At 42.5% G+C, this 144,179-nt stretch overlaps 4 protein-coding genes and 2 long non-coding RNA genes across 8 annotated transcripts in view; 3 read left to right on the forward strand and 3 right to left on the reverse strand.

Moving 5' to 3' along the window:
• The window catches only part of LOC125502036, a 5,265-nt gene extending 3,750 nt beyond the window's left edge, over window positions 1-1,515 (forward strand). The window contains exons 4-5 of one of the 2 annotated variants that reach the window (XR_007279840.1): window positions 626-948; window positions 1,258-1,515. This is a non-coding gene — a long non-coding RNA (uncharacterized LOC125502036). Of the gene's footprint in view, window positions 1-625; window positions 1,016-1,257 lie in introns of those variants that run through there. The other variant, XR_007279839.1, reaches the window with a different exon arrangement.
• A 14-nt stretch (window positions 1,516-1,529) lies between these two features.
• Window positions 1,530-3,522, forward strand: LOC125502038. Its single transcript, XR_007279842.1, has 3 exons — window positions 1,530-1,580; window positions 1,886-2,208; window positions 3,133-3,522. It is a non-coding gene; the product is annotated as an uncharacterized LOC125502038 (long non-coding RNA).
• A 30,840-nt stretch (window positions 3,523-34,362) lies between these two features.
• LOC105687897 (uncharacterized protein K02A2.6-like) lies at window positions 34,363-37,128 on the reverse strand. The gene is made up of 4 exons (XM_048659624.1): window positions 37,100-37,128; window positions 36,950-37,044; window positions 35,014-35,949; window positions 34,363-34,964 (listed from the first exon to the last, which is right to left on the reverse strand). Exons 1-4 carry the CDS (start codon window positions 37,126-37,128, stop codon window positions 34,363-34,365), a joined length of 1,662 nt encoding a protein of 553 aa, XP_048515581.1.
• Window positions 37,129-39,364: 2,236 nt separating this feature from the next.
• On the forward strand, window positions 39,365-84,604 carry LOC125502022. 2 transcript variants are annotated; one of them, XM_048659501.1, is made up of 2 exons: window positions 39,365-39,493; window positions 81,225-84,604. In XM_048659501.1, exon 2 carries the CDS (start codon window positions 81,792-81,794, stop codon window positions 83,838-83,840), a length of 2,049 nt encoding a protein of 682 aa, XP_048515458.1. In that variant the 5' UTR covers window positions 39,365-39,493; window positions 81,225-81,791; the 3' UTR covers window positions 83,841-84,604. The 2 variants fall into 2 exon arrangements, with proteins under 2 accessions (XP_048515458.1, XP_048515459.1); XM_048659502.1 differs by having other exon boundaries at window positions 39,377-39,493; window positions 81,785-84,604.
• On the reverse strand, window positions 43,599-44,076 carry LOC125502031. The gene has a single exon (XM_048659520.1). The coding sequence runs from the start codon at window positions 44,073-44,075 to the stop codon at window positions 43,608-43,610; it is 468 nt and encodes a 155-aa protein (XP_048515477.1). The 5' UTR covers window position 44,076; the 3' UTR covers window positions 43,599-43,607.
• On the reverse strand, window positions 54,400-56,591 carry LOC125502067 (uncharacterized protein DDB_G0287625-like). The gene is made up of 2 exons (XM_048659625.1): window positions 56,563-56,591; window positions 54,400-55,189 (listed from the first exon to the last, which is right to left on the reverse strand). Exons 1-2 carry the CDS (start codon window positions 56,589-56,591, stop codon window positions 54,400-54,402), a joined length of 819 nt encoding a protein of 272 aa, XP_048515582.1.
• Window positions 84,605-144,179: the final 59,575 nt, after the last annotated feature.

Here is a 144,179-nt window from a genome sequence, read left to right on the forward strand (position 1 = left end):
TTGTAGAGGCAGCACTACTGCAGAGAGTGGAGCGCCCTAGTGTCATGAATGTCAAGCAGAGTACGTATAGAAGTTTCGGATTTCAGTGTTGGCTTCACATCAAATTAAAGCCCATGATCCTGATCATTAGAAGATTATTCTGGTTGACATAATAGCCGAGTTAAGGGCGCGAAAAGCTGCACAGCACCGCAGAAGCCACCACAGCCCGCTCCTGCTGCAGCTCTACCATCGCAGCCCGAGGCGCAGACTAGACCGGCACGGGCGGCAGCGAAGAGAGCGGGAGAGAAGGAAAAAAAAAGGAAAAGAAGTGGGAAAAGGTAAGGGACGCGAGTATTCGGAACAAAAACGGAACCATCGCCGCTGTCACAAAGATCTCATCGATCACTACTACTACAGATAATAATAATGGCAGATGGCAAGCAGGCGCCAATGCCCTCGAAAAATTATAAACATTTTTTGAAATATACTGCTTGTATTCATTTTCTTTCTTTCACGCTAACGACAGCTCGATAGTAGTTCTCATGCATCTGATGCCTGAGTGCCGAATTTTAATTGTTGTCTTGTTACGAATAGCAGTAAACATCGGTAGTTTGAGCTATTCATAGAGATTAAGGAAAAATTGTAGAGGCAGCACTACTGCAGAGAGTGGAGCGCCCTAGTGTCATGAATTGCAAGCACAGTACGGATAGGAGTTTCGGAATTCAGTGTTGGCCCCACATCAAATTAAAGCCCATGATCCTGATCATCGAAGGATCATTCCGGTAGACATAATAGCCGAGTTGAGGGCGCGGAAAGCTGCACAGCACCGCAGCAGCCACCACAGGAGCCATCACAGCCCGCTGCTGCTGCAGCTTCGCCATCGCAGCCCGCATCGCAGATTAGACCGGCACGGGTGGCAGCGAAGAGAGCGGGAGAGAAGGAAAAAAAAAGGAAAAGAAGTGGGAAAAGGTAAGAGACGCGAGTATTATGAACAAAAACGGAACCATCGCCGCTGTCACAAAGATCTCATCGATCACTACTACTACAGATAATAATAATGGCAGATGGCAAGCAGGCGCCAATGCCCTCGAAAAATTATAAACCTTTTTTTGAAATATACTGCTTGTATTCATTTTCTCCCTTTCACGCTAACGACAGCTCGATAGTAGTTCTCATGCATCTGATGCCTGAGTGCCGAATTTCAATTGTTGTTTTGTTATGAATAGCGGTAAACATCGGTAGTTTGAGCTATTCATGGAGATTAAGGAAAAATTGTAGAGGCAGCACTACTGCAGAGAGTGGAGCGCCCTAGTGTCATGAATTGCAAGCACAGTACGGATAGGAGTTTCGGAATTCAGTGTTGGCCCCACATCAAATTAAAGCCCATGATCCTGATCATCGAAGGATCATTCCGGTAGACATAATAGCCGAGTTGAGGGCGCGGAAAGCTGCACAGCACCGCAGCAGCCACCACAGGAGCCATCACAGCCCGCTGCTGCTGCAGCTTCGCCATCGCAGCCCGCATCGCAGATTAGACCGGCATGGGTGGCAGCGAAGAGAGCGGGAGAGAAGGAAAAAAAAAGGAAAAGAAGTGGGAAAAGGTAAGAGACGCGAGTATTATGAACAAAAACGGAACCATTGCCGCTGTCACAAAGATTTCATCGATCACTACTACTACAGATAATAATAATGGCAGATGGCAAGCAGGCGCCAATGCCCTCGAAAAATTATAAACATTTTTTGAAATATACTGCTTGTATTTATTCTCTTCCTTTCACGCTAACGACAGCTCGATAGTTCCCATGCATCTGATGCCTGAGTGCCGAATTTCAATGGTTGTTTTGTTATGAATAGCAGTAAACATCGGTAGTTTGAGCTATTCATGGAGATTAAGGAAAAATTGTAGAGGCAGCACTACTGCAGAGAGTGGAGCGCCCTAGTGTCATGAATTGCAAGCACAGTACGGATAGGAGTTTCGGAATTCAGTGTTGGCCCCACATCAAATTAAAGCCCATGATCCTGATCATCGAAGGATCATTCCGTCAGACATAATAGCCGAGTTGAGGGCGCGGAAAGCTGCACAGCACCGCAGCAGCCACCACAGGACCCATCACAGCCCGCTGCTGCTGCAGCTTCGCCATCGCAGCCCGAGGCGCAGACTGGACCGGCACGGGCGGCAGCGAAGAGAGCGGGAGAGAAGGAAAAAAAAAGGAAAAGAAGTGGGAAAAGGTAAGAGACGCGAGTATTATGAACAAAAACGGAACCATCGCCGCTGTCACAAAGATCTCATCGATCACTACTACTACAGATAATAATAATGGCAGATGGCAAGCAGGCGCCAATGCCCTCGAAAAATTATAAACATTTTTTGAAATATACTGCTTGTATTCATTTTCTCCCTTTCACGCTAACGACAGCTCGATAGTAGTTCTCATGCATCTGATGCCTGAGTGCCAAATTTCAATTGTTTTTTTGTTATGAATAGCAGTAAACATCGGTAGTTTGAGCTATTCATGGAGATTGCGGAAAAATTGTAGAGGCAGCACTACTGCAGAGAGTGGAGCGCCCTAGTGTCATGAATGTCAAGCAGAGTACGTATAGAAGTTTCGGATTTCAGTGTTGGCTTCACATCAAATTAAAGCCCATGATCCTGATCATTAGAAGATTATTCTGGTTGACATAATAGCCGAGTTGAGGGCGCGGATAGCTGCACAGCACCGCAGAAGCCACCACAGCCCGCTCCTGCTGCAGCTCTACCATCGCAGCCCGAGGCGCAGACTAGACCGGCACGGGCGGCAGCGAAGAGAGCGGGAGAGAAGGAAAAAAAAAGGAAAAGAAGTGGGAAAAGGTAAGAGACGCGAGTATTATGAACAAAAACGGAACCATCGCCGCTGTCACAAAGATCTCATCGATCACTACTACGACAGATAATAATAATGGCAGATGGCAAGCAGGCGCCAATGCCCTCGAAAAATTATAAACATTTTTTGAAATATACTGCTTGTATTTATTCTCTTTCTTTCACGCTAACGACAGCTCGATAGTTCCCATGCATCTGATGCCTGAGTGCCGAATTTCAATTGTTGTTTTGTTATGAATAGCGGTAAACATCGGTAGTTTGAGCTATTCATGGAGATTAAGGAAAAATTGTAGAGGCAGCACTACTGCAGAGAGTGGAGCGCCCTAGTGTCATGAATTGCAAGCACAGTACGGATAGGAGTTTCGGAATTCAGTGTTGGCCCCACATCAAATTAAAGCCCATGATCCTGATCATCGAAGGATCATTCCGGTAGACATAATAGCCGAGTTGAGGGCGCGGAAAGCTGCACAGCACCGCAGCAGCCACCACAGGAGCCATCACAGCCCGCTGCTGCTGCAGCTTCGCCATCGCAGCCCGCATCGCAGATTAGACCGGCACGGGTGGCAGCGAAGAGAGCGGGAGAGAAGGAAAAAAAAAGGAAAAGAAGTGGGAAAAGGTAAGAGACGCGAGTATTATGAACAAAAACGGAACCATCGCCGCTGTCACAAAGATCTCATCGATCACTACTACTACAGATAATAATAATGGCAGATGGCAAGCAGGCGCCAATGCCCTGGAAGAATTATAAACATTTTTCGAAATATACTAATTGTATTCATCTTCTTTCTTTCACGCTAACGACAGCTTGATAGTAGTTCTCATTCATCTGATGCCTGAGTGCCGAATTTCAATTGTTGTCTCGTTATTAATAGCAGTAAACATCGGTAATTTGAGCTATTCATGGAGATTGCGGAAAAATTGTAGAGGCAGCACTACTGCAGAGAGTGGAGCGCCCTAGTGTCATGAATGTCAAGCAGAGTACGTATAGAAGTTTCGGATTTCAGTGTTGGCTTCACATCAAATTAAAGCCCATGATCCTGATCATTAGAAGATTATTCTGGTTGACATAATAGCCGAGTTAAGGGCGCGAAAAGCTGCACAGCACCGCAGAAGCCACCACAGCCCGCTCCTGCTGCAGCTCTACCATCGCAGCCCGAGGCGCAGACTGGACCGGCACGGGCGGCAGCGAAGAGAGCGGGAGAGAAGGAAAAAAAAAGGAAAAGAAGTGGGAAAAGGTAAGAGACGCGAGTATTCGGAACAAAAACGGAACCATCGCCGCTGTCACAAAGATCTCATCGATCACTACTACTACAGATAATAATAATGGCAGATGGCAAGCAGGCGCCAATGCCCTGGAAGAATTATAAACATTTTTCGAAATATACTTATTGTATTCATCTTCTTTCTTTCACGCTAACGACAGCTTGATAGTAGTTCTCATTCATCTGATGCCTGAGTGCCGAATTTCAATTGTTGTCTCGTTATTAATAGCAGTAAACATCGGTAGTTTGAGCTATTCATGGAGATTGCGGAAAAATTGTAGAGGCAGCACTACTGCAGAGAGTGGAGCGCCCTAGTGTCATGAATGTCAAGCAGAGTACGTATAGAAGTTTCGGAATTCAGTGTTTGCTTCACATCAAATTAAAGCCCATGATCCTGATCATCGAAGGATCATTCCGTCAGACATAATAGCCGAGTTGAGGGCGCGGAAAGCTGCACAGCACCGCAGCAGCCACCACAGGACCCATCACAGCCCGCTGCTGCTGCAGCTTCGCCATCGCAGCCCGAGGCGCAGACTGGACCGGCACGGGCGGCAGCGAAGAGAGCGGGAGAGAAGGAAAAAAAAAGGAAAAGAAGTGGGAAAAGGCAAGAGACGCGAGTATTATGAACAAAAACGGAACCATCGCCGCTGTCACAAAGATCTCATCGATCACTACTACTACAGATAATAATAATGGCAGATGGCAAGCAGGTGCCAATGCCCTGGAAGAATTATAAACATTTTTTGAAATATACTGCTTGTATTCATTTTCTCCCTTTCACGCTAACGACAGCTCGATAGTAGTTCTCATGCATCTGATGCCTGAGTGCCAAATTTCAATTGTTTTCTCGTTATTAATAGCAGTAAACATCGGTAGTTTGAGCTATTCATGGAGATTGCGGAAAAATTGTAGAGGCAGCACTACTGCAGAGAGTGGAGCGCCCTAGTGTCATGAATGTCAAGCAGAGTACGTATAGAAGTTTCGGATTTCAGTGTTGGCTTCACATCAAATTAAAGCCCATGATCCTGATCATTAGAAGATTATTCTGGTTGACATAATAGCCGAGTTAAGGGCGCGAAAAGCTGCACAGCACCGCAGAAGCCACCACAGCCCGCTCCTGCTGCAGCTCTACCATCGCAGCCCGAGGCGCAGACTAGACCGGCACGGGCGGCAGCGAAGAGAGCGGGAGAGAAGGAAAAAAAAAGGAAAAGAAGTGGGAAAAGGTAAGAGACGCGAGTATTATGAACAAAAACGGAACCATCGCCGCTGTCACAAAGATCTCATCGATCACTACTACTACAGATAATAATAATGGCAGATGGCAAGCAGGCGCCAATGCCCTCGAAAAATTATAAACATTTTTTGAAATATACTGCTTGTATTCATTTTCTTTCTTTCACGCTAACGACAGCTCGATAGTAGTTCTCATGCATCTGATGCCTGAGTGCCGAATTTTAATTGTTGTCTTGTTACGAATAGCAGTAAACATCGGTAGTTTGAGCTATTCATGGAGATTGCGGAAAAATTGTAGAGGCAGCACTACTGCAGAGAGTGGAGCGCCCTAGTGTCATGAATGTCAAGCAGAGTACGTATAGAAGTTTCGGAATTCAGTGTTTGCTTCACATCAAATTAAAGCCCATGATCCTGATCATCGAAGGATCATTCTCGTAGACATAATAGCCGAATTGAGGGCGCGGAAAGCTGCACAGCACCGCAGCAGCCACCACAGGAGCCATCACAGCCCGCTGCTGCTGCAGCTTCGCCATCGCAGCCCGCATCGCAGATTAGACCGGCACGGGTGGCAGCGAAGAGAGCGGGAGAGAAGGAAAAAAAAAGGAAAAGAAGTGGGAAAAGGTAAGAGACGCGAGTATTATGAACAAAAACGGAACCATCGCCGCTGTCACAAAGATCTCATCGATCACTACTACTACAGATAATAATAATGGCAGATGGCAAGCAGGCGCCAATGCCCTCGGAAAATTATAAACCTTTTTTTGAAATATACTGCTTGTATTCATTTTCTCCCTTTCACGCTAACGACAGCTCGATAGTAGTTCTCATGCATCTGATGCCTGAGTGCCGAATTTTAATTGTTGTCTTGTTACGAATAGCAGTAAACATCGGTAGTTTGAGCTATTCATGGAGATTGCGGAAAAATTGTAGAGGCAGCACTACTGCAGAGAGTGGAGCGCCCTAGTGTCATGAATGTCAAGCAGAGTACGTATAGAAGTTTCGGATTTCAGTGTTGGCTTCACATCAAATTAAAGCCCATGATCCTGATCATTAGAAGATTATTCTGGTTGACATAATAGCCGAGTTAAGGGCGCGAAAAGCTGCACAGCACCGCAGAAGCCACCACAGCCCGCTCCTGCTGCAGCTCTACCATCGCAGCCCGAGGCGCAGACTAGACCGGCACGGGCGGCAGCGAAGAGAGCGGGAGAGAAGGAAAAAAAAAGGAAAAGAAGTGGGAAAAGGTAAGAGACGCGAGTATTATGAACAAAAACGGAACCATCGCCGCTGTCACAAAGATCTCATCGATCACTACTACTACAGATAATAATAATGGCAGATGGCAAGCAGGCGCCAATGCCCTCGAAAAATTATAAACATTTTTTGAAATATACTGCTTGTATTCATTTTCTCCCTTTCACGCTAACGACAGCTCGATAGTAGTTCTCATGCATCTGATGCCTGAGTGCCGAATTTTAATTGTTGTCTTGTTACGAATAGCAGTAAACATCGGTAGTTTGAGCTATTCATGGAGATTGCGGAAAAATTGTAGAGGCAGCACTACTGCAGAGAGTGGAGCGCCCTAGTGTCATGAATGTCAAGCAGAGTACGTATAGAAGTTTCGGAATTCAGTGTTTGCTTCACATCAAATTAAAGCCCATGATCCTGATCATCGAAGGATCATTCTCGTAGACATAATAGCCGAATTGAGGGCGCGGAAAGCTGCACAGCACCGCAGCAGCCACCACAGGAGCCATCACAGCCCGCTGCTGCTGCAGCTTCGCCATCGCAGCCCGCATCGCAGATTAGACCGGCACGGGTGGCAGCGAAGAGAGCGGGAGAGAAGGAAAAAAAAAGGAAAAGAAGTGGGAAAAGGTAAGAGACGCGAGTATTATGAACAAAAACGGAACCATCGCCGCTGTCACAAAGATCTCATCGATCACTACTACTACAGATAATAATAATGGCAGATGGCAAGCAGGCGCCAATGCCCTCGGAAAATTATAAACCTTTTTTTGAAATATACTGCTTGTATTCATTTTCTCCCTTTCACGCTAACGACAGCTCGATAGTAGTTCTCATGCATCTGATGCCTGAGTGCCGAATTTTAATTGTTGTCTTGTTACGAATAGCAGTAAACATCGGTAGTTTGAGCTATTCATGGAGATTGCGGAAAAATTGTAGAGGCAGCACTACTGCAGAGAGTGGAGCGCCCTAGTGTCATGAATGTCAAGCAGAGTACGTATAGAAGTTTCGGATTTCAGTGTTGGCTTCACATCAAATTGAAGCCCATGATCCGGATCATTGGAAGATTATTCTGGTTGACAGAATAGCCGAGTTAAGGGCGCGGAAAGCTGCACAGCACCGCAGAAGCCACCGCAGCCTGCTCCTACTGCAGCTCTGCCATCGCAGCCTGAAGCGCAGACTGGACGGGCACGGGCGGCAGCGAAGAGAGCGGGAGAGAAGGAAAAAAAAAGGAAAAGAAGTGGGAAAAGGTAAGAGACGCGAGTATTCGGAACAAAAACGGAACCATCGCCGCTGTCACAAAGATCTCATCGATCACTACTACTACAGATAATAATAATGGCAGATGGCAAGCAGGCGCCAATGCCCTCGAAAAATTATAAACATTTTTTGAAATATACTGCTTGTATTTATTCTCTTTCTTTCACGCTAACGACAGCTCGATAGTTCCCATGCATCTGATGCCTGAGTGCCGAATTTCAATTGTTGTTTTGTTATGAATAGCGGTAAACATCGGTAGTTTGAGCTATTCATGGAGATTAAGGAAAAATTGTAGAGGCAGCACTACTGCAGAGAGTGGAGCGCCCTAGTGTCATGAATTGCAAGCACAGTACGGATAGGAGTTTCGGAATTCAGTGTTGGCCCCACATCAAATTAAAGCCCATGATCCTGATCATCGAAGGATCATTCCGGTAGACATAATAGCCGAGTTGAGGGCGCGGAAAGCTGATCAGCACCGCAGCAGCCACCACAGGAGCCATCACAGCCCGCTGCTGCTGCAGCTTCGCCATCGCAGCCCGCATCGCAGATTAGACCGGCACGGGTGGCAGCGAAGAGAGCGGGAGAGAAGGAAAAAAAAAGGAAAAGAAGTGGGAAAAGGTAAGAGACGCGAGTATTATGAACAAAAACGGAACCATCGCCGCTGTCACAAAGATCTCATCGATCACTACTACTACAGATAATAATAATGGCAGATGGCAAGCAGGCGCCAATGCCCTGGAAGAATTATAAACATTTTTCGAAATATACTAATTGTATTCATCTTCTTTCTTTCACGCTAACGACAGCTTGATAGTAGTTCTCATTCATCTGATGCCTGAGTGCCGAATTTCAATTGTTGTCTCGTTATTAATAGCAGTAAACATCGGTAGTTTGAGCTATTCATGGAGATTGCGGAAAAATTGTAGAGGCAGCACTACTGCAGAGAGTGGAGCGCCCTAGTGTCATGAATGTCAAGCAGAGTACGTATAGAAGTTTCGGATTTCAGTGTTGGCTTCACATCAAATTAAAGCCCATGATCCTGATCATTAGAAGATTATTCTGGTTGACAGAATAGCCGAGTTGAGGGCGCGGAAAGCTGCACAGCACCGCAGAAGCCACCTCAGCCTGCTCCTACTGCAGCTCTGCGATCGCAGCCCGAAGCGCAGACTGGACGGGCACGGGCGGCAGCGAAGAGAGCGGGAGAGAAGGAAAAAAAAAGGAAAAGAAGTGGGAAAAGGTAAGAGACGCGAGTATTATGAACAAAAACGGAACTATCGCCGCTGTCACAAAGATCTCATCGATCACTACTACTACAGATAATAATAATGGCAGATGGCAAGCAGGCGCCAATGCCCTCGAAAAATTATAAACCTTTTTTTGAAATATACTGCTTGTATTCATTTTCTCCCTTTCACGCTAACGACAGCTCGATAGTAGTTCTCATGCATCTGATGCCTGAGTGCCGAATTTCAATTGTTGTCTCGTTATTAATAGCAGTAAACATCGGTAGTTTGAGCTATTCATGGAGATTGCGGAAAAATTGTAGAGGCAGCACTACTGCAGAGAGTGGAGCGCCCTAGTGTCATGAATGTCAAGCAGAGTACGTATAGAAGTTTCGGATTTCAGTGTTGGCTTCACATCAAATTAAAGCCTATGATCCTGATCATCGGAAGATCATTCTCGTAGACATAATAGCCGAATTGAGGGCGCGGAAAGCTGCACAGCACCGCAGCAGCCACCACAGGAGCCATCACAGCCCGCTGCTGCTGCAGCTTCGCCATCGCAGCCCGCATCGCAGATTAGACCGGCACGGGTTGCAGCGAAGAGAGCGGGAGAGAAGAAAAAAAAAAGGAAAAGAAGTGGGAAAAGGTAAGAGACGCGAGTATTATGAACAAAAACGGAACTATCGCCGCTGTCACAAAGATCTCATCGATCACTACTACTACAGATAATAATAATGGCAGATGGCAAGCAGGCGCCAATGCCCTCGAAAAATTATAAACCTTTTTTTGAAATATACTGCTTGTATTCATTTTCTCCCTTTCACGCTAACGACAGCTCGATAGTAGTTCTCATGCATCTGATGCCTGAGTGCCGAATTTTAATTGTTGTCTTGTTATGAATAGCAGTAAACATCGGTAGTTTGAGCTATTCATGGAGATTAAGGAAAAATTGTAGAGGCAGCACTACTGCAAAGAGTGGAGCGCCCTAGTGTCATGAATTGCAAGCACAGTACGGATAGGAGTTTCGGAATTCAGTGTTGGCCCCACATCAAATTAAAGCCCATGATCCTGATCATCGAAGGATCATTCCGTCAGACATAATAGCCGAGTTGAGGGCGCGGAAAGCTGCACAGCACCGCAGCAGCCACCACAGGACCCATCACAGCCCGCTGCTGCTGCAGCTTCGCCATCGCAGCCCGAGGCGCAGACTGGACCGGCACGGGCGGCAGCGAAGAGAGCGGGAGAGAAGGAAAAAAAAAGGAAAAGAAGTGGGAAAAGGTAAGAGACGCGAGTATTATGAACAAAAACGGAACCATCGCCGCTGTCACAAAGATCTCATCGATCACTACTACTACAGATAATAATAATGGCAGATGGCAAGCAGGTGCCAATGCCCTGGAAGAATTATAAACATTTTTTGAAATATACTGCTTGTATTCATTTTCTCCCTTTCACGCTAACGACAGCTCGATAGTAGTTCTCATGCATCTGATGCCTGAGTGCCAAATTTCAATTGTTTTCTCGTTATTAATAGCAGTAAACATCGGTAGTTTGAGCTATTCATGGAGATTGCGGAAAAATTGTAGAGGCAGCACTACTGCAGAGAGTGGAGCGCCCTAGTGTCATGAATGTCAAGCAGAGTACGTATAGAAGTTTCGGATTTCAGTGTTGGCTTCACATCAAATTAAAGCCCATGATCCTGATCATTAGAAGATTATTCTGGTTGACATAATAGCCGAGTTAAGGGCGCGAAAAGCTGCACAGCACCGCAGAAGCCACCACAGCCCGCTCCTGCTGCAGCTCTACCATCGCAGCCCGAGGCGCAGACTAGACCGGCACGGGCGGCAGCGAAGAGAGCGGGAGAGAAGGAAAAAAAAAGGAAAAGAAGTGGGAAAAGGTAAGAGACGCGAGTATTATGAACAAAAACGGAACCATCGCCGCTGTCACAAAGATCTCATCGATCACTACTACTACAGATAATAATAATGGCAGATGGCAAGCAGGCGCCAATGCCCTCGAAAAATTATAAACCTTTTTTTGAAATATACTGCTTGTATTCATTTTCTCCCTTTCACGCTAACGACAGCTCGATAGTAGTTCTCATGCATCTGATGCCTGAGTGCCGAATTTTAATTGTTGTCTTGTTACGAATAGCAGTAAACATCGGTAGTTTGAGCTATTCATGGAGATTGCGGAAAAATTGTAGAGGCAGCACTACTGCAGAGAGTGGAGCGCCCTAGTGTCATGAATGTCAAGCAGAGTACGTATAGAAGTTTCGGATTTCAGTGTTGGCTTCACATCAAATTAAAGCCCATGATCCGGATCATTGGAAGATTATTCTGGTTGACAGAATAGCCGAGTTAAGGGCGCGGAAAGCTGCACAGCACCGCAGAAGCCACCGCAGCCTGCTCCTACTGCAGCTCTGCCATCGCAGCCCGAAGCGCAGACTGGACGGGCACGGGCGGCAGCGAAGAGAGCGGGAGAGAAGGAAAAAAAAAGGAAAAGAAGTGGGAAAAGGTAAGAGACGCGAGTATTATGAACAAAAACGGAACCATCGCCGCTGTCACAAAGATCTCATCGATCACTACTACTACAGATAATAATAATGGCAGATGGCAAGCAGGCGCCAATGCCCTCGAAAAATTATAAACATTTTTTGAAATATACTGCTTGTATTTATTCTCTTTCTTTCACGCTAACGACAGCTCGATAGTTCCCATGCATCTGATGCCTGAGTGCCGAATTTCAATTGTTGTTTTGTTATGAATAGCGGTAAACATCGGTAGTTTGAGCTATTCATGGAGATTAAGGAAAAATTGTAGAGGCAGCACTACTGCAGAGAGTGGAGCGCCCTAGTGTCATGAATTGCAAGCACAGTACGGATAGGAGTTTCGGAATTCAGTGTTGGCCCCACATCAAATTAAAGCCCATGATCCTGATCATCGAAGGATCATTCCGGTAGACATAATAGCCGAGTTGAGGGCGCGGAAAGCTGCACAGCACCGCAGCAGCCACCACAGGAGCCATCACAGCCCGCTGCTGCTGCAGCTTCGCCATCGCAGCCCGCATCGCAGATTAGACCGGCACGGGTGGCAGCGAAGAGAGCGGGAGAGAAGGAAAAAAAAAGGAAAAGAAGTGGGAAAAGGTAAGAGACGCGAGTATTATGAACAAAAACGGAACCATCGCCGCTGTCACAAAGATCTCATCGATCACTACTACTACAGATAATAATAATGGCAGATGGCAAGCAGGCGCCAATGCCCTCGAAAAATTATAAACATTTTTTGAAATATACTGCTTGTATTTATTCTCTTCCTTTCACGCTAACGACAGCTCGATAGTTCCCATGCATCTGATGCCTGAGTGCCGAATTTCAATGGTTGTTTTGTTACGAATAGCAGTAAACATCGGTAGTTTGAGCTATTCATGGAGATTGCGGAAAAATTGTAGAGGCAGCACTACTGCAGAGAGTGGAGCGCCCTAGTGTCATGAATGTCAAGCAGAGTACGTATAGAAGTTTCGGATTTCAGTGTTGGCTTCACATCAAATTAAAGCCCATGATCCTGATCATTGGAAGATTATTCTGGTTGACAGAATAGCCGAGTTGAGGGCGCGGAAAGCTGCACAGCACCGCAGAAGCCACCGCAGCCTGCTCCTACTGCAGCTCTGCCATCGCAGCCCGAAGCGCAGACTGGACGGGCACGGGCGGCAGCGAAGAGAGCGGGAGAGAAGGAAAAAAAAAGGAAAAGAAGTGGGAAAAGGTAAGAGACGCGAGTATTCGGAACAAAAACGGAACCATCGCCGCTGTCACAAAGATCTCATCGATCACTACTACTACAGATAATAATAATGGCAGATGGCAAGCAGGCGCCAATGCCCTCGAAAAATTATAAACCTTTTTTTGAAATATACTGCTTGTATTCATTTTCTCCCTTTCACGCTAACGACAGCTCGATAGTAGTTCTCATGCATCTGATGCCTGAGTGCCGAATTTTAATTGTTGTCTTGTTACGAATAGCAGTAAACATCGGTAGTTTGAGCTATTCATGGAGATTGCGGAAAAATTGTAGAGGCAGCACTACTGCAGAGAGTGGAGCGCCCTAGTGTCATGAATGTCAAGCAGAGTACGTATAGAAGTTTCGGATTTCAGTGTTGGCTTCACATCAAATTAAAGCCCATGATCCGGATCATTGGAAGATTATTCTGGTTGACAGAATAGCCGAGTTAAGGGCGCGGAAAGCTGCACAGCACCGCAGAAGCCACCGCAGCCTGCTCCTACTGCAGCTCTGCCATCGCAGCCCGAAGCGCAGACTGGACGGGCACGGGCGGCAGCGAAGAGAGCGGGAGAGAAGGAAAAAAAAAGGAAAAGAAGTGGGAAAAGGTAAGAGACGCGAGTATTATGAACAAAAACGGAACCATCGCCGCTGTCACAAAGATCTCATCGATCACTACTACTACAGATAATAATAATGGCAGATGGCAAGCAGGCGCCAATGCCCTCGAAAAATTATAAACATTTTTTGAAATATACTGCTTGTATTTATTCTCTTTCTTTCACGCTAACGACAGCTCGATAGTTCCCATGCATCTGATGCCTGAGTGCCGAATTTCAATTGTTGTTTTGTTATGAATAGCGGTAAACATCGGTAGTTTGAGCTATTCATGGAGATTAAGGAAAAATTGTAGAGGCAGCACTACTGCAGAGAGTGGAGCGCCCTAGTGTCATGAATTGCAAGCACAGTACGGATAGGAGTTTCGGAATTCAGTGTTGGCCCCACATCAAATTAAAGCCCATGATCCTGATCATCGAAGGATCATTCCGGTAGACATAATAGCCGAGTTGAGGGCGCGGAAAGCTGCACAGCACCGCAGCAGCCACCACAGGAGCCATCACAGCCCGCTGCTGCTGCAGCTTCGCCATCGCAGCCCGCATCGCAGATTAGACCGGCACGGGTGGCAGCGAAGAGAGCGGGAGAGAAGGAAAAAAAAAGGAAAAGAAGTGGGAAAAGGTAAGAGACGCGAGTATTATGAACAAAAACGGAACCATCGCCGCTGTCACAAAGATCTCATCGATCACTACTACTACAGATAATAATAATGGCAGATGGCAAGCAGGCGCCAATGCCCTCGAAAAATTATAAACATTTTTTGAAATATACTGCTTGTATTTATTCTCTTCCTTTCACGCTAACGACAGCTCGATAGTTCCCATGCATCTGATGCCTGAGTGCCGAATTTCAATGGTTGTTTTGTTACGAATAGCAGTAAACATCGGTAGTTTGAGCTATTCATGGAGATTGCGGAAAAATTGTAGAGGCAGCACTACTGCAGAGAGTGGAGCGCCCTAGTGTCATGAATGTCAAGCAGAGTACGTATAGAAGTTTCGGATTTCAGTGTTGGCTTCACATCAAATTAAAGCCCATGATCCTGATCATTGGAAGATTATTCTGGTTGACAGAATAGCCGAGTTGAGGGCGCGGAAAGCTGCACAGCACCGCAGAAGCCACCGCAGCTTGCTCCTACTGCAGCTCTGCCATCGCAGCCCGAAGCGCAGACTGGACGGGCACGGGCGGCAGCGAAGAGAGCGGGAGAGAAGGAAAAAAAAAGGAAAAGAAGTGGGAAAAGGTAAGAGACGCGAGTATTCGGAACAAAAACGGAACCATCGCCGCTGTCACAAAGATCTCATCGATCACTACTACTACAGATAATAATAATGGCAGATGGCAAGCAGGCGCCAATGCCCTCGAAAAATTATAAACCTTTTTTTGAAATATACTGCTTGTATTCATTTTCTCCCTTTCACGCTAACGACAGCTCGATAGTAGTTCTCATGCATCTGATGCCTGAGTGCCGAATTTTAATTGTTGTCTTGTTACGAATAGCAGTAAACATCGGTAGTTTGAGCTATTCATGGAGATTGCGGAAAAATTGTAGAGGCAGCACTACTGCAGAGAGTGGAGCGCCCTAGTGTCATGAATGTCAAGCAGAGTACGTATAGAAGTTTCGGATTTCAGTGTTGGCTTCACATCAAATTAAAGCCCATGATCAGGATCATTGGAAGATTATTCTGGTTGACAGAATAGCCGAGTTAAGGGCGCGGAAAGCTGCACAGCACCGCAGAAGCCACCGCAGCCTGCTCCTACTGCAGCTCTGCCATCGCAGCCCGAAGCGCAGACTGGACGGGCACGGGCGGCAGCGAAGAGAGCGGGAGAGAAGGAAAAAAAAAGGAAAAGAAGTGGGAAAAGGTAAGAGACGCGAGTATTATGAACAAAAACGGAACCATCGCCGCTGTCACAAAGATCTCATCGATCACTACTACTACAGATAATAATAATGGCAGATGGCAAGCAGGCGCCAATGCCCTCGAAAAATTATAAACATTTTTTGAAATATACTGCTTGTATTTATTCTCTTTCTTTCACGCTAACGACAGCTCGATAGTTCCCATGCATCTGATGCCTGAGTGCCGAATTTCAATTGTTGTTTTGTTATGAATAGCGGTAAACATCGGTAGTTTGAGCTATTCATGGAGATTAAGGAAAAATTGTAGAGGCAGCACTACTGCAGAGAGTGGAGCGCCCTAGTGTCATGAATTGCAAGCACAGTACGGATAGGAGTTTCGGAATTCAGTGTTGGCCCCACATCAAATTAAAGCCCATGATCCTGATCATCGAAGGATCATTCCGGTAGACATAATAGCCGAGTTGAGGGCGCGGAAAGCTGCACAGCACCGCAGCAGCCACCACAGGAGCCATCACAGCCCGCTGCTGCTGCAGCTTCGCCATCGCAGCCCGCATCGCAGATTAGACCGGCACGGGTGGCAGCGAAGAGAGCGGGAGAGAAGGAAAAAAAAAGGTAAAGAAGTGGGAAAAGGTAAGAGACGCGAGTATTATGAACAAAAACGGAACCATCGCCGCTGTCACAAAGATCTCATCGATCACTACTACTACAGATAATAATAATGGCAGATGGCAAGCAAGCGCCAATGCCCTGGAAGAATTATAAACATTTTTCGAAATATACTAATTATATTCATCTTCTTTCTTTCACGCTAACGACAGCTTGATAGTAGTTCTCATTCATCTGATGCCTGAGTGCCGAATTTCAATTGTTGTCTCGTTATTAATAGCAGTAAACATCGGTAGTTTGAGCTATTCATGGAGATTGCGGAAAAATTGTAGAGGCAGCACTACTGCAGAGAGTGGAGCGCCCTAGTGTCATGAATGTCAAGCAGAGTACGTATAGAAGTTTCGGATTTCAGTGTTGGCTTCACATCAAGTTAAAGCCCATGATCCTGATCATTAGAAGATTATTCTGGTTGACAGAATAGCCGAGTTGAGGGCGCGGAAAGCTGCACAGCACCGCAGAAGCCACCGCAGCCTGCTCCTACTGCAGCTCTGCCATCGCAGCCCGAAGCGCAGACTGGACGGGCACGGGCGGCAGCGAAGAGAGCGGGAGAGAAGGAAAAAAAAAGGAAAAGAAGTGGGAAAAGGTAAGAGACGCGAGTATTATGAACAAAAACGGAACCATCGCCGCTGTCACAAAGATCTCATCGATCACTACTACTACAGATAATAATAATGGCAGATGGCAAGCAGGCGCCAATGCCCTCGAAAAATTATAAACATTTTTTGAAATATACTGCTTGTATTCATTTTCTTTCTTTCACGCTAACGACAGCTCGATAGTAGTTCTCATGCATCTGATGCCTGAGTGCCGAATTTTAATTGTTGTCTTGTTACGAATAGCAGTAAACATCGGTAGTTTGAGCTATTCATGGAGATTAAGGAAAAATTGTAGAGGCAGCACTACTGCAGAGAGTGGAGCGCCCTAGTGTCATGAATTGCAAGCAGAGTACGTATAGAAGTTTCGGATTTCAGTGTTGGCTTCACATCAAATTAAAGCCCATGATCCTGATCTTAGAGCATATATTACATGGAGGGAGCATGGCCTATCTCTACTGTGCCAAAATCTTGTAGCAAGCAAGTAAGACAGAGCGCGATAGATTTCGATCATCCCCATCTCTTTCTGGCATGCTCCGATTGGCTGAAGGCTCGTCCCCTCTCTTTTATGAGAGTATCGTATGATACTCAGGCAGACCCCAGAAATAAGGGGTGCCGATCGAGTTTGTTTACATATTATACGTGCGAACTGATGCGAACCAAAAATATTTGTGTAAAACGCAAATGTTTTTAATTAGTGTCACACAATGCCATATACGTGTCGCGTTCCGAACTGTAAGGCAACTTATGGGACCAGTGAAACATTAGACGTTAGTTTCCATCAGTAAGTACCGCATAGATATACGAAAGTTATTGCATTTTGAGGTTAGAATGATGTAGGAAAGTGTATTTAAACCTTCCTAACATTTTTCAGCTTGTCTGCTGATAATAAATTACTTTTACAGTACATCATTCTCTAGTCTTAATGCTAATAAAACTCTAAACATCTCTACATGCTATCATAGGTTACCAAAGAACAATGAGCGCGGTAAAGAATGGACAGAAACCCTGTGGAAGAAATGTAACGTGGAGCTACGCACATCAGATCGATTGTGCAGTAGACATTTTGATCGCGTTTGCTTCAGTGTGGGCCCGTTTGGAAAACGGAGACTAAAATCTGATGCTGTGCCGACTATATTCGACAATACTTTGTCTGGAGACAAAGTTTCTGAGTAATTATAAAATTGATATATAATCTATGGTAACTTTGTATTTGCACCATTTCATTTTCAGATCAATAGAAGAAGCCATAGAAGTTCCTAATTCGGATTCATCATCAGTTGAAAATCCCAATCAAAGCATTGAGTAAGATTCTTTATTTTCACGTATTATGTTCGAGAGTTGAGTTGAGTTGAGACTCACAACTACAATAGAATATGACTTTTTGTACATGACGAGCAAAGCCAAAAAATTAGCAATATGCTTCGTTATGTTTTCAGGATACCTCCAGAAATAGACTATGGACAATCAACTTCAAATTCTGAATTGAGTAAAGCTTCTGGAGTGACCATTAATGACATTGATGAGTAAGATTTGTTCGGATAACATCAGCACTAATAAGAACATGATTTAACAGTCATAGCTACATTTATACATCATACAAGATTTGTCCATGATGATTTCAGGAAAGCATCAGAGCCGGATGCACATCCTCAAAACAGGAAGAGGAAATATAACAAACGTTACTTCACTGACTGGAACCTGGATGAACTCGAATGTACACCAAAAGTACGCAAAGTACTCGAATTGGGTAGAGAAGAAATTTTATTACAGCGCCGTAAGATTCGTACTCTGCAAACGTACAAATGTAGGATGATGAAGAAAATTAAAACATTGCAAGGCCTTTTAGAACACTTAACTAAACGCAACTCCATATCTAAAGAAACATCGAACTTACTCGAGGTAAATGTTCAGGTCGAAAGTTGAAACGAAAATAATTGTGCTTGAAATTCACTGTACTATTATATCTCTCCAACTAATCTGATGAAAATCAGAGCTTAGAAGTATCAGTGAACGAAAGCTACTTGAAATCAAGAATAATAAATTTGAAAGTGAAACGGTGGAGAATATTATATTCCAATTGAAATTGCAAGTAATGCAAGTTTCTATAATTAGATACAATTTATTTAATTATTTATTCATATTTTTCTAAATTATATTTTACATAAAATGCACCTAGATATTATTTTCAATTTTTTGAACATAGAAGATTTTACACCTATAATTATTCACAATTATTATTTACTTAATATACATCCAAAAATACTAATGTTTCAATGTTACTATTAATCAATTTCGACATAATTATTATTTTTGGTCAAAATTGTATATTGCACTAAATTAATCAATAATTGTTCATACAAATTCTACATTATCGAATTTACTGATGAACATAAATGTACAAATTCAACATGACAGTCGACTATTTCATTTGTGTTAGGTATCTATGCCCCAGTTTGGAAAAGAGATGTTACAACGATTACTTCATCAATCCAAAAAGAAGTTTCCACCCGCATTACGTTGCTTTGCTACAACGCTACAGTTTTATTCCTCGAAGGCTTACAATTATGTCCGCACTGTGTTTTGCAAGAGCTTACCTCACCCTAACACAATACGCAAATGGTACCAAAAAGTCGATGCATCTCCTGGTATTTCCAAAGAAAGCGTCATAGCACTCAAGAACAAGGCTACCGCAGCACAAGAAAATAATCATGTGGTTTTATGTAACATGATAATGGATGAAATCATGATAAAAAAGAAGACTGAATGTGTTGCTGGTAAAATGTGGGGCTACATCGATCTTGGGACAGGATTGGATGATGATTCTTTAGACGAGGCAAACAACGCATTAGTGGTTATGCTAGTGTGCATAAACAGTCATTGGAAAATCCCTTTTGCCTACTTTTTAATATCTACGTTGAGAGGACATGAAAAAGCTAACTTGGTCAATAAGTGTTTGAGAGTTGTTCATGAGACTGGCGTTGTTGTTACCTCATTGACTTTCGATGGTGCTGGATCAAATATGGCTATGTGCAACATTCTGGGAGCACAAACATGGTTATCGGAACGTGATCGTTTTCATTTCCCTCATCCAGTGACTGGAGAACCTATATTTATTCTATTGGACCCATCTCATGCCGTGAAGCTTGTAAGGGGCACTGCTCATGACAGAGACTTGGTCGACGAAAACAATAAATGCATATCTTGGAGCTATATTGGACATTTAGTTGATCTGCAAGAAGAGGAAGGTCTACATGCAGCTACTCGCCTTAGAAGACGACACCTTAACTGGCAGCGCGAGAAAATGAATGTGAAACTGGCTGCGCAAACATTAAGTAGCAGTGTCGGGCATGCCCTGCTGTTTGCGGAAAAAGACTTGAAGTTGCCTAAATTTCAGGGAGCCGAAGCCACTGCAAGATTCTGTTTCATGATTGACAGTGCTTTCGATATTCTAAACTCACGCAATAGATATTGTAAGACACCGTCCAGAGCTGGCATAAGCCCAGACAACATTGTTAGTGTTAGACAGGAGGTACAGAAAATAACTCGGTACATCAAAACGCTAAGAGACTCGGAAGGACTAATAATAGAATCAAACCGGAAAACTGGCTTTATAGGCCTTATTACATCATTATCAAGCGTCATCAAATTATATGACAAGTACATCACATCTAACAATGCACCTATGAAATACTTGCTGACATATAAGCTGTCGCAGGACCATCTCGAGGTGTTTTTTAGTGCAATACGTAGTCGCGGTGGATTCAATAATAATCCTACCTGCTTTCAATTTGTAACAGCATACAAGCGATTGCTAGTTCATGCCGAAGTGAAAGGCTCAGAACGAGCCAACGCTACTGCACTCGACAGCACAACCATCCTGCAAGTCACTAGTACTGCATCAAAAATATCAATGGTTGATGAGCTTTGTTACCAGGAAGAAATTCTGGATACCATTGGAAATGACGACTACCTCGATCCTGCATGGACGAGAGCGAGCACGGAATACATGAACCATATCCTACAATATATTGCTGGATTTGTTGTTAGAACTGTTATCAAAAAATTAAAGTGCTTTATCTGCCCCTTTCTGCTGACATCGGATAATAGTAGTTCTAAGTTACTGAATAGAAAAACCCGGGGCGGTTTGATTACGGCTTCTCCTGATGTTGTGGCCATCTGCTGTTTATCAGAAAATCGATTCCGAGCTATGTATGCACCCCAGAAAAATATTTTCAACAAGCTCAGCACAGTCATTATACGGTCGGTACCGCATCATCTGCTTGAAACAAATCATATTTTCGACCAAAATCCGCTTAGCGATCATAGATTTCAACTCATAAAGCTCATTGTTCAAACGTATTTGCATATACGAATAAATCATGAAGAGAAAGGACGTCAAGAGTCGATAGATCGGATACGTAAAGTGTATTCTCGAATGATTGTACACAGGCATCAGTAAATACAAAATTGTTATTCAAGTATTTTCTGATTACCACTCCTGAATCACCTTCCTGCATATACTAAATGCTACAAAATACATTTATATAATTTTTAGAAAAATTTTCACCATGCTCAGGGCCCTCCACAGTTGCGTTACGCTACTATCGTGTTAGAAAGAGATGGGGATGATCGAAAGCTATCGCTCTCTGTCTTACTTGCTTGCTACACTTTTCTGCCACTATGCGCCCTCCATGTAATATATGCTCTAAGATCCTGATCATCGAAGGATCATTCTCGTAGACATAATAGCCGAATTGAGGGCGCGGAAAGCTGCACAGCACCGCAGCAGCCACCACAGGAGCCATCACAGCCCGCTGCTGCTGCAGCTTCGCCATCGCAGCCCGCATCGCAGATTAGACCGGCACGGGTGGCAGCGAAGAGAGCGGGAGAGAAGGAAAAAAAAAGGTAAAGAAGTGGGAAAAGGTAAGAGACGCGAGTATTATGAACAAAAACGGAACCATCGCCGCTGTCACAAAGATCTCATCGATCACTACTACTACAGATAATAATAATGGCAGATGGCAAGCAGGCGCCAATGCCCTCGAAAAATTATAAACCTTTTTTTGAAATATACTGCTTGTATTCATTTTCTCCCTTTCACGCTAACGACAGCTCGATAGTAGTTCTCATGCATCTGATGCCTGAGTGCCGAATTTTAATTGTTGTCTTGTTACGAATAGCAGTAAACATCGGTAGTTTGAGCTATTCATGGAGATTGCGGAAAAATTGTAGAGGCAGCACTACTGCAGAGAGTGGAGCGCCCTAGTGTCATGAATGTCAAGCAGAGTACGTATAGAAGTTTCGGATTTCAGTGTTGGCTTCACATCAAATTAAAGCCCATGATCCTGATCATTGGAAGATTATTCTGGTTGACAGAATAGCCGAGTTGAGGGCGCGGAAAGCTGCACAGCACCGCAGAAGCCACCGCAGCCTGCTCCTACTGCAGCTCTGCCATCGCAGCCCGAAGCGCAGACTGGACGGGCACGGGCGGCAGCGAAGAGAGCGGGAGAGAAGGAAAAAAAAAGGAAAAGAAGTGGGAAAAGGTAAGAGACGCGAGTATTCGGAACAAAAACGGAACCATCGCCGCTGTCACAAAGATCTCATCGATCACTACTACTACAGATAATAATAATGGCAGATGGCAAGCAAGCGCCAATGCCCTGGAAGAATTATAAACATTTTTCGAAATATACTAATTATATTCATCTTCTTTCTTTCACGCTAACGACAGCTTGATAGTAGTTCTCATTCATCTGATGCCTGAGTGCCGAATTTCAATTGTTGTCTCGTTATTAATAGCAGTAAACATCGGTAGTTTGAGCTATTCATGGAGATTGCGGAAAAATTGTAGAGGCAGCACTACTGCAGAGAGTGGAGCGCACTAGTGTCATGAATGTCAAGCAGAGTACGGATAGGAGTTTCGGAATTCAGTGTTGGCCCCACATCAAATTAAAGCCCATGATCCTGATCATCGAAGGATCATTCTCGTAGACATAATAGCCGAATTGAGGGCGCGGAAAGCTGCACAGCACCGCAGCAGCCACCACAGGAGCCATCACAGCCCGCTGCTGCTGCAGCTTCGCCATCGCAGCCCGCATCGCAGATTAGACCGGCACGGGTGGCAGCGAAGAGAGCGGGAGAGAAGGAAGAAAAAAGGAAAAGAAGTGGGAAAAGGTAAGAGACGCGAGTATTATGAACAAAAACGGAACCATCGCCGCTGTCACAAAGATCTCATCGATCACTACTACTACAGATAATAATAATGGCAGATGGCAAGCAGGCGCCAATGCCCTCGAAAAATTATAAACCTTTTTTTGAAATATACTGCTTGTATTCATTTTCTCCCTTTCACGCTAACGACAGCTCGATAGTAGTTCTCATGCATCTGATGCCTGAGTGCCGAATTTTAATTGTTGTCTTGTTACGAATAGCAGTAAACATCGGTAGTTTGAGCTATTCATGGAGATTGCGGAAAAATTGTAGAGGCAGCACTACTGCAGAGAGTGGAGCGCCCTAGTGTCATGAATGTCAAGCAGAGTACGGATAGGAGTTTCGGAATTCAGTGTTGGCCCCACATCAAATTAAAGCCCATGATCCTGATCATCGAAGGATCATTCCGGTAGACATAATAGCCGAGTTGAGGGCGCGGAAAGCTGCACAGCACCGCAGAAGCCACCACAGCCCGCTCCTGCTGCAGCTCTACCATCGCAGCCCGAGGCGCAGACTAGACCGGCACGGGCGGCAGCGAAGAGAGCGGGAGAGAAGGAAAAAAAAAGGAAAAGAAGTGGGAAAAGGTAAGAGACGCGAGTATTATGAACAAAAACGGAACCATCGCCGCTGTCACAAAGATCTCATCGATCACTACTACTACAGATAATAATAATGGCAGATGGCAAGCAGGCGCCAATGCCCTCGAAAAATTATAAACATTTTTTGAAATATACTGCTTGTATTTATTCTCTTTCTTTCACGCTAACGACAGCTCGATAGTTCCCATGCATCTGATGCCTGAGTGCCGAATTTCAATTGTTGTTTTGTTATGAATAGCGGTAAACATCGGTAGTTTGAGCTATTCATGGAGATTAAGGAAAAATTGTAGAGGCAGCACTACTGCAGAGAGTGGAGCGCCCTAGTGTCATGAATTGCAAGCACAGTACGGATAGGAGTTTCGGAATTCAGTGTTGGCCCCACATCAAATTAAAGCCCATGATCCTGATCATCGAAGGATCATTCCGGTAGACATAATAGCCGAGTTGAGGGCGCGGAAAGCTGATCAGCACCGCAGCAGCCACCACAGGAGCCATCACAGCCCGCTGCTGCTGCAGCTTCGCCATCGCAGCCCGCATCGCAGATTAGACCGGCACGGGTTGCAGCGAAGAGAGCGGGAGAGAAGAAAAAAAAAAGGAAAAGAAGTGGGAAAAGGTAAGAGACGCGAGTATTATGAACAAAAACGGAACCATCGCCGCTGTCACAAAGATCTCATCGATCACTACTACTACAGATAATAATAATGGCAGATGGCAAGCAGGCGCCAATGCCCTCGAAAAATTATAAACCTTTTTTTGAAATATACTGCTTGTATTCATTTTCTCCCTTTCACGCTAACGACAGCTCGATAGTAGTTCTCATGCATCTGATGCCTGAGTGCCGAATTTTAATTGTTGTCTTGTTACGAATAGCAGTAAACATCGGTAGTTTGAGCTATTCATGGAGATTGCGGAAAAATTGTAGAGGCAGCACTACTGCAGAGAGTGGAGCGCCCTAGTGTCATGAATGTCAAGCAGAGTACGTATAGAAGTTTCGGATTTCAGTGTTGGCTTCACATCAAATTAAAGCCCATGATCCGGATCATTGGAAGATTATTCTGGTTGACAGAATAGCCGAGTTAAGGGCGCGGAAAGCTGCACAGCACCGCAGAAGCCACCGCAGCCTGCTCCTACTGCAGCTCTGCCATCGCAGCCCGAAGCGCAGACTGGACGGGCACGGGCGGCAGCGAAGAGAGCGGGAGAGAAGGAAAAAAAAAGGAAAAGAAGTGGGAAAAGGTAAGAGACGCGAGTATTATGAACAAAAACGGAACCATCGCCGCTGTCACAAAGATCTCATCGATCACTACTACTACAGATAATAATAATGGCAGATGGCAAGCAGGCGCCAATGCCCTCGAAAAATTATAAACATTTTTTGAAATATACTGCTTGTATTTATTCTCTTTCTTTCACGCTAACGACAGCTCGATAGTTCCCATGCATCTGATGCCTGAGTGCCGAATTTCAATTGTTGTTTTGTTATGAATAGCGGTAAACATCGGTAGTTTGAGCTATTCATGGAGATTAAGGAAAAATTGTAGAGGCAGCACTACTGCAGAGAGTGGAGCGCCCTAGTGTCATGAATTGCAAGCACAGTACGGATAGGAGTTTCGGAATTCAGTGTTGGCCCCACATCAAATTAAAGCCCATGATCCTGATCATCGAAGGATCATTCCGGTAGACATAATAGCCGAGTTGAGGGCGCGGAAAGCTGCACAGCACCGCAGCAGCCACCACAGGAGCCATCACAGCCCGCTGCTGCTGCAGCTTCGCCATCGCAGCCCGCATCGCAGATTAGACCGGCACGGGTGGCAGCGAAGAGAGCGGGAGAGAAGGAAAAAAAAAGGAAAAGAAGTGGGAAAAGGTAAGAGACGCGAGTATTATGAACAAAAACGGAACCATCGCCGCTGTCACAAAGATCTCATCGATCACTACTACTACAGATAATAATAATGGCAGATGGCAAGCAGGCGCCAATGCCCTCGAAAAATTATAAACATTTTTTAAAATATACTGCTTGTATTTATTCTCTTCCTTTCACGCTAACGACAGCTCGATAGTTCCCATGCATCTGATGCCTGAGTGCCGAATTTCAATGGTTGTTTTGTTACGAATAGCAGTAAACATCGGTAGTTTGAGCTATTCATGGAGATTGCGGAAAAATTGTAGAGGCAGCACTACTGCAGAGAGTGGAGCGCCCTAGTGTCATGAATGTCAAGCAGAGTACGTATAGAAGTTTCGGATTTCAGTGTTGGCTTCACATCAAATTAAAGCCCATGATCCTGATCATTGGAAGATTATTCTGGTTGACAGAATAGCCGAGTTGAGGGCGCGGAAAGCTGCACAGCACCGCAGAAGCCACCGCAGCCTGCTCCTACTGCAGCTCTGCCATCGCAGCCCGAAGCGCAGACTGGACGGGCACGGGCGGCAGCGAAGAGAGCGGGAGAGAAGGAAAAAAAAAGGAAAAGAAGTGGGAAAAGGTAAGAGACGCGAGTATTCGGAACAAAAACGGAACCATCGCCGCTGTCACAAAGATCTCATCGATCACTACTACTACAGATAATAATAATGGCAGATGGCAAGCAGGCGCCAATGCCCTCGAAAAATTATAAACCTTTTTTTGAAATATACTGCTTGTATTCATTTTCTCCCTTTCACGCTAACGACAGCTCGATAGTAGTTCTCATGCATCTGATGCCTGAGTGCCGAATTTTAATTGTTGTCTTGTTACGAATAGCAGTAAACATCGGTAGTTTGAGCTATTCATGGAGATTGCGGAAAAATTGTAGAGGCAGCACTACTGCAGAGAGTGGAGCGCCCTAGTGTCATGAATGTCAAGCAGAGTACGTATAGAAGTTTCGGATTTCAGTGTTGGCTTCACATCAAATTAAAGCCCATGATCCGGATCATTGGAAGATTATTCTGGTTGACAGAATAGCCGAGTTAAGGGCGCGGAAAGCTGCACAGCACCGCAGAAGCCACCGCAGCCTGCTCCTACTGCAGCTCTGCCATCGCAGCCCGAAGCGCAGACTGGACGGGCACGGGCGGCAGCGAAGAGAGCGGGAGAGAAGGAAAAAAAAAGGAAAAGAAGTGGGAAAAGGTAAGAGACGCGAGTATTATGAACAAAAACGGAACCATCGCCGCTGTCACAAAGATCTCATCGATCACTACTACTACAGATAATAATAATGGCAGATGGCAAGCAGGCGCCAATGCCCTCGAAAAATTATAAACATTTTTTGAAATATACTGCTTGTATTTATTCTCTTTCTTTCACGCTAACGACAGCTCGATAGTTCCCATGCATCTGATGCCTGAGTGCCGAATTTCAATTGTTGTCTCGTTATTAATAGCAGTAAACATCGGTAGTTTGAGCTATTCATGGAGATTAAGGAAAAATTGTAGAGGCAGCACTACTGCAGAGAGTGGAGCGCCCTAGTGTCATGAATTGCAAGCACAGTACGGATAGGAGTTTCGGAATTCAGTGTTGGCCCCACATCAAATTAAAGCCCATGATCCTGATCATCGAAGGATCATTCCGGTAGACATAATAGCCGAGTTGAGGGCGCGGAAAGCTGCACAGCACCGCAGCAGCCACCACAGGAGCCATCACAGCCCGCTGCTGCTGCAGCTTCGCCATCGCAGCCCGCATCGCAGATTAGACCGGCACGGGTGGCAGCGAAGAGAGCGGGAGAGAAGGAAAAAAAAAGGAAAAGAAGTGGGAAAAGGTAAGAGACGCGAGTATTATGAACAAAAACGGAACCATCGCCGCTGTCACAAAGATCTCATCGATCACTACTACTACAGATAATAATAATGGCAGATGGCAAGCAGGCGCCAATGCCCTCGAAAAATTATAAACATTTTTTGAAATATACTGCTTGTATTTATTCTCTTCCTTTCACGCTAACGACAGCTCGATAGTTCCCATGCATCTGATGCCTGAGTGCCGAATTTCAATGGTTGTTTTGTTACGAATAGCAGTAAACATCGGTAGTTTGAGCTATTCATGGAGATTGCGGAAAAATTGTAGAGGCAGCACTACTGCAGAGAGTGGAGCGCCCTAGTGTCATGAATGTCAAGCAGAGTACGTATAGAAGTTTCGGATTTCAGTGTTGGCTTCACATCAAATCAAAGCCCATGATCCTGATCATTGGGAGATTATTCTGGTTGACAGAATAGCCGAGTTGAGGGCGCGGAAAGCTGCACAGCACCGCAGAAGCCACCGCAGCCTGCTCCTACTGCAGCTCTGCCATCGCAGCCCGAAGCGCAGACTGGACGGGCACGGGCGGCAGCGAAGAGAGCGGGAGAGAAGGAAAAAAAAAGGAAAAGAAGTGGGAAAAGGTAAGAGACGCGAGTATTCGGAACAAAAACGGAACCATCGCCGCTGTCACAAAGATCTCATCGATCACTACTACTACAGATAATAATAATGGCAGATGGCAAGCAAGCGCCAATGCCCTGGAAGAATTATAAACATTTTTCGAAATATACTAATTATATTCATCTTCTTTCTTTCACGCTAACGACAGCTTGATAGTAGTTCTCATTCATCTGATGCCTGAGTGCCGAATTTCAATTGTTGTCTCGTTATTATAGCAGTAAACATCGGTAGTTTGAGCTATTCATGGAGATTGCGGAAAAATTGTAGAGGCAGCACTACTGCAGAGAGTGGAGCGCCCTAGTGTCATGAATGTCAAGCAGAGTACGTATAGAAGTTTCGGATTTCAGTGTTGGCTTCACATCAAATTAAAGCCCATGATCCTGATCATTAGAAGATTATTCTGGTTGACAGAATAGCCGAGTTGAGGGCGCGGAAAGCTGCACAGCACCGCAGAAGCCACCGCAGCCTGCTCCTACTGCAGCTCTGCCATCGCAGCCCGAAGCGCAGACTGGACGGGCACGGGCGGCAGCGAAGAGAGCGGGAGAGAAGGAAAAAAAAAGGAAAAGAAGTGGGAAAAGGTAAGAGACGCGAGTATTATGAACAAAAACGGAACCATCGCCGCTGTCACAAGATCTCATCGATCACTACTACTACAGATAATAATAATGCAGATGGCAAGCAGGCGCCAATGCCCTCGAAAAATTATAAACATTTTTTGAAATATACTGCTTGTATTCATTTTCTTTCTTTCACGCTAACGACAGCTCGATAGTAGTTCTCATGCATCTGATGCCTGAGTGCCGAATTTTAATTGTTGTCTTGTTACGAATAGCAGTAAACATCGGTAGTTTGAGCTATTCATGGAGATTAAGGAAAAATTGTAGAGGCAGCACTACTGCAGAGAGTGGAGCGCCCTAGTGTCATGAATTGCAAGCAGAGTACGTATAGAAGTTTCGGATTTCAGTGTTGGCTTCACATCAAATTAAAGCCCATGATCCTGATCATCGAAGGATCATTCTCGTAGACATAATAGCCGAATTGAGGGCGCGGAAAGCTGCACAGCACCGCAGCAGCCACCACAGGAGCCATCACAGCCCGCTGCTGCTGCAGCTTCGCCATCGCAGCCCGCATCGCAGATTAGACCGGCACGGGTGGCAGCGAAGAGAGCGGGAGAGAAGGAAAAAAAAGGTAAAGAAGTGGGAAAAGGTAAGAGACGCGAGTATTATGAACAAAAACGGAACCATCGCCGCTGTCACAAAGATCTCATCGATCACTACTACTACAGATAATAATAATGGCAGATGGCAAGCAGGCGCCAATGCCCTCGAAAAATTATAAACCTTTTTTTGAAATATACTGCTTGTATTCATTTTCTCCCTTTCACGCTAACGACAGCTCGATAGTAGTTCTCATGCATCTGATGCCTGAGTGCCGAATTTTAATTGTTGTCTTGTTACGAATAGCAGTAAACATCGGTAGTTTGAGCTATTCATGGAGATTGCGGAAAAATTGTAGAGGCAGCACTACTGCAGAGAGTGGAGCGCCCTAGTGTCATGAATGTCAAGCAGAGTACGTATAGAAGTTTCGGATTTCAGTGTTGGCTTCACATCAAATTAAAGCCCATGATCCTGATCATTGGAAGATTATTCTGGTTGACAGAATAGCCGAGTTGAGGGCGCGGAAAGCTGCACAGCACCGCAGAAGCCACCGCAGCCTGCTCCTACTGCAGCTCTGCCATCGCAGCCCGAAGCGCAGACTGGACGGGCACGGGCGGCAGCGAAGAGAGCGGGAGAGAAGGAAAAAAAAAGGAAAAGAAGTGGGAAAAGGTAAGAGACGCGAGTATTCGGAACAAAAACGGAACCATCGCCGCTGTCACAAAGATCTCATCGATCACTACTACTACAGATAATAATAATGGCAGATGGCAAGCAAGCGCCAATGCCCTGGAAGAATTATAAACATTTTTTGAAATATACTGCTTGTATTCATTTTCTCCCTTTCACGCTAACGACAGCTCGATAGTAGTTCTCATGCATCTGATGCCTGAGTGCCAAATTTCAATTGTTTTCTCGTTATTAATAGCAGTAAACATCGGTAGTTTGAGCTATTCATGGAGATTGCGGAAAAATTGTAGAGGCAGCACTACTGCAGAGAGTGGAGCGCCCTAGTGTCATGAATGTCAAGCAGAGTACGTATAGAAGTTTCGGATTTCAGTGTTGGCTTCACATCAAATTAAAGCCCATGATCCTGATCATTAGAAGATTATTCTGGTAGACATAATGGCCGAGTTGGGGGCGCTGAGAGCTGCACAGCACCGCAGAAGCCACCGCAGCCCGCTGCTGCTGCAGCTTCGCCATTGCAACCCGAGGCGCAGACTGGACTGGCGGTTTTTTTTTTCAATCTTCTATTGCATCCGATGTTAATAGCGCTCAAGATACCACAATTATTCAGTAGATACTTCGATTTCTAAAAGTCACTTGAAATTTTTCTTTCTTTAAAGTAAAGTACTTGACATTTTTCCGAGCGCCCTCTAATCTAAATATTAACGAACTTTTAACTTTCGACGGTGATGTATCGAGAAATAGCAAGATAGATATATATCTATGATGAAAGTGAAATTCAAGCATTAGAAAATTTTCCAGAATTTTTCAACCAAATGAGGTTCGATTTATCTATGGTATTATCATGTGTTATTGAGGTCTCCTTTCATGATTCTGCAATTTTTGCTCTACACATTTCCGAGAACATCCGTCAGGTTTCGCGGGTTGCTTGGATCGTAGCCTGAATTTAACATTGAAAATTCGTAGACATCGTGTATAACATAGCTGATTTCGCTTGGTCACAAATCCGTCAGTCAAGGTGAACACTCATGTTGAATCATTATACAGGGTGAGTCTTATGAAAGGTCGAGAATGGGTGGAGCTTAATTACTAAAAAGGCACGCCCATTCGACCAATGAGGTAAGCATCACGTAGACCATGCTGAAATGTGGTGCGGGTATGTAAACAAGGTTCGAACAATTGATAACAACCGTATGACTTAAGTATCTATTAATAACAGGTAGAGAGGTCTGAAGTGAGAGTGAAAACAAAGAGTAGCTCAATCAAGCCAGCTATCATATTTATTTTTTTTTTTTATTATTAATATTTAGAGAAACTGCTTGAGCTCTTAGGCGTTTTCCTCGATGTAAACATCGAATTATCTTCGCAACAATCCTCTATTACCCGACAGTCCATCACGGTAAATGATCGTATTAGTAGTGCCAGTAAAATCAAACTTGATCTAAACTTCATCGCAGAAAGGTAGCTTTTAGTACAGACGAATATGTTGACATGCTGCTTGTTTACGGCGAATGTCGACAAAATGCGAGTCTTGCTGCTAGATTTTACAGGGTTAAATATCCGAATAGGTAAGTAATAGTCATGACAAAGGGTATCGATTCAAATTATGTATCAGAGAATCAATTATTTTTATTTTATTAATCAACACTAGTTTTATCTATTGATTTTTGTGGAGTTTCGTTGGTAAGTTTCATCAATTTTTTTAAATCGTCAGTCGTCGCACTGTGTATTGAGTACTGTACCAATTTTTGCAGGGACAACTTTCCATCAGGTAAGGTTTTTAGAAGACTCGAAACTCGCATACGCCAAACAGGTTCCGTGCAAAAACGACGCGGAATCAAACCCAATTCCGTGACAAATGAAACTAACGAGGAATTAGTCCTAGCCACCGTTGCCGTTGACCCTCACGTCAGTACTTGGCAAATTAGTCGAGACTTTGTTGACATTAGCCAGTCATCGGTATCCAGAATTTTAAAAAGACACAGATTTCACCCGTATCATGTACAACTTGTTCAAGAGTTGCATGGTGGTGATTCTGTGGCAAGGATGGTTTTTTGCCATTGATTGACCGAAAAAGTATTCGAAGCAGATGAATTTTTATCTTACATCATGTTTTCGGATGAATCTCGATTTAATAATACAGGGGTGGTCAATCGGCATAACTCGCACTATTGGTCACAAGAAAATCCTCACTAGTTCCGAAAATCAGGGTTTCAAATTCGATGGGGTGTTAACGTTTGGTGCGGTATTTTTAGAGGCTACATCATCGGTCCATATTTTTTCAACGGGCACCTAACAGGGGCTCGGTATCTCGATTTTTTACAAAATATTCTACCGCAGTTATTAGAAGATGTTGCTCTTGCTACTCGTGAGCGCATGTGGTTCCAACATGACGGTGCACCACCACATTTCGCGAGAAATGTTCGAGAACATTTGAATATTAAGTATTTGTACAAATTTATCGAAACACTACCGTGCTGTGTGTCATTACGTAGCGAAAAATCGTTGCTCCCAAATCGAATTCAAATCGTAATCATTCCGTTTTTTTTTTTTTTGCTTTGATCCGCGTCACTGATTGATAATGAAGAGAAAATTCATATTTAGAAAGAAAAAAAATCAAGAAGACTATTATTTTCGCAGACGTTTTTTCTGGGCGATGGATTGGTAGAGGTAGTGCAGTTCCATGGCCTGCGAGATCTCCTGATCTGACCCCTCCAGATTTTCATCTCTGGGGATACATAAAAAATGAAGTCTATAAGACCCCGCCATTAGATGTAGATGACCTTAAGGCTCGAATAACAAGAGCATGCAGGTCCATTCCAAAATCAACCTTGGAGGCAGTTTGGGAATCGCTGCGGAATCGCTGCGGAATCGACTTGATGTTTGCATCGAAAAGGACGGTGATCAATTTGAGTAGTTTCTGTGACCATAAGTTGATAAAGCAAAATACATTAGCTGAAACAGTTATTGTCTTGTTTTTATTTTTACTCTCACTTTAGATATCTCTACCTGTTATTCATAGATACTTAAGTCATACGGTTGTTATCAATTGTTCGAACCTTGTTTACATACCCGCACCACATTTCAGCATGGTCTACGTGATGCTTACCTCATTGGTCGAATGGGCGTGCCTTTGTAGTAATTAAGCTCCACCCATTCTCGACCTTTCATAAGACTCACCCTGTATAGATCGTTTCGAAATATAATTTGCGAAATCGCGCGACTTATAAGGTATCAGGTCGTTTCGTGAGTGAAACGACGTCGTCAAAAAAGGAATTTCTGCCGAGCGCGCCGACTATATTTATCCCACGTCACTGCAATGCAGCGCCGTCTTGTCCGATCTGGTTTAATATGTCTATGGTAGTGCAATAATTGGGTCAAGCAAGAGTATTTTTGAATGCGTCACGTTTCCGAGAGTATTGCAGGCGTAGGAGTAGCCGTGGAGAATCATTCCAATATAATATAATATTGAGAGTAATCTGAATTGGTAGTTTTGTTGTGAAGCGGAATATCTGATCTCCACGTGAAACTTGTTTAGTGAAAGAGTGCGCGGCAAGGTCACGTATCCGGTGTTGACCGCGCAGTGATTGAGTCTCTTACTATTATATCACTCGCGTGTTTCTGTCATATTTTCTGCGGCTGCCTATCATACGCCAGTCATATTCCAATATTTTTCCTTGCCCCTTCTATTTATCGTATCGTACCCCTTTTTCTGAGGCGCACGCTTAATTATTGTTCCGAAATGTTTCGAGTCTTTCAGGCAAAAGAGCCATAAATCTTATAGAACACATTTCGACTAATAATCCGCATAAAATCAAATTGTGAATCCCCATGAAATGTCTGTGTCATAATTATCAAACCAAAAATCACACCTACAGGACCTCAAAGAGTAACCCTTCCCCTATACCACACCATCTCATGCGGGCGTGATCTAGCCGAGCATATGCATCGTAACGTCTCAGGCACCATTTGAATTGACCCTCAAAGGCATTGGCCTTCAAAGTATAGCAGAAATCTCACTTGACAAAGGACGACGGCAAGACACGTGTTCATTTCTCACAGCTTTTTGGAGCGAACCTTTCAGGACGGATTGGCGCCGCTGTACGTCGGTCCATCTATCTTCGGAATGTAATACGGGCTCCTATCTTTCACTCAAGTGATATATTGTAAAATGCGTATCGTTATGAGATACAGACGAATGTACGCATTGAACATGCGATTGGACGTAGAGCAATCAAGAACGACCCATCTGACCGCCACGCGCTCGCCGCGACACGTTCGCCTGTCGTGTCTTATTTTACTGGGTTCATTTCTTCTAGGGGAAGGATAGAGGCGCGTTGCCACCTAGCGGCGTTTTTTGGAACTGGCCATGTACGTCTGAGCTACGGCGTTAACTGAAGATTTTCTACGACACCCAGCCGTGGGTAATCATATGATGTAATGTTTCTCAGTTATTACAGTTAGAGAGATGGAGTTAATAAATACTCCCATTAATGGATGTGAATCGATTTAATTATAATCACTTACTTTGCACGTGCATTCGTTATAACAGTCGAAACGGGAAGGGCGAGAAGGAGCTAGATGGAGGTATTAATATCTATCAGTCTCACAAGGTGTCGCTACTATATACATTACATTCCTCCAAACATGATTTCTAGCTATTGTCATTTTTCAAAAATATAATTGCGTTTCATTACATACATCAACATACATTAAAATCATCCATTCATTCAACATATCCTTAAATATCACAAAAGTCCAAATGAACTACAGGTCTAGTCTTTGCACCAGTTTTCGATTACGAATTGATCGACGCAAAACTGGGGTCACTGGCACTTTGGTAGGAACTGACACTTGGGATTTCAAACAGTCTTTGGTCTCGATTAAAATGTTAGCTGTCTCTGGGATTGGGGACACACTTGCTGGGTCACTTGAATTAACACTGAACTCACTGGAATATGAGCTAGGTAATCCACTAGCGATACCATCAGGTGTACTACCTTCATGAGGATAATTGTCGAATAGCGACGAATTCCCAGTTAACCCTTCTCGCGCTAGAGGAACTGGATCCTTCTCTATTGAATCACCTCGGTCTTCTCCGATGTCCACTGATTCACCTTGTAATAACGTGGGACGTAACTGATCCACGTGCTTCTTCCACATTAAACCATTTGTTGTCTTTACTCCATAAGTAACAGGTGACAGTCTCGCAATCACTTCAGCTCTAATCCACTTATTTTGTAAGTGTACTTTCGCCATCACTGTTTCTCCCACATCAAATGAACGTACTCTGGCACCTGGTGCATAATGCTGTTGTCTAGCTTGCTGTTGAACTACGCGGCTACGTAAATTCGGTCTTACCAGTTCGCCTGAATCGAGTTCTCATAGGTCGTCCAATTTGCAATTCAGCAGGCGTACATCCCGTGGTACAATGCGGTGTATTGCGTAGACTGAGCAAGACTTGAGTCAGGGCCACTTCTTTCTTGACGTGATCCTCTACCAATAACTTGAAATGTTTCTTGAACGTCTTCACGGCATTCTCCGCTGCTCCATTGGATGCTGAGTGATACGGCGCGGTTCTCACATGCAAAATACCATTCCGCTTCAAGAAAGACTCAAACTTTTCCGATACTAGGCTCGGTCCATTGTCACTCACTAGAACATTTGGGAAACCCCACGTTACGAAATACTCTCCCATCGCCAAGATCATAATCCTTGAAGTAATGTGTTTCATCTTCATTACATCCAGCCACTTGGAAAACGAATCGACTATCACCAAATACATTTCCTCTTTTATCTGGAGATAATCGACGTGGATCCGCTGGTTGAGTCTTTCTGGCCATTTCCAAACATTCAGTTGGGACCTTGGAGGATTCGACGCATTTCCCGAACACAATTCACGAGATTTCGTAATTTTCGCAATGTCCATATCAATTCCTGGCCACCACACATGTGATCTTGCCAATGACTTCATTTTCACTATGCCCATGTGCGTCACATGAAGTTCACTGAGTATCATAGACCTCAAAACACTTGGAATCACTACTCTCAGTCCTAGCATCAAACAATCATCTTCCACACACAATTCATTCTCTCGCTTCTTAAAAATTTCTAAATCCGCTTTAACTTTTCCTAGCCAACCATGTCTGACATATTCTATTACCTCAGACGAAGAAACATCTCTTTGTTTCTCTGTTTTTATTAATTCAATATCTAATGTTGGCACCTCGGATTCTATGAAATTTAAATACGAATAATCATACTTATTCCTGACCTCCTCAACCTCCTCCACCACAACTCTTGGAGCTCGTGACGAACAGTCTGCGCTAACATTGTCCGTTCCATTAATATGTTCTGGAACAAAATCATAAGATGACAGAAAAACAGCCCATCTCTGGACTCGACACCTGTATTCACTTTCACGTTATTCACTTTGATAAATTAACTAACTTCACGTTTGCGTATGAATATCATTTTCATACTCTCTTTATTTCATATCATTAATAATGATAAAACGTATATACACTAAGCACAACAATTAGCGGGCCACCCTGTTTTTGCTCCGAAAAACGTCCGATTTCGGAAACTCATAACCGTTCGAAAAATTGAGGTAGAGAGTTGTAAAAAATAGTATTTTGAAGCGTGAAGCTTCACCTTTCAGATGCTACAAGTCGATTTGAATTGCGTTTTTGCGTTCACTAGTTGTACTCTCCTGATTCAATTCATGTCGAAAACGTCGAGTGAACTTTTGACTTTGAGAAGGTGCACCGAGTGTCTCAGTCGGTAGATTTCAATTTTTTTGATGTCATTTTGAAGGTTGAAATGTTCCTTTGAAAACACGTCCCTCAAATTTTCCGTACGATTTTTTTCGCATGAGTTATGCGACTCTAAAGCAGTTATTGTCCATAAATCTTTGATCGAATACCCTGACCGACACAGTTATCGTATCAAAGTTTTTCAAAAACGAATTTGCAGTTCAAAACTTTGACTTTACGAAACTCTATCGCAGTATTTCCTTATCTGAATTTTCGAAGCTCTGTCACCTTCCGTATGCACCCCTGCGCATCTCCGTGTGAAAGCTTGAAGTTTGACCCCTTGTAGGTAGCGTAAAAATAGCGGGATGGGTGGCCCGTGATACCAAGTTCAAGCTTGAACTGTCCCCCATAAAATGCGCACTTTCGTTTTTTTTTATTTTTTTTTTCCATCGCGTTATTCAACTCAGAACGCGAACAGAAGATTTAACCATTACCTCCGGCATCAGCATTACCCAAGGTGTACCGTGTAGAGGTTGCTCGGTAGGATTTACACCTCGTACCTTACCTCGTGTGTGAGTATGCATGCATTTTGTGCGTACCAGAGATCAGGACCCCATAGTTCGTCAATTCTACGGTATTTTTTGGCTCCAAACCTTCTCTGGTACGTGTAAGTGCGATTTGCTCGTGGTCGTGTCTGTGTTTGTTTTTGTGTGTGTTTATGTCAGTGTATGACTAAAATCGCGTGTTACCGCCTCAGAGCAGAATTTTTCGTGTTCATGTTTAGAACATGTAGGTGGGGTCATACAGATCGTCAGCACAAAAATCGCATTGTTGTAAAATCTCGCGACGTTAGGTTGAGCGCTGCACGAAATTTGGGGGGATATACCGCAATATCAAATTCGAAATTGCATCAACATGCACGAGAGATGCCGCGAAATAAAGAGGCAAAGAGGCGGTAACACGCGATTGCAAATCGCAAATACACGTACCAGAGAAGGTTTGGAGTCAAAAAATACCGTAGAATTGACGAACTATGGGGTCCTGATCTCTGGTACGCACAAAATGCATGCATACTCACACACGAGGTAAGGTAGGAGGTGTAAATCCTACCGAGCAACCTCTACACGGTACACCTTGGGTAATGCTGATGCCGGAGGTAATGGTTGAATCTTCTGTTTGCGTTCTGAGTTGAATAACGCGATGGAAAAAAAAGATAAAAAAAAAACGAAAGTGCGCATTTTATAGGGGACAGTTCAAGCTTGAACTTGGTATCACGGGCCACCCATCCCGCTATTTTTACGCGACCTACAAGGGGACAAACTTCAAGCTTTCACACGGAGATGCGCAGGGGTGCATACGGAAGGTGACAGAGCTTCGAAAATTCAGATAAAGAAATACTGCGATAGAGTTTCGTAAAGTCAAAGTTTTGAACTGCAAATTCGTTTTTGAAAAACTTCGATACGATAACTGTGTCGGTCAGGGTATTCGATCAAAGATTTATGGACAATAACTGCTTTAGAGTCGCATAACTCATGCAAAAAAAATCGTACGAAAAATTTAAGGGACGTGTTTTCAAGGAAACATTTCAACCTTCGAAATGACATCAAGAAAATTGAAATTTACTGACTGAGACACTCGGTGCACCTTCTCAAAGTTAAAAGTTCACTTGACGTTTTCGACATGAATTGAATCAGGAGAGTACAACTAGTGAACGCAAAAACGCAATTCAAATCGACTTGTAGCATCTGAAAGGTGAAGCTTCACGCTTCAAAATACTGTTTTTTACAACTCTCTACCTTAATTTTTTCGAGCGGTTATGAGTTTCCGAAATCGGACGTTTTTCGGAGCAAAAACAGGGTGGCCCGCTAATTGTTGTGCTTAGTGTATATACAAATGCATTTTATTATAAAAAGATAAGCCAAAGTATAAGTTATAGAATACCGTCACTTGAATAATACTCGCTCGCGACGACAATCCTTGCGACCGTCCCGTACAAAGACGAACTCAAGACTGGCCCAGGTAGCGACCCAAGGTAGCGGCGTGCCCAACGCTCGTGACTCGTCACCAGGTGCAACTCCGAAAACTCGAAAATAGGACAATAAAACAAAAACACGAAACCAAGGTCATGAAAGGGATTAGTGACTCTGCCAAGCAATGGTCACCGATGACTCACCTCCCAGGTGGGACTCCAAGACGAAAATAAGGTCATAAAAGGGATTAGCGACTCCACCAAGCGACGGTCAAGGATGACTCATCGCCCAGGTGCAGCCAAGAACGAAAACAAGGTCATAAAACCCTCGGACGCGGACTGCGCGACCCCATCACTCACCTGAGGACCCTCAGTTTACCTCCGGTTACCGAAGCGAGCACATCGGAGCTCCTCACCTGAAATCAGAAATTATAAGTGTTAGTTGCGCGCACCCCATGTGAACTGTCAGAGTACCGTGTTTCAACTAATCATTATTTTGTGGCACAGTGAATTAAGTGAACAATTGTTATCTAGTATAAGTGCATATTATTTGACTAGAACTTTGAACTATATCATTCAACTAAAACTTTGAACTATATTATTTGAATATCCAAAATTATATATTATATTAGTGAAGCGTGGACTTGGGTCTCAAGAATGCAAAGTGTAAACATCGCTGAGGCGACCACGCCACTTCATATCTAAATGTAAACATATTTCGGCGGAGCGCAGTCACGTAAGCACGGCTTCCCCTTGCCCCGCGACTCCACATCTTATTACTTCATATACTGCATTAAAAGCAGGGTCAGTAGCGAAAATTATTCAGTCTAGTTTCCGAACTCGAACGAGTCACTGCACTCTTAGGAGTAGCCCTGATTACCAAACTCTTTGGAGTTATTTTCAATATTCATAAAAATACTCTTAGGAGTTTTACTATTTCAAAGTTATATCATTATATTAAACCAAACTATATCATAACCAGTTATATTCTATATTATACCAAGTTATACTCAAAACGTATTTTACACCGAAATTATAGAATATATATATATATCAAGCTAACTTTAGATTCAATAATTACCTGTGAACCCTACACTCCCAACGACACAAGCAGCCGCAGATCAGCATCGAGCAATCACAGTACAGCATCAACCACCCGCAACCCAGCATCAAGGTAAGACACTATTTTATTCAATATTAGGAATTCCAATCCCAAACCACATTCTATTGAACGCCTTTACCAAAACCCTATTATTCCGTGTTGAGCTGTGCCTAGTGCCGAAATAAGCTGAATCCTTGATGAGCAATGCCAAGTGCAGAATTATTGCTCCTTCCTAGAATCAATAGTCCTAATCGATTCGTACCCAGTGACAAGCGATGCCTAGTGCTGAAAGACGCTTTTCCTTATTTTCCCCATAGAATTAATAAGCAATAGTAATACCCGCTACGCCCTTCCGCACGAAATAAAACAAGTATATTTCATTAAATAATTATTATTCACTTATTTCATCATATGACCTTGTCACATACGGGGTTGGTCGCGAACTAAGTTAATATCGCGGATCATTCACGTCCTACTCCGATGGCGACGACAATGCCTCCGATTTTGTACACATGTACGGGAATACGGGAGGCTGAAAGGAGTTAGTAGAATATGGGAAGGTTCTGGGAGAAAGTTATGAATTTTATTCTTAGAGATGCGACTTACCTTTCTTTTCGGTGTGTCCGGTGTAATTGGGTATATTCTACTGCGGCGTGTTAGCGTGCTAGGGCGAGCTGGGTAGTGGTTGTTAGGTAACAGAAAGTCAATTCACACCAAATTAATGTCCCAAATAATTATAAAGAATATAATTCAGAAAATGGCAGATAAAATGGTTTCACAAGCAATGCAACTAGCTTAGGATTCAAAATAATGATAATAGTAAAAATGATGGTAATGGTAAAATGATGATAATGATGCCAACACCAAGTATGATAATTAACAAAAGAAATGTAAGGATAGTTAAATGTTTAAAGGATCACTCGCGTTTGTACGAGCTACTGTGAGACCAAGTATTCCTAAGTATTTTACTCTAGAAAATATTCTAAGTTTTAGATGGCGAATTCGGCCAGAGCTAACGACGATTGGTAAGAGGTCAAAAGTTGACTGTTAATTTAAGGAAGTGACTCGAAAAAAGTGTGCCATAGTTCTGATGCAGGAGCTTTTATAAGTCCGCGTGGACCATGGAGAGAGACCCGCAATTTCCCCTTATTATCGCATGGTATTTTCCCCCGATCAAAAGGGTCTTAGGAGGAGGCTGTGAACCATGGAGGTGGCAGATAACATAAACAATTTTAGCCACCTCTACTCCTAAGGCGGGGTATCTCGCTGAGTTCCTATGAATTTAGCTTAGTGTATAACGTATTTGAGTTTAAGGTTTCGATGGTGTCACAAATGCATAAGTGCCTATAGCCACTTATTGTTGTGAGTATGTCTATATATATATATATGCGAGTGCGAAACCAAGGCAAGCTCATGCCGGTGAAATGGATGATATTAGGTTAAATTAACAATGAGAATCTCTTAATTCTACGGAGTATGTAAATATATAATACAATAGGTAATTTCTTTGATAAACCATGATGATTAAGGAAATTTAAGCGATTAATATTGGTGGGGTGGTGTTTTGTGGTCGCGGGATGTGACACCTTCCCCCTCAGTTTCAAATGTCAAACGTGTGTTTGGCTTTTGACGCGCCGCGAGACGCTTCTGCAGGTCTTCTATAGAATCAACAACTGGTTGGTATACGGTTACAGAGGATACATCGGGTTCTTTCGTAATCAGTGAAGGAGGGGCAGAGGCTAATTCTTCGTCTTCCTCAGAGGTTCTCCTTCCTTCACGTGGCGTTCTTCCTAGATGGATCAGCAGTGACGCGACTGATGCCCATAAGGCTCCGATCAAGTGGATTGACCACCCATAAACGGTATGCAAGGCATACCCGTGCACAAGAGTATCAATAATGAGTTTGATTAGTTGAAATATGAAATATATCCCAATACCTCCGGCGGCAATAGATCCAAATGACGTAAAAGAGGACCAAATCTTGCTCCAGGTTGTTTTTGCAATATTCTCCAGGGCTTTTTCGTCAAGTAGATTTAGCATAGAGAGTCCTTGTCGTACAGTCGGTTGTCCATTGGCTCTTCGAGTTATGGTGTGTAGGACAGATGGTCTCTCCACGGGGAACATGATGCGTTCGCGTAAATTTTCCAGATCTTCGCTGGCGTAGATTCCGCTCGTTGCCAACTCTCCCGGGTTGGTATATTTCCATGTAGGTTTCGTCAGGGGTTCCATCACTGTAGGTGGTATGCTTTTTACCGGGTTAGGTAAGAGTTTGTACCATCCATCGATGAGAAAATACATAGGCGGAAGGAATTCGTTGCAATTTACTTGGGTGCCAGTTTTGACTAGCACATGGGTTCTTGGCGGAAGGAACATTGTTTCATTTCCTTTTTCCACGGGTAGCTGGTTGTAACACTCCCTGGTTCTGAGTACGCGTACTTCCACAGGTATACATTTGACAATGTGCACCACCTCTCCGGCACTGAGAGCCATGTAGCCGGGTCCTTTCATCAGGTGATAAGCGAATTCGTCGGGCGAAGAAGTAGCTGTGGTCAATGAGTTGCGTAATACTTGTTTCTCTAACTCACACCGTTGTACTAGTATATCTTTGTACAGCTGATTCATTTGCGTACGCACGTGCCGCTCAACATAAACGAACTTGGAGTTGACATAGGCAAACATGTCGAGGTTCTCAACTGCAAGCTTCCTTCGGGCAGGTACCGCTTCCTCCCTCCTTGTTTCTACAATTATCAATTTGGGATGTTCGGTTTTTATCATGGTATATCCACATAAATGTTGTTCTCCTCGTTTTGTTAAAGCGAACGTCACATCGCCTGCTGTCACGGTATACATTATAATTTTATCGTTAGATGTTGGATCTTCTATTTTATTTCCAATTCCTTCATAGAGTACATCGTATTGGTTGAACCGACAGTTCTCCTGGGGTAAGGTAGTCCAAAAGGTGTGGCCACCGTCAACATCGACACATGCTTCGTCGCTGTAGGTGCACGTAGTTCCTGATCGAAGATATAATTTGTTATTCTCCAAATTTACCGAGGCTCGGTACGTTCTTAGACTGATCGTCACTGCCGCTTGTACAACTACGTCATCCCAGCTTCCGTAAGGGTCTGCATATTGGGTTCCCTCACAGTATCCTCCTGGTTGAATTTTCCCCGCCAAGGTGATACTGGCTGTGGTAGAGGAGTTTGGTTTTATTCCGGAGACTTGGTTTTCCCTGTTGTAGTAAAATATTTCGGTTCGATGCATCTCTTTGCATGAGTCCTGGCTAACCTCTGATATATATCGCGCAACGCCGTTTGGCACCCCCGATAAGTGAAAATGCATTCCACAGTAAAAGATATTTCGGTGTATCTTCACGCTGCATTGCGTGACCATACTATGTTCGTATTTTGCCAGCTGGAGTAATTGGATATAAGGGCTCGTTGTATTGGGGTTTACGTCCGGGATATCGCAATCTCCGACGTCAATAAGGGATACAGTTGATATATTAAGATTCGGCCCACCGCAATCGTAACCAACCAGGCCCAATGCCCTTGTGGGTAATAGTAAAATAAGTACGATCGCTATCATCATCGTTTATCTGGAAACAGACGTTCCCTAAATTAATTCTATAATTTCCTTATATATATCTTAATACATATATATGTGTGTGTAGGGTGGAGTACATGGGTTACACATTCTTTCTATTTTGTATTCGTCTAAAACCTTTTTTTTTTATTTTTTTTTTTTTTATTTTTAATAATTTTTTTTCTTTCAACACATAGTTGTTTCGGACCCTTCTATTTTAAAGTTTACAAATTTGGTTTCTAAATTAATGGTGACCCTGGCCGTGCCTGGGGTGTGCCCTTCATTGAAAAGAATTACAATGCTGTATGGTCCAGCCTTCATAGTATAACGATCCCAATCAGATTTCGTTATGGTGTTGCCCTGAACATCGTCATAAATGAATTTGAAATACCCCGGTTCCAGATAACCCTCCAGAACTAACTGCGTGAGCATGTTATCCTTTTCACATCCCATTGGATTATTATAGAAAATGAATATTTCCTTTTGACGGAATTCTACTGTCATCAGGTTGTCTATTAGATCCTAATTTTCCCGTATAACGATTGGTCTGTCTCTAGTCATTTTCGGCATTTTCTAAAATGAAAAGGTGCGTACATGAGTTTTATATGCGAGTAGGGTCATGTGTTTGGTGCATCATCCTTTTTAGTTTATTACGGTGCACTACCCGGTTATTGTTTTTTACCTTGATCCTAACGTTCTGATTATTTAATATCTCTAGAACCTTGTACGGACCCGTATAATGATCTCCGAATTTGCCATCCCTTGGTTCCTTTAGCAAAAATACCTCGTCTCCTTCACTTAAATGTAAAGGGTTTATTTTCCTGTCGTAATAATATTTATACCTTTCTTTGGCCTTTATCAAATTTTCTCGTGCTTCCGTCTGCAAATTCTTTAGAGTGGTAAATAACTGTTTCAAGTAATCCTCGTAACTCCTGTCAAGTCGTTCGTCTATCGTCGTATGTTCGGATGGTAACCTAGCTAGCCTTCCGAATACCAATTCGTGGGGCGTGAATTTAGTTCCTTCATGTACGCTAGTATTGTAAGAAAACAGCACAATCCAGCCATTCATCCCAATTGTTGGTTTTCTTTATATATTGTTTTAAATATTCCACCAATACATGATGCGATCTTTCTATTGAACCATTCGATTGAGGGTGAAATGCCGTTGTTCTACATTGTTTAATCCTGAATTTCTTAGCTACAGCTTTCATAAGTGAACTAATCAAACTTGCGCCCTGATCTGTTAATATATATTTTGGGGCTCCGAATTTAAAGAATACATTTTTTATTAATGCTTCTGCTATTTTGGATGACGTTGTGGTTTCGAGGGGTATTGCCAAGCAATATTTAGAAAGCTGATCCTGTATGGTTAATATACCGGGTGTCCCATTTTAATCTTACATCTGATTTATCTCGGAAAATACGACTCCGATCGAATTTTGAGTCAAATAAAACTTTTAGGGTTTAGAGGGGGACGTTAAAAAAAAAAATTTATTCCGGTCCAGGATAAAAAATGGCGACGTTAAGACGGCCAACATGGTTTTTTTAAACGGAAACCTGATTTTTTTTTCACATCATAAAATTTATCGAATCAAAACAAACAACTTTTGTAAGAAACATTTTGCCATACAAGTTCATAATTTTCAGGTAAGAACAATTTTTGTTGCGCGTGTGCGCGCCGAACACTCACATGGATTAGGTCTCTGTGGCTCGTCACTTCCGCGGTATTTTTAGACTCCAAACCCTCCATGTGAGTGTACTCTGAACACTTCTTAAAGGTGTTCAAATATCCCGCCATTCATGTTCAAACATGCCCGAACTCTCCTCTCGAACCCATCAACTGTTCTTACCAGAACATCCCTCGGGATTGCACGGCAGGTAGCTCGTATCCGCTCCTTCATATTCTCTCGGGTCGTTGGAGCTTGAAGGTAGACTATACCTTTAAGGTAGCCCCATAAGAAAAAATCAGGTGAGCTAAGATCAGGTGACCTTGGAGGCCACTGGATAGGACCACCTCGACCAATCCACCGTTGACCGAATGTTGCATTCAGATGATTGCGAACAATACGAGCCCAGTGAGGGGGTGCACCGTCTTGCTGCCACCACATCTGTAGACGCGTACCGTAATCAAGATCTTCTAACAAAATAGGCAATTCGTTTTGCAGAAAATGAAGATAGCGGACGGCGGTTAAACTTGCTTCGAAGAAGTAGGGACCTATTATTTCCCCGTTGATGATACCACACCAAACATTCAAACTCCACCGATGCTGGTGATCGATCTGTCTCGTCCAATGTGGATTCTGATCAGACCAATACCGGAAGTTCCATCGATTGACTTGACCTCGGTTGTTAAATGTGGATTCGTCACTGAACATAACAAAGCGAAAAAAGTGTTCGAATCGATCGATTTGTTCCAACGCCCACCGACAAAACGCAATTCTTCGCAATGGATCAGGATCAGGTGTGTCCTGGTGAAATTGTATTCGGTACGGGCGGTATTTCGCATCTCTCAATACTCGACCTACCGTGGATCTGGGTATTTCCAGTCGTTCTGAGATCACTCGAACACTCAAGTGAGGATCCATTGCTGTCATGGCTAAAATAGCCATGTTTCGAGCCGCATGCGGGCCATCAAAATCATTGAGGACGTTTCGGTAACGTCGGCGGTGGCGGAGTATCTCGCTGAGTTCCTATGAAATTAAAAGATACGCATGCGTAAGGAACACGTATGCTGAAGTATAACGCTGGTGTGCGTTTGTGCACCAGACTTAATAAATGCATTTGAATCCTATGGTGTTTGGCATCTTAACTAACTTGATTATAGGTATATATAGGTATAATCCCTTGGTGGGTTATTCTTAATAAAGAATTAAAATTATGGTATAATGATGTAAATATGTCTATATATAATACAATAGGTAATCTCTTCGATAAACCATGATGATTACGAAAAATTTAAGTGATTAATATTGGTGGGGTGGTGTTTTGTGGTCGCGGGATGTGACACCTCCCCCCTCAGTTTCAAATGTTAAACGTGTGTTTGGCATTTGACGTGCCGCGAGACGCTTCTGCAGGTCTTCTATAGAATCAACAGCTGGTTGGTATACGGTTACAGAGGATACATCGGGTTCTTTCGTAATCAGTGGAGGAGGGGCAGAGGCTAATTCTTCGTCTTCCTCAGAGGTTCTTCTTCCTTCACGTGGCGTTCTTCCTAGATGGATCAGCAGTGACGCGACTGATGCCCATAAGGCTCCGATCAAGTGGATTGACCACCCATAAACGGTATGCAAGGCATACCCGTGCACAAGAGTATCAATAATGAGTTTGATTAGTTGAAATATGAAATATATCCCAATACCTCCGGCGGCAATAGATTCAAATGACGTAAAAGAGGACCAAATCTTGCTCCAGGTTGTTTTTGCAATATTCTCCAGGGCTTTTTCGTCAAGTAGATTTAGCATAGAGAGTCCTTGTCGTACAGTCGGTTGTCCATTGGCTCTTCGAGTTATGGTGTGTAGGACAGATGGTCTCTCCACGGGGAACATGATGCGTTCGCGTAAATTTTCCAGATCTTCGCTGGCGTAGATTCCGCTCGTTGCCAACTCTCCCGGGTTGGTATATTTCCATGTAGGTTTCGTCAGGGGTTCCATCACTGTAGGTGGTATGCTTTTTACCGGGTTAGGTAAGAGTTTGTACCATCCATCGATGAGAAAATACATAGGCGGAAGGAATTCGTTGCAATTTACTTGGGTGCCAGTTTTGACTAGCACATGGGTTCTTGGCGGAAGGAACATTGTTTCATTTCCTTTTTCCACGGGTAGCTGGTTGTAACACTCCCTGGTTCTGAGTACGCGTACTTCCACAGGTATACATTTGACAATGTGCACCACCTCTCCGGCACTGAGAGCCATGTAGCCGGGTCCTTTCATCAGGTGATAAGCGAATTCGTCGGGCGAAGAAGTAGCTGTGGTCAATGAGTTGCGTAATACTTGTTTCTCTAACTCACACCGTTGTACTAGTATATCTTTGTACAGCTGATTCATTTGCGTACGCACGTGCCGCTCAACATAAACGAACTTGGAGTTGACATAGGCAAACATGTCGAGGTTCTCAACTGCAAGCTTCCTTCGGGCAGGTACCGCTTCCTCCCTCCTTGTTTCTACAATTATCAATTTGGGATGTTCGGTTTTTATCATGGTATATCCACATAAATGTTGTTCTCCTCGTTTTGTTAAAGCGAACGTCACATCGCCTGCTGTCACGGTATACATTATAATTTTATCGTTAGATGTTGGATCTTCTATTTTATTTCCAATTCCTTCATAGAGTACATCGTATTGGTTGAACCGACAGTTCTCCTGGGGTAAGGTAGTCCAAAAGGTGTGGCCACCGTCAACATCGACACATGCTTCGTCGCTGTAGGTGCACGTAGTTCCTGATCGAAGATATAATTTGTTATTCTCCAAATTTACCGAGGCTCGGTACGTTCTTAGACTGATCGTCACTGCCGCTTGTACAACTACGTCATCCCAGCTTCCGTAAGGGTCTGCATATTGGGTTCCCTCACAGTATCCTCCTGGTTGAATTTTCCCCGCCAAGGTGATACTGGCTGTGGTAGAGGAGTTTGGTTTTATTCCGGAGACTTGGTTTTCCCTGTTGTAGTAAAATATTTCGGTTCGATGCATCTCTTTGCATGAGTCCTGGCTAACCTCTGATATATATCGCGCAACGCCGTTTGGCACCCCCGATAAGTGAAAATGCATTCCACAGTAAAAGATATTTCGGTGTATCTTCACGCTGCATTGCGTGACCATACTATGTTCGTATTTTGCCAGCTGGAGTAATTGGATATAAGGGCTCGTTGTATTGGGGTTTACGTCCGGGATATCGCAATCTCCGACGTCAATAAGGGATACAGTTGATATATTAAGATTCGGCCCACCGCAATCGTAACCAACCAGGCCCAATGCCCTTGTGGGTAATAGTAAAATAAGTACGATCGCTATCATCATCGTTTATCTGGAAACAGACGTTCCCTAAATTAATTCTATAATTTCCTTATATATATCTTAATACATATATATGTGTGTGTAGGGTGGAGTACATGGGTTACACATTCTTTCTATTTTGTATTCGTCTAAAACCTTTTTTTTTTATTTTTTTTTTTTTTATTTTTAATAATTTTTTTTCTTTCAACACATAGTTGTTTCGGACCCTTCTATTTTAAAGTTTACAAATTTGGTTTCTAAATTAATGGTGACCCTGGCCGTGCCTGGGGTGTGCCCTTCATTGAAAAGAATTACAATGCTGTATGGTCCAGCCTTCATAGTATAACGATCCCAATCAGATTTCGTTATGGTGTTGCCCTGAACATCGTCATAAATGAATTTGAAATACCCCGGTTCCAGATAACCCTCCAGAACTAACTGCGTGAGCATGTTATCCTTTTCACATCCCATTGGATTATTATAGAAAATGAATATTTCCTTTTGACGGAATTCTACTGTCATCAGGTTGTCTATTAGATCCTAATTTTCCCGTATAACGATTGGTCTGTCTCTAGTCATTTTCGGCATTTTCTAAAATGAAAAGGTGCGTACATGAGTTTTATATGCGAGTAGGGTCATGTGTTTGGTGCATCATCCTTTTTAGTTTATTACGGTGCACTACCCGGTTATTGTTTTTTACCTTGATCCTAACGTTCTGATTATTTAATATCTCTAGAACCTTGTACGGACCCGTATAATGATCTCCGAATTTGCCATCCCTTGGTTCCTTTAGCAAAAATACCTCGTCTCCTTCACTTAAATGTAAAGGGTTTATTTTCCTGTCGTAATAATATTTATACCTTTCTTTGGCCTTTATCAAATTTTCTCGTGCTTCCGTCTGCAAATTCTTTAGAGTGGTAAATAACTGTTTCAAGTAATCCTCGTAACTCCTGTCAAGTCGTTCGTCTATCGTCGTATGTTCGGATGGTAACCTAGCTAGCCTTCCGAATACCAATTCGTGGGGCGTGAATTTAGTTCCTTCATGTACGCTAGTATTGTAAGAAAACAGCACAATCCAGCCATTCATCCCAATTGTTGGTTTTCTTTATATATTGTTTTAAATATTCCACCAATACATGATGCGATCTTTCTATTGAACCATTCGATTGAGGGTGAAATGCCGTTGTTCTACATTGTTTAATCCTGAATTTCTTAGCTACAGCTTTCATAAGTGAACTAATCAAACTTGCGCCCTGATCTGTTAATATATATTTTGGGGCTCCGAATTTAAAGAATACATTTTTTATTAATGCTTCTGCTATTTTGGATGACGTTGTGGTTTCGAGGGGTATTGCCAAGCAATATTTAGAAAGCTGATCCTGTATGGTTAATATACCGGGTGTCCCATTTTAATCTTACATCTGATTTATCTCGGAAAATACGACTCCGATCGAATTTTGAGTCAAATAAAACTTTTAGGGTTTAGAGGGGGACGTTAAAAAAAAAAATTTATTCCGGTCCAGGATAAAAAATGGCGACGTTAAGACGGCCAACATGGTTTTTTTAAACGGAAACCTGATTTTTTTTTCACATCATAAAATTTATCGAATCAAAACAAACAACTTTTGTAAGAAACATTTTGCCATACAAGTTCATAATTTTCAGGTAAGAACAATTTTTGTTGCGCGTGTGCGCGCCGAACACTCACATGGATTAGGTCTCTGTGGCTCGTCACTTCCGCGGTATTTTTAGACTCCAAACCCTCCATGTGAGTGTACTCTGAACACTTCTTAAAGGTGTTCAAATATCCCGCCATTCATGTTCAAACATGCCCGAACTCTCCTCTCGAACCCATCAACTGTTCTTACCAGAACATCCCTCGGGATTGCACGGCAGGTAGCTCGTATCCGCTCCTTCATATTCTCTCGGGTCGTTGGAGCTTGAAGGTAGACTATACCTTTAAGGTAGCCCCATAAGAAAAAATCAGGTGAGCTAAGATCAGGTGACCTTGGAGGCCACTGGATAGGACCACCTCGACCAATCCACCGTTGACCGAATGTTGCATTCAGATGATTGCGAACAATACGAGCCCAGTGAGGGGGTGCACCGTCTTGCTGCCACCACATCTGTAGACGCGTACCGTAATCAAGATCTTCTAACAAAATAGGCAATTCGTTTTGCAGAAAATGAAGATAGCGGACGGCGGTTAAACTTGCTTCGAAGAAGTAGGGACCTATTATTTCCCCGTTGATGATACCACACCAAACATTCAAACTCCACCGATGCTGGTGATCGATCTGTCTCGTCCAATGTGGATTCTGATCAGACCAATACCGGAAGTTCCATCGATTGACTTGACCTCGGTTGTTAAATGTGGATTCGTCACTGAACATAACAAAGCGAAAAAAGTGTTCGAATCGATCGATTTGTTCCAACGCCCACCGACAAAACGCAATTCTTCGCAATGGATCAGGATCAGGTGTGTCCTGGTGAAATTGTATTCGGTACGGGCGGTATTTCGCATCTCTCAATACTCGACCTACCGTGGATCTGGGTATTTCCAGTCGTTCTGAGATCACTCGAACACTCAAGTGAGGATCCATTGCTGTCATGGCTAAAATAGCCATGTTTCGAGCCGCATGCGGGCCATCAAAATCATTGAGGACGTTTCGGTAACGTCGGCGGTGGCGGTTTATCTGACCTGCCCTAGCTGGTGATGGGTGACGACGATGCGGATATTTGCGTCGATACAAATTTTCAGCTCGCAAATAATTGCCCCTACATTCTCCTAAAATAAGAAGCATATCAACAATTTCGTTGCAAGTGTAGTCAGCCATTGTTCAATTGCCGTCAATGGGAATTAGACTTTCTGTGACCGACTCAGAGACAAGACTGATCCTCGATATGAAAGAATTAAAAAGAGTCGAATAGCTAGCAAAAGAGCGACAGAATAACAAAGTTCGTCGGAAGGACATCGCGAGCTGCTGCGCTGAGAATTGTTGACAAGCCGCAGAGACCTTCCTTGCGAGTGTTCGGCGCGCACACGCGCAACAAAAATTGTTCTTACCTGAAAATTATGAACTTGTATGGCAAAATGTTTCTTACAAAAGTTGTTTGTTTTGATTCGATAAATTTTATGATGTGAAAAAAAAATCAGGTTTCCGTTTAAAAAAACCATGTTGGCCGTCTTAACGTCGCCATTTTTTATCCTGGACCGGAATAAATTTTTTTTTGTTAACGTCCCCCTCTAAACCCTAAAAGTTTTATTTGACTCAAAATTCGATCGGAGTCGTATTTTCCGAGATAAATCAGATGTAAGATTAAAATGGGACACCCGGTATATTCATTCCCTGAAGGGGAGGTAGGTAGAGGACCTACGATGTCCATTGAAATTTTATCAAAGCTAGCACCGGGTGTATCGGTAAGAACCATGGGTTGCCTTGTTTTTACTCTGGTCAATTTTTTTAACTGACATTCCAAACAATTCCTAATATATTCTTCAATCTGGGCTTTCATATTTGTCCAATAATAATATTGTCTGATTCGGCGATATGTCTTAATCATCTCCTTATGTCCTCCTATCGGTGAAGCATGATATTCCCGAATTAGCGATATTCTTTCATCCGCTGGGGGTATTTTAATGAGATTTTTGCAAACTATAAATTTACATGGGGTATCGTAAAAGAGCTGCTGTAATTGAAGTTTAATTTTGCTCCAGCTAAGGTGATCTATGTTTTGTGTCTCTGAAATTATTAGGGTGTCCAGTTGTAATTCCCGTATTACCTCGAGTAAAGATTGTAGTGCATCCTTGAATATATCCTCATCTAAATTCGTATGTATGGTTTCTTTTATTGCTAAACCTACATAGCGGGTTTTCCCACTCTCCTGAATTTTTGGTCTGCCCAGCATCACGTCTGTAAAGGGGGGTAGTTTACCCTTGGATTGGAGATTTCTAGCGCCCTCGTCGCATGGTTGGCCATGTGTGGTTATGAAAAATACTAAATTTCCCTTCTGAATTGCGAGGTTGTCTCGAGTTTCAGAGAATTGGCGCGGCTCTGGTTCCATCGGAAAATCGTCACGTGGCCCTGGCAAAGGGTTGTCCTCGTCTTGGCTTGGAATAATTTCTGAATTGGAGTCGGTTGAGTATTCGATATTAGGTCTAAACCCTGCGTGTCTTTCGTCATCGTCAGAGTCTTGATCGCTGTCTTTATTGTCGCTGAGTATAAATTCCCGCGAGTCAAAACGTGGTTGGTCATCCTTATCTGTATCGCATGATTCTGAGTCACTCCTGTTATGTTGGTTGGAGCCTCGGCGGCTGCAGTCATCGTCAGTTATCTCGTCGAGATTCTGGGTATGGTTGTTTCCATTTAGGGGATCAGAATACTACTGTGGCTTTCGAATGTTGTTTCTGTCGCGCAATATTCGGTGTGGTATTTTTATTTGACTATGTTTGGGTTTCGCTGTTGATGGCGTCGGTGTGGCGCAGTTGGCGTTTGAGATATCGTTTTCGCTTGGTGGTACTTGATAAGGGTCGTCTTTAGCTGAGTTTGTTATTGGACTGGTTGGTTCGCTGGTGCTGTTTATTTTATTCTCGTATATTAAAATCGTGAATGGCTCGGGAAATATGATTAGTATTTTTTCTTCGACATCCGGCCAACTTAATTTATCGAGTCCACAACCTATCTTGGGCATAGCTATTTTATAACAGTTTAATTCAATGCAGAGATTTCTTCATGCGAATAAGCTTCGTTCGATTGATTTTATTGTCGGTTTACCGTGACTTACTTCTTTGGTGATAAGGTATAATATATATCTCTTGCCATGTGGTAGATAAGCTACTTCTCCGATTGTTTTATTTTGGTTCTTCAACATGCGGACTCCGCGAAATCTTTTCCTAAATTCAAGGGCTATTCCTGCTCCCATTCTGAAATCTTTAGCTACGCAGTGCGCTAGTGAATATTCTTCATTTGCTGTGAATAAGTCTCCTGAGACTATTTTTATGTTGTCGCTTGTACTTGGTCGTGTTTGATTTATTTTGAGGATCTGCTGATTAGTTTCTATCGGATTTCTGGATAATGCGTCCGCGTTTGAATTTATTTTTCCTGCCTTATACTGGACTTTATATTCGTATTCGGCTAATTTTAATCTCCATCTCACTAGTCTAGAAATGGGATCCTTTACGAAATGTAACCACATTAGGGGTCGATGGTCCGTGACAAGTGTAAATTCGTTTCCATATACATAAGCCCGAAAATGATTCACCGAGTATACTATCGCAAGAAGTTCTTTTTCTATAGTTGAATAATTTTGTTCCGCGCTATTCAATAATCTTGAAGTATAGGCTATCGGAAGGTCTTTTCCTATGGGACCTTGGCTTAGAATTCCGCCTATCGCGTAGCCAGATGCATCTGTAGTTATCACGAAGGGTTTTGTAAAATCTGGGTATTGTAATATTGGCTTACTGCATAATTTATCGCGTAATTCTATAAATGCTTTTTCTTGTGATTCTTTTCAATGAAACGGTATTTCCTTTTTTAGTAAATTTGAGAGAGGTTTCGCTATTTTTGAAAAATCGGGAATAAATCTTTTGTTATTTCCGGCTAAACCGAGGAATTGTTTGATATTTTTAGCGTTTTTAGGTCTTGGAAATTCTTTTACTGCTTCTATCTTTGTGGGATCCGGTTTTAATCCGTCATCACTAATTATGTGACCTAAATACATAACTTCTTTTTTTAAAAATTCGCACTTGTCAGGCTGCAGTTTTAAATTTGCTTCCCTGAGTCTTTCCATTAAAATATTGAATTTAATTTCGTGATTCCGTATTGAACTGCCGTAGATTACTATATCATCTAAGTACACAAAAAGTTCATTTCCTTGTAATCCTGATAAAACCTGATCCATTAATCTTTGAAAAGTTGCAGGCGCGTTCTTTAGTCCGAACGGCATTCTGGTGAATTCGTTATGTCCACAAGGTGTAGAAAATGCAGTTTTCTCGGCATCTGTTTCTTTCATTTTTATTTGATGAAACCCTGAGGCTGAATCGAATACTGAAAAATATTTAGCGCTTCCTAATTGATCTAGTATTTCTGTGATATTGGGAAGAGGGTATGCGTCTCCTACTGTCTTTTCGTTTAACGCGCGATAGTCGATGACCGTGCGCCATTGTTTATTGCCTTTGGAAGCTGGCCTTTTGGGTACAATCCATAATGGCCAATTATACGGTGAAAGAGAAGGTTTTATAATGTCGTTATCTAACAAGTCTTTTACTTGTTTAGCTATTTCTTCTTTATGTACCGGAGGAAATCTATACTGTCTCGTATTTATCGGAATGTCGTCTGTGGTGGTTATACCGTGTTTAATTGTATTTGTGGCTCCTAAAAACTCACCTGGAATATGAAACATGTCTTAATTTTTCCTAATTAATTCGTTAACGCTTCCCTTTTCTTCCTGATTCAAGTGTTCTAATCGCAGTGAATTTATCATTTTGTCATAACGTTCTTCGCGTATATTTCTTATATTGTTTTCCGTATTATCCAAATAATTTATTCGCATAAGTTTTTTAATTCCTGTATCAATTCTTTCATTGTTAAGGTTATTCGAAGGTTCTCCTGAAATTTCAATATTTAGTCGTGACACATTATTTTTTAAATTATTTTCATCGTTATTTGGACTCTCATCGTCTTGTTGACGAGGAATATTTGAATTCAATTGAAATGGGATCGGCCCGTTAGGCTTATTGGAGGATGACTCATCATCGATTGGATTCTCGGCGTCTTTTTGACGAGGAATATTGGGATTCAATTGAATTTGGATCGGCCTTTTAGGCTTACTGGAAAATGATTCGTCATTAATTGGATTCGATGTTGGATTCATAGGAGGGTCTGACTTTGTTGGATCTTTTGATATCGTATCGGAGCTAAACATGTGTAATTGACGGTGATTTTTTCGGTCTTCGCCCGGTCCTAAGACCGAAGTCGAAGTCGAAGGTTCGTGAAGCGTCTCCACGGTTTCCTTCCCTATTCTTACGCAATTATTTTCGATATAAGAATTTATCATTGACGTTCCGTTTTTTACCAGAGGATGAATCGCATTGCTCACGCTATCCCTGTGCTTCCCGTATTCTGTAATTGAAGTACTTCGCAGTGGTTTCGCGTCCTTGATCGGTAGTGTAACGATTCCTTTGCTTTGGATATCGCTATGAATTAAGGTTACACGTTGGTCAATATTTGTTGGCAGGTATTATTATCTTTAATTTAGTTATAAGTTGTCAGGGCGCTCATTATGTACAATAGTTATATAATTTCTTGGATCCTCTTGCCGTACATATATGTTTTGCATGTAAAATAATGAGACGCCAATATATCACAAAAGGAACGAATAACAGGTATGGTACGAATAAATAGCACGCGACACAGTGTATATGAATAAATAGAACGAATACAGGTGTATAAAATAAAATCAGGGACCGTCGACTATTTATACATGACGTGATTAATAAAAGAAAGGCGAGCGGGATATAGAGACAATAATGCAATGATATTCGGTAATGAGCTCAATCTCCCTGGCACATTACATTAATTAAATATACACTAAGCACAACAATTAGCGGGCCACCTTGTTTTTGCTCCGAAAAACGTCCGATTTCGAAAACTCATAACCGCTCGAAAAATTGAGGTAGAGAGTTGTCAAAAAAAGGATTTTGAAGCGTGAAGCTTCACCTTTTAGATGCTACAAGTCGATTTGAATTGCGTTTCTGCGTTCACTAGTTGTACTCTCCTAATTCAATTCATGTCGGAAACGTCAAGCGAACTTTTGACTTTGAGAAGGTGCACCGAGTGTCCCAGTCGGTAGATTTCAATTTTTTTGATGTCATTCCGAAGGTTGAAGTGTTCCCTTGAAAACACGTCCTTGAAATTTTCCGTACGATTTTTTTTGCATGAGTTATGCGACTCTAAAGCAGTTATTGTCCATAAATCTTTGATCGAATACCCTGACCGACACAGTTACCGTATCGAAGTTTTTCAAAAACGAATTCGCAGCTCAAAACTTTGACTTTACGAAACTCTATCGCAGTATTTCTTTATCTGAATTTTCGAAGCTCTGTCACCTTCCGTATGCACCCCTGCGCATCTCCGTGTGAAAGCTTGAAGTTTGTCCCCTTGTAGGTCGCGTAAAAATAGCGGGATGGGTGGCCCGTGATACCAAGTTCAAGCTTGAACTGTCCCCTATAAAATGCGCACTTTCGTTTTGTTTTATCTTTTTTTTCCATCGCGTTATTCAACTCAGAACGCGAACAGAAGATTGACCCATTACCTCCGGCATTAGCATGACCCAAGGTGTACCGTGTAGAGGTTGCTCGGTAGGATTTACACCTCGTACCTTACCTCGTGTGTGAGTATGCATGCATTTTGTGCGTACTGGAGATCAGGACCCCATAGTTCGTCAATTCTACGGTATTTTTTGACTCCAAACCTTCTCTGGTACGTGTATGTGCGATTTGCTCGTGGCTGTGTCTGTGTTTGTTTTTGTGTGTGTTTATGTCAGTGTATGACTGAAATCGCGTGTTACCGCCTCAGAACAGAATTCTTCGTGTTCATGTTTAGAACATGTGGGTGGGGTCATACGGATCGACAGCACAAAAATCGCATTGTTGTCAAATCTCGCGACGTTAGGTTGAGCGCTGCATGAAATTTGGCGGGATATACCGTCATATCAAATTCGAAATTGCATTAACATGCACGAGAGATGCCGCGAAATAAAGAGGCAAAGAGGCGGTAACACGCGATTGCAGATCCCTAAAGGTGCTGAGGATTTAAAAGAAACGAATAAAATACCAGAGTTTACACACATACAACTAGCCAGAGCAAAGGTACAAAACGCAATTTTGGAACTAAATTTGAACGAAATCGGAATTGCAAAAACCACGAGGATAGATAACCTATGTTAGAAAGAGATCATACGGAGAATAAAAGTACAGTTAATTGATACCAAGTGTAGAATCACCACTTATCAAAAACTCGTGAAGTTGATTGATGAGCAAGAAGCTGTTGGCATCATAAAAAAAAATCACGAAAGTAGTGTAGGAGGACATGAGGGCATGACAAAGACATACGCAAGAATCAGGCAACGATATTTCTGGATAGGGATGAAAAAGCAAATCGAAAATGAAATACGTAGATGCATAAAATGTCAAACTAAAAAACTAACTAGAGTCAAAACACGAAAACCTATGGTATTAACAGATACGCCAGATGCAGCATTTGATAAGATCTCAATGGATATAATGGGTCTTCTACCCCCGAGATACCACAGGGAAATGAATACATATTAACAGTACAGGATCAGTTAACGAAACATTCTAGTGCTATAGCATTGAACAACACTAGGTCACAAACTATCGCAGACGCAGTGCCATAACGGAGGTTATGAACAAATATGGCGCTCCTAGGAAAATTCTGACAGATCAAGGGGAAAACCTTACGAGCTCACTTATAAAGCAATTAGCAGAAAGATATAGAATCAACCAGGTAAGAATTACTGCATTTCATCCACAGTCAAACGGATCTATAGAAAGATCACACCATGTTCTTACGGAATAGATGTTCTCTTATAATACAAGTACACATGAGGGAATTAAATACACTTCCTTTGAGCTCGTGTTCGGTAGAATAGCACGAGTACCCTCCGAAGACGAAGTAATAGAAGAGACTTTGGACAGAACATACACAGACTACCTAACCGAACTCTATTACAAAATCCAGGAAAGCCAGGCAAAAGCCAAAGAGAATTTAATAGCCGCCAAAACATGGTCTAAAGATTATTATGATCGAAAAATCTATGATATTGAATTTGGGAAAGGTGATCTAGTTTTCCTTCCGAAGGAACCTTCTAAAGGAAAATTCGACGACCAGTACACAGGTTCCTACGAGGTCCTGGGTACGTTACCTAATCATAACGTAAAAATTAAAGTAGCAAATAAGTAAAGAATAGTTCACTATAATAAGTTAAAAGAAGCAAAAGTTTAAGCCATATACCAGTAATTTACCAAGTTTCAAAACACTAGCAATAAGGATATTCATGTATGTTCCAGATGAGAATTCCGGTCGAAGTTCAAAGAATCCCGAAATTTTACAGGCGGCCCAACTGGCCGTAAGATAGAATTAAAATCGCAGAATGTGGAAAATTCTTAGATATCTTCACGGGAAGAACACTCGCTATATGGGAGCAGAAAGTCATAATATACGCGCATAAGAATAACTTTATGGGCAAGCTCATTGTAGAGGGCATTCTAGAAGAACATGATTTTTTAGATGCATTAAATCAAATTGATAATAATACCATGTTGATAACGCACGGGTACAATGAAATCATGACTAACGACTACCATATAGGGTTCAAACAAAATAACATTCCAACATACCTTAACGGATTTTATTATATGGAATTTTAAAAACTTAGAATTCTCACTTGAAATTAATTACCCAAATATATTCATACGCAAACAATTAAAATGAATACACTGGAACCCTCTGTTCCGGATGTTGTTAACGATCTTCGCATTCACTCTAATTACAAACGTCCACGGCCTAGTGGGAAACGATTGCGTACACGGGAAACTAAACGTCACCACTATCAATTTACTCGAATCCGTGGAATGCAACGTACCAGATACCGAACTACAGGAAGAAAAAATATACGCACAACTGTTACAACTGACGGACTTCAGGAAAACCAATACTATACAATGCAGGATAGAAATTGATAGAACCGTTTACCACTGTGGAATGCACTCCAACATATCTCTGGTTGAATTAGGGAGACAAGCCTACATCAAATACACGAGCAAGGAAACATGCCACAAATTGTATCGAGAAGGGTCCATCGAAATTTGGCCAGGAAAATTCTTGAACAATATTCAACAAAATGCTACTACCAGAAGATCCGTAACCCTTACCGGAAGACTGGCGCACGATGGAACATGCGAACCAGGGTTCTTTGACGACCAATACGGACAATGGCCAAGTGTAGTAGTCCAAGCCATAGTTAAAATCTCGGTAATTCAACAGGAAGCAACGGTGAAACTTAATCATAACAAGATCATATTTCAAAGCGGGCTATCATGCAATTTTTCTGCATCAACATGCTCCGATGAGGAAGGAGGTAAGCTATATTGGAAAGTGGTACCCGAAGATAATTGCAGGTTCACTTCATACGATGTACTCTATGAGGGATACATCACTAAAGTGCATTCATCGAAGAAGGATGAACCAACGGTATACTCAATTACATCGCAGGACATAACATTCGCACTTATCCGGACGACAGAAATCAAGATTTGTTGCTACACTCTCTACAAGACTGAACACCCGAAATTATTCATTTTCGAAACAAGCAAAGGTAATACATTCAAAAGCCAGAGAATATTACCGGTAGAAAGTGTGGACATATTTACCTGCGTCAACTCAAAATTCATCTACGTAGAAAAACATATCAAACAACAGATGACTGACTTGTACAAAGACGTCATTTCTCAAAAATGTGAACTAGAAAAACAAGTTCTAAAAAACAGTCTCACACGAGCTAGTATTTTACCTGACGAATTCGCGTATAATGTCATGGGAGGTCCAGGACATATGGCAACGATCGCTGGAGAAGTGGCACACATCGTAAAATGTATACCAGTAACCTGCGCAGTACGCGAGACTAATGAATGTTATGTGGAATTACCAGTAACTATGAGAAATACATCATATTTTCTGACACCAAAGTCGAAAATTTTAGTCAAAAAGGGAACGCAAGTTAAATGTAACGGAATATTGGCACCCATGTACCGGATAGATGACGTGTGGTATAAATTCACGCCACACCACGAAAAAGTTTTACCACCAAAAGCATTGCAACATACGACTCAATATACATGGAAATTTGTTAACACAGAAACACTGGCAACTAGTGGAATATACAGTCAGAAGGACGTTGAACGCTTCAGAGAGCATCTATTATCTCCTGCAAAACGACCTGCTATTTGAAATAATCCAGCCCGAGGATTAACTGAGAAGGAAACGCAGACAGACGGAAGTTCCATATACAATTTATTTAATGATCAAATTTTTTAAAAAAATGGCAGACTCTACCTACCGAAGGGTATGGGGAGGTTTTATCACGTTTGGATCGGCTACAGCAGGAATTATGGTAATTCTTATCGTTATTCGAATGATCAAATTAGTCATAGATACCATAATACACGGGTACACACTGCATCAGATATATGGATGGAGTTTAAAACTACTAGGGTCACTATGGACATCGGTGACTCACCTTCTTGTTTATCTGGGACATCAAAGTGCACAAGCCCAAGATAAAAAAGATGTTGAAAAGGACGAGACATTGCAGCCAGCAATCAGTCTTCAACCGGCAGCACCATCAGGAGAAGATAAACACCTCTATCCACAACTAGTACAGCTGAGAAATAACATGGACAACGGAATGACTAACGGAGTTCGTTATTCTGATATAAGGGGGAGGTGTAACATCCTCACCTCAGGCCGGACACCTTTATTCACTTTCACGTTATTCACTTTGATAAATTAACTAACTTCACGTTTGCGTATGAATATCATTTTTATACTCTCTTTATTTCATATCATTAATAATGATAAAACGTATATATATACTGTAACGTGGCGTTTTCAGCCCCGTTACTACGGCACCCAAATCTCCCGGAATTTCCTCCCGTTTTTCGTTAATAATCTAGAAAACTGCAGCACACCGAAACGAATCACCAAGGCTAAATTAAAATATGAGATATTCCGTATGTTAAGCTAATTTTCGTTGTTGTTCCGAATATTCTCTTATGTGACCTGGGAAAATACCGACGAGTTGAGCCAGGACGACCTACGAGGACCTCCCGGGCCCTTTCCTCCAAGGGTACAACTCTGACGTCATCCGTGCCAATCAGACTACCGATGTGCACTCTCCCGTGGTGGACCGGACCACCAGCTGATGACAGCATCGCCAACATCTCCCGCCTGCCGATCTACCGAATCGCTACTGGCGTATAGGACCGCAAGACGACCCGTCTACGATCTCCCGCTAGACGATAGGTGCGTAAGACGCTCTGCTATCGACGAATGGATGCTACGGAAGGCGGCGTATAGGGTGGCATGAACTGAGTAGTGTCACCTCCCGTCCCGTAACTTACTGGCCAGGAGCCAGACCAAAATAACATCTACCGTTCCGGAACTGATCCCGTCACCGGGTAAAACTTGGTAACCTCCCGAGATGACGTTCTGCCTAGGAAGACATGTAGGAGCCGAGGCACAAGTGAGCCCAGGACTACATTCCGACTCCCGAGACGACATAGGATAGAGATGTTGCTCTTAGGATGAGGACTCCAAGTGCCTGAGTCGACGCAGCCTTGGATGGCCTTCTGAACGCAGACAGCCAGCCGGTCAGTATTCAAAGGCGAGCGCGGCCGATGAGGAAGCATGGATGATGACGTCAGAGGAGAGGAGAGGCGCCGAATAGGCAAATTCAATTGTCACCCGAAGAATTGCGCCCTACACCTGTGGCCTAATTAGGAGAGGGAATCGCCAATCCGGACGATTTCCGAGTAAGAAGATCCTGGACACCGGCGCTCAACTCGTCCTACTCTACGAGATACCGTCAAACAGACAGGACGTTTTGGCTAGATCCTTCCTCACCAATTCAGATCTTCCTTTGCCGCTTTCCCAAATCTACCGTCTCTCGCTACCGTTTTTCACCCAACACTACCGCTACCGTTGCACTTTAGATTCACTCCTATCCGCCCCTTAGTTACCGTATATTTAAATCTAGAATCAGTTAGAACAATTGTATTAAGTTAGAGTCAGTGGGTGCCGAACTCCTTCCGTTAAGGTAAGGTTTTCCACCTTCAGAGAGAGGCACGAAGTAGCCACGTGGGGATTGCAAATTGCCTAAAATATTACGTATTTTGTTTTATTGTTTTTGTAAGTCGGTGGGAACTAGCCCCACCGCAGTTTATTTAGAGTGTAAGTCAGTGGGTTAAAGGCCCACTGCATCCAGTTTATTTAGAGTGTAAGTCAGTGGGTAAAGGGCCCACTGCATCCCGTAATTTAGAGTGTAAGTCAGTGGGTAAAAGGCCCACTGCATCCAGTAATTTTTTTGTAGTTGTTCGATTGTAGGAAACCGCAAACAAACTGATGAATTTGGCTCAATTACCTGCTCCTGTACTTTGTTGTTCGTTTCTAGTTTTTGGAGATAAAAAGACCCCGATTCCAAATGAGCTCGCGCGACTTCGTGCGGCCTGCGCGTGCTTGCGTCCTTTCATATGGCTAGTCAATGCCTGTCGGCCCATGTTGCTAAGATGCACTTTTTTTTGGCAAATAGTGCAAAAACATGCAAACCTATCGGTTTTACATTCCTGTACCCAGGATGAAAATTGATCATCGGTGAGCCATCGAATATTAAAGGCCGATTTCTTATGTTTTGAGGACATAATTTTGCTGCAAAATAAATTTCCGCTTTATAATATAGGAACTGATTGCTTTTCTCTATTGGATTAAGAGGTCAATTATTCGATGGAGGTAATTAGGAGCAATTGATTACAGGTATCTTTTTCAATTTTCGAGTAATCAAGTACTATGAACAATCTTCAACAACAGAGATTACTCGCATCTCTATACCGTAAGAATCTCAGAAAAGTGAACAACATAGGGAACGCATGAGCGCGAGAGAGAGCTTATGGAAGTTCCGTGAGTGCGAGACAGACAGACTGCCTGCCCCTCCGTTGCCTTTGAGTCCCAACTCCGCCAAATTGTAAACAGACCATCGCTAGAGCTGTGATCTAAGTAAGCGCGTTCGGGTTGAGAGTGTTTTTCTCTCACAATTGATAAAACAAAAACCATTCGCATAAATATGATTGACTTTGTTCCTTTAAATATTGAAAAATTTTCAAAAAAGTTCCCAATCCAAAATGAAGGTTTTCTCATGAAAATATAATTTTTTTTTTGTTAATGTAAATGTATTTAAATCTTTAATGATTCTAATTACAATTATTAATACTTATTATTCTTGATATCACAGACTTTTTTTTATTGATTTTCTTTAAACAGGCTATCACAGCTCTAGCGATAGTCTGTTTACAATTTGGCGGAGTGGGGACTCAAAGGCAACGGAGGGGCAGGCAGTCTGTCTGTCTCGCACTCACGAAACTTCCATAAGCTCTCTCTCGCGCTCATGAGTTCCCTATGTTGTTCACTTTCCTGAGATTCTTACGGTATAATCTCATTGAATGAAAAAAAATATAAGTACCGTTGATCAACTACCGAAATTCTGTACCTAATCATGTGATAGAATATATTGCTGTCCCACTTACCATTAGTTTTTTCCTTTTTTTTAACGAACGATGCCACTAACTAACACGAACAATTTCAACAAACAAATTTCACTGTTTGTTTTGATCCCTTAAAATGACGTTCCCGCTGTACTGAGCGCAGGCAGCGACAGGCACCGATCGAGCCCGACCGTCTCCGATGAAGCCCGAAGTCTTCAACATACTATGACATGTGCTATGCTATGTCCATCAAGCAACTCGGTATCACAACCGCGGCGCGTTATGAAAAATAAAAACAGACACTATTGTTCACTGCAAATTTCGCGGAATTTCTGCTACTTTTCTGACAAATGCATTGTAATTTCGATGATTTTCCAGGTTTTCCAGGTGCGTACTAACCCTGCTTTTACCAACTGAATCCTAATACCATCATTCGAACTGCATCGTAAAAGCGCTACGTAGAGCTAGCCATGACCAAAAATCGGACGGTCAATGTTATAGCCTGACGAGCTCGAAACTTTCACCTTGCGACTTGTTAATTGTCATTGCGAATGCCAAACGCACAGGAAATTGACGTCTATGTAAGAAAAAAGGTATTTCTGTATCATGAGGCGTGTCTAATTCTATACGTGGAATTTTCACAATATTTCCGCTTTGTTCGCCGGTTAAAAATTCTGCAATAAGAATGCGTAGATGTAAATGACGGATAAAAAATCGCGTCCCGTTGCAGAGACCATCGGATACAGAAAGATTGCGCAACAACATCTCAATCGCACCGACTTTCAGTTACAGATTGCGCGGTGGCAGACCGGATGGAGTTAGGCTGTTCAGATATTCAATTGGATAGCGTAGCGTAGCCTCTTCGTCTGGAGTTGCGTCCGCATCATCTACACCATGAAGTGTAGCGTAGTCAATAAGATAAACATTATAATTATCATTGCTTGAGACATGTTGTTGAATTTTGCCTGCCTGCGGAAAAACCATAGTTACCGCCGGTAGCTTCCATTCTCCAATTGGTTGAAAAATTGGACAAAACACTAGTTAGACGCTAATTGACACTTCTCTTCGTAATGGAGGAAGCATCGATCGGGAAACATGGGGCCGCACCACTGAAATGTATATCTCTATCTCAGTGGGCCGCACGGGCTAGCCGGTTGAATTGAACGGTTCGCTGTCCGAATGTTTTACGGCATCGTACATCCGTAGATATTCGAATTGGTTTTGATTCAGTTCGGAAACAAACCCGAACCGCACAGTCCGTACCGAAAAGTTACAGAATAGGCACCCTGCACGCTCCTGGCTATTATCCTTATCGATACGGATTATGGGCAAGTCTTATACTAGGCATTTTGCCCTCACGGAGGAAAGCAGTGCATTTTCTAAAATATCAACATATTCCTCAGCATTCGTGTTTCGTGTTACCTTGACTGATTCCCCTGGACTAGCGGCCGAAATCCACCCCCGATACGCTGCAGTTACGCGTCCACTGTGCTGCCCCACTACAACATTCTATTTAACCAGCTATCTTTATCTGAGGAAAAAACTTTTTCTTCTATGAAAATTACTTTACTCCACTTCTCTTCGGTGATCGTCAGTCCTTGAAGCGCGAAGCTAATCCTGTCTTCTCGATATCCGTTAGTGAGGTCCATTCTCTTCACCGCTTTCCTGCACTTCAATCCGGCTTCCTCTAGTCGACTCCCACGGTGGGACTGACAATGATTGCTGCCTGAAAAGGATCAGCCCTCACCTGTGCTACAATAGCCTAATGAAAAAATAAATGATCGAAGAAATGAATAGATCCAAAATCAAAAGACGAGATAAATAAGACTGATGGAAAAAACGGAACTGATCCTCGACGGCTGTTGTTCGGCGAGTAGCACCATCAGGTCTCTTCGGTGGTCCTGCAGTCCCGCGATGTCACTTTTTCTGAACTTTTGGATCCAGCGCTTTGCTGTGGAGACGCTGATATTGACTTCGGCTATAAAGATGAAATAGTCACGGAAATCGATTATATTGATTGATCAAGAAAGAAGCTTTGTCCACTCTTCATGAATTATTTCACCTGCTATTGCTGGAACTGATACACCGTACTCTTAGAGTCCTATGTCACGTCCCGGGGTGGTGGCTGAGTTGAAAACTAAGTTCCCCGTTCGCGACCTTCTGATCCCTGAATGAACTTACTAGCCGTAAGTCGCTCTACACTATGTGTTGGGATGTCAGGGATCTGAAGGTCGCGAACGGGGAACTTAGTTTTCAACTCAGCCACCACCCCGGGACGTGACAGAAAATTTTTGGTGACAGCGGTAGACTGAGGGTCCTCAGGTGGTGGAAGGGTCGTGCCGTCCAGGTAGGCGCAAGGGTCGCGTCATCCAGGTAGGCGCAAGGGTTGAGTCATCCACGTGGGTGCAGGGGTTACTCCGTCCGCACACCTGGTGTTTATGACCTTGTTTTCGTCGTCCGGTTTATTGCCTTGTTTTCGAGTTCAAGGGTTTTATGACCTTGTTTTCGAGTTCAAGGGTTTTATGACCTTGTTTTCGAAGTTCGGTTGCAGCTGTCGATGACTCATGGGGTCAACACCTGGTGTCGTCCTTCGCAGCGCCGCCCTTTGGGTTTACCTGGTCAGTCGTCGAGGTGTCTTTGTGCGGGTCGGACGTGTTAGTTGTCGAGTGTCGTGCTCAGGTGTTATAAGTGTGATACATTCTTAAAGTTCGATAAAGCATATTGTATATTGGTTATATCATTTTGAAATATATATATATATAATCGAACATAGTCTGAGTTGAATCTTCCTGCCTCGTTATAATATAGAATAATTATTATGTATTGATTAATTGTGATAAGTATACGCATTGTTGAGTAGTCGGTGAAGTGATTGTGACAACAGTTGGCGAAAAATATCCCGGTCTAAGGTAGGGATGTTACACCTCCCCCCTTATTTCGGAATGACGAACTCCGTTCGTTATTCTGTTATTTAAGTCGTTTCTTAGTTGTGTCAATTGCGGATATAATAGCTCGTCGTTCTGCTCCGGTGCGTCGGGTTGTACTGCGGTTATTGACGGGTGCATCAGCGGGTTTTCTACGTTCTCCTTATCTTGAGTTTGTGTATTCTGATGTCCGAGGTAGATAAGTAGATGAGTCACTGAGGACCATAGGGATCCTAGCAGTTTCAGGCTCCAGCCATAGATTTGATGTAACGTATATCCGTGGATCACAGTGTCGACTATTAATTTTATCAGTCGGAGGCATATCAAAATACCCATAATTCCGGCTGTAGCGGATCCGAAGGTTATGTGAACCCTCCCCATATTTTCCGGTACGTGTTGTCAGCAAGCCTTTCGAACATCTTATCGTCGAAAAGATTGTAAATAGAACTCCCGTCGCTGTATGTTTCTTTCCCAGTCATACCTCTTGCAAGATTGTTCAGGATAGCAGGTCGTTCCGCAGGGAATAACAGGTGGTCCCGGAATCTGTCGATATCCTTTTGTCCATAGATGCCACTTGTAGCCATCGTGTCCGTGTCAATGAATTTCCAAGTGTACTGTGTTTGATGTTGTAATGCCTTTGGTGGTAGTACTTCTTCATGATGTGGCGTGAATTTTTACCAGGTGTCATCGATGCGGTACATCGGTGCCAGCATTCGGTTGCATTCGATTTGCGTTCCCTTGTTGACCAATATTTTGGACTTCGGGGTTAAGAAGTACGATGTGTTTCTTACGGTCACAGGTAATTCAGTGTAGCAGTCCTTTGTTTCTCTTACCATACATGACACTGGTATACACTTAACTATGTGTGCTACCTCTCCAGCAACTGTTGCCATATGTCCGGGTCCGTTCATGACATTATAGGCAAATTCATCGGGTAATATTGTGGCTAGTGTTAGGCTGTTTTTCAGTACCTGTTTCTCGAGTTCGCATTTTTGTGTGATCACGTCCTTGTACAGCGCGGTCATCTGTTGTTTTAGGTGCTTTTCAACGTATATGAACTTGGAGTTCACATAGGTGAAAATATCGACGCTCTCAATTGGTAGTAGTCCCGGTTGTTTAAACGTGTTCCCTCGGCTGGTTTCAAAGATGAAAAGTTTCGGGTGTTCCGTTTTGAAAAATGTGTAGCCGCAAATTTTGACCTCGGTAGTTCGAATTAGTGCAAAAGTAATATCTTGAGATGTGATTGAGTATACTACTGCTTCGTCCTTTCCTGTAGCCTGTACGCGGGTTATATACCCTTCGTATAATACGTCATATGCGCTGAATTTGCAGTTGTCCGCGGGGGTGGCTTCCCAGTACAAGTTACCTCCTTCTTCATCGGTACATGAATTGGCGTTGAATTCGCATGCCAGTCCGTTGGAAAAGATGATCTTGTTGTCATTGAGTTTCACGGTGGCTTCTTGTTGCGCAACCGTGATTTTAACAATCGCCTGTACTACTACACTAGGCCATTGCCCATATTGATCGTCATAAAACCCTGGTTCACAAGATCCGTCTGATGCCAATCCTCCACTTAACGTCACCGATCGCCTTGTCGTTGCGTTTTTTGGTATGTTGTTTAGAAACTTCCCTGGCCAGATTTCGATGCTTCCTTCTTGGTACAGTCGGCTGCAGGTTTCTTTGCTTGTATACTTTATATAAGCCTGTCGCCCTAGCTCCACCAAGGATACATGCGAATGCATTCCGCAATGATATACCGTCCGATCTATTTCTATTCGGCATTGGGTTACTGTTGTTTTTCTAAACTCCGTCAACTGTAGCAATTGTGCATAGACTTTGTCTTCCTTAGGAGTCGTTTCTGGTGTGGTGCAATCTACTGGTTCTAGCAAGTTTATTGTTGTCACGTTCAACTTCCCGTGGGTGCAGTCGAATCCTACTAACCCATTTGCTGTGGTGAATAGGGTAAGCAATATCAATGATATAGCCATCTGGAACAGAAGGTTCCAGTGTATTGTTTTACGCTTGCGTATAGTTACCATAATTATAAAGTTGAGAGTTTCTCTCACTACTCAAAGGAAAATATAAGGTAATTTGGAATGTTATTTCTATGCGAAAGTTATATTTTGTTATATCTACGATTATTCGTTGAAATATCTTGTAATTCTGAGGTTAGAGTTTAGCCTTCTTTAATTTGTTATAATGCACTATACGTTCCCTGTTGCCTACTTTTATCTTAATGTTATTATTAGGTAGTGTATCCAGGACCTCGTGGGGGCCTGTATACTGGTCATCGAATTTCCCTTTGAAAGGTTCTTTCAGTAGGAAAACTAGATTCCCTTTTTGGAATTCTACATCTTTTGTTTTTCGGTCATAATATCGTTTCGATCTACCTTTGGCGGCATTTAAATTTTCCTTCGCCAAATTCTGACTTACGCGAAGTTTCTGATACAGTTCCGTCAAGTAGTCTGTGTAGGTTCTGTCCAGTGTTTCTTCTAATACCTCATTTCCAGAAGGTACCCGCGCGATTCTCCCGTACACAAGTTCGAATAATGTATATTTTGTTCCTTCGTGAACACTAGTGTTGTACGAAAACATGGCGTACGTAAGCCAGTCGTCCCAATTATTTTGATTGTTAATATAACTTTTCAAGTATTCTGTTAACACGTGATGCGATCGTTCGATCGACCCGTTAGATTGGGGGTGAAACGCGGTAGTTTTTACTTGATTGATTCGATACCGTTTGGCTAGTTGTCGTAGTAATGAGCTGGTAAGATTAGCTCCTTGGTCCGTTAATATCGTTCGCGGTGCCCCGTATCTGTTTATAACTTCGGTAATTAATGCGTCCGCGATAGTCTGGGATTTTGTATTGGTTAGGGCTACTGCCATGGAATACTTCGTTAGTTGGTCCTGAATCGTTAGAATGTACTCGTTTCCTTGTGGTTTCAGTGGTAGGGGTCCCATGATATCCATGGAAATTTTGTCGAACGCGGAGTCGGGTGTGTCAGTGAGGATCATTGGTTTTCTGGTTTTTACGCGAGTAAGTTTCTTTGTCTGGCATTTTACGCATATTCGGACGTAATCTTCGACTTGTTTTTTCATTCCCGGCCAGAAGTATCGTTGCCTAATTCTCGCATATGTTTTCGTAACTCCTTTGTGTCCTCCTACACTGCTCTCATGATTTTCTCGTATAATATTAGGGATTTCTTGTTCGTTGGCTATTTTCACAAGTTGTTGGTATACGGTTATTTTACATCTAATGTCCACCAGTTGAATTTTTAATCTGCGAATGATCTCCCTCCAGCTCAAATTATCAATTCTCGTTGTTTTTGCGATTCCGATTTCCGTAAGGTTTAACTCCATTATTACATTCTGAAGCGATGTTACGGTTTCATTGAAGACTTCGTCATCTAGTTGCGTCCTTATCCCTTCCTTTATGGGTAGTCCTATGAAATACCTATTTCCGGCTTGATGTACTTTCGCCCGTGCCAAATTTATATGTGTGAACTCTGGGAGTTTTTTGGCGTTTTCCAAGTCCTTAGCTCCTTCATCTAGCGGTTCCCCGCGCTGTGTTATAAAGAACACACAATTTCCCTTGTGCATGCTCAACCTGTCTCTTACCTCCTCGTAAGGGGTTTCTTCGCTTGGTCGGGGTACTCCTTCCTCGTTACTGAATATCTCGTCGTCAGAGTCTGAGTCTTCAAATGTTTCGTCTTGCGTTTCTGTGTGTTCAGAATTAGCGTTGTCTACGCTGTAGTATTCTTCAATTTCGGATTCATCGATGCTGTCGTGAGGAATTCTGCTTTTTATTTCTTCTTCCAAAATTGGTCGCGGTGTTTTTTCTTCCTTGGATTTTTCTTCGTAGGTTGCTTCTTTATCTGACGGTTGGGGTGTCTCAAATATTTCGTCATCAGATTCTGGAGGTTCTTCCTCTGGTAGTTTGTATATTCTGATGAGAAAAGGAGTCGGGAGTATGGTTGAGATAAGTCCCTTGACTCTTCCCCAATTTAGTCCGTCCAGTCCACATCCTATCTGTGGCATGGCAATTTTGTATATTTTTTCCTTCTCGCACGCTTTCCGTAACGTCCGCAGCGCTGTTTCCAACGTCTTGTATGTTGGCTTCTCGTAGTATTTAGCTTTCGTGACTAGGTAAAATACGTTTCTGTCCTTCACCTTCAATCTGGCTACTCCTCCTGTTTTGATTTGCTGTTGTTGTAGGAGTTCCCGGTTCTGGAATTTCTCTGCAAACCTTTTCGCTATGCCGGCGCCCATTTTGAAGTCCTCTGATACGCAGTGCGCGAATGCGTAGTCTGCAGGTGCAGAAAAAAGATCTCCTATCTCTTCCGTGACCTGTAGGATGCGTGAAAAGTTCTCGTCGATTACCGGATTGCGCGAAAGTGCGTCTGCGTTTGCGTTAATTTTCCCGGGTTTATATTGGATGTTGAATTGGTAGTCCATTAGGTGCACCTTCCAACGTGCCAGTCGGGAGGATGGATCCTTGAGCGATTGTAACCAGGTTAGAGGTCGGTGGTCCGTAACTAGCGTAAACGTTTTCCCGTACAGATATGGTCGAAAATGCTTCACAGCATAGACCATAGCCAATAGTTTCTTTTCCGTCGTAGAGTAGTTTTGTTCGGCCTTATTCAACAGTCTCGATGTGTAAGCTATAGGTAGGTCTTGGCCGATCTGCCCCTGGCTTAGTACTGCTCCTACGGCTGTTCCTGATGCGTCGGTTGTAACTATAAATGGCTTGTTGAAGTCTGGGTACTGCAGTATGGGTTTCTCGCAAAGTTTGTCTCTCAGAATTGCGAAAGCGTTTGCTTGTTTCTCCGTCCAATTAAAAGTCTTGTCCTTTTTCAGTAGTTCTGTTAGGGGTTTGGCTATTTTCGAGAAGTTTTGGATAAACCTTCTGTAATATCCTGCGAGGCCCAAGAATTGTTTCACGTTTTTAGGGTTTTATGGTATCGGGAAATTCTTTACTGCGTCTAGTTTCTTGGGATCTGGTTTCAGTCCTTCTTCTGATATAATGTGTCCTAAGTAGTTCACCTCTTTTCGTAGGAACTCACATTTATCAGGCTGAAGTTTTAGGTTTGTTGATCTTAGTCTGTTGATCAGTAGGTCAAATTTCCGTGTGTGTTCGTGCAGTGAGCTTGCGTATATTACGATGTCGTCCAAGTAGACAAACATTTCTATTCCTTGTAAACCGGTCAATACCCTGTCCATCAGCCTCTGGAAAGTTGCGGGAGCATTTTTCAACCCAAACGGCATTTGTTCAAATTGGTAGTGTCCGAAAGGAGTTGAAAATGCGGTTTTTTCCGCGTCCTCTTTGGCCATTTTGATTTGGTGAAACCCGGAAGCGAGGTCGAAAACTGAAAAGTACTTTGCACTGCCCAATTGGTCCAAGATGTCTGTTATATTGGGGAGCGGGTAGGCGTCGCCGATAGTTTTTTCATTAAGTTGCCTATAATCGATGACCATTCGCCACCGTACGTTTCCCTGTGAGTCCGGTTTCTTAGGGACTATCCAAAGGGGTGAGCTGTATGGTGATATTGAAGGGACGATTATGCCGCCTTTCTCTAGTTCTTTTACTTGCTTCGTAATTTCTTCCTTGTGAATGGGTGGGTAGCGGTACTGCTTCGTGAATACAGGCGTGTCGTCGGTAGTGGTAATTTTGTGCTCTATTGCTGTAGTGGCTTCTAGCTGGTCCCCGGGTATTTGGAAGCGGTCAGCGTTCTGGTTGACTAAGTCCTCTACGTATGCTCTTTCAATCTTGTTCAAATGCTCGAGTCGGAGTAATGATAGTACGTCGATCGTGCCACTCTTAATGTTATTGATTCTGGCGGTTTTTTCATTTCTTTGCGGGGGTTCTAAGAATGATCTTATTCTGACGACCGGAAGTTCTAGGTCCGTTGTGGTTTCTCTAGTATTGATAATTGGGAGAATTGCGTGGTCTCCGATAATCTTACAGACTGCCTGTCCTGCGTAAATTCCTTGTGGAAGTTGTAGCTCCGGTATATATCCGGTGTCCAAGTTTTCTGGGTTCGAAACCTTAATTCTTACTATCTGTTTTGCCCTGGCTTTGAGCTTGTGCGTACTTCCTAGGAAGTGAAAAATGCTATCTTCTAGCTGTAGTTTATTTCCCTTGTAATCTATTACCGCTCCTGTTTTCGCAAAGAAGGCTGATCCTAAGATGCCGTCTTGCGTTACGTTAAAGGAGTCTTCAACTACGTGGAATACAACTTGAATTCCCGAGATATTTAGCACGATTTGCCCTAGGGTGTGCACTAAATCCTCGGTAATTCCTTTAATCGCGAGCTTGATACTACTGTCTATGCTTGCAGGATTGCAAATATTTTTACGTTTTATGATATTGGGTTCGGCGCCCGTGTCTATAAGAAAATTTGCAGGTGTGGCAAGGTCTGGTGTCACATCCCGCGACCACAAAACACCCCCCCACCAATATTAATCACTTAAATTTTTCGTAATCATCATGGTTTATCGAAGAGATTACCTATTGTATTATATATAGACATATTTACATCATTATACCATAATTTTAATTCTTTATTAAGAATAACCCACCAAGGGATTATACCTATATATACCTATAATCAAGTTAGTTAAGATGCCAAACACCATAGGATTCAAATGCATTTATTAAGTCTGGTGCACAAACGCACACCAGCGTTATACTTCAGCATACGTGTTCCTTACGCATGCGTATCTTTTAATTTCATAGGAACTCAGCGAGATACTCCGCCTAAGGAGTAGAGGTGGCTAAAATTGTTTATGTTATCTGCCACCTCCATGGTTCACAGCCTCCTTCCAAGACCCTTTTCATAAGGGGAAGTTGCGGGTCTCTCCCCATGGCCCACGCGGACTTATAAAAGCTCCTGCAACAGAACTAGGGACCACTACTACACAGAATCTTTTTTTCGAGTCACTTCTAAAATCATCAGTTAACTTTTGACCTCTGACAAAACGTCGTTAGCTCTGGCCAAATTCGCCATCTAAAACTTAGAATACCGTAGCTCGTACAAACGCGAGTGATCCTTTGAACATTTAGCTATCCTTACATTCCTTTTTATTAATTAACATACTTGGTGTTGGCATCGTTATCATAATTTTATCATTATCATTATTTTGCTATTATCATTAGTTGCATCGCTTGTGAAGTCATTTTATTTGCCATTTTCTAATTATATTCTTAATAATTGCTTGAGACTTTAATTTGGTGTGAGTTCATTTGCTGTACCTAACAACCACCACCCAACTCGCCCTAGCACGCTACATCAGACAAAGGTAAGTCGCATCTTTAAGAATTAAGTTCATTACTTTCTCCCCGAACCTTCCCATATTCTACTAATTCCTTCCAGCCTCCCGTATCCCCGTACATGTGTACAAATCGGAGGCATTGTCGTCGCCATCGGAGTAGGACGTGAACGATCCGCGATATTAATTTAGTTCGCGACCAACCCCGTATGTGACATAAAATGGTGACAGCGGTGGGATACGAAAAGGAAGGATTACGTAAAGATGGGATTTAAAAAAGTATGTTGTAAAATAGATCACCCGGGGGTAAACGATTTCGGAACTCACTGATCGAACGGATAAAGTCACACGGTTAAACTCCTCAAAATTAGTCATGTCGGAAAAAAGACCAACTACGCGAAGTCAATCAATGACTAGGGTGCCTAAACCTCTCACGGAGGAGGAGCTAGCGCGGTTAACCCTAGCACACGAAGATCGGGATAAAACTCTTGTATCGAAAGAAAAGGAATTAGAATCGGAAAAACAAAAATTAACACAACGGGAACGGGAAATTCAGAAAGCCGAGCAAACAATTAGGGAAAAACTAGAGGAGATGGATAAGAGGTCCGCGGAATTAGTAAAAACGACAAAAAATACGGAACTTCAAATGTTCGAGGAGATAGAAAAATTAAAGCTACAAATCGCGGGAGTACAGTCAAGACAACAATCCGAAACATCAGATAACGATCAAGATATGGATAAAACAATAGTACCTCGAATAAAACAAAAATCAATCGAACGCGATGTATCTTGGAAATTATCGAACCATGGCGAACCGTCGTGCTCACGAAACCCTGGGAAAGCAACCAAAAAACCGCGTAACGTTAGAAAGACACGCTCGGAAACTGAATCCTCCGAGGAAGAAAAATTAAAACATTCACGGAAACCTCCCAAATCATTAATTAGAAATAATAGATCGGAAACCGAATCGTCCAACGACGACGAAGTGAGTCACCCGCGGAAAACGCGGAGACCTCGAAAGACAGAATCACGCAAAACTCCCAAATACAGTTCGGAATCTGAGTCGTCCGATAGCGAAACCACCTCAGATGAAGACGATGAAATTGCGGCAAGGCCACGAAAACCTTCAAGAAAATCAAAGCGTCGCGTAGAAAAAAAGGGTCGCCGCGACACCATGTTAGAATCATCTATTACTCTCAAAGAAGCTCTTTCCGACATTCCCTCCTTCAACGGCGCGAATACCTCAGTAATGCATTTTATTAGAGCTTGTAAACGAGCCAAAAAAACCATTATGCCGGGGGCAGAACTCAGACTTATACGCGGCATAAAAGGTAAATTAACCGGTCGCGCATACGCACTTGTAGAAGATACCGAGTTTGACGATCTAGAACCATTGATAGATAAGTTGATGGAAACCTTTGGTCCTTCCAAATCTGCGAACGTTTATCGAGGAGAGCTAGCTAGTATCCTTAAAAAACGGGATGAACACATGCTCGATTACATAGGGCGAGTAAAAGACCTCATTACCGCAATACTGGAAAGCGAAAGGCGTCAAACCGGACGAATATCCAAACGAACGCGAAAAAATCTCGAAACGGAAGCGCTGGAAAGTTTTACGCTGGGCTTACCGATCGAACATCAAAATTCCTTGTCTTTATCGGGAACACTCACGCTAGAGGAGGCATTTTCGAAAGCCATACAGATAAGCAGACGATTCGAAGACCGGGTAGAAAATCAAAGAGGAGATAGAAACACTAATCAATTTTTGCGCCGAGCTGATGCTAATATCATAAGGCAGGAATCGCCCGTATGTATTCTCTGTCAACGCGTAGGACACTACTCCGATAATTGTCGCCAAAACCGTCGGTATCAGGGAAATCCGGAATACGGTAGAAATAATGATAGTTACAATCAAAACCGCCCCTACCAAAGGAACCCGAATTACAACCCCGAACAGTCGAGACAAAGAAATTCGGAATACAGTAGGAATAGCGATAACCCCAATCAAAACCGCCCCTACCAGGGAAATTCGAATTATTATACAAACAGGGATAATTACCGCAATAATAGAAACTCGGACCGCGAAAATTACCGTAGATCGGAAGATCAGGGCAATTTTTACCGAAACCAGGAAAACGGGCCACGTGTTAAATTCGAAAGACCCCAGTACGATCGCGATAACACGAGAAACCGCGCCGGAACCTCTCAAGACGCAAGAGAAAATAGCAGACCACCATACGACGGGCGACGTCCACTTGGAACCCCTGTCAGTTGTAAATACTGTCGTAAACCTGGTCACACCATAGACGAGTGTAGGTCCAGACAATATTATAACGCGAAACGAAATGAACCAGGAACTTCCCAAAATCAGGGAAACGAAACGCGACCCCCTGGAAATCGGAATGGCGCCCAGGAGGTCCCGAAGGAGACAAAGGTCACACGAGCCATCCAAATAACTGCAGACGAGTCCGAGCCTCGACGGTCCGATTAAGTAAGAAAAAACCGTCGCCCACAATTAGGGCATCTTCGGACGATTTAAGGACCGATATAAACATCCTTATTGATACAGGTGCAGAACCAAATTTGCTAAAGATCGGAGCACTAGCAACCTCGACGAATATCAATCCGAACGAAATATTAAATCTGTCAGGAATAACCGACGGTTACGTAGAAACTTTAGGTGCAGTCGAAATAAATATCCGCGATATAATAGTTGAATTCCACTTAGTCACCAACGACTTTCCGATCCAACAGGACGCGCTATTTGGAACAGATTTTTTCGACACGCACGGAGCGACCATAAATTATAAAAACGAGTGGGTCGAAGTAAATAACGAATTTTTCCATTTCATTAATCGAGAGACGGTACTCTTACCCGGGAGAACAAACGTAGGATTTTATATCAAGATAAGAAACCAGGAGATGAAAGAAGGTTATTTACCAAAACTAAACACGATAAAAGGATTATATTTAGGAGGAGCAATAGTAAAAAACGTAAACGGGCGAGCATATGTTAGAGCAATAAACGCGAGGGAAGACGATTTAGAATTGGTAATACCGACCGTAACTTTACTACCGATCAAGGACGCGAAACCACTGCGAAGTACTTCAATTACAGAATACGACAAGCACAGGGATAGCGTGAGCGATGCGATTCATCCTCTGGTAAAAAACGGAACGTCAATGATAAATTCTTATATCGAAAATAATTGCGTAAGAATAGGGAAGGAAACCGTGGAGACACTTCACGAACCTTCGACTTCGACTTCGGTCTTAGGACCGGGCGAAGACCAAAAAAATCACCGTCAATTACACATGTTTAGCTCCGATACGATATCAAAAGATCCAACAAAGTCAGACCCTCCTATAAATCCAACATCGAATCCAAATAATGACGAATCATTTTCCAGTAAGCCTAAAAGGCCGATCCAAATTCAATTGAATCCCAATATTCCTCGTCAAAAAGACGCTGAGAATCCAATCGATGATGAGTCATCCTCCAATAAGTCTAACGGGCCGATCCCATGTCAATTGAATTCAAATATTCCTCGTCAACAAGACGATGAGAGTCCAAATAACGATGAAAATAATTTAAAAAATAATTTGTCACGACTAACTATTGAAATTTCAGGAGAACCTTCGGATAACCTTAACAATGAAAGAATTGACACAGGAATTAAAAAACTTATGCGAATAAATTATTCGGATAATACGGAAAACAATATAAGAAATATACGCGAAGAACGTTATGACAAAATAATAAATTTACTGCGATTAGAACACTTGAATCAGGAAGAAAGGGAAAGCGTTAACGAATTAATTAGGAAAAATCAAGACATGTTCCATATTCCAGGTGAGCCTTTAGGAGCCACAAATACAATTAAACACGGTATAACCACCACAGACGACATTCCAATAAATACGAGACAGTATAGATTTCCTCCGGTACATAAAGAAGAAATAGCTAAACAAGTAAAAGACTTGTTAGATAACGACATCATAAAACCTTCTGTTTCACCGTATAATTCGCCATTATGGATTGTACCCAAAAAGCCAGATTCCAAGGGCAATAAACGATGGCGCACGGTCATCGACTATCGCGCGTTAAACGAAAAGACAGTAGGAGACGCATACCCTCTTCCCAATATCACAGAAATACTAGATTAATAAGGAAGCGCTAAATATTTTTCAGTATTCGATTTAGCCTCAGGGTTTCATCAAATAAAAATGAAAGAAACAGATGCCGAGAAAACTGCATTTTCTACACCTTATGGACATTACGAATTTACTAGAATGCCGTTCGGACTAAAGAACGCGCCTGCAACCTTTCAAAGATTAATGGATCAGGTTTTATCAGGATTACAAGGAAACGAACTTTTTGTGTACTTAGATGATATAGTAATCTACGGCAGTTCAATACGGAATCACGAAATTAAATTTAATATTTTAATGGAAAGACTCAGGGAAGCAAATTTAAAACTGCAGCCTGACAAGTGCGAATTTTTAAAAAAAAAAGTTATGTATTTAGGTCACATAATTAGTGATGACGGATTAAAACCGGATCCCAAAAAGATAGAAGCAGTAAAAGAATTTCCAAGACCTAAAAACGCTAAAAATATCAAACAATTCCTCGGTTTAGCCGGAAATAACAGAAGATTTATTCCCGATTTTTCAAAAATAGCGAAACCTCTCTCAAATTTACTAAAAAAGGAAATACCGTTTCATTGAAAAGAATCACAAGAAAAAGCATTTATAGAATTACGCGATAAATTATGCAGTAAGCCAATATTACAATACCCAGATTTTACAAAACCCTTCGTGATAACTACAGATGCATCTGGCTACGCGATAGGCGGAATTCTAAGCCAAGGTCCCATAGGAAAAGACCTTCCGATAGCCTATACTTCAAGATTATTGAATAGCGCGGAACAAAATTATTCAACTATAGAAAAAGAACTTCTTGCGATAGTATACTCGGTGAATCATTTTCGGGCTTATGTATATGGAAACGAATTTACACTTGTCACGGACCATCGACCCCTAATGTGGTTACATTCCGTAAAGGATCCCACTTCTAGACTAGTGAGATGGAGATTAAAATTAGCCGAATACGAATATAAAGTCCAGTATAAGGCAGGAAAAATAAATTTAAACGCGGACGCATTATCCAGAAATCCGATAGAAATTAATCAGAAGATCCTCAAAATAAATCAAACACGACCAAGTACAAGCGACAACATAAAAATAGTCTCAGGAGACTTATTCACAGCAAGTGAAGAATATTCACTAGCGCACTGCGTAGCTAAAGATTTCAGAATGGGAGCAGGAATAGCCCTTGAATTTAGGAAAAGATTTCGCGGAGTCCGCATGTTGAAGAACCAAAATAAAACAATCGGAGAAGTAGCTTATCTACCACATGGCAAGAGATATATATTTTACCTTATCACCAAAGAAGTCAGTCACGGTAAACCGACAATAAAATTAATCGAACGAAGCTTATGCGCATTAAGAAATCTCTGCATTAAATTAAACTGTTATAAGATAGCTATGCCCAAGATAGGTTGTGGACTCGATAAATTAAGTTGGCCGGATGTCGAAGAAAAAATACGAATCATATTTCCCGAGCCCTTCACGATCTTAATATACGAGAATAAAATAAACAGTACCAGCGAACCAACCAGTCCAATAACAAACTCAGCTAAGGACGACCCTTATCAAGTACCGCCAAGTGAAAACGATATCTCAAACGCCAACTGCGCCACACCGACGCCATCAACAGCAAAACCCAAACATAGTCAAATAAAAATACCACACCGAATATTGCGCGACAGAAACAACATTCGAAAGCCACAGTAGTATTCTGATCCCCTAAATGGAAACAACCATACCCAGAATCTCGACGAGATAACTGACGATGACTGCAGCCGCCGAGGCTCCAACCAACATAACAGGAGTGACTCAGAATCATGCGATACAGATAAGGATGACCAACCACGTTTTGACTCGCGGGAATTTATACTCAGCGACAATAAAGACAGCGATCAAGACTCTGACGATGACGAAAGACACGCAGGGTTTAGACCTAATATCGAATACTCAACCGACTCCAATTCAGAAATTATTCCAAGCCAAGACGAGGACAACCCTTTGCCAGGGCCACGTGACGATTTTCCGATGGAACCAGAGCCGCGCCAATTCTCTGAAACTCGAGACAACCTCGCACTTCAGAAAGGAAATTTAGTGTTTTTCATAACCACACATGGCCAACCATGCGACGAGGGCGCTAGAAATCTCCAATCCGCGGGTAAACTACCCCCCTTTACAGACGTGATGCTGGGCAGACCAAAAATTCAGGAAAGTGGGAAAACCCGCTATGTAAGTTTAGCAATAAAAGAAACCATACATACGAATTTATATGAGGGTATATTCAAGGATGCACTACAATCTTTACTCGAGGTAGTACGGGAATTACAATTGGACACCCTAATAATTTCAGAGACACAAAACATAGATCACCTCAGCTGGAGCAAAATTAAACTTCAATTACAGCAGCTCTTTTACGATACCCCATGTAAATTTATAGTTTGCAAAAACCTCATTAAAATACCCCCAGAAGATGAAAGAATATCGCTAATTCGGGAATATCATGCTTCACCGATAGGAGGACATAAGGGGATGATTAAGACATATCGCCGAATCAGACAATATTATTATTAGACAAATATGAAAGCCCAGATTAAAGAATATATTAGGAATTGTTTGGAATGTCAGTTAAAAAAATTGACCAGAGTAAAAACAAGGCAACCCATGGTTCTTACCGATACACCCGGTGCTAGCTTTGATAAAATTTCAATGGATATCGTAGGTCCTCTACCTACCTCCCCTTCAGGGAATAAATATATATTAACCATACAGGATCAGCTTTCTAAATATTGCTTGGCAATACCCCTCGAAACCACAACATCAGCCAAAATAGCGGAAGCATTAATAAAAAATGTATTCTTTAAATTCGGAGCCCCAAAATATATATTAACAGATCAGGGCGCAAGTTTGATTAGTTCACTTATGAAAGCTGTAGCTAAGAAATTCAGGATTAAACAATGTAGAACAACGGCATTTCACCCTCAATCGAATGGTTCAATAGAAAGATCGCATCATGTATTGGTGGAATATTTAAAACAATATATAAAGAAAACCAACAATTGGGATGAATGGCTGGATTGTGCTGTTTTCTTACAATACTAGCGTACATGAAGGAACTAAATTCACGCCCCACGAATTGGTATTCGGAAGGCTAGCTAGGTTACCATCCGAACATACGACGATAGACGAACGACTTGACAGGAGTTACGAGGATTACTTGAAACAGTTATTTACCACTCTAAAGAATTTGCAGACGGAAGCACGAGAAAATTTGATAAAGGCCAAAGAAAGGTATAAATATTATTACGACAGGAAAATAAACCCTTTACATTTAAGTGAAGGAGACGAGGTATTTTTGCTAAAGGAACCAAGGGATGGCAAATTCGGAGATCATTATACGGGTCCGTACAAGGTTCTAGAGATATTAAATAATCAGAACGTTAGGATCAAGGTAAAAAACAATAACCGGGTAGTGCACCGTAATAAACTAAAAAGGATGATGCACCAAACACATGACCCTACTCGCATATAAAACTCATGTACGCACCTTTTCATTTTAGAAAATGCCGAAAATGACTAGAGACAGACCAATCGTTATACGGGAAAATTAGGATCTAATAGACAACCTGATGACAGTAGAATTCCGTCAAAAGGAAATATTCATTTTCTATAATAATCCAATGGGATGTGAAAAGGATAACATGCTCACGCAGTTAGTTCTGGAGGGTTATCTGGAACCGGGGTATTTCAAATTCATTTATGACGATGTTCAGGGCAACACCATAACGAAATCTGATTGGGATCGTTATACTATGAAGGCTGGACCATACAGCATTGTAATTCTTTTCAATGAAGGGCACACCCTAGGCACGGCCAGGGTCACCATTAATTTAGAAACCAAATTTGTAAACTTTAAAATAGAAGGGTCCGAAACAACTATGTGTTGAAAGAAAAAAAATTATTAAAAATAAAAAAAAAAAAAATAAAAAAAAAAGGTTTTAGACGAATACAAAATAGAAAGAATGTGTAACCCATGTACTCCACCCTACACACACATATATATGTATTAAGATATATATAAGGAAATTATAGAATTAATTTAGGGAACGTCTGTTTCCAGATAAACGATGATGATAGCGATCGTACTTATTTTACTATTACCCACAAGGGCATTGGGCCTGGTTGGTTACGATTGCGGTGGGCCGAATCTTAATATATCAACTGTATCCCTTATTGACGTCGGAGATTGCGATATCCCGGACGTAAACCCCAATACAACGAGCCCTTATATCCAATTACTCCAGCTGGCAAAATACGAACATAGTATGGTCACGCAATGCAGCGTGAAGATACACCGAAATATCTTTTACTGTGGAATGCATTCTCACTTATCGGGGGTGCCAAACGGCGTTGCGCGATATATATCAGAGGTTAGCCAGGACTCATGCAAAGAGATGCATCGAACCGAAATATTTTACTACAACAGGGAAAACCAAGTCTCCGGAATAAAACCAAACTCCTCTACCACAGCCAGTATCACCTTGGCGGGGAAAATTCAACCAGGAGGATACTGTGAGGGAACCCAATATGCAGACCCTTACGGAAGCTGGGATGACGTAGTTGTACAAGCGGCAGTGACGATCAGTCTAAGAACGTACCGAGCCTCGGTAAATTTGGAGAATAACAAATTATATCTTCGATCAGGAACTACGTGCACCTACAGCGACGAAGCATGTGTCGATGTTGACGGTGGCCACACCTTTTGGACTACCTTACCCCAGGAGAACTGTCGGTTCAACCAATACGATGTACTCTATGAAGGAATTGGAAATAAAATAGAAGATCCAACATCTAACGATAAAATTATAATGTATACCGTGACAGCAGGCGATGTGACGTTCGCTTTAACAAAACGAGGAGAACAACATTTATGTGGATATACCATGATAAAAACCGAACATCCCAAATTGATAATTGTAGAAACAAGGAGGGAGGAAGCGGTACCTGCCCGAAGGAAGCTTGCAGTTGAGAACCTCGACATGTTTGCCTATGTCAACTCCAAGTTCGTTTATGTTGAGCGGCACGTGCGTACGCAAATGAATCAGCTGTACAAAGATATACTAGTACAACGGTGTGAGTTAGAGAAACAAGTATTACGCAACTCATTGACCACAGCTACTTCTTCGCCCGACGAATTCGCTTATCACCTGATGAAAGGACCCGGCTACATGGCTCTCAGTGCCGGAGAGGTGGTGCACATTGTCAAATGTATACCTGTGGAAGTACGCGTACTCAGAACCAGGGAGTGTTACAACCAGCTACCCGTGGAAAAAGGAAATGAAACAATGTTCCTTCCGCCAAGAACCCATGTGCTAGTCAAAACTGGCACCCAAGTAAATTGCAACGAATTCCTTCCGCCTATGTATTTTCTCATCGATGGATGGTACAAACTCTTACCTAACCCGGTAAAAAGCATACCACCTACAGTGATGGAACCCCTGACGAAACCTACATGGAAATATACCAACCCGGGAGAGTTGGCAACGAGCGGAATCTACGCCAGCGAAGATCTGGAAAATTTACGCGAACGCATCATGTTCCCCGTGGAGAGACCATCTGTCCTACACACCATAACTCGAAGAGCCAATGGACAACCGACTGTACGACAAGGACTCTCTATGCTAAATCTACTTGACGAAAAAGCCCTGGAGAATATTGCAAAAACAACCTGGAGCAAGATTTGGTCCTCTTTTACGTCATTTGAATCTATTGCCGCCGGAGGTATTGGGATATATTTCATATTTCAACTAATCAAACTCATTATTGATACTCTTGTGCACGGGTATGCCTTGCATACCGTTTATGGGTGGTCAATCCACTTGATCGGAGCCTTATGGGCATCAGTCGCGTCACTGCTGATCCATCTAGGAAGAACGCCACGTGAAGGAAGAAGAACCTCTGAGGAAGACGAAGAATTAGCCTCTGCCCCTCCTCCACTGATTACGAAAGAACCCGATGTATCCTCTGTAACCGTATACCAACCAGCTGTTGATTCTATAGAAGACCTGCAGAAGCGTCTCGCGGCACGTCAAATGCCAAACACACGTTTAACATTTGAAACTGAGGGGGGAGGTGTCACATCCCGCGACCACAAAACACCCCCCCACCAATATTAATCACTTAAATTTTTCGTAATCATCATGGTTTATCGAAGAGATTACCTATTGTATTATATATAGACATATTTACATCATTATACCATAATTTTAATTCTTTATTAAGAATAACCCACCAAGGGATTATACCTATATATACCTATAATCAAGTTAGTTAAGATGCCAAACACCATAGGATTCAAATGCATTTATTAAGTCTGGTGCACAAACGCACACCAGCGTTATACTTCAGCATACGTGTTCCTTACGCATGCGTATCTTTTAATTTCATAGGAACTCAGCGAGATACTCCGCCTAAGGAGTAGAGGTGGCTAAAATTGTTTATGTTATCTGCCACCTCCATGGTTCACAGCCTCCTTCCAAGACCCTTTTCATAAGGGGAAGTTGCGGGTCTCTCCCCATGGCCCACGCGGACTTATAAAAGCTCCTGCAACAGAACTAGGGACCACTACTACACAGAATCTTTTTTTCGAGTCACTTCTAAAATCATCAGTTAACTTTTGACCTCTGACAAAACGTCGTTAGCTCTGGCCAAATTCGCCATCTAAAACTTAGAATACCGTAGCTCGTACAAACGCGAGTGATCCTTTGAACATTTAGCTATCCTTACATTCCTTTTTATTAATTAACATACTTGGTGTTGGCATCGTTATCATAATTTTATCATTATCATTATTTTGCTATTATCATTAGTTGCATCGCTTGTGAAGTCATTTTATTTGCCATTTTCTAATTATATTCTTAATAATTGCTTGAGACTTTAATTTGGTGTGAGTTCATTTGCTGTACCTAACAACCACCACCCAACTCGCCCTAGCACGCTACATCAGACAAAGGTAAGTCGCATCTTTAAGAATTAAGTTCATTACTTTCTCCCCGAACCTTCCCATATTCTACTAATTCCTTCCAGCCTCCCGTATCCCCGTACATGTGTACAAATCGGAGGCATTGTCGTCGCCATCGGAGTAGGACGTGAACGATCCGCGATATTAATTTAGTTCGCGACCAACCCCGTATGTGACACTGGTGAATTTATCCTAATTGCCGGTACATCGCCTAAGCCGGCGTTGTGTAGGAGCACGACGGGGTGACCTACAGCGTCGTTTCGTTCTCCACGCAAATGGGGCGTACTGGTAGACCATTCCTGGGTTGGTCGGTCCGCCTGTCTACCGGGTGCTGCGGACGACCATTGTCGTTTCCCTGGCCGTATCGATTTCTGTTTTCCTCATTATATCTTTTCTTTCGGCACTCATTGATCGTGTGCCCCAAGTTTTTGCAATACGTACACGTAAGGGGTGGCCTATTCCCGTAATTCGGTTCGGGTCTTTGAAACTTGACGTTAGGTCGTTCGTCGCGTCTTTCGGGTTGTCTCTCTCTATCGTTACGTCTTTCAAATTGCCTATTGCGTTCTGGGGGTGTTTCCCTGTAATAATTGGAGATTCGGTTCGTACATTCGTCCGTCGCGTGTCCCGCTCGATTACACTCTCGACAAACTGGTGGTCTGGTAACATAGTTAGGTGGCGGTCGCTGTCGTTCGCGATCCCTGAACGCTTCATCTTCCATTTGTTTTCCTACTATTATGGCTTTTGCACAAGTGTCCTCAAAATCTGTCGGATTTAGCAAGATTAGAGAGTTTCGGAATAGAGTGGGGAGTCCCTGTTTCAGACTATCTGAGGCTTCGAGTTCTGTGTTGTAGACTAATTCTCGTGTATAGTAGCCATTTCTCCTCTCGCTATCCAGAATTGCGTCCTTTAATGTCTTTACCCGAATAATGTAATCCATGATGTGCTCGTTAGGCCTCTTATATATGTTCGCCAGATCTCCACGGTAGTGGTTCGTAGTTTTGAGTGAGCTGAATAACGAGGTCAATTTGTCGGAAAATTCTAGCACCGTATCAAAATCATCCCGAGCCACTATTTGGTATGCTCTACCGGTCAATTTGTGTTTCAATGTCCTAACTAAAATTCTCTCGTTCGCAGGTGATACTAACTCTCTAGCCTTCCAACATGCCTGCAAAAAGGTTGTTAGTCTATTCGTATCCCCGTCGAATGGGGGTATCGTTTGGATCGCGTCTCTAATTGAGATATACGGGTCAGGCGCACTATGGTTACGGTTTTGGAGGGTATTAAGTTGGTGTTGTAGGGCGAGTACCTGCTCTACCAATAGTGTGTTGTCTGTCGAGTTTACCCGACGAGGTGTGTTTCCAGGCGTGACGTCTGCTGTGACATCGTGTGTCGGGACTGGTGAAGGGGATAGAGGGGGTGCCCTAGTAGTTTGGACTGTGTCTGTGTTAGCACCTGCGATAATTTCTTCCTTCCTCCTGGCTATCTCTGCCCGTAATTTCTCGTTTTCGCGCGCTAGTTCCATTCTTTGTTCCTGCTCTATTTCTAATCTCTTCTCTTTTTCCTTTATTTTGTTTTCTATATCTATGACGCTGGTTTCCCTATCTTCTATGGCCCGTTGCTTTTCTGCTATTTGTGCTTGAAGTGCCTCTAGCTGTTCTGCGGTAAATGTCGCGCCACTACGTGTTGTTGGAGGTCCCATATTACTAAATTCCGATTCAATTTATCTAACCTTTGTCCTTCGCATCCTACCGCTGTCACCAAAAATTTTCTGTCACGTCCCGGGGTGGTGGCTGAGTTGAAAACTAAGTTCCCCGTTCGCGACCTTCTGATCCCTGAATGAACTTACTAGCCGTAAGTCGCTCTACACTATGTGTTGGGATGTCAGGGATCTGAAGGTCGCGAACGGGGAACTTAGTTTTCAACTCAGCCACCACCCCGGGACGTGACAGAAAATTTTTGGTGACAGCGGTAGACTGAGGGTCCTCAGGTGGTGGAAGGGTCGTGCCGTCCAGGTAGGCGCAAGGGTCGCGTCATCCAGGTAGGCGCAAGGGTTGAGTCATCCACGTGGGTGCAGGGGTTACTCCGTCCGCACACCTGGTGTTTATGACCTTGTTTTCGTCGTCCGGTTTATTGCCTTGTTTTCGAGTTCAAGGGTTTTATGACCTTGTTTTCGAGTTCAAGGGTTTTATGACCTTGTTTTCGAAGTTCGGTTGCAGCTGTCGATGACTCATGGGGTCAACACCTGGTGTCGTCCTTCGCAGCGCCGCCCTTTGGGTTTACCTGGTCAGTCGTCGAGGTGTCTTTGTGCGGGTCGGACGTGTTAGTTGTCGAGTGTCGTGCTCAGGTGTTATAAGTGTGATACATTCTTAAAGTTCGATAAAGCATATTGTATATTGGTTATATCATTTTGAAATATATATATATATAATCGAACATAGTCTGAGTTGAATCTTCCTGCCTCGTTATAATATAGAATAATTATTATGTATTGATTAATTGTGATAAGTATACGCATTGTTGAGTAGTCGGTGAAGTGATTGTGACAACAGTTGGCGAAAAATATCCCGGTCTAAGATAGGGATGTTACACTTATCACCCGCCCACGCTTGGTTTGATCCATTTTATCACGAGATTTATTAATTTTCATTTTTTCGCGTGATGCGATATGAATCCCCTTAACAACGCATTAACAAGGCAAAAGAATTACAAAATCTCGTGTTTCAAATGTTCTTCCGATGTGCGGGCACTCGTTGATCGCGCATCGTGAATTGTTTTCGAATCTTTTCCTGTTATTGGTGAATCATGCACAACTTCCGCATTCAACTCATAATATATCTTTGACTTCTGATAATTGACCAAATATGAAGTTTTACTTTTCAAAGGCAAGCAACATAACAATCGAGCAAATATTGTTCAGTCCAATTCGAATTACTGGATGAAATTTCGCATCTTGAAGTAATACTGCTGGGATATTGTTCTTGCACGTGTTCCGATAATCCGGCCTCATTTTATAGTTGGATCAAGAAAACGTAGTCCTCGCTGACAGGGATGAAATCGTTTGTAGAACCAGCAGAAGTGAATAATGATTTTTTTTTTTTTTTTTTTACGAATTCTAAAGTATTGATTCACAAGTCATTTCGGATATCCCACATTCATAACTCAGTATCTATTTCTGTTATTTTGTCTTCAATAAATTCTGTCTCATGTAATATAATTCGTGCTTCGTTCTCGCTCAGAATCGGTACAAGCAACGCACATTGGGTTTTACCTCCAATCCGATTCAACGGTTTCATTCCTTATTCGCAGAAGTATTTACCATATCGAATTCATAGTATATAGGTAATTTCAACGGCTACGATAATGTTACGAACGGTTGAAACCGCGTATATCAAATAAAGGGTCCTGCGGTGTTGAAACGCTACGAACAAGCCGTTCGAATGAATAGGCGAATGCTGATTCAAATCGGCTGATGCGTTCTCTGTAATGTCTTGATCTAGTCCAGTTTTACGATAATCCGGTTGCCGTAGCAACCGATAGTTTTTTCATTCATCATGGCTACTAGACTTAGGCGTGGTAACTCATTAGCTAATTACGAATGGATCATTCCTCGTAACAATGATTTCAACACTTACGATTGAAAACTTCGAATTCATACGGCTGCCCAATTTCAAAATCCAGTAACTGACGAAAGTAGAATCATTCAGGAAACCAATAAGAAATATTTTTGTCGAATCGCTCTGAGTGAAAATTTTCGATAAGGAATCAATAGATAATTATCGCAACGCACCATGATGACAATATAGGTATATATGAAATAGAAAAATAATTATTTTCACTTGAATTTTTGGCATTTACTGATTGTAAGGTGAAACTCTGTTTCAAATGAAATGTTATTGAAAAAATCGAATTTTCATGAAATATGTATCGAATCAAATTCATAAGACTCCACTGACTGTCGCTCACCTCGAACCATCTACTCGTATGTGCGGGCGTTAGCTCTGAATTGTCCAAAGCAATAACATCACGTTGTATTTGTTAACATTCAACGACATCTGCTAACTGAATGAAATCAACCAAATCTCTTAATTCTAGGGTCTGAGAATTTTTTACCAGCCCACGGAACCTTATACAGAGCGGACAACGTGAAATTGCGCAGCCCATTTGCACATGCGCGATCGTCGGCATTTGTTTCGCAGAATGTCCAACAACACTCCGCTTTCAGATTTAGCTGTCAAATACAAGGACCTAACCTGAACTTTTCGATGAGTGTATTTCTGTCGACATTTAATTAATCTCTCATTCAATTGATCAATTTTATTTAATGCTATGCCACCCTACTTATCTGAGTCTGGTTTCGTGCCGCATTATTCACGCTGACACAACATAGCCCAGTCATATTTAAATACCGCGATATCAGCTGTATTGGCGATCGAAAATTTGACAGCTAAAGCTAAAATCTGAGGGAGTTGGTACAACACGCTAGCAGATCATAAATTCGACTGCCGTTTTGATTCACGCTTGCGCACAAAATCTGGGTGCGCAATTTCACGTTGTCCGCTCTGTATAACTTAAGTCTCAATTGATACACTCGAACATAGTTCTTAGGTATTATTTACTTTCAATGAAGATAGTTATCTTCTCGAGTTGAGGTCTATTTTCCGGATCATTAACGACGCACTGACCAGCTGACATCGAGACTCATATTTTAATGTAACTACAAGTTCAAGTGCAGAGCTTCAAGTGAATATTTGTGCGCCATTGTACACTCATCCCAAATTATTATAGAACTCTTTTGCAACACTGCAGCTATTCCACTATTCTTTTTGATGTTACACATTGCATCTGGTTTATGATGAATATCCAATGGCAGCTTGAATGTTGAATGTGCCGTTCGCCCACCATCCACTAAAGTAGCCTCAATGCCTGACGATGCAACTGCCAATGCGATTTTCTGTTGCGACCGTATTTTGGCAAGAGTCAACGATATTAAAAATGTCTTACCGGTTCCACCTGGTGCGTCCAAGAAAAAAATACCGCCTCGTTCAGCAGCAACAGCCAGCATAAATAATTTTTTGTTCTGCTGTCAGTAATGGCTCACTGTTCGTGATAATCGTGGCTAAATTTCCATGGCCATATTGTTGTTCTCGTTGTAAATCGGTATCGACTAAGTCAGTTGCTGGGCGATTAGGTAATGGCATATTATAATGATTAGGTGGTAAATTTGAAATTAGAACACATAAATTCTCGATCAACGCCAATGCTTCATTATACATCTCTGGCGTATAATGTATGATTTGGCATTGATCTGTTCGTCTAATTCGGTGCAATATGTCTTCTGTCATGCAATTTTTATATTTTTCCCACAAAGTTTGTGCTTGCGATGAATAACACGTCGTCAAAATAATTGCAAACAGCTGACGAATGTTATTGGGCATTGATGTCAACGCAGCATCAGCAAGCGCTAAGTCCCAATGGTTATCGTCTTCTAGCAATTGCAGTTCACGACATGCATCTTGGTATGTATTAAATACTCGACCATTATCTGTTCGCAGAAATTCAAAAGACGTTGGTCCAGGCACATTCACCAATAACAAACGTAAATAGAAGCACTCACGTTGCTTTGGATGTACTGTGTAAAGTCGCCCCAATGTCTTAGCTTTGAATATGCCTGGAATGGCAGGATGTCGTTTTTCTTGTTTTCATGGTTCCCATTTTTTACTGGATTTGTTCCATGTGAAATAACGCGGAACATCACCATGTAGCAATGTCTTTGCGAATCGGCCAAAAATATCAGATCTTTGACACAATGTAAAAAATTCAGTTGGTGTCGTTTTTGGGCCTCGAACGCTTTTTGGAGAAGATCTTCTTCAGTGAAGTATACACGTTGACCGTTTTCAAGAAGTATTGCTAGATGCTGGACAGCAGGATCTCTTTCGTGTATGGGAAAGCTGAAAATATGCCAAATAGCTTCGTTGCTGCTCATGTATCTACCCATTTGGTATCGTGCTATTTCGTCATTTTTATTTATATTTTGTACTTCAAATATGGCCAAATCACTGCCTTTGTTTACATATTTACAAATGTACTTAATTGATTTTACAGAACTGCAAAGCTCAACGTTGATATGAGCTTTATAAGTTTTCGAAAGTAACGGTGAATATGGTACCACCCACTGATAATTCGGCAGTTGCATTGTAAATGTGTGGCCACCATTCTCAGTATTTCTGCGGCGATATATAGGATAACCATCAATATCCGTGATAGTGTCATTCGTATGCGGCTTTGGGAAATTTTTCTTACATTTTCCATTTTCCATGCATGGTGACGTGATGTTAAAAGCACCGCATGGCCCATGGATCATATGTTTAGTGACAACATCAAATAATTCTGGATCAATTAATGGGTCTGAAATTTCGGCTGAAATTATTTGATCAATTTCTTCTGGACGGATTTTATCTTCAAGCCGAATCAAAATGTGGGCATGAGGCAAACCTCGCTTGTGCCACTCAATCGTATACAGTCAACAACGTGTGATACCTAAAATTGAATATTTTACAACAAAATCAATTGAGGATTTCAATTTTTGTTTAAACACGCGTGCAGCTATATCATGACGATGAACTGCTTGTTGTCCCGATAATAATAAAGTTTGTATTGTAATTTTTATAGATCTTTTGTCAACTGGATCACCAACCATGATAACAGCAACCTCATCAACAGTTGGAGCGTTGAATCTACCAGCATGTTCACCTAATGGTACTTTATCGGCTTTGATGACGATTTGATAGTTGTCATTTTGCAATCTTGGCGTAACTCTTTCGATTAATTGAAGTAGTTGATTCTGATCTTCTGAAAAAATTTCCAGTAATATCACAATTGCTCTTTTCTCTGCTTATTCAATGAAATCATACTGGCACCGAGTCGTTACGCGCTCTTTACAATTGCTCATAAAATAAATTTGAAGAAATTTCGGATTATCATCAGGCATCGGCATCAATGATCCAATTTTGTGGTACACTTGACCTTGTATTTTGAATGTAGGTTCAAAATTACGTCCATCGGATGCAAGATCGCAAATTTTAGTTGCCTCATTTGGAAGTAAGAATTAAATTTGCGTATCTTACGCAAAAATAATTTTGTATCATCTGAATTCCCAGCAAGAAGAGATACTAAAGGTTCTGGCGGAGAGGGTAGAGGTGGCAGCACGACTTTTCCTGCTGCGCAGCACATACCGGCAGCTTCATTCCGAAATTTCAACGCCTGACAATATTGATATACTTTATCCATTTCACCGATAGCAATTTTTGAATGCGCAGAGTAGTTAATATCTGTTGCATATTCAAAAGCAAGACGAACGAATGATGTACGTGTTAATGAGCGGCTGATCCGTTGCCTTTGTCGTTCTTGTGCTCGTACTGTAGCTATGTTTCGTTCTCGTGCCGCTGTTGTTCTCGTAATATTCTGTTGCAGACGTTCGCTACGCTGTTCTTGAGATTCTCGTGCACGACTTTCTGCTGTCCTAATTCTTTGAGCTGTATTTCTTGTATCGACTTGTTCTGGCAACTGATGAGCTCTTTTACCACGTTTGCGTCGTGCCTCTATGGTGCTTGCGTTGTTGAAGTTAGATTTTTTCGGTGGCATTTGACTGAAAATATTAATTTAACACGTTCCCTGCCGCGTGGGGCGTATGCGCTACTAATACTGCTAAACCAGAAGAACAATATTGTTTGTACTGGATTACAATGTAATGCACATTTATCTACATAAAGCGCGTAAATAAACACTGTACTGCACTCCGTGGTTTAACATCCAATGTAAAGTACAACACGTACACGTACATCGCGGTATCGATGAAGGATTCCCCGCTGAGTTGAAGATGAAGTAAGTAAAACGGGGAAGTCCCGCAGCCCGCCATAACGATGTAGTGTTGCCAACTTTTGAACGCACGCTCAAGGCGGGAAAATAAGTAATTGCTTCATAGAATTTTGTCATTTGTAAAATAAAATAAATTAGAAAGTTTTTATTTTTTTTCCTTACACACTTTGGGGGTCCCCGTGGCCCGGGGGCCCTGTATAATTGATACGGCAGATACGGCGGTAGCTACGCCCCTGCATAAAGTACGTATGTAGTCTGCGTCGAGTTTGGACCCGCCGAGCGTACTCATCTCCGCAAGTAGTACAGAAGGTCGTATGGTGCAAAGTTCCAGGCCGGATGCCAATTTCCTGAATATGTGCTCTTGTGAAATGGAGTAGTAGCTTGAAAGTGTTTCTTTAATGCGTTGATATTTATCGCTCTCTGGAGGGTTGAGCACAATGCCCTCGATGATCGTCAGGGTATTTTGGTCTAATTTGCTGAGGATAGCGTAGTATTTTGAGCTGTCAGTAGTCATGCGTTTAGTTAGGAATTGCGCTTCCACCGTTGCAAACCAAAGCTCAGATTTGTTTGTCCAAAATGGAGGAAGGTCAACTTTGACGACACTGTCAATATTCGAATTCTGATTGCTGCTATCGTTGCGTCCGCTTCCACCGCTGTCGTCTATTCGGTTATCCTGACCACCCTGGCCGTCATTTGTCGTTTCGCCACCCTGAGGGGCGCGTACGGGGGTATGCGGAACCATGCTTGTTGGTTGTCCTCGTCGCTCTCACACAAACCCCTGGTTTTCCGTACGGCCAATATATGGTACGGCGTAATACGGATCACGACGGAAAACTTCCCGGCACGCACTTGAACAATGTCTAGACGCGCGTGGGAATTAATCAAGTCCACGAAATCTTAATCACTGCGCACTTATAAAGGATCGACGGCGTGGGACGCGCATGAGGACTCGGCGTCGTGAGGGATACCCGAAAATTTTCATCCGTCTTGATCACGTCGGGGTCACCACTGTGGGGTTTTGTGGAACTGCCCACTGTTGAAGGATTCTCAGGAGGATGTTTTGGTGTCCGACATTGGTTAATATTAACGATAGTTCTCTTTATTTTTGCAGGTATACAAGTGTGAGTCTTACAAGGGACGAGGTGACGCTACTCCGCCATTTCTCTTACCCTAGTGAGCATATAGGTAACTAACTCTAGGGAACTTCATGAGCGCAGTGTGGTGCTCCTGTCGACTATATCCCTACACGGTTTACCATAGCAGTGCCATCTATTCATTACTTACTCAATCCAGTCGAAAAGTATCGACATCTGTTAGAATCTTTTGGAGTTAACAGATAATTGTGACTCAATTAATTATAGACAAATAGTTTGCAATAAAATAAAATTGCGACTATAATTGAAGATCTAAGCTATCCTATCCCTCAAGTTGGACCAGACTGCTCACGGTTTGCCAATTTAATTGAAAATCGGTTAAGTAGTTTAGGAATCCATCGCGGACTAACATTGTGACAGGAGATTTATATATTATACAGGGCGGTCCATTTCACTCTGCCACCCCGAATAACTTGCCTATTATTGATTGTATCGGAAAGAGTCACAAATAAAAATTGTTGCATTCGAAGAGGGAAAATGAGTTCTGGAATCGAATGTCATCTGAAGGTCATATCTCATGAGATTTCGGCGGTCACAATGTTTTTTTTAATGGGACCACCTATTTTCTTGTTCACCACAAGACAGCTGACATCAAAACGCATTGAACAATGTGCAACAACATGACCTTCCGATGACCTTCGGCTTCAAAATTCGTGATTAAACAATGGAGGTGGGAATTCAAGGCGAATGAATTGCATCGGCACATTCAGTACTTTCTTCACGTCATTTATTTTAGCGAGTGCTCGAAATCATCCGTCCATCGACCTGGATGCAATTGCCAATACGCATAATAAAGGATTCTCTAGCTCTGCTTATCATTTCCGGAGTAATATTCGCACACGTATTGATGATACGTTCCTTCATATTCGCCGATGTTGTTGGGACGTCTTTGTATACAATTTCCTTGATCATTCCCCAGAGAAAGAAATCAAGAGGTGTTAGGTCAGGAGAACGAGCGGGCCAACAAACTTGTGCTCCTCGGCCAATCCATTTTCCGGGAAACTTTCGGTTCAGTACATCACGTGATACATGCGCGAAATGTGCTGGGCAACCATCATGTTGATATCACATCAGTTGGCGATCTTGAACTGGGATATCCTCTAGTAATTCCGGCAACTGGTCGGTTAACATGTCGGCGTATTTTTGTCCATTAAGATTTCCATCAATGAAAAATGGACCGATGGTTTGATTCTTCCATATGCCACACCACACATTTACGCTCCATGGACGCTGGCGAACGACCTGTCGAAGCCATCTCGGATTCGCATCTGACCAATAATGCATATTATGCGTATTGACCCCACCATGGTTTGTGAAGGTTGACTCATCACTGAATAAAATATACTCGAAAAAACGTTCATTGTTTTGTAATTGCCGTTGTGCCCAATGACAAAGATTGATTCGATTTTGAAAATCTTGTTCTTCGAGAGCCTGATGCAGTGAAATGTGGTATGGATAAAATTTATGTCGTTTCAGTACTCGCAAAATACTAGATGTGGAAATACCAGAAGATCTAGCTAGTTGTCGCGAACTAGCATGGGGATCCACTCTTACGGCAGCCAGAACGGCGACTTCTGTTCCTTCATGAGTTCAAGTTTTAATTCGATTTTTTTAGCCGGTTGAACATTACCTGTTCTACGAAATAATGTAATGATGTTGTCAATAGTACGACGAACTGAGTGTACTCAATCTGGATATTTTTCTGCATAGAGCTGACATGCTTGCACCGAGTTTCGCCCTGCTTCGCGCCATAACAAAACACCATATCAATTTTTTCCAATTGCGTCAACATTTTTACAAATTAGTTTGGAAGTAAAAGTACTCCAAAGGAAGTGCTTTCAAGCATTCCGTATTAGACTGAACGAATCAAACTAACATTATTTAAGTTCGAAAAACAGAACCTAGTCTCATACAATCTACGGTGTTTGTAAACATTGTAGCTGATTGTGAGTAGAAGAATGTTTGATCCAGACAAAAACATTGTCAATGTAAAAATGAGCCGCCAACTACCAAATTTGAAATCCTTTTGCCAGTATTTGTAATGAAATCAAAAAATAATGCCAAGCACTACGAGTTTCCGGCAAGCATATGTCGTTAAGTTCGACCTCGCTGTTTCGTGTACTGGATATCGAAAAATCATTTCATCGGCTGCATACTTGGCGGGCGCATTTTTAATCATCGATCGTGCTCATGCGTTCATATTAAATCAATATAGAGTATATCGAAGTATGCTAGAAACACTAGAATATATCATTATACTGGGTGTCCCAGAAGTATCGGACCTCCTTGAAGCATTTGATAGAAAATAAAATTCGTCTGATTAACATAAGTACAAACTAGTTCAGAAGATTGCAATTGGATTAAGAACTGCATTTTTAATAATTAAGAACTGCATTTTTAATAAGCAAGACGGATTTCACAAGAGTAAAACGTATAAAATAATTAAACTAGAGCAAACGTTACTGAGTTAGTAATAGCAAGTGATAAAAGCGGGAGAATAATTTATTAGTTTTCTGTATAAGATTGACAAAACGTGTAAAAAAAAAATTATCAAATGTCACTCTGCATTATTTGTATTCAACCACTTTGAACTATGCTTTGTATATCAGGTAGTAGTATTAATTATATATTAAGTTAACCTGTGTATCTGTTTATTAAATTGCAGTCAAAAGTCATAATTCTTTTTCATTCCTTGCCAACCTGATAGTTCCATATCCTAAATTATTATACATTTAGTATAATATATACTTGTTATACATATTCATATATTTATTTATGTATGACGTCTCTTATGCTCAGATATATGTATATATCAAAAACACTAAAATTCGATTGCTCGCTGCTTCTACATCCGTCATTCTTGACAAAGAAACAATATAAGCCATTTTCATTTTGATTCGCCTTTGTTTTTACGGAGAATCGAAAAGTTATCAGTAACTATCGATGAGATTATCAACTTATAATAGTGATCAATATTTTTTTAATCGCACAGCATTATTTTTCACCGTTATTTTGGTCGATATAAAATACCAATGACAAGGTATGCATAAAATGAACGCCAAGGCAAAACTCCATCAACACGAACCTGTGTCAGGCGATTTGAACTGATAGTAATGCAGCTAAGGGTGGACTCATCTCTTATACAATGAACGATTCGAAAAAATAATGATATTCAACGTGAAAATAATAAATACTATCGATGCGTACGAATAGGTATTCAATGCGCCCGCCAAGTATGCAGCCGATGAAATGATTTTTCGATATCCAGTACACGAAACAGCGAGGTCGAACTTAACGACATATGCTTGCCGGAAACTCGTAGTGCTTGGCATTATTTTTTGATTTCATTACAAATACTGGCAAAAGGATTTCAAATTTGGTAGTTGGCGGCTCATTTTTACATTGACAATGTTTTTGTCTGGATTTTATTACTTTTTGTAAGTACGAAGAGGTTTTGCACCAATTCCATCACTGATGTTCCATCCCAATCCCCCATTTCAATTGAAGTTACTTGGTTAATTCTTGTTTTTTTTTTTTACATTTCGACTACATCTTACGAATACCCGTGTTATAAGCAAATATTATTGATTTGTTCTGTATTTCGATCGTATTTCTACACTAGGTTATTCGCAAGGCACAAAAGTTTATCTTTAAGTATTCTACGTTCAAGTCACTCAGTCCTCGTTACTTTTGAATTTTTCTTATGAATTGATTTTACAGAATAACATAATATAACAAAGCACTTGTAAGTTACAGTCGTACGATTGAAAGAAAACTTACTGGCACGTCTACAATCCTTCAATTGTATAAAATCATTTAGCAGAGATGAATTGGCATATCTTACAGTATATTCAAGAATTAGTGTCATTTATTTGAACTATCATTTCCAGAACAAGGTCACATGTTCAGTTATAAGTGATTAGCAGCTGTGATCTAGTAGTTTGACAAAGATTTTTTCAGAGCACAAGATATGCAGTTATTTCTACGTAAAAGGCAAAGTTTCTTCTTGATTGCTTAGAATATGTTTGACAATTATGTATCTAATGTCAACAATCTTGTGGAATACTCAAAAGCACCTCCTTACGCTGTGTCGAAAGAGTTCCTTGGCGGCGGTTGCTTCAGGTACGTAGTATACTACTTTGCAAAATAAATTTGTAGCTTCATTCATATGTGATAATCTAGAGCTTGAAGTTGTTTCAAATTGACATTTGATACAAATGTAGTTGCTAAATGAGTAAGATATTACAAAAGATGCAATTAAATTTCAACAAAGGATAATCAGCGGTAATCTTCGAAGGTGTTGTAACTGACAACGACTTCACTAAGAAATAGCAGGAAGAGATCTTCTCAACAGCAGTATTGTCGCAGCACAGATATTTACTGGGAGCATCATAGCGTAACTGATAATACTTCGCCTCTTCAATCCAAATGTAGATAATTATTTGCATATTCCCACTTTGTTGTTTGATTTCAGCTGTAGTGAAGAATTCCAATGTTTTGTAACATATATTTTACAATGTACTGGTACCAGATTAAATCACATATATGGATACAAATACGACCCACCTGTTCAAGTCATATAACACTTGTGCATACATGAAATGACGAATAAAGTTTGTACCTGATTTGTGGGTTACTTACTTGCAGGTCTGTCTTCAACTATTCTTTGCGACTTGTTATTCGAAAATAAATTGTGTTAGTACCAAAGGAAATCCAGTGTAATTCGACTTCTTTTGATCCAGTGTGTCTCCATTTCTTTTGACCTTGAATGGATTATAATAAGACCTATATGTACTGAGGTTTTATGATGCCTCATGATTGAGCTTCATGATTGAGTTGGCGACCTATTTCCTTTCTCCTGAAAAATCTAAAATTTATTGTTCTAATTTGCCTTTTACAAATGGTGGAGCAAAGTAAATGTCCGTCTGTGGTAGGTATTATCCCCCCAAAAGGCACCTACGGTGCAAAAAAGTTCGCCAAGTACATTAAATGTTGAAGAATAACTACTACTCACATATCTTTAATGACAAAAAAGGAGAAATTCATTAATAATTCGAAAAAAAGGATCCAAATCAATTATTGTGCCAAGTACATGTAACTTTGCATCATGCACAGAAGTACTAGAGGGGACTGGAATGAACATACAACGAACAATAATACCAAGTGTAAAAATATAGAATTAGAGAATGAATCAATTAAAATCAATTCGAAGAATAAAAAAAAAAAAAAAAAAACTGAATTAAATTAAATTAAATTAAAAATAAAAAAATAGAAACTTGGAGTACGTGGTTCTTGGCGAGCTAATGTTATATTGCCATACTAGAATTCCGAATTTTTTTTTCAGAAAAAGCTCGCCAAGTCCCACTGCCTCCAAGTTTTTATTTTTTTATTTTTAATTTAATTTAATTTAATTCAGTTTTTTTTTTTTTTTTTTTATCCTTCGAATTGATTTTAATTGATGTTGGAGGCTGAAATTGGGGAAACGCTGGACGAAAAAAGCGCAAGGTCGTCCGCGAAGCCCGCAATTTCTACACCTTTAGGCACAAGTGAGTATAGGTGCGAACAATAAATGTTAAAGAGAAATGGAGCTAGGATGGAACCCTGGGGAACCCCCGCAGAGATCGTGATCAGATCGGAGGACGTGTTTTGTAGAGATACATAGATTCTTCTATTGCTTAAGTATGAGAATAGGAGTTTAATCAAGTAACGGGGGAAATTATACTGGATGACTTTATATACAAGGCCCTGATGCCAGACCGAGTCAAAAGCTTTTTCACTGTCTAGGAGTATTAATGCTGTAAAGTTATTGATGTTTGTTTGAGATTTAATTTCTTCTACCACCCTCATCAGTTGGTGGGTAGTAGCGTGTCCCTTACGGAAGCCAAATTGCTGAGGCGGTTAAATGTTATTGTTGGTAGCATGGCAGTTTAGTCTAGCCAAAACAATTTTTTTAAGTATTTTGCCTAAGGATGGAAGTAAGCTTATCGGTCTATAGCTAGAGGGGAGTGAGGGATCCCTGCCCGGTTTAATAATAGGTATTACTTTAGCCTGTTTCCATGTGTTAGGAAAGTATTCCAACCTTAGGCAGGCGTTGAAAATGTTCGTGATATGTACAAGTGCTTTTCTCGACAGGTTTTTTGAAACTATATTATGAATAGCGTCGTGTCCCGGGGCGGAGGACGACTTAAACTTAGCTATGATGGAGTGGACTTCCCCTGGCGAGGTGTGATGCGGTAGGTCAGGAAGGTTATAAGGAGCAGGGCTGGCAAGGAAACGGTTTGTGGCCGCATTGATCTGTTGGTTAAAAAAGTTGTTGCCATTGTTAATAGAGGCCGTGTGAACATCAGCGAAGTGTTGGCAAAGGAGGTTAGCTTTTGTAACAGGTGAAGAAAGTAGACTATTATTTAGTGAGTTTTTCAAAGGGGGAAGATCATGAGTTCCGGGGTTATTGAAATTTTTTGCTAGTTTCCAGATAGATTTGTCTTTCGTATTCATCTTAGAAAGCTTGGAGGCCCAGATTTTTTCGCGCCAAATGCATAATTCTGTTTTAATCAGTCTCTTAAGCTTGTTATAATTAGTTTTATGGGTTCTTAACTGGTTTAATTGCCACAGGGAACGTTCATGATTCTTGAGTTTAATGAGGTTTTTAATGTTGGCAGGAATGTCTGGGAAGTTGAACTGGTTGGTGAGCGGAGGGGCTAATTGGAGTATTGTATCTGATATTGAATCAGTAATACGGGTGATAGATTCGTTGATATCAGTAATTGAGTTTAGTATGGGGGCTGCTGTTGATATTGCCTCATCTAAGGATGTACGGAAGTTTTTCCAGTTAATTTTACAGATGTCGATGAAAGTTCGTATTGCAGCGCTAGGTCAAACAAGACCGGGAGGTGATCTGAGGGGCAGGAGGGTAAGGTGTGGATATTAGATATACGAGTCGGTCTGTTTGTGAGAATTAGATCAAGAGTGCTCGGAGTTTCATTGCGTTTTACTGGAATGAAAGTTGAATTTGGTGGGGCTATGACATATAAGTCTGAGGCGTCAGTTAGGCGGCGAATGACATCACCAGAGGCATTTTTCCTTACACAACCCCATGATATGTGTTTGGCATTAAAGTCTCCTGCTACTATGAGAGAGCCAGGAAATCTGCGTAGTTGTTGGAGCAACGTTTTAGAGATTGTATTTTTAGGTGGATTGTATATTGCAAAGAGGTTTGTTTTGATTGTGTTGTAGGTAAGAGAAATTCCAACCAGTTCAGTGGGAGAGTTAGAGATGTCTGGAGGTAGGAAGAGGTTGTCATATTGGATGTTGGACCTGATTATAATTGCCACTTCACCCCCCATTTTGTTAGGTCTATCTTTCCTTATAATATTAAATCCTGGTAAGTTAAGCAGCTGCTTAGGGCTTAAAAAGGTCTCCGAAATGAATGCTATATCAATATTATTGTCCTTCAAGATTGCAAACAGCTCTTCAATATGTGCTTTAATACTTTGGATATTTAGCATCATAAGATTAAGATAGATAGGAGTCAATGGCATGGTGAATAATTCGCCATGATTTGAATTTTTTCAAGAGAAGATTTGGCAGATTTAAGCTGTGCTATCATCACACGTAATTCGGATATAATATCAAATATATTAAGTTCGACCAGCTCGTTATGAATAGCATTGATTTCAGATAGTGTGGTCATGAGATTAGTTAGAGGTGAAAGACTAGTAGAGCTAGTATTGTTACTCGGTGCCGTTTGCTGTGCTGAGACGAGAGTAGGCTGAGATGATGCTTTGGCGGTATCTGCGTAGGTATGTTGACGAGAAGAGGTTGGTTGACTAGACGAGGTCGATTGACTAGCAGAGTCCGGGCCATGAGTGTTGTGATCGAGGGGATTAACCAAGGTAGGTTTATTAGCCTGTTGCGCGTTACGAGTGTTTCTCGATTCTATGGCCGCTTTAAACTTGTCTCTGGACTCGCATTGTCTACAGCTGGCAACATGATCACCGTTGCAGTTAGCACAGCGGATGATATCAGGCTCAATACAGTCTTTAATGTTGTGGTCACCGGCACCGCGGACACATTTTTGTTTCATGTGGCAATATTTACTGGTGTGGCCAAAGGATTGGCATTTGAAGCACTGGGTAATATTAGCCCCCGATTTAAATTTTTCCGGAGTGAAAGAGTGGTAGAGGATGGAGCTAATGTCTTTCAGGTTTTTAAGAGTAATTTCTGGTTGAGTATTCACCACAAACACTGGAAGGTTCCTTTTCGAGCCATCTGGGTTGTTTTTAATAAACTGTTTGACGTTTATGACCGGGATGGATTTTTGAAGATCATCACTAATATCCTCAGGGGTCATAGTTGCTGGTAGACCGTGTATGACGTATTTCCGTGGGAGGTCATTTTTGGAAGCGTATGTATAGAACTCCAGCCGTTGTAGTTTGCATAGGTCCGTGGCTTGGTTGTAATCGCTTTTTGAGAGGACGTAAAGTTGGGTCGCCGACCCAGTGAATTTGATTTTGAAGTCAGATTGACATTGACTTTTGAGTTTATCCGTGAATACTCTGATATTGGATATGGCTCCTTTGATAACAATGGGAGGTATTTTGACTTTTTTCTCATTAAGTACGGTTGCAGGCGTTGCTTCTGATAGAGGATCAGGTAATTCAGTCATGGAATCAAGCGCTGAGAATCTATTAGAGATAGGTTTCGTAATGATGGTGGCTTGAGAGTTTTTTGTTGCAGAGGTCGATGGTGATGTCTTGTTAGATGGTGGCACTCTGGATTTTAGGGGCACCGCAGGGGATTTAGCAATGTTTATTGATTTTGTACTAATTTTTGGTTTCTTTATGGTGGGTGCCGACGGAGTTTCTTTCGGGACATTCCCTGTTATACGAGATTTACTGCGTGTAGCGGCCGTTATTATTTACCCGAGAACCAACGCTGGAAAGCTCGTCAAAGGAAGTATTATTATATGCGCGATAGCTGATGTATACACGATATACCTATACAAGGAGCGTAGACACGTCTTTACACCTCAGATTGCCAGGGCGAACTGACTATACTACCGAGGACATCATGTTCCAAAGAGAAAATTCGCGTTTAAAACTTTTTAGTATCCGTTCTAAAGAAGTAAAAACAAATCTTCCTATCCGTCAAAACAATCCATTCGAATGAAGTAAAAACAAAGGCTTCGGAACACGCCTCGGTTCAGCGCAGAAAGTGAAACGAGACCTCTTCCTCGGTGAGGCTATGAAGAGGTGCAGCAACAGAAGCGAAATCCTTCCGATAGCTTCCAGCACTACCACTTCCGATAGTAAAAGCAAAGGCTCAAAAATCTCCTGAGTTCAGTTTGACTTCGAGGAATGGGCCAAGTACTAATCGATGAGATTTTATCTGGATTCGTTTTCACCCCAAATTCCGAAACCAAATGACCCAAAAATTTCACTTCTTTCGGAATTAGGGTACATTTTTCAGCGCTAACTCTAGGATTCGCCTCCCAAAGTCGCTGGAACACTACAGCTGAATTCGACAAAGCTGCCTGAAGAGTCTTACCGAAAACATTCACATCATCAAGATACACTAGTCGAATTTTCTTAACCAATCCTTTTGGAATAATTTTCATTAACCTATCGGAAGTAGCGGGCGCATCACAAAGCCCAAAAGGCATCGCGCGGTACTGTCAAAGACCAGAACCTGTCGAAAAAGTAGTCATCTCTACCCTTATGAACCTAGCCCCCCGATACGTGATAAAATTATTCAAAAAATTGCTACGTATTGCTCGATGTTTTTTCTCGATTGCGCTCTATTTTTTTTTTTTCGCTCCCTTTTTGTATCAGAGTTATGAATATTTGAAATTCGGGGGGGCCAGCTCCGGCCCTCCAACATCAAAATTCAGCCCCCCGATGAGTGATAAAATTTTTTTTAAAATTGCTACGTATTGCTCGATGTTTGCTCTCGATTGCGCTCTATTTTTTTTTTTTTGCTCCCTTTTTGTATCGGAGTTATAAATATTTGAAATTTGGGGGGGCCAGCTCCCCGATACGTGATAAAATTTGTTTAAAAATTGCTACGTATTGCTCGATGTTTGCTCTCGATTGCGCTCTATTTTTTTTTTTTTGCTCCTTTTTCGTATCGAAGTTATAAATATTTCAAATTTGGGGGGGCCAGCTCCGGCCCTCCAACATTAAAATTCAGCTCCCCGATACGTGATGAAATTTGTTTAAAAATTGCTACGTATTGCTCGATGTTTGCTCTCGATTGCGCTCTATTTTTTTTTTTTTTTGCTCCTTTTTCGTATCGGAAGTCTCCACAGCTCGCCTTACCCCACTAGATCTGTCCACCGCTACGGGCAAGTTGCGCACGCGTCACACAAGCGTGTTAAGCTGTGCTTGCTCTTGCGGGTGCTCGCTCCCAATCGTGACTCTTTCGACGAGCGTCAATCTGCACTCCGTACTACGCCTTGACAAGATTTTATGCTTTATATTCGTTATTTCTCAATGAAAGTTTTTCCTTGCGGAACTTAGGTTTTCGTTCGATACATATTTTACTTTCTAGCCATCACGTTGTTTATAGTTTCTCCAGCTATTTTTTAAACGTAGATTCATTAAGACGTAGAGCCTCTGCTGGTCTGTTTTCAATTATTTAGTAAAATAAGCTATAATCATGCCAGCTGTTGCTACCGTTTTAGACGGTACGATCGTAGAAAAAATATCATGTATGGACATTTTTGAAAAGTCCTGCGAACTACGACCGAAAACACATAGAGTTTGGAATGATGTATGCATAGCCCTCGATAATAAGATAAAAAAACATAACCTCTACTTACGCATCCAGCAAAATCGTGGTGACATATTGACTAAGATTAAAGAGAGTCGGGGAATGTCGACATCTGATATAATTACAGATGGTTTGAATAATGATTCGATCGAAACATCCATTGAAAGTATTAAGAGCGACGATGACGCTGTTCTTCTCAAAAATCGATATCGCTGTCCTGATCTGCTATATCATATAGACATTGATCCTAAAACATGGGAGAGTATTAAACCTCATTCTGTTATTTATAAGGAACGGGGACGTTCTGGTAATAATCGGCGTTACTTTGTACTGCAAACAGGATGGACTGATATATTACATAACCTTTGCTGGGAAAAATCAAAATTGCCTTGCGCATATTCATTCAAGAGAGCGAAAGTTTGTGATCGACAAAATGGGCCATATATCACGATAAGTGGGAAATGTAAAGACTGCGGCTCTCTTTTCGCTGGGCATTGCCTGGAAAAACCAAAACGCGGACAAAAAGTTGAAATCTCGATAAAAACTTCTGATACCAGAGGTATACCGCACTGCAAAAAACGCCAGTTAAAGGGTAACACACGGGTAGAGATTTAAAAAGAATTGATAAATAAAAAAGCTGCAACGTGGCGTTGCGATGCGACAAATGGTATGGAATATGGTGACAAAGAACCCCCTCATCTGTACAATAACGACGTATTACGAAAGGCGCGACAAGAAGGGAAAGATAAGGCACTGGGATTGTATAAGGTGCACAATGCCATTGATTCGTTGCATACTTTGAAGTATGAAGTCGAATTTTTCGGAACGATACGAGAAATTGCGCTAGATAAATTTTACACTCTGTATTGGTCGGATATGCAATTAGATATACAGGGTGATTCATCTTAATCGCCCCAGGCCGATATTTCCGAAACTAAGCAAGATACGCAAAAAAGTTTGGTATAAAACATTTATGGTCCAGTGAGGGACGGAACCTGGTGATATCAGCATTTCCGTAAGTGGAGCCGCCAAGGTCAGGTGAAGGTCGACTTGGTTTTTTCAAATGAAATGACATATTTTTTCTCCCGGGATCTGAAAGAGGGTTAAATTCTGCACCAAAAAGTACTGAGACACATAGGAGCTCAAATCAATAGGTACTTGGGTAGAGCCGATCGAAAGAGTACACATGCGGCCGCACCTCGCGGTCCAATGAAAATTTCCGAATGAAAATTGGTTGTTTGATTAACAAATAAAAGACAATCAAAATCAACTAGTTACACCTTACTTACCCTTAGCAACTCCACGGGAAAAATAATCTGACCCCTTCATATTCCTGAAAACATGAAAACTCAAGTCTCCTCATAATACCGCCGAGATATTATCGAGGGGGCTGCACCGCGACCGCGAGGTGCGGCCGCATGTGTACTCTTTCGATCGGCTCTACCCAAGTACCTATTGATTTGAGGCCCTATGTGTTTCGGTACTTTTTGGTGCAGAATTTAACCCTTTTTCAGTTTCCGGGGGGAAAAATATGTCATTTCATTTGAAAAAACCAAGTCGACCTTCACCTGACCTTGGCGGCTCCACTTACGGAAATGCTGATACCACCAGGTTCCGTCCCCCACTGGACCATAAATGTTTTATACCAAACTTTTTTGCGTATCTTGCTTAGTTTCGGAAATATCGGCCTGGGGCGATTAAGATGAATCATCCTGTATTCAAGGACCTCATAAAGAGTGGAGTTCTACTAACTATGGATGCGACAGGTTCAGTTGTAAAGCCATTATGTCGACCGAACGGAACTTCTGGCGCAATATTCTTATATCAAGCCGTTGTTCAAGGTCAATCAGGAATTTTTCCAGTTTGTCAAATGCTTTCGGAAAAGCACGATACCAATATAATTTCATATTGGTTAAAAGAGTGGCTTCGTTGTAAGGTCGCAATTCCGAAGGAAACCGTCACTGATTTTTCACTCGCCTTGTTAAACGGGGTCTCCCTCGCGTTTAACGAATGTACTCTAAGGACGTACATAAATATCTGTGTTCGCTGTCTTCCTTTGGACGGGCAGAGTACTATACCCCATTGTTTTATGCGTGTCGATATCGCCCACACGATAAAAATGGTAACGAGATGGAAGTGTTTTGCTGGAAAAGTGTCAAGGATAAAGGACTTTTACCTTCGATGCATTGGGTTGATGAGTACTTGCATTTTCCGAGAAGAATTGGAGAACATGATATCCGCTGTACTTATCGCTGCTTTGTGCGAAGCTGACGGCAACGATTCTGAATGCGGTAGAAGACAAGAGTTCCTGTTGAGTTCGATCCGAACGTTTTCGATTGACGTGGTGGAGTTTGATTCAAACAGCAACGAGTCAAACGAGCATTTTGAATCCCTAGATGATGATTCGAGTACTGGCTTGCCAAATTTTGCTACGATAAAAACATATGCCGAAAAAGTAGCTGAAGAATCACAAAAGCTCGAACGGCCAAATCCTTACTATTTGCCTAGTTTCGTCACTCCGTTTCTAAGACTTTGTCAATACTTTCCTCTATGGACTAATATTATGGCCCTAATCAGTCATACCAAATACAACGTTGCTTCGTCAGCGAGATCCGAGGCTTACTTCAATCACCTGAAAAATAATACTTTGAGTGACGAGGGGAAGCCGCTCCGAGTTGACAAATTCTTGATCAGACATATGCGTTCCATCATGGGTACATGCAAAATTGAACGAGCAGCATATAATACCTCTCTCAACCAAAACAACGAGAGCTTATCGGCCTCTGAACTCGACGAATCGCAAATCTTTTTTAATGTTGACGATCATGAGAACGAATCCAACACGATCGCAATATCTCAAGTCAAAAGAGTAAAGTCACCGAGTATGAATTCACTGCCCGATGCTGATAATATTTCCAACTCGCCGATGTACGAAAAAAATGAACCTATGGACACAAATGAAACTGAAGATTTTATCTGTACAGACATAACTAATGATACCGAATTGAACGAACGGGACAAAATAGATGAAATTGTTATACCACCAACGGACCATCTTAATGAAGAAGAGAGCTGGCGAGGAAAAAACAAAAATATACAAATTTCACGTGGAATACGTAAACCATCTGAAGTATATCCGCCCAAAAGGGGTAAATATCTTCAGCCATGTCCTGATATAGAATTGCTCCACAGTCGTCCATTACGTAGAAGAAGAGAGAATAATATACAAAATGGTGGCACCGTCAAAATAGGCAATGAAAAGGTGCGAGTGTATTATACATGTGCTTTCGATTCAACTGTTGAGTTGATTGCATCAGCATGCACCGACTCAGCATTTTATAAATCAGCCGTTGATAACAACCAGACAAATCTGATGTTTTGCCGTCTAGTTTCCGACTACCTTTTGAATGGTCTCAGTAATGCGTGGTACGTGGAAAGAGCAGTATTTTTATCTGCCTTATTGGATAAACAAGGAAGCACGATTCATTGTGAATGTAACGTAGTGAATTTTATTGATAAAATCTTGACCGGATTTCCTAGTGCAATTGACGAAGGCATTTGCCCATTTTGCAAAACTCAGGTACGAGAAAATGTCCCACTTCTGGAAATCACATCAAAGCCGGTACTCCAGAAGGGGTTGTTGAAGGGCCTCCAGGAAAGTATAGACGATTGTTTTTTAAACGGAAAAGTATTCTGTAAAACTTGTACGACACGTGTGATGGTAAATAGATTACCAGAGATACATTTACTAATTGAAACCGAGCACCCTTTCATGAGTGCAGTTTCTGTAGAGCTTGGTTTTCCGAATGCACCGGAAGTTGTTGCGCTCGCTGACATACCCTGCAATCTCACCGTAAACGGTATGAGATATGATTTGATAGGTGTAATACATTTCATTCCAGCAATAATGGCCGATGGCGTTGGACATTACGTCGCTTATTGTAGGAGATTTATTGGATTATGGGAAGAGCGCAACGATCTCAATAAAAAAGCAGTAAACATTCCAGAAACTACATTATCTGGAGTTTTCGTGAAGCCGGTGATTATCGCCTACGTGAAGGTACCTACTTGAATGATCGGATTGCTCGAATGTATGGGAACCAAATAATTGTTCGGAAACACGCCGGCACTGAAAGGCGAGGGGACTCACCGTAATCAAGCACCCCGAAAGTGAGAGGCGAGGGGACTCACTGTAATCAAGCACCCCGAAAGTAAGAGGCGAGGGGACTCACTGTAATCAAGCACCCTGAAAGTGAGAGGCGAGGGGACTCACTGTAATCAAGCACCCCGAAAGTGAGAGGCGAGGGGACTCACCGTAATCAAGCACCCCGAAGGGATCAGTTCCCCACCACGTTCACGCCGTTGATTCTGAGTAATGCCGAGAGTGGGATACACAGACAAACATGCTATCCAGAAGTGTGAAGTTGTCCCTGTTCACTGAGGATAAGCACGCTTTACGCTTTACGTATAATATTTCATCAATAAAATGCAAAACTTATTACCAGAATATGAAAATATTCATATCTAACTTACGGCTGATTCTGAGGGGGGAACTACTCGATATACAGGTGTCTCAACCATTTCACATTCCACAACTATTTCACACTATTACACACCATTTCATACCATTTCATGAGAATTTCACCAGTATTTCATATCATTTCAAAATTGACTGTCCCGAGTATTCCACAAGCGATTACACCCTCAGTTGATTCTTACATGTCCGGAAACTGGGCCATTCACGGTAATGCTTTCTTTTCACCTTCGGATGCAGTCAACGAAGTTGAATTGATGTCGACCACGAAAAATGATTTGATTTTTATTTGAAGCGCTCCGCTTCGTTTCATTTTTTTAACGGAATCACGGCAAATGAAACTGAGCAGGGCATTCCAGGACAAACAAATTTGGATCGATGCACATCACGAAGAATGATGTAAACTGCTCTACTTTACTTTATCTTTGGAATTTAATGATTCAACTACTTTTGAACGCTCTGCTTTGTTAAGTCTCTAGAACTAAGAAATAACAAGCGAACCTAAGACCGATGACAAACAATTGTCTAACTATTATTTAAAGGACCCTTTTCGTTATTTTTCTCGCGAACGAAGGACTGGCAAACGAAATTGAGTATAGGGCATTCAAGAGCAAACGACATCCGACAAGTTTTGTGTGAAAAAATATTCCGAATTTTGATGTTGGAGGGCCGGAGCTGGCCCCCCCAAATTTCAAATATTTATAACTCCGATACAAAAAGGGAGCAAAAAAATAAAAATACAGCGTAATCGAGAGCAAACATCGAGCAATACGTAGCAATTTGAAAAAAATTTTATCACTCATCGGGGGGCTGAATTTTAATGTTGGAGGGCCGGAGCTGGCTCCCCCAAATTTCAAATATTTATAACTCCGATACAAAGAGGGAGCAAAAAAAAAAATAGAGCGCAATCGAGAGCAAACATCGAGCAATACGTAGCAATTTTTAAACGAATTTTATCACGCTGAAATTTAATGTTGGAGGGCCGGAGTTGGCCCCCCCAAATTTCAAATATTTATAACTCCGATACAAAAAGGGAGCAAAAAAAAAAAAATAGAGCGCAATCGAGAGCAAACATCGAGCAATACGTAGCAATTTTTTGAATAATTGTATCACGTATCGGGGGGCTAGGTTCATAAGGGTGTCATCTCTCCATCCTCAGAAGCCAATAACCGCTCTTTTAATTCATAGTAGAAAACCAAGACGCGATGTTCAAGGCATATAAGGTATCCTTTATTCAAGGAAAAGGATGAGAATATTTTCTAGTAATTTCATTCAAACGACGATAATCCGTGCAGAAACGAGTAGAACCATCTTTCTTCTTAACCAAAACTATAGGTGACGACCAAGGACTAAAAGAAGGCTCAATGACCCCTTGACTTTTTATCTCTGAAACCAACTTGATTCTGCTGATTAGGGCGAGGACGCTGCTTGATCGGAACAGCGTCTCCCACATTGATTCTATGTTAAATCACATCACAGCACCCTACCTCGTCAGAGCCTTTTGCAAAAACATCCCCAATTTCCACCAGAAAATCTCCGAAACACCTAGTCTTATGAGAATCTGAATGAGAAACGTACTGTTAAACAAGTCAGAAACGTGTTCTGGAATGTTATGATCTGCAACAGTCGAAGTCTTGAGAAATCAAAGCCGACGCAGGACCCAGATTGAAGTTTTTTGAACAAAGATCTTTCATCTGAATTGAAAGGCCCGTAGAAGCTGAGAAAATCGATCCCGAGAATCAAATCGTTCGAAATTTTCGCAAAGACTACATCCAGTCAACCGAAAAATCCCCAATCTGAATATCAACACGATTAATTGATTTAGAAGGAAGAATGTCCCGCAAAACGGTTCTGAGCTCGAACATCTTCTGAGATTCCTGGAAATAATCCATTCCCTTCCCAAAGAGCTTCGCATTCGCTGGAGTATAATACCCGACCCAGAATCCACCAACATATTACAAATAAACTTCTCAACCTTCTCTACAAAAGGAAGTCCTACCTTCCCAACGCAGTGCGTCATAATAGTCTTCCGAATTATTACAGGATAAGATAAGGTCGACTCAACGAAGGATGAGCTGACCCTCGCGCGTTTCCCTGACTAGAATAACCCACCCGCCTCCCATTTTGCTGCTGTTGTTAATGCCGTTGAGGTTGCTACACAAACCTGGGACAACCTGCTCGAATATGACGAAAATCGCAGCAAGACCAACAAGCAGCCGACGAAAAGCCACCACGATTCTGCTGATCTGGTGTATTGGTGTATTTCGGTCTTTTTGAATCTAATATATGACTCCACTGAGTCAAAGCCCATGACTCTACGCCAACAAAGGACTCTAAATACAAATAACGGGTAGCTTAGTGAGCGATAAATGAAGCTACGTATCACAGCTCACAAAGAATCGAAGTCAGCAAAATTTTTAAATCTGTTCAACTACCAATCATTAAAAGACCGGCATTCTAAAAAAATTATCAAATAAATCAATCAATGAAGTGAAGCTACATCTGTATACCACAATGAAATACTACGTTCAAATAAAAAAATTTGTTGTGGTTTACTGTAAGGTTGAACACAACAGGTTAATCTTAAGCGTAACTTTATTTCTTTTTCATCGAATGGTAATGGCCGCTGGTCAGGCCCAGACCACTGAAATACAGATATACCTATTTCAGTGGCCCAGACTGACTCCTCTGGCGCCCCCGCCATGCAGGTCAGCCTCTCACGTTTCTTACAAACGCCGGTTAGGGGCGCCACTCACCCGCTCCCAACATCATCCTCCCTGGATGATTTGATGTCGTTGTCCTCGTTGCCCAGGAAGGAGGCTTGTCGAGTTCGCGGGAAATTCCTCTCCTGGATATATTTATGACGCTACCACGCCACCATAATGGCGGAAGACAGTTCACAACATATTTTACACGATAATTTGTATCATTATCGGTTGAATATCGTACAGTATGTTTCAATCAATAGAGCAGGAAAATTATCCCATTAAATTAACCCATTAGAAAATTTCAGAAAATAACTTGCAAATACGAGCACCGATTTTACAAGTTTCTAACTATCCCGGTTAGGGTTCACATATGTGTTATTTCTGTATTTATATCCCGAATAAGACATTACATATGATCACACTGTATTTCTGACCGTATGTTACATATCTGGTGTAATAATGAGAATTTGAGTCGGATGTGTGGCGAACAAAATGTTAGTTAAGTAAGCACTACTCACCGGCCATGATGGTTGTTCGTGAAAAACTGATGAAATCGGTTGTTTGTTACACTGCGTCGGCGTCGTGATCCGAAATCTCTTCAGCGCAGTGCTACCACTATGCAGCGCCATTCACGGCCGATTTCAGTTCTGTGCATGCGCGAGCTTTGCTGCGTTCCTACTTTACGGAATCGTGACCACATCTTTCTCACTTCGAAAGAAGGGATGAAGAATTCACATATGGAACAGCGCTTTCTCTAAAATTTCTGTCGCAGTTTTTTTAAATGCTACGCTGGACATTACACAGCGCCATTTTCAAATTCATGCGATTCGCCGTTGCTGATGTGTGTAGTACGTGCATCTGTCCTCACCACGGTGAGAATTCAATTTTGTTTGTGACTTACGTTTCTTCAATTGTAATGATTCAGCTTCTGTTCAGTCTCCATTGAAATCGCGGAGCCAGTGGTTGTCCCGTGCAACATAGATCGAACAAAAAATCCACGAGTGAGAAAGTGAAAACGTCATGACGACTCTCACCAGCGATGTGTGTTTTTATAAAAACTGCACATCGACCCGAGATGGAGAGGGTATAACGCTATTCTGCTTTCCGAATACCAAGGATCCAAGATACGTAAACTGGATCTGGATGCAGATAGGTACCTATAAATTTGTTCTATTTTGATTATACAATTTGTAAACGTATAAAACGGATTACATATCGCGACTCGTAAATGCCGCCGCGGAGCGTCCACTAAGTAGCGAGCGTTACTCGAGAACGAGACATAACACATCTCTGGAACTTGACTCTATCGCTTTGCCGTGTCATGGGGAAGCTTTGGAATTTTTTTTTAGATTTTTTAACGGCGTCGATCATCGCGAAAATCATTCGTGAATGCCGCCGCGAAGTGTCCACCAAGTAGCGACCATGGAGAGTAGACAGGGTATTCTCTGTCGCTCGACTCGCGTCATTACGCGCATAGGCGTCGACGAGCTCGAAATTACGCGCCCCGCCAACTTTGATGATTTTTTACTCGAAAACGAAGCCGAACGCATCTCTGAAATTGATTTACAGGCTGTAGTATAGTTCAAAGTATATGTCAGCATTTTTTGTTAATTTTTCGGTGCTATCCGTCAGTGTTTTAAAAATCATTTGAAAATTCATTGTCAAATAAACAAATGATAAATAAACTTTTCCGGCACCATTCATTTTTCTTCTAAATCTATGGCCTCATCCGCGTGAATTCTAAAAAAAAAAATTGAATCCAACATCATTTTTGACGAAGTTATGATTTTTTGAAGAAACCGCCTCTCAATTTTTCGATTGTTCATAACAAATCGAAATTTGCACTCATTTAAAAATCCTTTGGCACAAAAATCTAACTCCCCATGGACAATCGACATGCCAAATTAAAAAAATATCTGAGAGGTGACTGATCCGGTTCACGTGGAATGGCCCGCATACATGTATGAATGTGATGTAAATGTTTTTTGAGCGACTTAATATTTTCGCATTCGAATCTATCATAATAAATGGGCATTCTCTTGTCAAAAAATTACTAGTACTATCATTATTATTATTCATTAGAACGATGTCTATTTGAATATATAAAAATAAAACGTTACAATCAGAACCCGCACTACGTTTTTCGGCAGTGAGTGTCGAGTAGAATCTCTGTGTAGCAGGTAATACGGCTTCGTGAGATATTATATAATTATGTAAACAACACGTTGCTTGCACAACCTTTATTGACGTTAAGCGCAACGAATAAGCATATCAACAAGATGTCAACCAAAGAGTTCAATGTAAACAATACATATGCTTGTGTGGGTGACACGGATCCGTCCCGTCAGCCATCGGGTGTCCCATGATACGGAATGCATCGGCCAGGAAGCGCTGATAGCCAGTCACAGTAATGAATTTTGAATGTAGCACTGAAAAAAACGATCGCAATTCGTTGACGATCGTTCCGTGCGTGTCAATTTCGTATCATGGAATAGTGGGAAAAATAGAGCCCGTAAGTCAATGGATCCAAAATGCCTTTGATTGGCGCTTGAGAAGTATCTAGACTCCGGACGGAACTATTTCCGTACCATGGGACGCTAGCCTAATTGTTTCGGCGACTTTGTATCCTCCGATTCCAATCCGAATTCCGCTCTTCTGGATACTTTTCCGTGGCGTCGCCTACCTATTTCGCTCTTCCCGCTGTTTCCGCTTTCGATTAGGGGCGCCGAGCGTCCGGGCCATCCCGAAAGCCTACGCAATCCCTCGGGAGTCTGGAAAGAAGGGCTGGCATTCCCACATCAGTCACCTTCACTCACGGGAAGACCTGTTATTGGTGCTGGGCTCACCTGCCTGCCTCGCTCACCGTAATCCTTCTCCTTTCGCAAGGCCCATCACTTTCGGGAGTCACCTCATTGTACTACCTCGTGCAGGAACCACCTCGGTGTCGGGAGTTTTTTGAAATATGGTCCAGCGCCAGGCTGGAAAGTTGTGGGACTTAAAGTAGCGCTTCTCCGGCCACGCTACTCTGCCTCCACAGCATCCATGAAGTCATCGGGAGTACATCGTCATCTACCTCCTATCGGGAGAATCGCACGTAGGCCGTGCGTCCTCATACGCCGGTAGTGAAGTAGCAGCGGGAATAGACTCGTTACGTCAGAAATGATTCCTGAGCGGTTTTCTAGCTGCAACCAGGAAGCTCCAGGAGTATTTTCGGGTAGAACTAGCGACGCCAGGAGTTTCACCATCGAGGGGACCTTCGCGAGCGTCGTAGCTGGTCGGCAAGGCAGAATCCTCTCGTTCCGTCGTTCGTCGGGACATGAATAAAATACCAAAATCATACTCAATTGATTGACAATTTCTACAACTTGAATATTTGACCTGAAAAGTGCTTGACTGTGCATTTCATAGAGGATTCCCTACATTTCCCTGAATTTTGGGGCCGTGGGAACTCGCGGTGCAGAACGCCACGTTACAGTGTTGAGGTTATCAGTGAATATAACGCCGTTCGATAAAGAAAAAAGTAATTTGTTCCCCTATTCCATTAATGAGCAACATAATAGAGCAATGTACAGCACGTCCTTTGTCAACAAGCTGACTAGGCAGACTAAGCAATGCGCAGCGCGCGCTCTCCTCAATTACCAAGTGTACATTACTACATACTACCAATGAAAAGTTTGACACATCTATTGTTACTCCGGGCGGATAACCGGAGTAGGAATAAATCGGTCAGGGGAATAGATATGCAATAAGTCTGTTTTATTCAGAGAAGGTGCGTGCGTTCTCTTTGCTAGTTCTAAACAGACTGTTATTTACAATAATAACAGCCAACTAAGCAACGTCAGATTGACAAACGTCAAAGACATCTGACGAAGAGTCTGAAGGTAGCGCCAAGAGGAGGCGGCCGACTGCTCGCTGTCAAACATCATGACGTTGGTCATGACGTCATGACAGCGCGACAGCAGCTCTACTCGACTGGCACTAACCTACCTTTCGAACCATGCGATGCGTATACGCTGAGATCCCGTGAAGAGATTTCCCCTAGCGTAACACTGCCCTCCCGTTCGGAAAAGAGTCGTCCCGACTCTACATCCTCCAAGGAGAGACGCGAACCATGTCCGGCCTCCACATGGGTTGGTGTCAAAGTAATTGAGGTTGGCTGGAGGCTGTGGACCCTTTACAAAACGCCATTGCCCCAGAGCAAGCCGGCATTTGCCTAAAACCTGAGGGAAAACCACAGAAAACCCTGAGGAGTTCGCTTGACACCCTGAACTAGTATTGAAAACTGAAGCCAGTAGGGCGGACAACAGAAACCTTAGATACTTGCATTTCATAGGGTTAAATTGAGACGCTTATTCACAAAGAAATAGTTCCCGCGAGCTCGGAGCAGAATGCAGGGAAAACTTCGTCAGGAAAAGTTCGCGCGTCCAAGACAAGTACGGGAGCACGAACGGCGAAGAGCGTCCAATCCTTAAGCCAGTCCTCTTGGACTTGATGAAGCGAGGTCAAATCGGCCAGGGTTGGGAATCTCCGGGAGAGCCGCGAGCGCGCGGATTTGAAAAGTATTTTGAACGCCCTCATAAAGCGCAAGTCTGTCGGAGTGAACGACTCGGAATTTGCCCCCAGCGGGCTTCCAGATGCGGTACACCACATCGTTGGTCCGATCGATTATCCGGTATGGCCCTTCCCACTTTCTTTGGAGTTTCGGACTCCTGCCCTGTATCCTCCTCGGTTGAAACCACGAAACCTTCTCCCCGGGCTCAAAGCGTCTGCTCCTAACGTTTCTGTCGTAACGTTCCTTGACCCTGTCCGAGGTTAACTGCATCTTCCCCCTTACGAGTTGTTCCACCTCCTCTTTTTTCCTGCGCAAATCGGAGACGTACTCGGAGACAAACAGGGAATCAGAATCTTCTCAAGGAATGCCACGCAACAGTAGAGACAGAAGTTTCAGCTTGCGTCGAGCATAGCTGGAGTCTCTCCGGGCGTCTCATGTTTAGCGGACCGATACGCCAAAAGAAATAGCGGGAGATGCTCATCTCAATCCCATTGATTCTCATCGACGTAGGTCGCCAGGTACTGCAAGATCGTGCGATTAAGGCGTTCGACCATGCCGTCCGACTGGGGGTAGAGGGTGGAAGTCCTTGTTTTCCTGATTCCCAAGAGTTTTATAGTCTCTTGGAACCGAGCCGACTCGAAGTTACTGCCCGGATCCTGATTACTTTGTTCACAAGGACTCTCGCGACAACTTTGGCAGTGATATCCGAAATCGCGAAGGCCTCGGGTCAACGGGTGAAGCAAACAACAATCACTAGTACGTAGCGGTTGCCGGATTTCGTTTTTGGAAGCAAACCCAAAATATCCAGAGCCTGGGGCTCCGACTTTGTGTATTTGCAGAGGATCCTTGTCTCTTCCCCGCGGTCCCTTCCTTGAAAGGCAAAGCTCACAACGGCTGCACCAGTTTTCAACATCCGCGCGAGAATTCGTCCAAAAAAAGCGCTCACGGACTTGAGAGAGGGTCTTATTCGCGGCAAAATGACCTCCCGATGGTGCATTGTGGCATTCCTGCAGAACATGCTGAATCTGGGACTTCGGGACCAGTAATTGCCAGAGGCGTTCCCGACGATTCGGATTCTCTCATTTTCGGTACAGAGGATCGTCGTTTAAAAACAGAGAGTCCCACCGGGCCCACTGATTTTTTAGTAGGGGACTGAGAGGAGCGATATCCTGCCATTCTGGGCGCCTTCCCAGCTTCTTCCAGTCAATAATCCTCTTGAGGTCCACATCTCCCTCCTGATGCGACTTCCAGTCCGAAAGATCATCGGAGAGAGTCAAGAGCCTCAATTTTGGCTGCTCTCGCTCCTCCTGGGGTGGGCAATAACGACAGGCGTCCGCTAGGCACGGTCTCCGTGAAAGACCGTCAGCATTACAATGAGCGGTGCCGGGGCGATGCTGGGTCCGAGTCTTTCAATCTGTCGAGCAATCTTATCTTCGGGAGATTTGAAGGACAGAAGCCATCGAAGCAAAGCGTGGTCCGTCCGAAAGAGGAATCTTCGCCCAAAAAAAAAATGATGAAAGTGCGTCATGGACTTCACGGCAGCTAGGAGTTCTCGCCGTATGACGCAATAATTCCGCTCTGGCTTAGAGAGAACTCGGCTGAAGTAGGCCACGACCCTTTCTTCTCCATCAATCCTCTGCGACAAAACTCCTCCGATTCCGCTCAAGGAAGCATCGGAGTTCACGATGAAGGGTTCATCGGGCATCGGGTAGACGAGGATAGGTGCAGTGACTATCCGACTCTTGAGATTCTGGAAAGATTCTTCGCAGGCAGAATTCCACTCCAACGGAACGTATACTCTCGATAAATGATGAAGGGGGCGTGCAAGGGTGGCGAAATTTTCCACGAACCGACGATAGTAGGTACAGAGTCCGAAGAAACTCTGAACCTCTCGCTTGTAGTGGGGCGAGACCATTCCACCACTGCCTTGGTTTTAGCCGGGTCCGTCTTAACACCATCCGCAGACATGACCTGTCCAAGAAAATTCACCTACTTCTGGAACAGGTGGCATTTCTTCAGACTCATTTTGAGTCCAGCGAGACGCAGACGCTGGAAAACTGCCTCGTGGTTCTCCAGATGCTCCTCGAAAGTCTCCGAGAAGAAGACCTATCGTCTAGGTAGACGAGGCAGATTTGCAGGGTTAGGCCCTCCAATGTTTTCTCCGTCACCCTTTCAAAAGTAGCCGGAGCGTTGCATTAGCTGAAGAAGATAACTTCAAACTGCCAGAATTCCCCGATTCCGGCGTTGAACGTTGTTTTCTCCCTGTCTTCGTCGGCTATTCTGATCTGCCGATAACCGTTCTGAAGATCAATCGTCGATAACCAGACTGCGCCCGAAACGGAATCCAGAAAATCCTCAATGCGGGGGAGCGGATACGAATCTATTTTCGTAACATCGTTAAGCCTACGATAGTCAACGCAGAATCGCTTAGTTCCATCTTTCTTGGAAACCAAAACGATCGGGAAGGCCCACGGACTCGAAGAAGGCTCAATCACTTCGTTCTTACGCATATCATTTACTTATTTAGGGATTTTCGCCCGTAAAGCTAGGGGTAGCCTTCGTGCGGCTTGTTTTATCGGGGCGGTTTCCTTAACATCGATTCTGTGTAAGGCTAGGGAACAATTTCCAACGTCTTCGGGTCCGCTAATAAATGCTTCCCGAAAATCTCGAAGATGCTCTAAGAATCTTCGCTTCTGCGGCTCCTCAAGATTCTGTAACGTGCGCTGCAGGAGATCTCGAAGGTACGGAGGGACTTCAGTGAGCTTGCCCTGAGTTATACTCGTTGATGTTGTCCCACAGTGGTCAACGTGAAGTCTCCGGACACAGGAACCGGTCTCCTGTGGGTCAACAGCAGTAGTCTGCCGGACTCGAGGAACATTCCCACGCGAAAGGAAAGTAAAATGAAAGAATGATGGCATCCTTTTCCCTCCCACGGAAAAGTGCACAGGTTCAGTAGGTTTCCCGACACAGCAACTCTTCAAACGACTGGTGAGGAGGGGAATTCTAACATCTCCTATAACCAAAACATTATCGCGCACAAAAATCTCGCAGTGATGGGACTTTGAAAAGTCAATACCAAGGATCCCGTAACCTTTAATCTCCGCAGCGAGGACCTCGAAGGTTGTCGGGAAGGATTCTTCTCCGAGGATGATCTCGACGTTGCAGGATCCAAGAACTGGCGTAGCGTCCCTTGAGACCGTCCGAAGGAAAGACAAACAGCTCGACCTGGACGAAATATTTAGGAGATCAGAGCGAACTACTGACACTTCAGCACCTGTGTCCATTACCCAAAGACAATCGACACCCTTCACGGTACCGGAAACGTAAAGACCCGTTTGCCAAAAACCGCGAACGAGAAAAATATTTGAATTAAACAAGGGACTTGGTCGATCCGACTCTAATGGCAGCCTATGCCCTGCAAAACTGCCATCCTTCAGTTTTTTCCCCCGTTGGTAGGCTGCCTTTTAGCAGAAGATGAGGCGGGGCGGAGGAGCATTTCCATCGTTTCTATCGTCCACTCTGTACTGATTCGGCGAAGACTGTCCTCGTGGTGCCTGTTGCCAATTCGCGGAACCCGTTGAGGTGGTTCCGGACTGACGACACGACTTGTTGTGAGCATGCGTTCAACAATTCTGGATAACATGTCCACCCTTCTTACAATAGGAACAACGGCGACCCCGAGGAGGAGACCGGCGAGCATCACCACGGGATCTGGAACTCGAAGAAAACAGTTCGGCGCGAAGGTCGGTTAAAATTTTCATTTTCAACTGCGCCAAAGAATCTGCCTTAGGAGCGAGATTCCCGGCAGGGGAAGGAGTGTCGACGTTTGTACGTCTGACACGCGTCGCAGTGAAGTCCACTTTATCGATAGCCTCTACTTCTAAAGCTTTAACGATAGTTTCGCGAAGCGTAGCAGGAGCGGCAAGACGAAGCGAGTGACGTAGCTCCGGATCGATAGGCGCATTTATGACGCGGTTCGAGGCCAATTTTTCTCGAGTTTCCGGAGCACATTCCCACAGAGTGACTCTCGCTAATTGCTTGATATCGTTGCCTAACGAAGGAAGGTCCCTTCCTCGGTGCTGGCATCGCGTTTCGAACTGCGTCAGGTGCAGTTTGGCCAGGTGTTTGTCCCCGAACCGAAGCTTTAGGGCGGAGCGAAGCTTTCGATAGTTAGCCATATCCGTCTCGGAAAGGCTGCTTAAAACGGATACAGCGGTACCTCGAAGGGCGCTAGCGAGTACACCAGCCTTGGTCGGCGTGTCCCAGGTGTTGTGCCTGGCGATCGTCTCGAACTGACGGCCTTCACTCGGCCCAGTTTGAGAGTCCGTCAAACGTGCCAACCCTGATCTGGTGACGAGCAGTTGACCGTGACGGAGTGCGCAAAGAGCGAGAGACAGGCGCAGCGGTTCTATTCACTACTAATACTGCTGCTGCAGGAACTGGCAGAGATCCTCTTGAGACCGCTTCCGCATAGGAACGACGTGAGGGGGCGTGTCCCAATGAGGTCTGCTTTCGCTGTGGAGGAGCAAAAGAAGCAGGTGCTCTAGCGGCACGGGAAGATGCAGAAGCTGGACGTTAAGGAGCATTTCCGCTAAAAGAGGGAGAATTTGCCTTGCAGGAGCAGCCACGCAGCGAGCCCTTGTAAAAGCGCGGAACGCTTGTTCCGGATCCCGGGGGGGGGGGGGGGGGGGGGGGGTGGGGGGGGAGGGTCCCTAGGCCTCCCGGACTAGCAGCTACCGAAATAGGAACTTCGCCCAGAAGCGATACTTGAGGTGTCCTAGGTGCTGGAATCGGGCGAGCAGCGAGCAGCGGCGTCGTGGGCGTCCTTGGAGCAGGGGAGGGGCGTCCAGCTTCGGCCAAGATCCCATGGTCTCTCAGCAGAAACGCCATCCTGGTTACTTGCCGCTGGAGACACGCCATCCTCTCATCCGCAGCTTGTGACTGCCGGCCGAGGACCTGTAGGGCTTCTACAACCCCTGAAGAAGGTTCGCCGGCTGCAGGAGGTATAACTGGAGTGATGGCAGGAAAATTCTCTGCAACCGCTTGGCTACGCAGACGACCACGACGATCCTGTTCCAACACCATTTTTTCGCACTTTCACCCGTGCGCGGATTTTTTGATATTTGTTTTTCCTCTTTTTTCAATATTTTTTTTGTTTGTTCGCGATGAATTTATAAACCCCTAGTTACGTCTAACGCCTCTTCTTCTTCCTCTTCTCCTCCTCTTTCTTTTCCTCCTATAATTAAACTATCCCACGATTAACCCGAGCCTCTACATCCTCTTCTCCTAATCTCTACCGCATGACTTCGCAGACTGTTGCTAGCCGCAACGGCATGCAAACTCAGCTCAAAACCCCACCTTATTCCGAGCGTTTCTTCTTCTCGCTTTTCTTCCAGAACGGCACTCTTCACTACTAACCGTCTGAGCAGCAACAATCCTCTTCATCAAAACGGGCTTCTTACATATTAATAAAATAAGTAAACTCGAGAACATCAATCGTCAAAACTTCATCACTTCAATCCTTTTCAGCAAAGGGCGAACCCTTAATAATTGTTGACGCGCCCAAAGTCGCACAATACACCCCGATTTTTCTGATTTTTTTTCGATTTTTTCTCGATTCCATTATTTTTTTCATATTTTTCTTTCCCTGCTGACCTGAGATCTTAACGGTGGGCGCTAGCCGAGAACCCTTCACCCGGCCGACCCAATTATACCTGCATACAGCATGTCATAACTCCCGAACCACTTGATATTTTCTAACGCTTTCCACACCATCGAAAGATCCTCGCCAAACGACGTCACTCAAAAAAATTGGGCGAAATCGGTTCAGTAGTTGCTGAGTTATTGAGGGTTGAAGTTGCTGAAAAATCACATTTTTTTTTTTCTTCTCCCTCATCGCAGGCATTGACCACGAAATCTGTCAATCGGCTACATGGATCGAGTTGATTTTCGAAATATACATTCGTGGCAGCACGGCGAAGTTTCCTATTGTTTTTGAGCCAAATTTGTCCACAGGGTCATCCGCAATGACCCTATTTGCTTTATTTTCGTGCATAATGCCTATGTATATATGTTTTTGCATTCATATTTTCGCAATTTCTTTGATAAAATTTTTTTATTACAAATTTGTTTAATCTTCTGGACCCCCGATTCCCCGAATGATTTTTTTCCGATGATCACATATTCACACTCATGTGAGCATTGCTATACATATAGTAATATATAAAATATTAAGGGATGCGCTACACATACACTTCACATATCAATAAATATTCGTTATAATGAAATAATAATAATATATTCACAATGTGTATGCATGGATATGGATGATGGTGATAAAAGCTGCTCATATGGCAAAAGAGAATGTATATGATTCATACTCGCAAATTTCGCACGTCCGAAACCCACCCGTGGTTGACTACGGCTGCAATCCATTTTCGAAATATCCTGACAGTGCCGCAAGTACATGATAACCGTAACAGCGTTCCAAAAACAAGAAATAAAAGAGGCATGACATAAAGAGACAGTTTATATACTGTTGCTTGACTACGATCAGTCAATAATATCGACAAATTGGTTATACATTTTGCTGCCAAGGTAGAGCAGTCACAATCAGGCCGGGTCAAAAGCTAGGTTAGATTAGGAGAGACTTTTTTTCAATAAACGAGGAGACCAATGAGCTACATAATGTGCTTATTGCGAAAGAAGACGTTGATTCAGTGTTGATTTCCTCTTCACACAGGGCTCCTATATTCCATCCTTCTATATGCAGATGTGATAAGAAGCAGATATGTATTTCATTCACACAAGGACGGCCACAAGTACTCGACGGTGTCAACACCGCTTGCCGTAAAACCCTCTACAAGCAACATCAACTGTGATGATGAACGAGCATCATACCTCATCTCTAGGAAGAATTGGCCCTTAGTTGTCCAAGTCAGATCCAATTATGCCTTTCTCACACCTTTTCCATCAGAATCGCCTTCACTTCTTTTTTGCCGAATAATCCTCATCGCTTAGTTGATAAGGACCATCAGCAGCAAAAGTTATCAACAAAGAAACAAATCAAAGTTCAGTGTAGTAACGATTGCTACTTTATATTGACGGCTTCATTCCTTCAGCTTTTTTCACACATTTCTAGTGATATCTCTCAAAAACGGTAAGAGGTGTTGCCTACATTCCTACATTCGATCATTATTCATCAATTAGGTGTCAACCTTCATATTCTAATCCTCAGTTTGGTTTCTTCCCAACTATTCCTACGATTTTATGGAAATTCACATCCCATGGGTTCATCACTTGGGGTGTTATAATCAAGGCCTTGTCTATAGTTGTCCAAAATCGCCCTAAGCACAAAATCAGAGGACTTGTTAACATGGAATTCATTCTAAAAGCGAGGATTTTGGATTCCACGAACCGTACCAGCACCGATAGGATCTGACTTTGAACTCGACAATGACTGCTTGATCACAAGGGATCACTGTTTTCGATTCCCCGGCGCAATCTTTTCGCCTCGACGAAAAGGCCCTGAGATGGGTTCCACAACTCCGAGTAACTCGAACTTATGAACCAGTGTAATGACTTCAATTTGGATATTCATAAATTCAAAATGCTCTTGAAATCAGCTCAGACAATTATTGAATATGTAGAAAGCATCTTGTGGTATGAGAAATGCACTATGAATCAGGCCTAACAATATTTAATTTGCAAAAACAAAACAAATTGAGCTATTGGTAGATTCTCAACATTCGAATTAATGAAATTGAAAAAAATAATGATGATATTACGAAAGATATATTGAAGTAGATCAGACCAGTTGCGAAAAGTCAGAGTCATAGGGTATTAAGTCGCAAAATGAGAGTGCCAGCCCACAGCGCCCTCTGCGTTTTATGGTAAAACAGACCCTTCCTCGACCTCTGAGAAATTGTCGGTCAACCACACGAGCAATCTGTAGATATAATCTTCAAATTCATCCTCATAGACGGTGACGCGCGACAAATTCGACGGTGCATTAATATGCGTGTGCGACTCCAAGCAGTCATTCAAAATCGAGGAGGTAACACACGATTTTGAAGTACAGATGAGGTGACCGTACATGAACGTGAGAGGCAAGGGGACTCACGAAAAACAAGCACCCCGAAGGGATCAAATCCCCGCCACGTCCACGTCGTTGATCCTGGGTAACGCCAAGAGCGGGAGCACAACCGCAAACATAGGGTTGAAAATTTTTTAAAATTGAAATTTTGAATTTTCCATGATCAAAAAAATGAATAATTCGATTGCAACACTTCGTAGCTGGTAAAATCCCGTTCAAAATGCTCCGCGGAAAGTCGTTCTACGACGATTTGGTCAGAAGATATGGCAGAGTTAGGATTTCGTGGAGTTATCTGCTTCAAACTCACGTGGCTCCGTCAAAAAAGGTCGTAACGGAGTGAACAGGGCAGCATTTTTGAGAGAAAGGGTTGAAGTTTCGTAAAAAATTGGTCAATTTTAATTTCCGATCGATTTGAGTACAGTTTCGGGGGGTGCGTTTTAACTCGATTTTAGACACATTCGATATGACGTTCTTCTTAGTGAAAGTGATTAGAAAATCTTCGAAAATTAAAAATGAGTAAAACTGGTGGATGTCACGTAAAGAACATGAGATCAGCTTCAAAATGGTGTCCCGAAAATCGTTTTACGATGAGTTGGTCAGAAGTTGACGCGGTTCAAAGATTTTTTGGAGTTTTTTACTTCAAACCCGACTAGCTCGGCGGGAAAAAATTGTGCTACCACCTGCTAGGCGAGCGTTATAACCTTCTTGCTACTTGGTGAAACTATGGCACAAGCCAAAGCAGTGACCAGTTCAAACCGAGGCTTCCCTTACACATCATTTACGTAAAAAGGTTTTCATTTCCAGATATTTCGAGATTCCATATACCTAGCGTCCGACGACGATGATGCTTAATCGTTGAACGAGCTCACCGATAAATAGAAATTATCATACCTCAGCTCTCCGATTGCTGATGTTATTGAAATTACGCTTGAACAAAAGATCGTCGTCGATCCATATAGCGGAAGTTCATCCAAATTTCTCCAAATGTTCAAGATTTTGGAGGTACTTGATAGAACAGTTGGCCCTACACGGCTTTCCTGCCTTCCTAACGGTATAGATACTCGGTAGTCCGCACGTTCTTTCTAATGTACTTGGCGCGTGACTCTGCCGAGTCTCTTGATGTAACCGACTGTCCTCTTCCGGGTGGCTTTAGAGGAAGCTTCGAATTTTCCGGCATCACTTTGTTTGAGGATTCAAAAACTTTTGGTTTGTGTTATCGGAACGGGAACCAGTTCTTTCAACGTTATCAGTATGCTTGTGGAAGAAAGGATGGTGTTAGTCATTACGGATTTGTACTGTAGGTTAAGAGAGCGACAAACATCGTTATTGAGTTACAATAGATCGTTGTTATGGTGATCTGAACACGATCTAGCTAGAAAAGGAAGATTCGTGTCAAAGAGACCGAACTTATGAAAAGTCGTTTACCTTCTGATTCGCTACGGTTCCTATCCTTGCGTAGGATCGCGTTTGGAAAGGTTTTTCGTGAGTGATGTGTCAAGAGACAGAACAGTTTCTTTCAGGTAACGTGGAAAGGAACTCGAGACTTTACATCGCCGATTCGCTCGAGGGTGATCTCTGAGAAGGGGCTCTTGGTCTGTAGCTATGAACGAGTTCTGATATTTCCTTCGATATCAGTGTGCTTACAGGAACAAGGAAGGTGTTGGGAGAAAGGGTAGTAATCTGATTGACTCACACACAATTGCTGTACAAGTGGCCCATGAGCTGCTGCATTCTTTAACATCAGTATGCTAGGAGGAAAAAGTCGGATGGTATTAGTGATGAAAGGATGTCATAAGTACCCATGGCAAGTTTGGGTGATTATCGGCTCACCAACGACTGCCGAATGGGTGGCTAGGATTTGATTTGACTGAAGCCGAGAGCGCACCTTACTGGACGTAAAATTTGTTCCTTGCAAAAAGTCTTCCGCCGTTTCAGTCATTTTTAATTTTTGTCCGTGGCTAGGATTGGTGAGGAGTCCTTTCTTCCTAACATCTCGCAGGAGGAACTCAGTTGTTTTGTAGCTCCACATGAAAGGAGCCTGACAATTATTTGTCGTCAGTTCGCCAGTGGGAGTAGGATCTTTTGGGTTGTCGCGTTGGGACAGAGTCTGCTGCGTTCTTAGACATCGACATGCTTGTGATGGAAAGGAAAGTGTTAATTGTGTTGATTCGGTACAGCAGGTGCGATACTGGCGTTGATTATGGTCAACTTACAAACAACTCCGTACGAAGGAAGTTGGATCTCTTCGACTGCAACTTGTAACCAAGAAAGCTCTGGCGCAAAACCTCTGCATTGACAAGTGTTTCGCCTTTCGATTCCATTACAGGTTTTATTACCGGGTTGGATTATGGTGGAATCCTAGGTTTGTGACGTGCCGAGAGGGTGGGTAAGCGTCCTTTCAGGATATCTAGGATAAGAACCCTCCATTTGTATCCTTGGAACAGGAACTTACGGATTCTTCGATATCTGTAAACTTGGGAGACAGGGAGAAACGTTGGTTGTTATGATTCGATGTGATAGGTAGGTTATAAATGCACAGTTTATGATTGACTCACCCCTTTGTTGTTTATTACTCACGTGATTGCTTCGTGGATTCAACGAACGCACTGCCTACCAACATTTGATACATCCGTATTGTGATATATTGAAAAATTCATCACGCGATCGCTGCCGGTAACGATTCTCAATGATTCGAGGAGCTTTTCCTTCGTAACTTCACAAGCAGATGTGAACGCCCGATGTTCCAACTATGAACAGGATAGACATACGTGTTCGCTGCTTACATTTTTATCTACGATGATTCGCGTTCATTCACTAAACTAAGAGGGCTGTTACAGGAGAATGTGACGTGAATTCGAAATTCAGCAATTATGGGCTTGCCGCCTTAACGTTGCTGCCATCATGAGACTTGTCGGCAGAGGACGCACGCCATTTTTATTGAATTTCGATGGAGCGGGATCTGCTCCCTAACCCAACCTAGACCACTTGTCATAAGTCAATGACACGAAGACTAGGGACGGTGGCCCAGTGCTAGCACTGAGATTAGATAGGGCATATATATTAACAATGGTGCTAGTCACCAGAGATTTCGAATAATATCGTTTCGTACTAGCGCACTTTGGTATAAGGTATGTTTTTGTTACTTTATTAAATAAATAACTATTGAATGATTTTTTTCTTAACATGTTCATTTTGAATTACTGCACTGGATTTGTTGGCAGCTTTTACTAGTACGGTGTCTTCTCTTGGATTGCCCTTGACGAAAATAATTCAAGTTTCAATGGATGGGCCTAACGTAACCTTCAAATTTTTCGCGAACTCCACGACGATGCCCAGAAGGAAAAAAGTGATCCCCGTATCCCCGACATGGGCAGCTGTGGCCTTCATACAATGCATTGCGCGTTTAAAGCTGGTATAAATATTGTTACGCTGGGGGAAATCTCTTTACGGGATATTGGCGTATACGCATCGCATGGTCCGATAGGTGGGTTAGTGCCAGTCAAGAAGGGCTGCTGTCGCGCTGTCATGACGTTGTGACCAACGTCATGATGTTTGACCGCGGGCAGTCAGCCGCCTCCTCTTGGCGCTACCTCCAAACTCTTAGTCAGATGTCTTTGACGTCTGTCAATCTGACGTTGCCTAGTTGGCTGTTATTATTGTAAATAACAGTCTGTTCAGAACTAGCGAAGAGTGAGCACGCACCTTTTCTGAATAAAGCAGACTAATTGATAATCTAATCCCCTGACCCGTTCATTTCCCACTCCGGTTATCCACCCGGAGTAACATTGGTGTCAGAAGTGGGATCTGGGGATTTTGATTGTCTTAACTCCAATACGCGCGCGGGTGAAAGTGATTTAAAAATGGTATTGAAGAAGGATCTACGTGGTCGCCTGCGTAGCCGAGCGGTTGCAGAGGTTTCTCCTGCCATCGCTCCGGTTGTACCTCCTGCAGCCGGTGGACCTTCTTCGGAGGTTTTGGAAGCCCTACAGGTCCTCACCCGGCAGTTACAAGCTGCAGATGAGAGGACGGCGAGTCTCCAGCAGCAAGTAGCCGGGTTGGCGAGTCTCCAGCGGCAAGTAACCGGGATGGCGATCCTTCTGAGAGACCATGGGTTCCTGGCAGAAGCTGGACGTCCCTCTCCTGCTCCAAGGACGCCCCCGACGCCGCTGCTCGCTGCACGTCCGATTCCAGCACCGAGGACACCTCAAGTATCGCCTTCGGGCGGAGTTCCTATTTCGGTAGCTGCTAGTCCGGGAGGCCTAGTGACCCCCCGGGATCCGGAACGAGCGTTCCGTGCTTTTTCTAGGGCTCGCTGCGTGGCTGCACCCAGAGGGGTGGTCACCCCTGTTGCGAATTCGCCCTCTTTTAGCGGGGATGCTCCCCAACGTCCGGCTTCTGCATCTTTTCGTGCCGCAAGAGCACCTGCTTCTTTTGCTTCTCCACAGCAGAAGCAGACCTCGTCGGGACGCGCCCCCTTACGCCGTTCCTATGCAGAAGCGGTCTCCAGAGGATCTCCGCCAGTTCCTGCAGCAGATAAATCGGTAGTGGCTAGTACCGCTGCACTTATTTCTCGCACTTTGCGCACTCCGTCACGGTCAACTGCTCGTCACCAGTTCGGGGTTGGCACGTTTGACAGACTCTCGAACTGGGTCGAGAAAACTTTGGCGCAGTTGGAAAAGGAATTTTTAACCGGCCTGCGCGCCGAACTGTTTGCTCCGAGTTCTAGATCCCGTGGAGATGTTCGCTGGTCTCCTCCTCACGGACGCCGATGCACGTATTGTAGGAAGAATGGACATGAGATCCAGAATTGTTGGACGCGGGCTCACAACGACTCGTGTCGTCAGTCCGGTACCACCGCAACGGAGTTCACGAATTGGTGGCAGGCACCGCCAAAAGGACGGTCTTCGCCGAACAAGTACAAGGTGGACAATAGGAACAACGGAAATGCTCCTCTACTCCCCGCCCCATCTTCTGCTAGAAGGCAGCCTACCGACGGGGGAAAAAACTAAAGGGTGGCAGTTTTGAAGGGCATAAGCTGTCATTAAAGTTGGATCAACCAAGTCCCTCACTTAATTCAAATATTTTTCTCGTTCGCGGTTTTCGGCAAACGGGCCCTTGCGCTTCCGGTACCGTGAACGGTGTCGATTGCCTTTGGGTGAACGACACAGGCGCAGAAGTGTCAGAAGTTCGCCCTGACCTCCTAAATATTTCGTCCAGGTCGGGATGTTTGTCTTCCCCTCGGACGAACCCAGGAGACACTGCGCCGGTTCTTGGATCTTGCGACGACAAGATCATCCACGGAGATGGGGGAATACCCCCCCTGACCAGTCGTTTGAAGAGTTGCTGTGCCGGGAAACCTGCGGAACCTGTGCACTTTTCCGGGGGAGGGAAGAGGTTGCCGTCATTCTTTTGCGGACTGGATTTTACTCCCCTTCCGCGTGGGATCGTTCCTCGTGACCGGCAGACTACTGCTGTTGACCCACGGGGGACCGGTCCCTGTGTCCGGAGACTTCCCGTTGACCACCGAGGGACATCATCAACGGGTTTAACCCAGGGCAAGCTCTCTGAAGTCCTTCCGAACCTTCAGGATCTCCTGCAGCGCACGTTGCAGAATCTTGAGGAGCCGCGGAAGCGAAGATTCACGGAGCATCGTCGGGATTTTCGGGAAACGTCTGCTAGCGGACCCGAAAACGTCGGACATTGTTCGAAGCTTTCTCCGAGTCCGTGGGCCTCCCCGGACGTTTTGGTTTCCGAGGAAGATGGAACTAAGCGATGCTGCGTTGACTATCGAAGGCTCAACGAAGTCACGAAGAGAGAGTCGTATCCGCTTCCCCGCGGAATTATCTAGTTTTTAATACTAGGCTAGGGTGTCGAGCGAACTCCTCAGGGTTTTCTGTGGTTTCCCCTGAGGTTTTTAGGCAAATGCCGGCTCGCTAAGGGGCAATGGCGTTTTGTAAAGGGTCCACAGCCTCCAGCCAACCTCAATTTCTTTGACACCAATCCATGAAGAGTCCGAACATGGATGCGTCTCCCCTAGGAGGATTTGGAGTCGGGACGACTCTTTTCCGGAGGGGAGGGCAGTGTTACGCTGGGGGAAATCTCTTTACGGGATATTGGCGTATACGCATCGCATGGTCCGACAGGTGGGTTAGTGCCAGTCAAGAAGGGCTGCTGTCGCGCTGTCATGACGTTGTGACCAACATCATGATGTTTGACCGCGGGCAGTCAGCCGCCTCCTCTTGGCGCTACCTCCAAACTCTTAGTCAGATGTCTTTGACGTCTGTCAATCTGACGTTGCCTAGTTGGCTGTTATTATTGTAAATAACAGTCTGTTCAGAACTAGCGAAGAGTGAGCACGCACCTTTTCTGAATAAAGCAGACTAATTGATAATCTAATCCCCTGACCCGTTCATTTCCCACTCCGGTTATCCACCCGGAGTAACAATATAACTGGCTGGAAGACAATTCAATTTTTGAGAGCTCTCTATAATCTCTTCAAAAATGTGCTGGCGCGACGTGAAGTATATACACGCCTTACAGACCTTCGCGAAGGGTGTGGTGAAAGAAAAATTGGCTCCTTCATGTGATAGCTTTGAGATTGTCCAAGAAGCTCTTGCTAACGAACTTCTTTCTGTAGAGCTTCCTTTTTTCTGCACAGTAGCGGCTGATCTCGAACCCCTTATGCGAGAGTTTTAAACAGATGCTCCTATGGCACCATTTCTCTATTCATCGATCACCACTATCCTGCATAATCTAATGGATCGTTTTGTGAAGCCGGAAGTGCTATAGCAATGTTCTTTTCTAGAAACAATAGATCTGAAGGACGAAAAGAATCTATTTCTTTCACAAGAGATGAAGATAGGCCATGCCACACGGTACCAGATGAGAAGATGTGATAAGTATCCCGATCGCGATGTTCTCAACTTTTGACGAAATTGCAAATCTTGTCTCATCACGGTGGTGACGAAGCTCATAGAACGATCACCAGTTAAATATAATCTTACAATAGCAGTGTCTAGTTTTGATCTGGTTGTTGCTATTCAATCCAGTATTGGTAATAACTGCTCACAGAACCTTCTCACGATACTTGTCTACCATAATTGGATTTCTGGCTTGAATGCAGATGAAGCTACCAAACAGTATTCAACGTGCTGTTTATTGCCAGAAGTTGAAGGGTCGTTGAAAAATTACCGTAGAGCAGACGAGCGGTTAGATCATTGTTAGAATGGTATATTTAACCGGCCTGATTGTCTTATAATCGTTCAAATACTTAGAATGACAATGATTCTTTCACACGGAAACGGTCACGTCGAAAGAGGATTCTCTGTCAATGCAGACTGCTTATTGGACAATATACGAGAAGAGACATTGATCGCAAGACGCGTCACGTATGATGCTGTTTCTGCATTGGGTGGTATGACCGAATTGTGCATCACGAAATCTCTAATACATTACGCCCGAAATGCTAGAGCGCGTTTTCAAAAAGCGAAAGGAAGTCGTTTAAAAGATGATAGAGGAAAGACTGAAAAGTCTGAGAGAAAAAGAGAGGCAGAACGAAGAGTGGAGGAACTAAAGGAAAAGAAAGTGAAGCTCATGGAAAAAGCACAAAGAGAAATAAGCATCATAGAGAAAGGAATAGGAGAGCTCAAGAAATAATAGCAAGGTTGTAGGCTTCATATGTACCTTTTTTTTGTCTAAGCGGTCATGTTGTGCAAATATATTTCTCTTTTTTTTTGATAGATAAAACTATACAGTGCTATAATGGCGGTGTTCTACAAATACAAATACAATCTACAAATAGCCGATTTTTCTGATTAAATGTTATGAATTTCATCAAACAAATATTTAATTTTGTTCTTCGAAAGAATATTGTAGTTCGAGATTGTAATGTTCCGTATGACTTACCCTATCTTATACCCTACCTTCTGCTCATATCATGTTAACTCTGATCTAGCTCGTGAATGTAAGGTTTATTCATCCAACGCAAATCAGGTTGACATTATAACAATCCCTTTGTTACATTTGAGGGAAATGTATAGGTATGCAACTTCATTTCTATTTATAACGATGTCTAAACGTTAATCGGGCTTCGTTGAGAAAAGTTAGGGAATACCGAATTTCTTAAATGAAAAAGTCAGAAAAACGTCAGGGAATTTCATTTGACCTGAATTGTCGCCACCCTGATTTCGCCGTTTTCTTATTTTTCGCGGCGAAGTTTCAGGGCTTAGCATGTACTCTGCTGAAGGGAGGGTTTGAAAGTACAAGTAGTGTTGCGATCAGGAAATTACGGTGCTTCTTGATATAATTTCTGATGGCAACAGCTTCTTTTGCCACTTCTCTTTTATGGTAGACTGCTACCGCTATTTCCTCGGCATGCCGCCGAAGAAAGTACCGGTTTTCTTGGAGCTCCGCCAGATACCCAACAAGAGTTTGGTGGACTGCGGCCTGCATTTCTTAGGCAAGCTTTATTTTCAATTCTTCAGAAGCGAGAAATATGCAAAATAAAAATCAAACTTGGATTAAGACCTACTCAGAAGGAGCCATCTTGACTAGATCTTTTAGTGGATCTACGATAGATCAAAGTACGTGCTTGATTAATCGTATTTTCAGTATCAATTTTCAAACCGGAGGGATTTGAAATTTAATACGAGCGTTTGGGAGGAGAAAAATGAAGCTTAAAATTTTTCCTTTTCGAAGTTCTTTTGCGATGATCTAGGCATCGGCCACGTTCGGCCGAACTTTTCGGGTCCATTTTTTCCTAAAATTCCAATAACTCGGCGGGAAAAATCGTATGACCGTTTTCAAAGAAGCATTTTGAAGCTCAAAGACTGACCTCCAGTTCACACGTCTGACATTAGGATAAAAAAAAATCCCCGGTCCCATGTTTTTTTCACCAATGCGACCGATTAAGCTGAACTACATAGTCGGAGCCGTGCCCCCCGTGTCCCTGTGCTTGCTTTAAATAATCACCCACCGCTGGATGTCTTTGGGAATCTTTAGTCAACTCCGTAATTCCAACGTACATGGCCAGTTCCAGAAATCGCCGATAGGCGGCGACGCGCCACCCATCTTTCCCGTAGGGGGAATAGGCCGTTGAGTGTAGATAGCAATAGAGGTGCGGAAGACGTGGTGGGGGTATGCTTATGTACTTTTCCTTATATCATTGAGTAACTATACTTCGTAGTACGAAGTACTTATGTACTTATATACACTTATATGTACTTATATACACTTTATATGTACTTATATATTGTACTTATGGGCCATTCCACGTGAACCGGATCAGTCACCTCTCAGATATTTTTTCAATTTGGCATGTCGATTGTCCATGGGGAGTTAGATTTTTGTGCCAAAGGATTTTTGAATTAGTGCAAATTTTGATTTATTATGAACAATCGAAAAATTGAGAGGCGGTTTCTTCGAAAAATCATAACTTCGTCAAAAATGATGTTGGATTCAATTTTTTTTTTAGAATTCACGCGGATCAAGCCATAGATTTGGAAAGAAAATGAATGGTGCCGGAAAAGTTTATTCATCATTTGTTTATTTGACAATGAATTTTCAAATGATTTTTAAAACACTGACGGATAGCACCGAAAAATTTGAAAAAAATACTGACATATACTTTGAACTATACTACAGCCTGTGAATTAATTTCAGAGATGCGTTCGGCTTCGTTTTCGAGTAGAAAATCATCAAAGTTGGCAGCGCGTAAATTCGAGCTCGTCGGCGCCTATGCGCGTAATGACGCGCGTCGAGCGACAGAGAGTACCCTGTCTACTCTCCATGGACGCTACTTGGTGGACGCTCCGCGGCGGCATTCACGAGTCATTTTCGCGATGATCAACACCGTTTAAAAATCTGAAAAAAATTCCATAGCTTCCCCATGACTCTCCGAGGCGATAGAGTAAGTTTCAGAGATGTGTTATTTCTTATTTCCGAGATATAAGGACATCGCGGAATTGCAGCACTTTCGAAGAGACCTGATGGTGCTAGACGTCAAAGTACAGCTGTCGAGAGTCAAGTCTGTTTCTTCTATTAGTCTTATATATCTCTTCTTTTGTTTTTGGATCCATTCATTTTTTCAATCAATTATTTTTTTTTCAGGCCATTGTAGCACAGGTGAGGGCTGATCCTTTTCAGGCAGCTACCATTGTCGGTCTCACCATGGGAGTCGCTGCTAGCCCCTGGATTATCCGAGCCCGACTGAAGGAAGCAGGACTGAGGTGCAGGAGAGCGGCGAAGAAGATGGACATCACCAACAGACATCGGGAGGACCGCATCAGTTTCGCGCTGCAGGGGCTGACAATTACCGTCGAAGAATGGAGTAGGATAGTTTTTACTGACGAGAAAGTTTTTTTCTCGGATAAGGATGGCCGGTTAAATGTGTGAAGGAAAGATGGCAAACGCTACAATCCGTGAAATGTTGTAGCGGGGCATCACAGTGGACGCGTAACTTTAACGTATGGGGGGTGGATTTCGGCCGCTGATCCAGGGAAATTAGTGAAAATAACGCGGAAAATAGATGCCGAACAATATATTGATATTCTAGAAAATGCATTCCTTCCCTCCGTGAGGGCAATATACCCGGCCCGAGACGTGCACATTATTCATATTGTTGGGGACAATAGCGCAGTGCATGGAGCCAGAAGCATGCAAGACCGATACCGGAAGCACTCAGAAATGCAGCAGTTCGACTGGCCAGCAAAATCCTCGGATCTCAATCCAATAGAAAACTGTTGGTCTGAAATGGTCCGGGGCTGGAGGCCTGTAGCCAGGAAAAGGAGGGAAGGCCTGAGTCTCTGTGTCGAAGCGAAGTCGGCAGAACTCCGCACCAGGCCAGAGTATATTGAGGCAATCGTTGGTGCGATGCACTGTCATATGCATAGTGTACTATAGAATGATGGTTGGTGGACACACCATTGAATGAGGACGTAAGCGCCTAAATTTCACCGCCTCGTTTTTGAGTACTTGTGTATTTGGTGGGGCATTGACCAATAAGAGCTGAGTACTCTTCACCTTCCGCACTGTGCTGTTGCCTGATAATACAAAGTAATTGGCATTCTATCAAAATTCTTTTCCAAAATGGTTTTTGTCTCTCTAGCATAACATTTTATACTATAAAATTCATATTCGTTTTAACTTTCTTGAGTTTATTTTTCACTGCTCTCTGATCAACTAATTCTCATCAATTATAACGGGTATAGTTGTTCGTATTTTTTTTAACTTTTCAACTATCTTATAGCTTTCGGTTCGTAGTAATGGTAGAAAAGGTGAGCATTGTATTTTCTAAAAGTTTTTTTGTCCGGGCAATGTATTACATGATAACAAGATAGGAATTGTTGGGTATCGTCGTATAAATTTGAGGCTCGTTGTCATCCAGGGATAAAGATTGTTGCGTTCAAAGTTACGGAGGGGGGGGGGGGGGGGGGGGGGGGAGGGGGGCAAAGATTTCAGATTCTCACGTTATGGGTGTAAAGATCATTGGGCATATTTGAAACGATTTCAAGGTTTTTGTAGTGTTAGGGCACCCATCTTTCCCACACACAAAAAAACATTTCCTCCATAAGCATTTTGAGAAAACTTTGCCGTGATTTGCTCTCATTGTAAGCTGAATTTTTCTTCATTTTATTATTTGGTGAATCAGTCGTAACAAATAGCTTCGTATCAAAATAGCCATCTTTGTCTTTCGGGAAAAACTATCTCATCACTTTATAATCTTATGTTGTGCATCACATAACTTGAAAGACTTCAATTTTCAATTCATTTTATAGTTTATTTGTAGATTCTACTCGAAAAAAATGATTATATTTTTTATATCATAGATTTTGCGTTCATTTCAAGTAGTCAATTCATTTCAGTTTTTTAGTTCATTTGTAGTTTTTTTTCGAGAAGAATTATTTTTTCCTTCCGTTGCATAGATTGTAGATTCAAGTAAAAAAATTCACTCATTATTAGTATGGTTCATTTTATGTCAGAAACAAGTAGAAGTTAATGATAAATATTTATTTTTTGAAGTATACTTAATTTTTGACTCGCAGATCATCTTGTATATCCCTCATTCATAACTCAGTATCCATTTTCGTTATTCTCTGTCTACGACAAATTTTGTCTTATGAAATGTAATTCATGCTTCGTTTTTGCTCTGAATCAATACAAGCAACGCACATTGTTTTGCACTTCCAATCAGATTTAACAGTTCCATGCTTTATTCTCAACTTACATATTTCTCCCGTTCCTATGAACAATGGAATTCCGTGGACTTGAATTTACCCTAAATTGACATAGAGTATCTCAATTCAATACGAAAAATTATATGAATATCACATCTAAGTATGAATTATAATAATGTTCCATCCATTTCGATGTTTGATTATTTAAATGATTCCTTGTCGTTGAAGTTTCATTATCATGATCTTGTAAATAAAATCCCATAGCACATACCCGGAATCTTTATTTTCAGTCGTCTGCCTGTTCGATTCTCACCGCTCTCCTTTGAATGATTTCAGCTTCTAGCTCCCATGTGCAACATATCAATGATCCACAAAGAATTATGTCCTCACACATTGAGTAGAATAATACATCATAGAACTTACTGTCGATTTTACATTGATGTTTTCTGCAATAGTGTTTTGTATTTTTCGAAACGTTGTTGATATTCTGGAAGAGAGAACACCTCGTAATGTTTCTCAAAATCACTGTTCTGGTTGTCGTGCGTAAATATCTCGCGGATGACACGTGGACATCCCGGTTGACCCATACCCGAAATCTTCATCACTCATATGTTTTGCATCGCTTTCGTTTGATTTAACTGAACTTCTAGCATAACCCACGAAAAAAGTTCCGATTTCACATGTAATAGAATCACATATGATGTATCAAACATTCGATGTAGGAGAAGTTAGCAGGGACATTTCAATTTTTTGAGAAAACAAAAGATGTGCTACTATGTGCTAGCCATGTGCTACAATGTGCCGCAATCTGTTTTCCAATATCTCCTTAAATGGCGTCACAATTGTAGAAAAAAAAAATTTCCGAAAGCGATTGCGACGAAAATTTTCGAGTACTTTCGAATTACTCGAGACCCATGCTGAAATTACTCACAATCCAAAATCACCACAATTGATCAAGAGACTCGGTAAAGTCTCGCGCAAAGTACATTCGAAAGAACGGGGTCTACCGAGTATCTTTACTGCAACGGGAGCTCGAAGGCAAAGGGGGATTTGCGTTTTATCAAATTGCTCCCATATTGATAATATTACAGCAAATGTGGAGTTACTTTTGTTGTATGAATCGGGAACGAGCTTGATTTCAATGAAATCGGTGGTCGGATTTGAATTAGTCGTACTCTCCGTAGAATCCTTGGATATGAGTGATGTCCTTATTATATGAGAGATGTTTTATCGATGAAACCAGAGCCACATTAGCCATAAGTACCTGAATATTGCACTTACGTTGCCCAGATCTCACCACGTGGAGGTGTAGTTGGCATTTGTGATTCGAAGCGCAGTTCAAAATCACTTCGAGACCCTCATTCACTCTTTCATTTATTCACTCATTTGCCCATTCATTCATTCATCCACACACGTGCCAGATCATACTCTCCCAACAGAATCCATGTATCCATGAACACATGTGAAGCTTTTTTTTTTTGGAAGTATTTTGACTTGAAACATAAAACTTCAATGTCGTATGTGCGCAATAAAGTCAAATTTTATAAATTCAAATTACGTATATGCAACTGTGTATTTCAACAGTTGTCTGATCAGTCACAATAGGTATTTTTTTCGTTCGCGCATTATCATTGTACCTCAACCAGTGGCTTCCAGTCCAACAATAAGCAATGTAATGCCCGATCGAGTCTATACATTTCGATCCCGTCTATTTAACAACTCCAGCCAATTTGTATCGAACATTATTCGGTATTGTCAAAATTTTCAAGACTTTGAATAAGGCTTCTTTGGCTCTCTTGCTGATATCTACATCGATGAACCGATGTGGACCGTGTTCCGTTTTGTATGTTGGTCTTGATCCGCAACATTCTCGTGGAACATACTCTCCCACGGATACTGCCTCGTTAAGGGATTCTAATCCTCCTGATGTGATAGAATTATAGTCTATATCAAGCAATATGCTGCTGTGACTTGTCTTTTCGCCACATTTCGAACATATGCCGTTACAGACAGAACTTGGATGATTCTTGAATAGGCCTTCGATTGAAACGTTAATGTTTAAGTCAGCTCTCACTGTGAGAATATTGTCTTCAAACTTTTTTTGTGAAGTCGGAATCTCCAGTAAGGCTGAGGCACGTTCTCTGAAAATCTGTACAGCCAAGCCCTTCTGTAGCAATACTTCGATGCATTTGTGCATGCCTGTACGACCCTTCAAAACTATTTCTTTATAGCGTGAACTTTGACACGCAGCCGACGCTAAAATTTGACATACGCTATCAAACCCGCAGATAACATATATCAATTGTGCTCTATTATGGACAATTTTACAATGATTCCTATTGGGCAGTAACGGTATGGAGGTAAACTTTTCGATGTTGAAAGAATCAAATTCTGGACATGCTCTAGTGAATCCGGGCTTTTTCATTACTTTGTTTTCATTTCTCCAATTATGCTGCTCTTTCAGCACTATAACTGCATCATTCATCAACCCTGATGTTCTATCATTCCGTGATGGTGCTCGGCGTCTTAGGTTCTCGCTTTCAGTTTTCTCATCGTCCCTATTTTTCTGAGTACCAAGAATGTCATCCTCAATTTCTACAAATGCCAATTCTGGACTAAATTCATTATCGCATTCGACATTTATGGGTGATGACGTGCAGCATATACACTGCGCGTAAAAATTAGCGGGTCACCCCGTTTCTACTCCTAAAAATGCCCGATTTCAAATCCTCATAACTCAGCAAATAATGTGCGTAAAACGTCGCAAAAAATGTTGTTTTGAAGCTCAAAGCTCAACCTTTCGAATGCCCTTTGTCGAATTGAATTATCTTTTTTTTTCAAAGAGTAATCCTTTTTCGAATCATCTCATGTCAAAATCGCGAAGTGAACTTCCGACTTTACAACGATGCACCGAGTGTCACAGCGTGGAAATGCAATTTTCAGTTGGAGCTCAACTCACAAAATCGCATTTTGAAGAAGACTTTTCAGGCTTGAAGATTATCATCGTGAAAATTGCATTTCCACGCTGTGACACTCGGTGCATCGTTGTAAAGTCGGAAGTTCACTTCGCGATTTTGACATGAGATGATTCGAAAAAGGATTACTCTTTGAAAAAAAAAGATAATTCAATTCGACAAAGGGCATTCGAAAGGTTAAGCTTTGAGCTTCAAAACAACATTTTTTGCGACGTTTTACGCACATTATTTGCTGAGTTATGAGGATTTGAAATCGGGCATTTTTAGGAGTAGAAACGGGGTGACCCGCTAATTTTTACGCGCAGTGTATTTATATTCTTCAGAGTTTTTAGTGATGTCTCACGGGTAGTGGATATTTGAGTTCCATCGAACTGTGCTGGCGATACCAGACTTTCTTGTTCATCCCATGTCCTCCTTTTTCGTTTTTTAGTCATGGTCATTTCGTTATTCTTCTCCTTCCGTGCTTCTGCTTCTGAGATTGCGTCTTTTTCCGATTGTCCAGCCAAAGCTAGTTTAATTTTTCCGGCAAGCGATAAGATATGGGTAGCAATGAATCTGTCTGCACGCAGTGGTTGTTCCACGTTGATCAATGTGCGATTTACAAGATCATAAAACTCAAATTCCACCAGCAGCAGATGTAGCATTCATCGAACCCACTCCACATGCTTCGCACATCACTTCAGAAAACAAAGGATAATACGGCAACAACGATTTCAAATTCTTCGCAAACTTTGGATTGTAGAACCCATTTACGTTTCCGTTGATGTTTGTTGGTTCTTCGCTCAATTTTTCCACACATCGTTCATATATGCGATTAGACCTTTCCCATTTATTAGATGGCATTTCTTTAGTAGCGCTCAATAAATCAGCATACTTTGCATCATGTTCGTGATTTTTTTCAAGTTCAAGGGATTCATGTTTAATTATGTCTTCGCTGTCAGTATTGATGTGATAAACCTTAGGCATTCCTTTGATTAATCCAGTGATTCGAATACGTGCCTGGTTAGAAAGGCTATCATTTTCAGCGGTCTCACTCAATACGAGTAGAAAGATTTGTTCGGCAATAGTCTCTAAAGCAGTCATGGATTCTTGTTAGGCAGTACTGCCATTGCTCTGATAGAGAATGATTTCGCTCCGTACGGAGTCCATAACATTTCCATCTTGCAATTAAATTGATGAAGTGACAAATGTCAAGTCGCATTAAGTATGCTGGAGTGGTTGAGACGCGGTGTGTAAAACATTCAAAACAGGATGACAAGTATTTCTTTAAGCTTAGTTCTGGCGCAAATGCTCTGGCAATAGCACCAAGAAGAGCTTTGTCAAAATCGGTAACGATTTCTTCCGATAGAGGAGAAGATGATACTTCTTTAGCTCCTACGCGCAAAAATTCGAATAACCATTTTGCTATGGCGTCGGTATGGTGTTCGGCTGATATCATTTGAAAAACAGGCGCAGTTTTCTTATGCACTTGCGTAACGGCTTGATATAGGTAGATGTGAGGGCTATTTTCCGACGGCCGTTTTATCGGGCGTACTACTGATCCAGTACCGTCTATGTACAGGGTTGTATGAAATTTTTTCTATACGGCTATTTGCTCTTTCGTCCAGTAGTTAGCAAAAAACTCTATAAAACCTATGGAATGTATGGAGCTTCCATACATCGGATCATATTTCATGTCCTGCAAACTTTGAAAAACATCATGAGTCCTAATCAACCCGAGAACTTTATCGCGCATTTCCATTGCAGCTTTTCCAAGAACCTGACAACTCGGAATATGAGCAAGTTCATCATCTCCAACAGAGTCTATTAATTTGTCCCTTTCCTTTCTTCTCCATGTATTGGGAAGCAAATTACCCTCGACTATTTCTTTAGCTATCTTCTGTCTACGTGCACCTTTTAGTTGTCTTTTAGTGGTATGTTTTACCGATCTATCAAATCCATAGACAAAATAGAGCAATAATAATGCGACCTAGGAATCGCGCATTGCAATCCGGACAATCGCCATTGATTTTAACAAAAAAACCGGTTTCCGGAATTTCATTAGTCTTCAATCTGAACGCGCATGGTATTTGCGTCTCCGTATATACAGCGTCATACAATGCGTGTGTCCACGAATGGCACTTCAATCTGCTCAAATTGCGTTTTCCCTGGGATTGGAAACTGTAATTTGTTGTTTTTGGTTCCATTTCAGACCAAACGTTGGTGATATCAATCTGAAATTCTAGAACTGCGTCTATTGTGGAATTGTGTGACACATCAATTTGGGCTGTAGCATTTGTTACAATATTATTAGAATACAAAATTTCCGTCAAGATGTCATACCTATTCTCAAGAACGATGGTATGAATAGTTTTCCTTTTTTTCCGCAGTGAATGATCCATTGCATCGGCAAGTCTCTGGAAAACTTCATTCTTGGGTGGGAGAACTTCACCGTTCTCTGATATTACTCCAAATTCTCCGGAATGGAGCAATTTCTTTAATTGAATGGTTGCGGGTGGATCTGATTTTTTCTTTCGATCCATCGTGTTAGTCACGCTAGCGCCTGTGCATATGCAGCAACGCAGGATGGCTCACAAATGGAAGCGAGGGTATTCTTACGTAACGCTAGCGCCTGTGCATGTGCAGCGACGGAGCATGGGTTACGAATGGTGAACGTTGACTGATGATAACTAAAGACAGTCAGCCCTGGGCAAAAGTTTGACGCCATTAGGCGGGTTTGGCGGGTTTGGCGTCATATCAGTTCCCTGATTTACCAGCCGAATCTGCCAGATTTCGGCAAGGCGTATCTGAGATGGTCGGTAAATTCGGCCTAACCACTTATGACGCTAAACCCGCAGAAAAATTTTCTTGTTATCGATGGAAAGTTGTCAAAAGCACTTATCGACTTCTTCCAAATATTTGTAGAAAATCATTTAAAAATTCAACATGTTTTTCTTCTATGAATAAATGAATAGATATTTCCTCAAGAGATTTTTTCGTTATGACAAAGTTGGTGATTCTTGTGAATATAAAAAATATCCAGAATCCAAATCAGTTTTACAATACCAAGTTTAATTACCGCGGTACACAGTACTCTTAGCGGACAATAAAATTAGCTCTGAAAAATAATTCGAATAATTTTCTTGCGCTTCCCATCTCTTTTATCGCCAAATAATTATCGCGATGCGTATTATTCTTGTAAACAAATAACATCAGCTCCGAAAAACAATTCGATTGATTCTTTCGCGGTTCCTATATTTTTCAACGCCAAATAATTATCGCGGTGCGTTTTTTTCTTCGAGGAAATTGAGGATCTTTGCCGGTAGTTCGCAGACCGAAATGATGTGGTTTTTTTTCATGAATCAATGAAAATCGTTGAAATTCATTTTAATTATTCAGAAATAGGTTGGAGAAAAGTATTTACTGGGACATGAAAAAAAAATTGAAAAGATATAAGTGAATTTGACAATGTTAAATAGTGAGTGTATTGAATTATCGAAAGAAAATAGCAATATTCGAAGTTTCATGCTTAGAAAAATATACTTAATCAATCTTTTATAATTTAAAATCAAGATTTACTAAAAAAAAAAAGAAAATATTTTCGTTAATTAAATTGAAAATTATCTTCGTTTTATTTATATGTATGTTTACATATCTGAAAAATTCGTTATGTAAAGGTGTATAAACATGAAAATTCGGGTTCGCGAATATCCTTCCAGGAAGGGATTGTAATTAATAATAAAGCGTACGTGAAGACATCGGATATCAAACTAGGTGCGCCCGGCGGGATTCATCATGACCCTCCTTGTGGCCACGCTTTTTGGGCCAACTCGGAAAACGCTCAGAGCAGTTTCGGTCACCGGGGACGAAGCTGCCTTGGAGGCTGGCCGTGATAGTTAAAGTCGTCTGCTAGCGTGGTCTCCTTGCTATGATTGGAGCAAACCAATTCATTTGATAAATAGCATGTGCTGGGGTGATCTTTATCATAGAAACAGGGGAGGCAGTAATTGTGTTTGCATCTTACACACTTTATAAACGCTGTATTTTTACAGTCACATGGTGTTTTCAAAATATCCATATAAAAACAAACTCTGTTGACGTTCATAAAGGATTCTCTGTCATCGGAAAGTTTGGCTGCAAACAACGCGTAGCACGTGTTGAAAATTGGCGAAGATAGCTGATGATGTACGATGAAATACATTTTTATACATTCTTCTCGGGATGTGATTTCTCTTTCTCTTCCGATAAGATAAGAGCAATACTGAATTTTTTTTATCAAGTTTTTCACCTGACGGTAAAAATCACCATCGCACGGTTGCACAAGCGGTGTACATTTTGGGGGGATCACCTTGATAGTGCATGCATATTAGACATAATTTTATTTTATTTGCAACGTAAATAACGTAAACATTGAAAAAAAAAAAAAAACTCCACGCCTGCAGAATCGAACACACGATCCTCGTTTCATGAATAGGAACGCTTGCTGCTGCGCTAACCGCCACTGTGTCTTTACATACATAAATATGACTGAGGTATGTTGTGTCAGGTGAATAATGCGACACAAGACCGGACACAGATAAGTAGGGTGGCATAGCATCAAATAAAATTGATCAATTGAATAAGAGATTGATTAAATGTCGACAGAAATACACTCATCGAAAAGTTCAGGTTAGGTCCTT

Source organism: Athalia rosae, chromosome 8 (assembly GCF_917208135.1).
Source record: "Athalia rosae chromosome 8, iyAthRosa1.1, whole genome shotgun sequence".
NCBI lineage: Eukaryota > Metazoa > Arthropoda > Insecta > Hymenoptera > Athaliidae > Athalia > Athalia rosae.

Excerpts from the sequence above, each read along its gene's own strand:
- LOC105687897 (XM_048659624.1), bottom strand. The coding sequence starts at position 37,128 with ATGAACACGAAAAATTCTGCTCTGAGGCG. Across the intron at positions 37,045-37,099 it reads AAAAATTCTGCTCTGAGGCG|ACACGACCACGAGCAAATCG; the intron begins GTAACACGCGAT and ends AAACAAACACAG. Across the intron at positions 35,950-36,949 it reads CTATGGGGTCCTGATCTCTG|AACATATTAATGGAACGGAC; the intron begins GTACGCACAAAA and ends ATTTTGTTCCAG.
- LOC125502031 (XM_048659520.1), bottom strand. The coding sequence starts at position 44,075 with ATGAATGGCTGGATTGTGCTGTTTTCTTACAATACTAGCGTACATGAA.
- LOC125502067 (XM_048659625.1), bottom strand. The coding sequence starts at position 56,591 with ATGAACACGAAGAATTCTGTTCTGAGGCG. Across the intron at positions 55,190-56,562 it reads AAGAATTCTGTTCTGAGGCG|CGATATCCAAAGCAAAGGAA; the intron begins GTAACACGCGAT and ends CTTAATTCATAG.
- LOC125502022 (XM_048659501.1), top strand. The coding sequence starts at position 81,792 with ATGATGATAGCGATCGTACTTATTTTACTATTACCCACAAGGGCATTG.